This window comes from Tasmannia lanceolata, unplaced genomic scaffold (assembly GCF_043159265.1).
Source record: "Tasmannia lanceolata isolate RefF3 unplaced genomic scaffold, GAP_Taslan_0.1 ptg000020l, whole genome shotgun sequence".
Lineage (NCBI taxonomy): Eukaryota > Viridiplantae > Streptophyta > Magnoliopsida > Canellales > Winteraceae > Tasmannia > Tasmannia lanceolata.
Window position 1 is genome coordinate 16,807,036 of NW_027518697.1, and position 144,179 is coordinate 16,951,214.

Genomic DNA, 144,179 nt, shown 5'->3' on the forward strand with positions numbered 1-144,179 from the left:
CCATTAAAGCCACATAATTTCAATCTTACGCCCCTCCTTATGCTTTTTTAATAAATAGGGTGATCTTTACCATCCGATTAAAGAGGAATTATGGAAACCTCTATAGATTGGAGGGCTAAGATCAGCCAATGGAAATGATTTTTGGGGCACAACCTATTTATGTTGTGCTCCATCACATGGACGGTTTAGATCAACCTATGATGTGGTCTATACAATTCTTTGTCGGCCCATGCATCGCACGGGGTTTTTTGGGAAAAAGTGTATATATATATATATATATATATATATATATATATATATATATATATATATATACATGTCTTTGGTAATTGGTTAACAAGAGACTATAAGAGAATTTTTCGAGAACAAATTGGAGCCAAATAACTCCCATTAGATGCGAGTTATTAATTAATTAAATTATAAGTTAATTATTCATTTATTATACATTATTAAATATTATTAATATGATTAATAATTAGAATAATAATATGAAATCCATATGAGGACCTAAACCAGTTTTGCAAAATGAGCGAAATTGGAACGGAATAGGGAATTGGAATTGTCCTACTCATAGAAACATGTGGTGTGGCCCATCACACGCCCAAATTAGTTGGGGCACTTGGGAAAAAGTTTTCCAATTGTTCAAGGAGTTTGAGTTGCATAAGAAGTCCTCTTGGAGATTGAATTGCTCAAATGTAGCTTCTAGATTTCAAGCAATTCGTTTCCAACTCAAACTCTTATAGGATAAGACCAAAAAGGCTGGAGAGTGACTTCAAAATATACATCGCCCAATCTAATATGGGCGCCCCATTCAGCCTTGGTCGGTTGGGAAGTCCCAATTGGTCAAGGAGTTTCAATGCAACTTGGTTTCCAATTTGGATAGGAATTGGATGAGTGAAAGGAGGAGGAGATAAACCAAGCTCTTTGTTTTATAAAGGGAAAAGGGCAGGACGATTTCCCAAGAGTCTTAGCTTGGAAATTCATCCCCCCTTTTCCCCCCTTTTGGAAAAGTGTTTTCACTCTCTCTCTCTCTCTCTCTCTCTCTCTCTCTCTCTCTCTCTCTTCATTTCTTCTCCAATTGATTCAAATTCACACCAAAGTTCAAAAGAGAAAGGCTTCCAATATAGTTTTCTAATCTCTACGACGAAGGTATTGATTAGATCAGACCTTATTCAAGTGAATAAGAGTTATTCACATCCACAATCAATGGTGCAAAGAAAAGAATCCATTGGTTCAACTTGCGGGATTCGCAGGGTTCAGAATGATCACAACCGTTCGAGGAGTAGATCAAGCAGCGTGGTTTCTTGATCTCTTCTTCAATGAGGTATTTACTAATGTTTAATTAACAATAATAACTAATCTAGACTCTAGGATCTTGGGCATAAGCAAGATCGAAAAGATAAGTTATTGTTCTATGCGATTTTTGTTTCCACTACGCATTGCGATCTTGCCGGAAGAGGACAACCTTCCTTCACTCTGTTCAGATGAACTATCCATTTCCTAATTGAACCAACAATTCATATTCCATTTAATAGTTGAAAGAAGAAATATACATATAACATATGAATCAAAACACATCAATGTTGCGATATTAAGGATATTTTTAGGGACCATCACAGAAGGCATTTCACGGGCCGGTTGTTGCATGAGAATGCAGCCACGTCAAATGAATTAAATGAAAAGACAACAAATATAAATATATATATATATATATATATATATATATATATATATATATATATATATACTAGTAAAAAACCCCATGCGATGAACGGGCCGACAAAGAACTGTACGGACCACATCATAGGTTGATCCAAACCGTCCATGTGATGGAACACAACATAAATAAGTTGTGCCCCAAAAATCATTTACATAGGCTGATCCTAGCCCTCCAATCTATAGAGGTTTCCATAATATGTTGTTCCTCTTAAATCGGATGGTTAAGATCACCCTATAGATTTTTTATTAAAAAGGCATAAAAGAGGGTGTAAGATTGAAATTATGTGGCTTTATAGGTTGATCCAAACCGTCCATGTGATGGAACACAACATCAATTGGTTGTGCCCGTAAAATCATTTCCATAGGTTGATCGTAGCCCTCCAATCGATATGGGCTGATCCTAGCCCTCCAATCGATAGAGGTTTCCATAATTGTTGTTCCTCTTTAGGTGTCCGGAATCTGTCAATATTTTGCAAGTGTCCTCATGAGTAATAAAAGTAGTTCTTCCGTCATTGTCATATGTCTTTACCTCTTCTTGGTAGTTTTTCCCCGTAATTGTCATAGACAGGTACCTTGTGTTGGTACTTTTGTATGTAGATTACGATTTTACCCCCAAATAATTTCTCATAGAGTTAGATGTTAGATATCAGCAAAGGGGTTGATGGTAAAAGAGTAATGATGAATGCTATATTTCGGTGAATTAAATGTCTATTTTACCCTCATAGATCGTTTGTACAGATATGTGGGGTGGGCAAAAAAAGGTAAAAATCATACACACTGACATGTTAAATGGACAATAATTCTCCAATTTCTCTTCTACTATATATATATATATATATGAGGAAACTGTTGGTGCGCTTAAGCTCACCAAACTTATGGTGAGCTTAAGTGCCCAATCACATGGGGGCCCACTTTGTTAGGATGATCCAAAGCATTTATTTTAAAGTCCCTTACATAGATGGGGGGTGTACCAAAAATCAGCTCCATAGGATCATCCTAACCCCTCCATTTGTGAAGGACAAAAATGGACAGACACAAATCTGCCCATTTTTTGTCCTCCACAAATGGAGGGGTTAGGATGATCCTATGGAGCTGATTTTTGGTACACCCCCTATCTATCATAAGGCCTTGCAAATGAATGGTTTGGATCACCACATGTGATTGGGGAGCTTAAGTGCACCAAACCGGTGCGCTTAAGCTCACCAACAGTTTCCTCTATATATATACAAACTTTCACATAGGAGATAGATGGAATGCAGGGAAATATGAAAACTTCGACAGACAATGTATACTGATTTTTCGTGCACATGAAAAATTTGTAGCTCAGTGTGTTTTGCAAATTTGTAGTCTACTTTGGGTATTAATTTAGGAGCCATTCAACAAAAACAACATCATATGCACATGCAAAACAAAACCGTTTTGTAATGTTGTCCAAATTGGGAGAAAGAATGGAAAAGTTTTGGAACCAAATGAGTTTGATTTCACCCAACATATTATTGGAGATGATTTTTTGGGAGAACATGTAGGGTTAGATAATCCTTTCAATTAAGAGATAAAGGAGTAAAACTCGAAGAACCATTCTACATGGAAGGCCTCATTCTGGAACTCTGTTGGATTGGCTCACAAATATGTAGAACTAAGATTGGTGTGATATGATGGAAGAACGGAACATGAAATTCATCAAAGCCAAGCTTAAATGTGTTGCAACAAGTTGGTTCAACCAAGGGAGTGAATGAGGGCTGCCCCAAATTCGTTGATGGAAAGTGAAGACAGGCATAGGGGACGTTTCTTGATTCGATCCAGCCCGGAGCACCCTCTATTTTAGGATAATTTCTATTCTTAGAGTAGTTTCTATTTTGAACACTTTCTATTTTTAGTACCCTAGATATGCTGGTTGTACACATCAGCTAGGGCTCACATCTCACCATGCTTAATGTTTATTCATGATATCATACTACGAACCACTCTAGAACTTAAATCAATTGACTTAACCGCACTTTTATTCCATTGGTAGACACAAAAGGGTCTACAACACAATTAATCCTAACTTCTCAGATAAATAGGAGGGAGAAAGCCACCTCGACAAGTCTGTAAAAGGGTCTTATCCATGTCTGTAAAAGAAAATAAAGACACATCGACAGTAGGACTGTCGCAGGTTGCGACCAGAATCCTACTAAAACTACCAAAAAATGGCCCATTTTGTCCTTAAAACGTAGTCCCACATCAGAAAATGAGCTCAGATTTATCCAATTCTGCCTATAAAAGGGTTTCTCATCCAGAGATGTCCACCTTGATTACCTTATGAATGAGATGGAATTTTTAGATCATTTTCGACCCGTAGGTTAGCTAAGGAAGGGTGCTCAAGGTTGGGGTTACAAGTGTTTGATTTCTTTCCCCCTTGAGTTGTTTCTTGTGTTGTTGTCCTTTGATCATCTCGATCGGCGGGGTTTCCCCATTTTTTTTAGTTTGCATTAATAAAATTCTTTACCATTCAAAACAAAAACAAAACCGTACGAAGAATAAACCCCATTAATTGCAGAAGTAAAATAAAACCCATTAATACCATAAAAAACCTCATTGAGGAAACCTAGAAGCAAAAAAGAGATAGAGGGAAAATGAAAACCGTACCTCCCTAAAAATTTCGAAAATAAAAATTGGAAGAAGAAATCAATTCTCTCTTTCATTGCAACCTTTGAAAAAAAAAGGTATCTTCTCCATCCTTTGCTTGCTATCTTGTAGAGAAACATGAGCTGCCAGGAGAAAATTGTGCATAGAAACTGTTGAGAAAATTTGCCGAGCAAATCCAGTCATGCACAATTAATCAAAAAAGTAAAAAAAAAAAAGAAAACAAGCCACAAGATGAACATTGAAATTTATCAGGTTCAGCAAGATGCGTACATCCACGGGCAAGAACACAATTTTCCACTATGAGAAAATGACATACAAGGATTACAATGGATTAATCCCACAAACCAGCAAACCTGCAACCCTTTCCTTGCCCTCTCAATCAAGACCGTACACAAAGAGTAACCCGAGAAAAAACCCAAGAGATACCCATGAGGAACCAAGGAAAAAACCAAGAAGATGCCTTCCTCTTTCTCCACTCTGTCTTTTTTGTCCCTTATCTCTAGCGTTCTCACGCCAGCCCTCTCTAGCCGCTACACTTTGATCGTGGCTTCAGAGGAGATTTTTATACCTAGGTTTTCTAAAGCCTAAAAATAAATCATGTTTCTATTTCTGCCTTCACACCACACACGGTGGGAAATAAGGCAACTTTCCCAACAAAAAAATTACAGTTCATGAATTTTGTTCAAAATAGAGAGTAAATGGTTAGTAAATGACATAACCAAATGGGATTTCTGCTAGATACTTACCTATTTATGGGTAATAAACTAAGACGGCGAATGAAGGAGACACTTTTATGGCAATATTTTCTATGAAATAAATGGATGGCATTCAAATGGACCCTGAATAAAGCTTGCAGTTGGAAAATTTATAGCCGACAATGGCTATCATGTGAATAGTAAATGACAACCAAACAATGCTAGGAAATGGAAAATGTGTTCTTTTACTTTCCTTTTACCAGTTTTTGTTGCAACCAAACAGACCTAAACGAAGCTTGATAGACAGAGGCATTAGCACATATCGATTAGTGTGTTTTGGGAAGCAGCTTGGGGGCCGTTTAGATACCAGGATTTTATAATCATGGATTTTACAAGCTAAAACCTCGATTTTATAAGCTAAAATCTGGATTACATTTTCAGGATTGTAAAATCTAGGTTTTAGCTTATAAAATTCAGGATTTTACTGTATTATAAAATCCATGTAAAAGTGGAAGATTTTCTATTAAACTAGTACTAAATTTTGAAAGGCTACATATGAGAACGGATAGACTCCCTTTTTTTTTTATGTCAAATCTATTTTCTTATTAATTACTCGATCTGTTGGTGTGAAATCTAGGTTTTTACAGGCCCCACGTGTTTGACTCAAAAACTGTTCTACTTCTTTTGTTCTTACGACCCACAAGCGTCTTTTTCCAAAAATATCATTAGGGCAAACAGAAGTGCCATGATTTTTTTTTCCATGGAATTTTAGTTTATCAAGTGGTGGGAGATGGCTATAGAGAGTAGAGAGGACAGCATTATTTTCCTCGAAAATTTTGATATTTTACCTCTCGTTTTGATAACGACACTCCTTTTGCCATTTTTAACTTTACATCCTAAGATCGCCGTATTGAACATGAGGGGAGCTAGGGTTCCTTTATCGTTCTATTGTAAGGATATTTTAGTCATTTCAATTACTTAGCTTTTTGCTTTTTTTGGGAAAAAAACATAGGAACTTGGCATCAAAAGTAGGGGCGGGGTGCAACTTGGGTCGGGGCTAATCCCGAGAGTCAGCGTGTTCAAACCGATTTTGGCTTAGGATGGGTTGGGAAAAGCCAACCGGATTTAATTTTGGGTTGGGTTAGGGTTGAGGCCTTGGCAACCTTACTCGACCTCCAACCTCTAATTTAATTTTGATTTTTTTTGGGTGGTTGTATTTTCCTCTTTGGCCCTAGGTGAACCCGAACCCAACCTGACCCGACCCAACACAACCCAACTTCCATCTACGCAATTTCCGATTAGATGGGTTGCGTTAGGGTTGAAAGATTTAGAGGGGGGTTGGGTTAGGGTTGAGGGAATGCTTTCTAGGATGGGTTAGAGTTAGCCTCGACCCCTGAATTGATTGAAAGGACTCTTATGATCAAAGCAAAAGAAAACTTGAAAAAAAATTAATAATTAACCCCATCATTTTGATGACGACACTCCTTTTGCCATTTTCACTTCACATGCTAAAATTGCCATATTGAACGAACATGACGAGAGCTAAGATTCCTTAATCTTTCTACTAAGGTTAGTCTGGTCATTTCAATTAATTAATAGGTTTCTTTTTAAGATAAAAAACAAAGGAACTGTAACAGAAAAGACTCATGTGCAAAGCAAAACGAAAACTCCAAAAAATTTGAATATTAACCCCCTCATTTTGATAACGACACTCTATTTTACCATTATCAATTCACATCCTAAGATTCCTTAAATTTGCTTCATTACCTCATCAAGTTATCAAGAATGAGACAGAAGGTAGGACAGTTTCGTCATTTCATGCAAATGCTTCTTTGTTTTTTTTCCAGGAAAAAACACAGGAACTGCATCAAAACGAGTCTTATGAACGAAGCAAAAGGAAATATAAAAGGAAAGAAGGAAGAGAGAAGTAGAGAGAGATAATGGAGATCGGTTTCGTTCTCTCTGGGTCGCGCGATACGATCTTTTAGACCCGCCATTAAATTTTTGCCCCAAACCCATGAATTATTATTAAAAAGCCCCTCAGATTTCACCTTCCTTTCATATTTCCTCTTCCTCTTCCTCTTCTCTCAGATATTTTCTGCTCCAATCCTCTGACACCCTAATTTTCCCAATGTCTGCATGTTGAAACCCTATTTTTTCCCAATCTTGTCCCAAAAAAAAAAAAAACCCTAATTTTTCCAATCTCTGCATATCGAAACCCTAATTTTTCCAATCTCTACATATCCAAACCCTAATTTTTCCAATCTCTCCATATCCAAACCCTAATTTTTCCAATCTCTTCTAATCTCTGCATATCGAAACCCTAATTTTTCTAATCTCTACATATCCAAACCCTAATTTTTCCAATCTTATTTGAAGAAGAAACCCTAATTTTCCAATCTTCTGCACATTGAAACTTAATTTTTCTATGGCTACTGCTGCCGATTTAGCTTCCAACAATCTTTCCCCTCGTCCATCTGGATTTTCCGGCGAGGGCAAATTACGCCGGAGTCTTTCCTCGCCGTGGTCTCATGTAGTCCGCGGTGGCGGTGGCGAATCGGAGTCCGTAACTCCGGCCATCGCTCCGGTGTTATTTCCGTCTTCGTCAAACCCAAATCCAGATTCTCCGGATTCCGATCGCATATCCAATAACCCTTCGTTGCCGGAGAACGCAGTGTTGGAGGCTCCGGCGGAGAATTCCGATCAGAATGGTGCCGGTAATGCTGCTCCGGCGAAGAAGCCGGCTTGGAACAAGCCTTCTAATGGTGCTGTCGAGATTGGACCCGTCATGGGGGCAGATTTGGACTCTTGGCCCGCTTTATCTGAGTCCGCTAGGGCTTCTCCTAAATCGTCTTCTGATTCTTTGAAGAATCTCCCTGATGGATCGGCCCTCGCCTCTCAGGTATAATTCACTTCCTATTATGTTCTTTTTCTTCTTCTTTTTTACTCTGTTTTGTCTAATTTAGTTGTTTTTTTTTTGTATAGATTTACTTGTTTTCAGACTCCGTTTTTATCCATTTTCTAGGGTTGTTTTTGTAGATATTCATGCTTTTGTCAGATTTTCTAGGGTTATTTATGTAGATATTCATGCTTTTGTCAGATTTCCAGGGTTATGCATGTAGATACTCATGCTTTTGTCAAATTTCTAGGGTTAGTTATGTAGATACTCATGATTTTGTCAAATTTCTAGGGTTATTTATCTAGATATTCATGCTTTTGTTCAATTTTCTAGGGTTATTTATGTGGATATTCATGATTTTGTCAAATATCTAGGGATCTAGGATTAGTTATGTAGTACTCATGATTTTGTCAAATTTCTAGGGTTATTTATAAAGATATTTATGCTTTTGTTTCCATAGGGGAATGTGGTTCCATCTTCTCCACAGAAACCAGTCAATAAGAACATCATCAGCAACAACACTAATAATAATGCAAACCCTAATTCGAATCACACATACCCCGCCCGTCAGAAACCTACGAAGCGCGGTGGTGGGCCTGCCAATGGAAACTTAGGCCCCCCGCCTTCAGAAACGCTTCATAACACTTCTGATAAACCGGCGGCAGGAGCGGTTCCGGATTCTGTCCCGAAGGATCTTCCCCAGAGGAGCAATAATTGGGAGACTGGATCAAAGGGTGTGTTTGTGCCGCAAGGCCAGGAGGGGATTAATCATCCACGCCCATACAAGAGAGGCAATGGAGGGCCACATCCTCGTGGAGATGGCTCTTACCATAACAATTATGGTAACAGGCGAGATCATGAACAACGCACGAATTATGAGTGGACTCCTCCTCATCGGAATTTTAGTGGTAGAGATCTCCACATGCAGCCGCAGAGAGTTGTTTCGAGGCCTTTTATCAGACCACCGCCACCTACATCGGCTCCATTTATTAGGCCTCCACCTGTTGGGTCGTTTGGGAATCCAATGGGTTTCACTGGTAAGTTGCTTTTGCTTCATGAAATTTATGGGTTTCATTATTTTGGTTTCATGCTGAAAATTTCAATCTGTTTCAGAAATGTCTCCTTCGGTATATTATGTTCCGGCTTTACCTCCTGAGCCTGTTCGAGGGGTACCATTCGTTACTCATGCACCTCCCCAAGCAATGTTCTTCCCTGCACCAGATCCTCAGTTGCGTACTAAGTTGGTGATACAGATAGATTATTATTTCAGGTATGTCCACTTGTTTGGCTTGCGTGTACCTGTTCAGTGTTGTTCTACTTTGTTTTCTTTTTTGTGTTGGTAACTATGCATTTTGTCCTCCCCTCTTTTTATTGTTGCAGTCCTGGCAATTTATGTAAGGACATGTTCTTGCGGAAGAACATGGATGAACAGGGCTGGGTTCCCATTTCTGTAATTGCAGGGTTCAATAGAGTAAGTTGTTTGGCATTAGACTTTTAGTTCCCTTTTTTTGAATGAGTAGAATTGTAGTTTTCTTTTGATTGACGATCGTTTTCCATGGACATTATTCAAGCGAGATACATCCATGGGTTCGAATTTCTTGTAGTCTCTTTTTATTAATGCATTCTTTTGAACATCATTTGACTTCTATGATTTGTAGCTACTCTAGGACATTTATATAGATTGACATTGTCATTGACATAAAAGATACTATCTCCTTATATAGTGTTTGCATTATGCTCACTCATTTTTTATATAAATCTTGAATGGTTGGTGTTGTAAGAAACGCCCAGGTCTTATCCATATATTCTTGAGAAATCTGCAGGTAAGTCCTTTGTATCTCTAAGTAGTATATAGAACTTCAACTGGCGTGAGTATAATATTTAAATATTTTACATTCTTTTCTCCTTTTGTTCATAGCCTTTAGTTTTTTAGTAGGCACATCCTTTATTTCATATAAGAAAATTGCTCATGATCATTTATTCATTATGAGTTTATAGTGTTGCTCCAAGCTCAAATGCTAGTGATTACTCTATGTTTTCAGAACGTAATGAAATTTCAACATAAGCTTCATCCCCACCATTTTCATTTCTTGTATACATATCAATCATAGTTTTGCATTTGGGTTCTTTTTTTCTTTTCTTTTTTTGTGTGGAAAGATGACTTTTATTTTCAGAAACAAGATTACATAGACAGGGGACAAGATATCCCCAAACGCAATCAGGTGTATTACCCACCCATCTTTCATCATTTGGAACAGAATTGGTACACAAGTACTATACATCCCTAATCGAATCCTTCCATTCCTCTGAATCTGCCACAAAGATGCTCATCGCCACCATTGAGACTCCATCTTTGGCCAATTTATCTGCCATTTCATTAGCCGACCTTCTTCTATGTTCGATGGTAGGATTTATATCACGTACCAGTTCCCTTATCTCGGTGATGGACTGTTGGAGTCTCCAAGGGCCATTAGATGCATTGGTGGCCCACACAACAATGTTTTTGGAGTCCCCCTCAATAATAAGCTTACCCCGCTTATTATTCCTGAACCATCTAAGGCCAAAGAGGAACGCACGCACCTCCGCTTCATTTGCATCACATGTACCTATCGATCTCGAGTAGGACATGAGTATCTTTTGATCAGCATTTCGAATTACCCCTCCAATCCCAGCTTTCCCAGGGTTCCGACTGAGCTACTGTCGAAGTTCAACTTTAGCCACCCACTCGGCGGAGCCACCCACTTTGGTGTTAATCTTGTCCTTAATCTTCTTTTCCCATATCACCGAGTTCCAATTCCTTAGTATTTCGCCAATACTGTACGTGATTTCGAGCCTCTCTTTGTTGCATTTGGGTTCTTGAAAGAATACAATCTTAGTGATGATTTTTCTGGTTCACAGATAATGTAATTTCCCGAGGGATGCACAAATAATTAAAGGACTTGCTTATTTTGCATGTTTAGCAGAACAACTAAGATATTCTAAATTCTACACATGAATGGGAAAAACATGTGACCAATAACTCCTTGTTGACGAACTTATGAATGGAATATGACTTCATGACTTCATATCTTGGATGGATATGTAAACAGTTATCTACTATTGACCTGAATATTTTGTATCAAACATGATGGTTATAGAAGTTGGGCACATGGAAGTTCACTTTTCCTATGATCTAAGGTCTTAGAAGCACGAAGCAGGTGCGGGGGTGAGGAAATGTGGGGTGTAGAAGAGTCTGAGGTTAGGATGGGGGCGTCATGGGAGCGTTTATGTAATATTTTCTTGATATGTCTTTAAAAATTCAAGTACAAAAAATGGTAGTATCAAACATGATGGTTAAGTTGGGCACATGGAAGTTCACTTTTCCTATGATCTAAGATCCTAGAAGCATGAAGCAGGTGCGGGGGCGAGGAAATGTGGGGTGTAGAAGAGTCTGAGGTTAGGATGGGGGCGCCATGGGAGCGTTTATTTTCTGGATATGTCTTTCAAAATTCAAGTACAAAAAATGGTAATTTCTAACCATCATATATATCTTTCAAAATTTAATTATGTCAAAAAGTAGTAATTTCTAACCATTTTCATTTTCATGCCCTCTTTCCTTGTGCTTTCTGAAGATGCCTTTGTCCTTGCTCCAATGAAATACTTTGAAGAGTTGGAGGAGTTTTTTTCGAAAATACAAGCATAGATGGAGGCGTCAACAGGTTGGGAGCGTCACAGGGTCGCTCTCCTTGGAAGCTCCTTCTTAAGGAGCACTGAATCGCAATTCTGGGGTGGGAGCGATACCCATGAGGGAAAATTCCTGCTTGTAAGATCAAGGTTTTAAATGCCTATTCTGGTATGCATGTTGGTCTCCATGAAAATGGAAATATGGTTTTGGTTGGATTTTCGATGGAAATACAGTAAAATCACAGAAACATATGGAAACATATGCAAATGATGGAAATTCAAGATGAACTCCAGCCTATTGTAGAATAATCATAAATACACACTTTGAAACCATCACATGAGCAAGCAAATTCTTCATAATGGTCTAACATCATTGACTACCTAGTATCATACATGTTTGGAAGAGTAAGCTTCATTTCAAAGTACTCAAACAATAAGGTTCACCGTAATACTTACATGCATTCTATGTTGCTGAATTAGTAATAAAAAAACTATGAATACAAATTGCCAAGGTAGCTAAGGTGTGGTCACTCACTCCAAGCCCCCCCCCCCCCCCGCCTCTTGAGTTTGTACCTTTGGTTGGGCGGTAGTTCGTGAGAGGATTCAGACGGTGGATTTCCTTCGTAGAAGGGAAATTCTCGTTATCCATCACTGCGCACTATGTTTAGAGGCAGGAGAAAATGTAGTTCATCTCCTCATTCATTGCAAAGTCGGTAGGGAGATTTGGTGTTGTTTGTTGAGTAGATTCGGTATATGTTGGGTTTTTCCTAAAAAACTTACTGTTCTTCGACAAGGATGGTCGTTGGTACCGTGGAAGAGAAAAGGCAAAATCCTTTGGAATCTATCTTTCCTAGCTACATTATCGGTCCTATGGAAGGAAAGAAATGCAAGAGTTTTTAAAGGGTTTTCAGAAAGGCATGCCTCCTTGTTTGTGAAGGTAATTGCCTTAACGATCTCATGGGTGGAAGGCCCTTTCTCAATTCAAATTCGTCTCTGCCTATGACCTTTGGGAATGGTGGAGAGAAGTTTGCAGTAGTGTGGAATCTAAGCAAAAAGTGGTTTAAGAGTGGTCTCCCCCTTTTTATTTCAAAAAAAGAGTGGTCTCTCCCCCTGCGCTTGGATTTGTTAAACTCAACTTTGATGGCTCTAGCTTGGGGAATCCCAGTCCGGCCGGGGTGGGGGGAGTTTTGAGAAATGAATTAGGGGAGGTAATATGGGCTTTTGCAGGGCCCATAGGGGTGGCAGATGCTAATTTCTGCTCGACTTTCTCTCCCTATCTCTCTTGGTTGTGATCGGCACTGATATGAATCCAACTTTGATACCAATTTGGTGCAAACCTAGGGTTCTTAGTCAATTTCTAGGAACTTTAAGAATGTCGATGGGTTCTAGCTTCAATAAAACAACATGACACATTCTTATAGCAAATAAACATGTATTTTTTCTTTTTATTTAGGATTTATTTTATTAATTTATTGTATTTTGGTTAGCCTAGATGTGGGCGATGTCCTCATCAATTTCTGGCCTATTACCAAAGTCCAAGCCCCATCACTTAACCCTCTTAATTTTTTATATCATATTGTCACTACCCTGACCCACTACTTAAAACAAAGTCTTTTATTCTACTGGCTAGCCCCATGACCCACCACTTATCCCACTTACCCTTTATGAAACCCCCTCTCCTTATCCTATTTGGCTAGCCCCTTGGGCTACTTTTTACCTAACTCCCCTTCCTCTTATATAAGTCTTTCACCCCACAAGAAAGAGCTAAGTTTTGTGAAATATTGCGTCAAGGTACGGCCCCTTCTCTCTCCCATTTTCTTCCCTCGCTTTGTTCATGTCTCTCCCTTTCCTTCTCCATTATCACATCCTTTTCGTCTCTCACCCCCATAAGCTGTTCCCTTCCACCCATATCTTTCTTCATTATTAATGTTTTTTTTTTCTTAATTTCTTTGTTGATCTTGTTCATCGATTATTTTCATGTCCTTTATCTTGACTGTGAATAGCCCTTCTTCTTCTCTCTAGCTTGCTTTCTTGTCCCTCTCGGATATTATCTATAGCGGATGATCAAGGCACAAAGCATGGCACACCGTCCCAGGGTACTGATTCCATCCCACCTTTACTTTCTATAACCTATTTCCCCCACAATCTCGCCCTTTTTTTCTTTTGAATGGTCTCCCACAATCTCATCTTTTGAACCTTTGCCTTTCTTTTTTACGTAGCCAACCCTTTTATCATCAACTTTACACTTTGATTTAACCCAATCAGTCTTGTCCTAGTCACCCACACACCCCCTACATTCATCCTTGATCACCCCCTTATTCCTTACCCTTTTAGCATTGCTTGGGCCTTAGTTAAGGGATTTCTTTATAGATCTAATTTTCTAAGACAGATTTGACTGAGATGTGGCTTGGATCTGTTTTTTATTCATTCGATAGTTGTTTTCTCTTTTGGAAATTATTGTACGGGACATGATTTGGATGAATTTGGTTACTATGATGGTTGAATTCTTAGGCTTAGCATTTCTTTGAAAGTCATTGCTGTATGTGACTATTTATGATTTGTTTATGCTGATCCGGGAATGCATGCTGTTGTTTTGTTGAGTTAAAATCCATATATTGCTCCTAAATTACCAAAAACTCAGAAAGTCATCTGTAAACCTATAGTTTGCACAACTTACCATGTGTTATGTTTAAAGACCTTGTTTTTTTCACATCTTCCCCTTCCATTGAAGATCCAAATTTGTATGAAGGACCCAAATTATAAAGACATTTCTATTGCGTAAAGGGTGTGGATTTGGGTAAAAGTGTCCACCATTTAACCATCTATATTTAGAGCAGTGATTCTTTTATGTCAATTGCTTGATGTAGGACCAGAAGGGAAGAAAATTAAATATTGTAGCTCTGATACCAAATTGATGCAAGATGGATCTATGTTAGGGATGAAACAGGAGGTTGGAAAAGAGATGAATGGATTTCTTGGGATGATCTAAATGGAATCCAAGTAGAAGACTCACTATGAAAAACCAAATGGAATTTAGCAAGTTTTGGAATAGGAAAAGGATGCTAAAATCAGCAACTAACCCAAAGGATCTGTGTAGATCCGACTGTTATCTTAACTTTAAGGTTTGTACTAGAATAGGTTCAGAGGAAGGTGTTACCCAAATGAGATGCCCGATCTAGGTTAAAACAAGAAATCTATAGAAACCAATAAATTGTAGATCTGATCTTCACATGATTTCAAATCTGACTGTTGGATCAGTCTGAAATTTAGATATGTACTGGTGTAGATCAAAACTAAAAGAACCCTAAAGTTAGGCATGAAACAGGAGGTTGGAAAAGAGATGAATGGATTTCTTGGGATGATCTAAATGGGATCCAAGTAGAAGACTCACTATGAAAAACCAAATGAAATTTAGCAAATTTTGGAATAGGAAAAGGATGCTAAAATCAGCAATTAACCCAAAGGATCTGTATAGATCCGACTGTTGGATCATCTTAACTTTAAGGTATGTACTAGAATTGGTTCAGAGGAAGGTGTTACCCAAATGAGATGCCTGATTTAGGTTAAACAAGAAATCTACAGAATCCAATAAATTGTAGATCTGATATTCACATGATTTCAAATCTGACTGTTGGATCAGTCTGAAATTTAGATATGTACCGGTGTAGATCAAAACTAAAAGAACCCTAAAATTTCAGCAAGATCTTACCATCCGGACAAGATTCACATATATGTAAAAAAAAACAAAGATCAACTGTCCAGGTCTGATCAATGCTTCGGATCCTGCCGTCGAATCAGCCTGCAACTTAGATATGTGTGGACGATGTTGGACCAGATGAATACTAGAGTTTGAGCAAATCCTGCCTTTGGATCAACACCTAGGATTTTATGATTAGGACTGGTTGTAGAAATTAAAAACTAAGAAAACAGATGTAGAGAAAAGAGGAAGATCAAGGGAAGGAGTAACTAGTGTGGGATAGAAGTTTCTAGGGCATCACACAAAGGTATTCTAAGGCTTCACACCATGGGTGATTTGAGTCATCGCATCAAGGTCAACCAGAGAATCACCTATCTAAGGCTTTGCACAAAGCAAATAATTTTTATTCATATCATTCAAATTCTATGCAAAAAGGGGCCAAACCCTTTCACATCGGCGCTTAAACTAAGACTAAGACTCTTATTCACTTTGTTATAGTATAAAAGAATAAATAACACTTTTTTTTTTTAGTAGTAAGAATAAATAACACTTTCTCCAACAGCTTAATATTTTGGAGTAACTGGTCGTCTCACATGTTATCAGAGCAAATGCCCGGGTTCAAACCTCTTGATAGCAAAAATCCACATGCAATGGCCGAACCCAAAAGAGGGGATGTGTAGGGAAACCCTAGAAAAAGGGGCCACACGTGAGGGGTGTTAAAGTATAAAAGAATAAATAACGCCTTCTCCAACAGCTTAAGCTTTTGGAGTAACCGGTCGTTTCACACACTTCAAACATGGACTCTTCAATTGACTAAAACATAACAAGGACTGTTACGATCTTCAGTGGTGTGACCTCCACATCCCCTTTGCCTCGTTGAGCATTGGTCTTTGCGCGGAGAGGTGTTGATAGGGTTGAATGAAGTGAATTACGGAAAAAATAGCAAGAGAAAAGAGTTTACTTCATGGGAAGCTCAACCTTCATTAGATTATAGATTCTCCACATCACTACTTAGTACTTACAATTCAAACTTAAATACGGTCACAACTCAAAGACTTAATAAAATATACCACTTCCTACTCACTAAAGGACAAACGACTTTTCCTACTTTTTCTATCCTACTCCCATGTTGTCACATGGTGATTGGCTTGGACAATTTAACCTTGCATACATGCGTGAAACTGTGAAACCACATAAATGCATGAAACCGTCGAACTGCATACGTGTGTAATACCGTTTAGGAAATCGCAAAACCGTCCACAAAATCGTGAAACCTTGCACATGTGTGAAGCCGTCCATGTCTAGGGAAACCGTCCACGAAACCATGCACATGTCAGCTTCTCCCCCCTAAAATTGGCCCTTGACCTCAATGGTAAAGCCTGGGAATCAGATCTTCATCTCTTCTGTTGATTCTCGGTTGCTTCCTAAATCATTGATATAGGACCCGCCTGAGGGTCCGGCATTAACCCATTCGATTCCAGATGCAAGTCTGGTAGTGTATATTGGATCTGAACTTGGATTCTCACCTTTAGCTTCGTGACGTGAAAAACAGGATGGATAAGATGGTCACTAGGCCGTTCTAATTTTTAAGCGACTTCCCCTGTGCGTTCAATAATTTGATATGGCCCGTAGAATCGAGGGGATAATTTGAATTTTTTTCTTAGTGATAGTGTCACTTGATGATATGGTTGATGTCGAAGACAAACCCAATATCCCATCACGAATTCCCTCTCCCAAAGCTTCTTATCAGCACAAGTCTTCATACACACTTGGGACCAAGGTTGCCAGAGCAGGAATCGAAAGCGGGAATCAAAGGCTCCCAGGATGGTCGGAAGCGAGAATCGGGGAGTCGCCGGGGAATCACTAGGGAGTTGGGCATCACCAGGGAATTGCCTGGAAATCGTGTTTCACATAACATTAAACCACGGTTCCCAAAAGTAGAAATCGGGTTTCCGGGGAATCATAAACCGCTATTCCCAAAAGTGGGAATCGGGTTTCCGGCGAATCTGAACCGGGATTCCCAGCTTTTGGGGATTTGAGAAGATTCCCGTTTCGGATTCGAGAACCCGGGAATCGAGGTTCCCCACTCCCAGGGAAGAATCCTGCTTCCTTGCTTGGGACTCCAAAAGATTGGTGCGTATTTCTCTCAAACGTCTTATCTCTTTGACGGAGCTCCTTGTGTCGAGTGGGGAACATATGATAACAAGGTAGGTGAGGCCCTGTCCATGCATGATCTCGAAGGGAGTTTTCTTTGTGGATGAAAGAAAACTTGTATTCTAGCAGTATTCGGCCCATGGGACCCACTTCATCTACTCCTTTGGTTTTCCATAGGCCAAACACCACAAATACATCTCCACCGTGTGGTTGACCACTTGACCACTTATGTCTGCCCATCTGTTTGCAAGTGCTATGACGAGCTGAACTTAAATTCCGTGCCGTTCAAACGGAATATTTCCAACTAGAAGGTTCTTGCGAATGTTAGCTCTCTTTTGCATACAATAGATTTCAGCATCCCATGTAATTTGAATATCTAATAAAAACTACTTGAGCAACACTGTAAGCCGTATATGGGTGAGTGATGGGAATAAAGGGCGCATATTTGGATAGTCAATCAATTACTACAATATTGTTGATTTACCCATTGACATTGGCAACCCTTTGATGTAATGAATCCAAATGTCGGCCTACGTCAGGATTTGAAGGGGTTGTAGCAGCCCAACTGGTGACATGTTTTCTGCCTTTTTCCTTTGACATGTGAAACATAGAATGAAGCCTTTGATATCTCACCTCCTACCCTTCGAGTAGAATTTGGACCTGATTCTGTGGAGAATTTTCAGGTACCCTTCATTTCTGCTAGCATGGAATTGGCCAATGATGTCTTCTTTATATGGGAATCTTCACTGAGATAAATCCAGCCTTTAAAAAATAACTGCCCATTATTTAAATTCCATGGCCCAATCATCTCCCCATCATGGTATCTTTTTGCCAGTTCTTGTAATTTGGGATCGGCTGTGGTCTCTTCTTTGATTACCTCCATCTAATCTCTAATCAGGTACGGGTTGGGAGAGTGCTGCCAGCTCGCTATCGTTATCTCTTCTAGAGAGTGCATCTGCCACCAGGTTTTTCTTCCCATGCTTATATTCTATGATAAAATAGTAGCCCATTAGTTTGAAGAGCCATCGTTGTTCAGCCAGGGTAGTGATCTTTTGTCGACCAAGAAGGTATGAGCGTCATTTTTGAATAGACAAAATAAGGGCTAGGATTTACTTATCATAGGTAGAAAGCATCAAGTTCTTATGATGCAATGTTTGGCTAAACAAGGCGATTGGACGGCGATCTTTCATTTCCCCCGCCAATACCCGACCCCGATGCGTCACATTCCACAACGAACTACTCTACTTAGGGAAATCTGGTAATGCAAGGACGGGTGATTGAGTCATGGCTAGCTTTAATTTTTTGAAGGCATCCTGGGCAGCGGATGGTCATTGAAATGAACACTTGAGCATATTAGTGAGAGGCCTAGCTATCTTACCATAGCCCTGTTTGAAATTACAATAGTAACCAGTTAGGCCCCGAAAGCCTCTCAACCCTTGGGCGTATTGGGCATGGGCCATTCTAACATAGCCTTAATTTTATCCTGATCCACTGCTACTCTCTCTTTGCTGATGACATTGCTAAGATACTTGACCTTGGTTTGACCAAAACTGCACTTTTCCCTTTTGACATAAAGCTTGTGATGCCGCAAAGCAGATGGAGTTATCTCCAGGTTTCATAAATGCTCAACCTTGTTTTGCTGAAAACCAGATGTCAAAAAACTTTTTTTTTTTTTTTTTTGAATAAGACAAGATGTCAAAAAACTAATATAGATTTTCATAAATATTCTTGAAATACCTTGTGTATGAGACTCTAAAACCGGAGGGTGTGTTTGAAAGCTCATAGGGCATTACAAGAAATTCGTAATGTCCATGATGTGTGTGAAACCCAGTCTTTTCAATGTATTTTATTTGATGATAACCTGATTTTTTAGATGAAGTTTGGAGAAATATTGCGATCCAAGTAGTTCATCCAATAGTTCCTCAATCACGGGGATTGAAAACTTGTCCTTGATGGTGATCTGATTAAGAGCCCGGTAGTCTATACATAGCCTCCACAATTTGTCCTGCTTTTTAACCAATAGAACTGAAGAAGAGTATGGGCTATGGCTGGGATGAATCTTTCCTGATCCTCGCATATCTGCTATGATTCACTCAATTTCTGTCTTCTGATAATGGGGATATCTGTACGACTTAACAGAAACAGGCCTAGTTCCTTGAATTAATGGGATTTGGTGGTTGTGAGCACGTGGAGGTGGCAAGCTCTTATGTTCTTCAAAGAGATCCCTAAATTCGAGAAGGATTTGTTGGAATTGTGAGTCATCTGGCTTGCTACTACGTGGTCCTTGTGGGTTCCCCAATGAATTGAAAATAAGAAGACGCCTGGCCCATGCTTTTGGTAGTTTGGTTGAGTTGGATATCTTCCCCTTGCCTTATTGATAGGATTAGTTGACCCTTGTAGATTAACTTCCCTAGCATTAAGGTGGTATTGTATTTTTAACTAAAAAAATCCCAAATAATAGGCCCTAATGTTGGGACTTGGGAGCCATTGTGCTCCTAGCACCACATCACACCCCTCTAAGGGTAGCGGGTTTCCTGATGTGGACAGTTTCACACATGTTCACGGTTTCGTGGACAATTTTGGGATTTCATGGACGGTTTCAAGCATGTAGTTGGTTTGATGGTTTCACGCATGTATGCGGTTTCATGGTTTCGTGCATGTATGCAGTTTCACGGTTTTATGCATGCATGCATGCATGTGGTTCGACTGTTTCACTTTTAGCGTATCTCTACAGAAGTTGAAAGATCTAACATACGGTTGTAATCTGCTAGGCCTAATCTTTGGGCTGTTAGTTCTAGCATGTTGATTTAGCAAATATACATGGTTAATAATTAAATCTTCTTGTTGTTATCTATTTTCTCTGCTTGGAGTATGATAGTTTTGAAGTAAATCGAGAATAACCTTATTGAGAGATTTGTATTAGTTCTTTTTGGTTCACCAAAATCACAGCAGTTCACTTTTTGAGGAGCTGCTGTTGGATCAAATATCAAGGGTTGTACCTTTATCGTACCACCTTTACATGTTTATACGGCCTTTCATCATATAATTTCTCATATGTGTGTACGTATGTGTATATGTATATTAGTTCTTAATTTTTTAGGCTTTTGAGAATTATATTTATCATTAATTGGTATCGGGCCGGCATTATTTGGTATCAAAGCATCCAGAATAGATTTTATGTACACCTGTAAGCAAGCGCTGTTGCTACACGTGGCTAGTTTTTCATTGTTTTCTGTTTCATTGCATATTGATTAATCCACATTTTTATTTTTCTTTACTCCTAAGAATTATATGCGTGTACCATTTCATATACGCATATTGGCACTCGTATTGTCTGCGCTTCCCAAAAATGTATGGCCATTCATAGAAGGATCGCTTTATTGGTAAGTTGTGCAAGTTAAGCTGTTAAAATGACCTGGTTATGTTGGATTAGATTGATTGTCCATTTTTGCTGCATTTTTCTTCTTTTTTTCCATAGGAGAAATTGTTCATTGGTATTTTCCGCAGGTGAAGCTGTTGACAAACAACATTCAGTTTATATTGGATACAATGCGAACATCAACTCTAGTAGAAGTACAGGTATGCTTCCATCTTTCCTTTAGGCCCTGTTTGGATTGCAGGCATTTTCTGGAAAAGCTTGCAAAGGAAAACTATTTCTAAAATGTCATTTTTTACACACCAATAAAGATAACTCGAACCAATACAATTTAATTTTGGGAAATGATAAATGCGCCCCTTTTCAGTACTTGGGACACCCAGGTGCAGTGTAAGGTGCAGTGTACGATTCAATCAGGTCCCTTCAATCCTTCCCATGTGAGGTACAACTGCCTCTTTGCAGTCGTAGATAAAGTGCACTTGGGTGTCCCAGGTACTGAAAAGGGGCGCATTTATCATTTCCCTTTAGTTTTTACTTAATAGGGACTTTTAATTTATCATGATATCGATCTAAACTAACCATGATCATGTCCACTCAAAATTGTGGAAAGAAAAAGTTTTCCTGGGAAAAATACTCTTCAGAAATGTTTTTCTTTCCATCCAAACAGGGCCTCAGTGGAACTAGTCTAAGATGCAACTATTTTTAAGTTGTCCTTCTAAATGTTGTACACATTGCTTTGCAGGGTGACAAATTAAGGAAGCGCAATGATTGGAGGAATTGGCTGCCGCCACCACCTAATCTGTTAGCTGCTGTGTCGGGTCCACCATCTCCAGCAACATCAAGCTATGATATGCTGGCAACTCGTATCCAGAATGTCAGGTTAGACAATGGAACAGGTAACCAAAGAGGTCCTGTAGATTCTCATATTGAAGGGGTCTTAAGTAGATCATCGTCTGGGGAGTCACATGGTCAATTGGCCATGCCATCTGGATTTTCTAATGGAGAGGGAATGGGCCAAGTCTTTGTTTCAATCGATCGATCCATGTCTGCGAGAAGTTTAGGCAAGAATGATTCAGACTAAAGCCACATTTACCCTTCAAAAAAAAAAAAGACTAAAGAAATATCGCAATATTGCAGAGAGGGGAGGCTTTGGGAAAGGTTTTTGGGTGGGAGAGGGGAGGGGTACTAACAGGGAGAGAAGGGCATGAAAGACTTTTTTGGGTTTTGTAAAAAGTGGTCTTATGCCTAACATTGAGCATGATAGAGACAGTGGGTGAACTTCTGAGGCAAGAACAAAACAAACCAAAACTAAAGAAAAAAAAATATAAAAAACAAAAAACAAAAAAAATATAAAAAACAAAAAAAGACAAAAGAGACCAAAAGGAAAGCCTAGTTTTTATGAGCTACTTTGAGGTTGTTGGGTTTTGTATAGTTGGGTTTGGTGTGGATGGATGGTGCTTATTTATGATGATTTCCTCATGGCATGGTTGGGGTCTTTAGCGTGGGGGGGAGCAAAATTTTGAGATGATTTCTCTAGTCGTCCCCTCAGCTTTGTTGGGTCGCATTACCTCAATTTTTGTGAAGGATTTGAAGGGCTGGAATCTACTGGATGCTACTCTGAATTCCCTGAGCCTCTTGTTTTCCTTTCTCTTTTGTTACATATATAATATTACATTACATTTATATACCTTTTCTTCAAGACTCATTGAAGATTTTTACTTCATAAAATGCCCTGTTTGAAGGGATAAACTTCTTCCTTAAGTATTTGTTAGATCAATGCTTCTGGTTATGCTTTCCCCTTAGCTAAAACTTAATTAGTTTTTAGTAGATTTGTCATTATAAATTTTTTGGCAGAAGCATTTAAGCAAATGCTCGATGTAACGGGCTGTTTGAATGGAAAGGGTGTGTAAGCTGCCACCTGCCCCCCGCCCCCTCTCTCTCATGCCATCAACCATAGCTTCTTAATGTGGTTTATTTGTTTGCTTGGATCTGCTATATGCTCTACATTTAGATGCAGCTTTACATTGTTTTTTTTCCTTCATTGGGGGCTGAACTTGTAGTAGAAGCTGTTCCTTTCTGAGATCAGGGAGCCCAAAGGCTTGATGGACTGTGCTAAGGCTTCAAAGGATTGCCCACCTTAGTTTTGAATGGTGGAACTCTGTCATTGGTTCTCTGGCTTCTTGTTTGCCTAACCCTTTTACCATCTTTTTTATTAGCCAACCTTAGGTGTTAGCTGGTTGTCCACTTGTTCTGCACTGCTGTGTAGGGTGTCAATGGACCTGTCTCGGTCCGATGGATTCAAAGGATCCAAACATTAATGGACGGGATTTGGGCACCGTAACTGGATCTAAACTGTGTCCATTGGATCTGTAGCCTAAGGTCTGAAATTTGATGGTGCCCTAGAGATCCTACTTGAGAAAAAAATCCTGCATATTTTCGGTCATTCATGTTTACTTCTGATAAGGGGCTGTTTGGATACGTGGATTTTAGAATCCAGGTTTTTAGTTTGAAAGCAGTGTAAAATTCTGTATTTTACAATCCATTGTCATGGGTTTTAAGAACCCAGGTTTTAGAAATCTCTCCCCCATCCTGAGATTTCTAAAACCTGGAAACAAGTGGAAACATTGGTCGACGGAAAGAATGGCAAGAAATCAGAAACAACAGGAGGTCTCCTTCTCTCTGTCGCCCATCCAAGGTTTTGAGGAAATCCAAGATTCTAAAATCTGCATATCCAAACGGCCCTTGAAACTCTTTACTGGACTAACCCTAGGCCGTATCATCGGAACGTCCTATTCAGATTCAGCTCATTCTGGTGTTTGGTTTGTATTTGTTAATGGAATGTAGGGATTAGATAATTTCACGGTGGCCTTGTCACCCGGAATATTTGGTGCTTTTTGTTTCCCATGTGGTATTCAGGTATTCTGATTCTGCATAGAAGCCCCTAAACAGAAGGTTCGTTCTGTTGTAGCTTTTTTGTAGATAAGGTTATCTTTTAGATGGGATTTTAGATAGGGTTCTCTTTTAATCTGATTCCTTTGCACAAAAGGTTGTTTTTTCAGTGACTAAATTGATTGAGCCAATTCCATGTTTGTAAAGAGAAAATTGCTGGAACTTGAAAACGACCTTCTGTTTTGTGCATGATTCTCAGTGACTTTTGTTAGGGCTTGAAAATGACTATTGCTTTGCATCCCTCATGCATGATATCACCCACTTTTCCAGACTGGGAATTATTGCTTTTGAAAACTAGAATGTATTCATACATTCTAGTGATTTTATATTCGTGTTTTTTTTTTTTTTCCAATTTTAGACTGGGGGATGTACAGGGTATAATAGATGGTTGGGTCTCTTTACTTTTTTCATATTCGTTTTTTCAACGAGGCTTGACCGTTTTTAGGCAGATAGATGAGTCTGGAGGGTATTGAACCAGATGGCTTTGTTACGTGCCTAGATGGGACCCACTTGTGCAGGAATAAAATAGTTATCAGTTGGTAGGATTTACTTTGTAGTTGTTTAGGATGTGTAGGCGTCTTAAAGATAAGGATTATCTGGATTAGGGATTTACTTTGTAGTTGTTTAGGAGTCTTAAAGATGAGGATTATCTGGCTTAGGGATTTACTTTGTAGTTGTTTATGAGTCTTAAAGATAAGGATTATCTGGATTAGGGATTTACTTTGTTGTTGTTTAGGATGTGTAGGAGTCTTAAAGATAAGGATTATCTGGATTAGGGATTTTCTACAAATAACTTGTACAGTAGCCTTTCTTAGGGAATGAAGAAAATTGTTACAGAAATTGTGTCTTGAGGATTGATCCACCCTTCCCTCGAAGTGGATTAAGAGGTTAATCTTCCCTCTAAGGAGATCAAATCTATTGCGAACCGATTCGGGTTCGTAACAAGTGTATCAGAGCCGTCCAAAAGTCAACGGCCCATGTTGATCACTAATCTTTGATTTATTAGGCCTTATTTTTATTTATTTGAAATTTTATTTGGGGGGAATTTGACTAGGAGTAGTCTGTAGTCGTCCAAAAGTAGCTTGTATCTTGGAGGGTTCTAGATATTTTAGGAGAGTTAGAGAGATGTTAGGAATTGTAGAGAGTTCGTAGGAAATTTTTATTTTCTTTCCCAGTTTGAATTGGAGTAGGGAAAGTCTATAAATAATAGACTTCAATGTAATTAGTTTTTAACAGCATTACTGATGAATAAAATTTATTTTTAGTCCCTATATGTCCCAGTTAGGGAAAAACCCGCAAGATTAGCCATCAGAAGGTTAGTTTTCTTCTCTGTCTCTTCCTTTGTCAAAACCTACACCTATAATATGATTGTTCATCCCACCTTTTTTTATCTATTTCAGCCATCCAAATCCAGCCCCCGACCACCTCCTTATTGTTGCTGCAAAACCCAAAGGCCTTGACCTTAACCCCTAAACTTTAGGAATCCAAAATCCATTAAATAATTCTCAGCCTTCCCTGACCTTAAAACCAGTCCTTGGAAACTCCCAAATCCCTAGTTTTTAGGAGCCAAGATCTCCTAACATCTAGGTTATTTATTTTCTCATCCCTTCCTACCTTCCTGTAGTTTTTTTTTTCCTCTCACTAGAAAACCTACATCAGCTGATTCTTCTCATAACTTTACTCAACTAAGCCTTTTTCCCAAACTAGTTGGCGAAAATCCCAGCCTTAGGTGGCCAGGGTAAAGATCAGCGGTTGGGATTAGTGGGCCCCATGATATTAGGAATCACAAGAGATTTGATAACAACCTAACTACCAAAAGGGAGTGGAAACGTAAATGAAGGGAAGAGTGGGAGAATATGAAACGGGGATGGGTAGTTTATATTCTTTAAACTATATAAAGATAAGCATAATCGGGCAAGAACTGATAGATCCCGGACATCCCGTCAGCCTTTTGGATGTGAAGTGAGGAGAACACTGTGGGTTTAATATTTTTTCATGTGTTCTCAGATTCCAAACAATGGCAAGGAGAAAGGAGAGAAAAGCTTCCACTATTCAGTACTATCTCTGAACATCGCTTACGCGAGATCAATCATCGGCAATGGAATATGGTAAGTCGGTTTATAAAGTTTTGTTAAAAACGTATAACAGTAATGGATTCTTCAAAGCTTCACGCCCAAGACCGTGTCCGTGCTTATCCGGCATCAAGTACTCACAAATGAATCCTTTAAAAAATCTTCATGAAGCAGGCCCCACATCACTATCCGAATATCACCTTTGCAGCCACATTATCTTTTCCCTACCAACAGCCCATTTTCTCTTAAATGCCCAACCAATTTACCCATCTTCTATTGTTTAAAAAAACATCAATCCGCTGCGTCGACCTTCCAAAAAAAAATCATGGAATTTTTGTTTACACACTGTGTGTGTGTGTGTGTGTGAGAGAGAGAGAGAAGAGGGGGGGGGGGGGGGGGGGGGGGGGGGGCTCACTCACCACCTATGCATCTCTCTCTATGGCTCTCCTCACTCACCCCCTATGCATCTCTCTCTATGGCTCTACGCCTCTCTTACGCTAGTTAAACAAATATTCCATGAATTTTATTTTTTTTCATGGTTGCCAAACATGCCCTAAATATATTTGATAATTTTAGGAAGGCTGTCGGGGGCAACTGTGACAATGACGTGTCTTCATATATCATCTCACTTTTTTGAAAAATTAAAAAAGAATAACCGGCTGGTAAAATCAATATGAGTGAAGCTGGCAAAAAAATAAACTTGAGTGGGTGGAAATATCATTTCCCATGAGATATAGCGTTCTTTAATTTAATTATTTGTTATGAAAGGTAATAACCAAATATATAAAAAAAACAGTTTTTAAATATCACTATAATCAGTTTGGGGCTCAAAATCAATTCTCACAATCCAAAATGAACATGGCCCAAGTAGGAATACATAATTGTTTATTAGTTTCTCTTTGAAGGGAACTTTTGTCATTTTCCCTCAATTACTAAGGAATATTACTCACAGATAATGGGCGAGTACATGGAAAATCCTTTCGTCACAATAAATAAGCCTTGTTGGTTTCACATCACAATATCAAACATATTTGCAAAGAGAGAAAAGAGAACATAATCAAGTCATGTGTCACTTCCAAGCCTACTATAATCTCAGTTCATCACATTACAGCATATATCAGTGTATTTCGCTAGGTTTGGTGGAGGCATTGAAAGTTCTTGAATTTTATGGGACTCTGGCTTATTATAGAAATAATGAGTAAGTTTCAAGATAGCCCAACCAAATTCAAATACACAAAACTATATAACCATCCCAGATTGGGACTACTTACAAAAACGGCGAGCAAATTCCAAAAACCCGTCTTCAGTCTAGATTGTAGGCTGCGCCTCACCTTCATGAACCTAGAATTTCTAGTAATCTCCAGTCAGCCATATGGTGGTGAATTCGTTCCGAAGAGCTATTCATCCCGAAGAGGTCTTTCACGGCCGCCTGCTCCTGAAGGGAATTCAGAAATTTTTTATGTTTCCACAGCCTTACACTGTTCTAAATGATGCATGTAACCTAAGTCACAAATATAGTTCTCGGGAATTTTTTGGCAATGAAAAAAATCTCGGGACATTTTTATTTTTTTATTTTTTTTGGTTTATATTGGGGAAAATGATAAAAATAAAATTATTTAAAAATATATTAATTAAGAAAAAAAATAATTGTGATACTATCGCGATATTATCACAGTAAATGAAAATATCGCTAATTTTTTAAATTCTCGGGATTATTTCAGGATTTTGTCGTTTTATCAAAATGTCGCGACAAAATCGCTATATTTTGAAAATCTCGAAAATATTTGTGACATAGCATGTAACAAAAGTTGTACATTTAAACAAATCACACATTTTGCTTGACAGTTAGTCTCAGGAAAAAAAAGAAATAAGAGGACCGCATGAGATACAAGTGTTACCTCTTTGTAGAAAATATACAATCAACCATACAAGTCATTGGTGCACCAAGCGTGTTATGATCCAATGAATCTGAAGAATAAGAAAACAAAAATCAAAAGATGATATAAATGCTTGAGAACTTCTATTATGTAGAATAGGTACAAAGAATGGTTCGAGGAAAAAGTAATTGAGGACTAAGGGACCGTTTGGATACGCGGATTTTAGAATCTTGAATTTCTTTAAAATCCTGGATGGGAGACAAGAGAAGGAGGAGACCGTCCGTTTCGCTTCTCTTTAGAATCTTGGATTTTAAGTAAGAAATCTAGGTTTTAGAAATCTCTCCTCCATCCTGAGATTTCTAAAACCTGAAAACATGGAATGATCTCCTAAAACCTGGAAACATGGAATGATCTCCTACTCTCTTACTGACAGAACGAAGGGAGAGAAATCTGAAAACGACATTTGTATAGCATATGCTTTGATTGATTAAAAAAAAATCCATTCAAAAAAAAAAAAAAATCAGAAAACGACGGCTGGTCTCCTTCTTCCCTCGTCTCCCATCTACAATTTTGAGGAAATCCAAGATTCTAAAATCCATGTATCCAAACAGCCCCTAAATTTAATTTAAGGAGGTATTCAACAAAAGGGAGTCTTCCTAATCACAATTATTAGAATAAAATTACCATAATGAATCTCCCTGTAAATAAGTAAAGAGGAAGGGTTTATAAAAGCAAAAATTACCTTTAGCATGGAAATTTTAAATCTTAACTGAGAACCAATGTTAACTATGAATCATATCTTTTCCTCCAGAAGCTTCAAATTTCCTAAAGAAGAAACAAGCTGACACTAGCTGTTCAAGATATTCTGTGAATCATGGTGTGGTCTATCCTAGAGGGCGAGCCTTGGAGCAACAGTAGGGTTGCTCCATTGTGACCTGGTGGTCACAGGTTCGAGTCACGGCAACAGCCTCTCTGCAAAGCAGGGGTAAGGCTGCGTACATCTAGCCCTCCCTGACCCCTCAATGGCGGGAGCCTCGTGCACTGGGCCGCCCTTTCAGTGGTGTAGTCTATCCTGCGCTAGCTGGACAAGATCAAAAGGGGTTGCCAAACCCAAGTTGGAGTCTATCCTGCGCTAGCAGGACAAGATCAATTTCTATGCTAAGCTTCAGGGGGGTGTTGATATATTTCACCTTAAATGGGGACCATCACAAGTGATGTGTTACTATTCATGTGAATAGTGGTGTGAATAATGAAATCCTATCTGTAATGTTTATCATTCTATCCATCCATCCATCCATCTATCTATCTATATTATAATGATAATAATAATAATAATATAAACACAAGGGCGCATAGGGTTTTTACTTTTGAAACCTACAAGCTCCCTTCCTCTCTTCCGTTCTCCTGTGCTACTTCTTTCTTCATCCCTCCTTTCTTGTAGGGTTTTACTTTTGAAACCCACAAACTCTCTCTCTCTCTCTCTCTCTCTCTTCTTCTTCTTCGTTTTTCTTTTCCCTTCTTCCCTCCTTTTCTTGATTAGTTTACAGGGACAACTGAGTAATTTATTGAATACTTGATATTGGAAAGCATGTATTGTATATTGATGAAAAAGGCCAACTTCTTTAAACCAACGAGGTTCACTATGGAATTTTAGATTTCTAATGAATAAACATACATATGGTTTTTATTCAAATACAAACACTCATATTAAAATGATTGTAACAAAAACTAATAATATTGATAAAAATGCCTGACTACCATAAGAAACATGCCCAAGTTGTAGTTTCAACATAACCCATACCACAATTTTGTAATTGTAGAATCCAGATTTGTAGCAATTTGATCAACTAAAGGTATAATGGCGTCAGACACTTGTTAAAATCAGAGGATGATAATCTCAAGAAAGGTATTCATGGGTATATAAAAGGCTTACAATGTTATTTTCAGGATACTTCCAGTAGAATCCTTGTATAGCAACAACACCGATGTTAGAAGCTACGAGAACAAATATGCTTAGAGAATGTCTTCCCATCCACTCCAACGGAGTGGTCAAGCACCGGTACTCACATACATCTACCTGAACAGAAAAGATAACAAGAAGAAAGATGCAAATGACACAAGTATCAACATCCATATTGAAAATAAAAAGTAGGATGCCCAATTTGACAATGTGGAACTAATAAATAAATTGCTGAATGTCAAGTCTGGCTTTTAAATTGATATCCTACTGAAAATTTGAAATCACAACTAAAATAAATTATGTAATGCTTGTCGGATGCCATGTACTTCCATGGAGAAAGGGAATGCAACCCTAGCATATTCTCTAAGTTTTGGGAACACTGGTTTTACATTTCAATCACTAGCCATTATAATATGAGAAAGCACAAGACAGAGCATGGTGAGATGCATTTTACATTGTCCTATCCAAGTAACTACAACCAACTTAGGTTTCTATTAGATTCGTTTTTTCTTCTATGGAGTTAAAAAAAAAATTGTATTATAAGGGGGCCAGAGATTGCCCCAGACAAAGATCAGATCTATTAACACATCTCTAGCTAATCAGTAAACAACCTCATTAGTTTCCTTAACAATAAGTAAATAGGACCACATAACTCATGAATCTTGTCAATAATATGAGATAAATTTCATGGTTCTAGACTTCATAGAAATGGCGAGGTACCTGCATCAGAAGAGTCCCCTTCCACTCATATACTATTTCCCATTCCCATATATCTATGAAAGAGAAGACTAGCTTCTGTCTAACTCGATTCTTTGATACTAAAGAGCAGAGAATGCTTTCCAGACCCCCCATTTGTCATCCCTAAAGTTATTCCCCACCCCCACCATCTGTTGTATACAAAAAAGGTTATACCAAAGAAGCTTAATCATATTAGGAGGATAAGCCATCTCAAGCTTCTTTTCTTCTTTGGAGGATGTTCAACCATGGTACTATAATTTGAAAAGTCAATTTGATAACAACACTGAGTGACTCAATCAAAGAGTGATATCTGAGAAAAAATAGAAAATATGAAAGTACTAGAGCAGACCACAATGTAAATCAAATCCATGACCTAATCCAGAGTCAACATGCTCATCCACTGCCCTTGCAGTCCACTCGTGTCATACAGTGGGATATATCTGAAGTTATAAAGTATTTAAGTCAGGTCGCCACTGAGTCGAACAAGTTAACTTGGGTCACTTGACTCAGTTTTGAGTTGAGTTGAGTATTCGAGTTTTCAAACTACTCACCTAATATTCTTCCAACTTCTATAAGAGTACTGGACTGATAATCACAAAAAGTCCTTTCTAACACCCAATTGATGATTAAGCTTTTCACGGACCTTATACGCCTAAGAACGGACAGCTCTTGTTCTCAAAGATCCTTTTATTTTCACTCATTCCATATTTCCTATAACATCATGAAAGGAGGTGATGCAGGTAAGATGGCGTAAGCTTTGATCAAGTGTCACCGGAGAGTGATTTGACACCAAATTGATGCAAATGTGTGAACATCTTTGATTCCCAATGTGAGAAAGTGTACTCGGTTGGAGTACTGTTAATGACAATTCTGTCCAAGATTGATCCTTTCTTGAGAAATGGACTTTTAAGGAAAGTGAATTTTCCTTTAATTCTGAGAAATCTTGTTAAGAACTCTAAAGGATTTAAGCCTTTTTACACTCAGGAATCAACGTAAATTAAGGACAATCTGTGGTGCTTGAAGTTTCCTTTTGTTGTTCCTTTTCTTTCCACATGCCAGGTGCTGATCTGTTTTGGAGAAAGGTCTGAGCCTGTCTTTATGCAGAAGTTAAGTTCCAATAAAGACATCAAAGTAGCCTGGACCCATCAAGAACAAGTAGAGCTTTGGATCTTTCTTTTTCACAAATTTTGAGAGAAGTCAGTGGGACAAGTGACTCTTTAGCTGGAGAAGGTTTACCAAGGCCGGGTTTGGCCATAGGGCAAGCTCAACCCTTGTTCGAATATTCTATCTATTCTTTTTTCTTAATAACGTTTTATTTTGTTTTAATTTTATAGTAACATCAAAAAGTGTTCAATAAAAAAATGACAAGCAAATGGATACTTGGCTGATTTTTTATTCTCTAGAACAAATATGAAATGTTATGATTTAACCATCAAAACTCAATACATAAGTTGTTATAGAAATAATGATATTTTCATAAGAGTGAATGTGTAGAACTCACCAATAAGTATAGAACACAAAATATGATCCCTGCTGAAGCAGATGTAAGCAACATGTAACTGATTGTGTACAGAGATTTGTTTAGGGGAATCCCTGAGAGGAAACAAGACCATAATATGACATCAGTTCAACCAAAAACAAAATTATTCTGCAATTCTGAGACATTTTAAGGCATAAATCTGGCTGTTTAGAGCCATAGTAGCAGTCTGGTTGCTAATGTGCGTACCTGTAAAGGTAAGGAATACTCCAAGGGCAAAGAGGGAAACTGAAAATCCTAACCAATGAAAAAGGCGATATTTATGATCCTGAAACAAACCTTCAGTGGCATTAAATTCACACACCAATCAATGATCAAAACAATATGGACTATTTGAATTTGATAAACGAACCACATGGATCACAATGATCAGAAATATATTATTCATCAAAATCAGAATATATTCGTGGGACTAGAAAACATGGACAACTTGCATAGATATAATTCCTTCCAAATTTAAAGATCATATATCATAGTTCTGTTATTATTGGCATTCTTGTAATATGGGATTCCCATCCTGGGCAGCCGATGGTCATTGAAATGAACACTTGAGCATATTAGTGAGAGGCCTAGTTCCATTCAAAAAAACAAAAATAGTGAGAGGCCTAGCTATCTTACCATAGCCCTGTTTGAAATTACAATAGTAACCAGTTAGGCCCGGAAAGCCTCTCAACCCTTGGGCGTATTGGGCATGGGCCATTCTAACATAGCCTTAATTTTATCCTGATCCACTGCTACTCTCTCTTTGCTGATGACATTGCTAAGATACTTGACCTTGGTTTGACCAAAACTGCACTTTTCCCTTTTGACATAAAGCTTGTGATGCCGCAAAGCAGATGGAGTTATCTCCAGGTTTCATAAATGCTCTAACCTTGTTTTGCTGAAAACAAGATGTCAAAAAACTTTTTTTTTTTTTTTTTGAATAAGACAAGATGTCAAAAAACTAATATAGATTTTCATAAATATTCTTGAAATACCTTGTGTATGAGACTCTAAAACCGGAGGGTGCGTTTGAAAGCTCATAGGGCAGATGTGTGTGAAACCCAGTCTTTTCAATGAATTTTATTTGATGATAACCCGATTTTTTAGATGAAGTTTGGAGAAATATTGCGATCCAAGTAGTTCATCCAATAGTTCCTCAATCACGGGGATTGAAAACTTGTCCTTGATGGTGATCTGATTAAGAGCCCGGTAGTCTATACATAGCCTCCACAATTTGTCCTGCTTTTTAACCAATAGAACTGAAGAAGAGTATGGGCTATGGCTGGGATGAATCTTTCCTGATCCTCGCATATCTGCTATGATTCACTCAATTTCTGTCTTCTGATAATGGGGATATCTGTACGACTTAACAGAAACAGGCCTACTTCCTTGAATTAATGGGATTTGGTGGTTGTGAGCACGTGGAGGTGGCAAGCTCTTATGTTCTTCAAAGAGATCCCTAAATTCGAGAAGGATTTGTTGGAATTGTGAGTCATCTGGCTTGCTACTACGTGGTCCTCGTGGGTTCCCCAATGAATTGAAAATAAGAAGACGCCTGGCCCATGCTTTTGGTAGTTTGGTTGAGTTGGATATCTTCCCCTTGCCTTATTGATAGGATTAGTTGACCCTTGTAGATTAACTTCCCTAGCATTAAGGTGGTATTGTATTTTTAACTAAAAAAATCCCAAATAATAGGCCCTAATGTTGGGACTTGGGAGCCATTGTGCTCCTAGCACCACATCACACCCCTCTAAGGGTAGCGGGTTTCCTGATGTGGACAGTTTCACACATGTTCACGGTTTCGTGGACAATTTTGTGATTTCATGGACGGTTTCAAGCATGGAGTTGGTTTGATGGTTTCACGCATGTATGCGGTTTCATGGTTTCGTGCATGTGTGCAGTTTCACGGTTTTATGCATGCATGCATGCATGTGGTTCGACGGTTTCACTTTTAGCGTATCTCTACAGAAGTTGAAAGATCTAACATACGGTTGTAATCTGCTAGGCCTAATCTTTGGGCTGTTAGTTCTAGCATGTTGATTTAGCAAATATACATGGTTAATAATTAAATCTTGTTGTTGTTATCTATTTTCTCTGCTTGGAGTATGATAGTTTTGAAGTAAATCGAGAATAACCTTATTGAGAGATTTGTATTAGTTCTTTTTGGTTCACCAAAATCACAGCAGTTCACTTTTTGAGGAGCTGCTGTTGGATCAAATATCAAGGGTTGTACCTTTATCGTACCACCTTTACATGTTTATACGGCCTTTCATCATATAATTTCTCGTATGTGTATATGTATATTAGTTCTTAATTTTTTAGGCTTTTGAGAATTATATTTATCATTAATTGGTATCGGGCCGGCATTATTTGGTATCAAAGCATCCAGAATAAATTTTATGTACACCTGTAAGCAAGCGCTGTTGCTACACGTGGCTAGTTTTTCATTGTTTTCTGTTTCATTCAATATTGATTAATCCACATTTTTATTTTTCTTTACTCCTAAGAATTATATGCGTGTACCATTTCATATACGCATATTGGCACTTGTATTGTCTGCACTTCCCAAAAATGTATGGCCATTCATAGAAGGATCGCTTTATTGGTAAGTTGTGCAAGTTAAGCTGTTAAAATGACCTGGTTATGTTGGATTAGATTGATTGTCCATTTTTGCTGCATTTTTCTTCTTTTTTTCCATAGGAGAAATTGTTCATTAGTATTTTCCGCAGGTGAAGCTGTTGACAAACAACATTCAGTTTATATTGGATACAATGCGAACATCAACTCTAGTAGAAGTACAGGTATGCTTCCATCTTTCCTTTAGGCCCTGTTTGGATTGCAGGAATTTTCTGGAAAAGCTTGCAAAGGAAAACTATTTCTAAAATGTCCTTTTTTACACACCAATAAAGATAACTCGAACCAATACAATTTAATTTTGGGAAATGATAAATGCGCCCCTTTTCAGTACTTGGGACACCCAGGTGCAGTGTACGATGCAATCAGGTCCCTTCAATCCTTCCCATGTGAGGTACAACTGCCTCTTTGCAGTCGTAGATAAAGTGCACTTGGGTGTCCCAGGTACTGAAAAGGAGCGCATTTATCATTTACCTTTAGTTTTTACTTAATAGGGACTTTTAATTTATCATGATATCGCTCTAAACTAACCATGATCATGTCCACTCAAAATTGTGGAAAGAAAAAGTTTTCCTGGGAAAAATATTCTCTTCAGAAATGTTTTTCTTTCCATCCAAACAGGGCCTCAGTGGAACTAGTCTAAGATGCAACTATTTTTAAGTTGTCCTTCTAAATGTTGTACACATTGCTTTGCAGGGTGACAAATTAAGGAAGCGCAATGATTGGAGGAATTGGCTGCCGCCACCACCTAATCTGTTAGCTGCTGTGTCGGGTCCACCATCTCCAGCAACATCAAGCTATGATATGCTGGCAACTCGTATCCAGAATGTCAGGTTAGACAATGGAACAGGTAACCAAAGAGGTCCTGTAGATTCTCATATTGAAGGGGTCTTAAGTAGATCATCGTCTGGGGAGTCACATGGTCAATTGGCCATGCCATCTGGATTTTCTAATGGAGAGGGAATGGGCCAAGTCTTTGTTTCAATCGATCGATCCATGTCTGCGAGAAGTTTAGGCAAGAATGATTCAGACTAAAGCCACATTTACCCTTCAAAAAAAAAAAGACTAAGGAAATATCGCAATATTGCAGAGAGGGGAGGCTTTGGGAAAGGTTTTTGGGTGGGAGAGGGGAGGGGTACTAATAGGGAGAGAAGGGCATGAAAGACTTTTTTGGGTTTTGTAAAAAGTGGTCTTATGCCTAACATTGAGCATGATAGAGACAGTGGGTGAACTTCTGAGGCAAGAACAAAACAAACCAAAACTAAAGAAAAAAAATATAAAAAACAAAAAACAAAAAAAATATAAAAAACAAAAAAAGACAAAAGAGACCAAAAGGAAAGCCTAGTTTTTATGAGCTACTTTGAGGTTGTTGGGTTTTGTATAGTTGGGTTTGGTGTGGATGGATGGTGCTTATTTATGATGATTTCCTCATGGCATGGTTGGGGTCTTTAGCGTGGGGGGGAGCAAAATTTTGAGATGATTTCTCTAGTCGTCCCCTCAGCTTTGTTGGGTCGCATTACCTCAATTTTTGTGAAGGATTTGAAGGGCTGGAATCTACTGGATGCTACTCTGAATTCCCTGAGCCTCTTGTTTTCCTTTCTCTTTTGTTACATATATAATATTACATTACATTTATATACCTTTTCTTCAAGACTCATTGAAGATTTTTACTTCATAAAATGCCCTGTTTGAAGGGATAAACTTCTTCCATAAGTATTTGTTAGATCAATGCTTCTGGTTATGCTTTCCCCTTAGCTAAAACTTAATTAGTTTTTAGTAGATTTGTCATTATAAATTTTTTGGCAGAAGCATTTAAGCAAATGCTCGATGTAACGGGCTGTTTGAATGGAAAGGGTGTGTAAGCTGCCACCTGCCCCCCGCCCCCTCTCTCTCATGCCATCAACCATAGCTTCTTAATGTGGTTTATTTGTTTGCTTGGATCTGCTATATGCTCTACATTTAGATGCAGCTTTACATTGTTTTTTTTTCCTTCATTGGGGGCTGAACTTGTAGTAGAAGCTGTTCCTTTCTGAGAACAGGGAGCCCAAAGGCTTGATGGACTGTGCTAAGGCTTCAAAGGATTGCCCACCTTAGTTTTGAATGGTGGAACTCTGTTATTGGTTCTCTGGCTTCTTGTTTGCCTAACCCTTTTACTATCTTTTTTATTAGCCAACCTTAGGTGTTAGCTGGTTGTCCACTTGTTCTGCACTGCTGTGTAGGGTGTCAATGGACCTGTCTCGGTCCGATGGATTCAAAGGATCCAAACATTAATGGACGGGATTTGGGCACCGTAACTGGATCTAAACTGTGCCCATTGGATCTGTAGCCTAAGGTCTGAAATTTGATGGTGCCCTAAAGATCCTACTTGAGAAAAAAATCCTGCGTATTTTCGGTCATTCATGTTTATTTATGATAAGGGGCTGTTTGGATACCTGGATTTTAGAATCCAGGTTTCAGTTTGAAAGCAGTGTAAAATTCTGTATTTTACAATCCATTGTCATGGGTTTTAAGAACCCAGGTTTTAGAAATCTCTCCCCCATCCTGAGATTTCTAAAACCTGGAAACAAGTGGAAACATTGGTCGACGGAAAGAATGGCAAGAAATCAGAAACAACAGGAGGTCTCCTTCTCTCTGTCGCCCATCCAAGGTTTTGAGGAAATCCAAGATTCTAAAATCTGCATATCCAAACGGCCCTTGAAACTCTTTACTGGACTAACCCTAGGCCGTATCATCGGAACGTCCTATTCAGATTCAGCTCATTCTGGTGTTTGGTTTGTATTTGTTAATGGAATGTAGGGCTTAGATAATTTCAGGGTGGCCTTGTCACCCGGAATATTTGGTGCTTTTTGTTTCCCATGTGGTATTCAGGTATTCTGATTCTGCATAGAAGCCCCTAAACAGAAGGTTCGTTCTGTTGTAGCTTTTTTGTAGATAAGGTTATCTTTTAGATGGGATTTTAGATAGGGTTCTCTTTTAATCTGATTCCTTTGCACAAAAGGTTGTTTTTTCAGTGACTAAATTGATTGAGCCAATTCCATGTTTGCAAAGAGAAAATTGCTGGAACTTGAAAACGACCTTCTGTTTTGTGCATGATTCTCAGTGACTTTTGTTAGGGCTTGAAAATGACTATTGCTTTGCATCCCTCATGCATGATATCACCCACTTTTCCAGACTGGGAATTATTGCTTTTGAAAACTAGAATGTATTCATACATTCTAGTGATTTCATATTGGTGTTTTTTTTTTTTTCCAATTTTAGACTGGGGGATGTACAGGGTATAATAGATGGTTGGGTCTCTTTACTTTTTTCATATTCGTTTTTTCAACGAGGCTTGACCGTTTTTAGGCAGATAGATGAGTCTGGAGGGTATTGAACCAGATGGCTTTGTTACGTGCCTAGATGGGACCCACTTGTGCTGGAATAAAATAGTAATCAGTTGGTAGGATTTACTTTGTAGTTGTTTAGGATGTGTAGGCGTCTTAAAGATAAGGATTATCTGGATTAGGGATTTACTTTGTAGTTGTTTAGGAGTCTTAAAGATAAGGATTATATGGATTAGGGATTTACTTTGTTGTTGTTTAGGATGTGTAGGAGTCTTAAAGATGAGGATTATCTGGATTAGGGATTTTCTACAAATAACTTGTACAGTAGCCTTTCTTGGGGAATGAAGAAAATTGTTACAGAAATTGTGTCTTGTGCACAAAGGATGATTGATCCTTCCCTCGAAGTGGATCAAGAGGTTGATCTTCCCTCTAAGGAGATCAAATCTATTGCGAACCGATCCGGGTTCGTAACAAGTGTATCAGAGCTGCCCAAAAGCCAACGGCCCATGTTGATCACTAATCTTTGATTTATTAGGCCTTATTTGAAATTTTATTTGGGGGGAATTTTACTAGGAGTAGTCTGTAGTCGTCCAAAAGTAGCTTGTATCTTGGAGGGTTCTAGATATTTTAGGAGAGTTAGAGAGATGTTAGGAATTGTAGAGAGTTTGTAGGAAATTTTTATTTTCTTTCCCAGTTTGAATTGGAGTGGGGAAAGTCTATAAATAGACTTCAATGTAATTAGCTTTTAACAGCATTACTGATGAATAAAATTTATTTTTAGTCCCTATATGTCCCAGTTAGGAAAAACCCGCAAGATAGCCATCAGAATGTTAGTTTTCTTCTCTGTCTCTTCCTTTCTCAAAACCTACACCTATAATATGATTGTTCATCCCACCTTTTTTATCTATTTCAGCCATCCAAATCCAGCCCCCGATCACCTCCTTATTGTTGCTGCAAAACCCAAACGGCCTTGACCTTAACCCTTAAACTTTAGGAATCCAAAATCCATTAAATAATTCTCAGCCTTCCCTGACCTTAAAACCAGTCCTTGGAACCTCCCAAATCCCTAGTTTTTAGGAGCCAAGATCTCCTAACATCTAGGTTATTTATTTTCTCATCCCTTCCTACCTTCCTGTAGTTTTTTTTTTCCTCTCACTAAAAAACCTACATCAGCTGATTCTTCTCATAACTTTACTCAACTAAGCCTTTGTCCCAAACTAGTTGGCGAAAATCTCAGCCTTAGGTGGCCAGGGTAAAGATCAGCGGTTGGGATTAGTGGGCCCCATGATATTAGGAATCACAAGAGATTTGATAACAACCTAACTACCAAAAGGGAGTGGAAACGTAAATGAAGGGAAGAGTGGGAGAATATGAAACGGCGATGGGTAGTTTATATTCTTTAAACTATATAAAGATAAGCATAATCGGGCAAGAACTGATAGATCCCGGACATCCCGTCAGCCTTTTGGATGTGAAGTGAGGAGAACACTGTGGGTTTAATATTTTTTCATGTGTTCTCAGATTCCAAACAATGGCAAGGAGAAAGGAGAGAAAAGCTTCCACTATTCAGTACTATCTCTGAACATCGCTTACGCGAGATCAATCATCGGCAATGGAATATGGTAAGTCGGTTTATAAAGTTTTGTTAAAAACGTATAACAGTAATGGATTCTTCAAAGCTTCACGCCCAAGACCGTGTCCGTGCTTATCCGGCATCAAGTACTCACAAATGAATCCTTTAAAAAATCTTCATGAAGCAGGCCCCACATCACTATCCGAATATCACCTTTGCAGCCACATTATCTTTTCCCTACCAACAGCCAATTTTCTCTTAAATGCCCAACCAATTTACCCATCTTCTATTGTTTAAAAAAACATCTATCCGCTGTGTCGACCTTCCAAAAAAAAAATCATGGAAAGTTTGTTTACACTGTGTGTGTGTGTGTGTGAGAGAGAGAGAGAGAAGAGGGGGGGGGGGGGGGGGGGGCTCACTCACCACCTATGCATCTCTCTCTATGGCTCTCCTCACTCACCCCCTATGCATCTCTCTCTATGGCTCTACGCTTCTCTTACGCTAGTTAAACAAATATTCCATGAATTATTATTTTTTCATGGTTGCCAAACATGACCTAAATATATTTGATAATTTTAGGAAGGCTGTCGGGGGCAACTGTGACAATGACGTGTCTTCATATATCATCTCACTTTTTTGAAAAATTAAAAAAGAATAACCGGCTGGTAAAATCAATATGAGTGAAGCTGGCAAAAAAATAAACTTGAGTGGGTGGAAATATCATTTCCCATGAGATATAGCGTTCTTTAATTTAATTATTTGTTATGAAAGGTAATAACCAAATATAAAAAAAAAACAGTTTTTAAATATCACTATAATCAGTTTGGGGCTCAAAATCAATTCTCACAATCCAAAATGAACATGGCCCAAGTAGGAATACATAATTGTTTATTAGTTTCTCTTTGAAGGGAACTTTTGTCATTTTCCCTCAATTACTAAGGAATATTACTCACAGATAATGGGCGAGTACATGGAAAATCCTTTCGTCACAATAAATAAGCCTTGTTGGTTTCACATCACAATATCAAACATATTTGCAAAGAGAGAAAAGAGAACATAATCAAGTCATGTGTCACTTCCAAGCCTACTATAATCTCAGTTCATCACATTACAGCATATATCAGTGTATTTCATAACCATCCCAGATTGGGACTACTTACAAAAACGGCGAGCTAATTCCAAAAACCTGTCTTCAGTCTAGATTGTAGGTTGCACCTCACCTTCATGAACCCAGAATTTCTAGTAATCTCCAGTCAGCCATATGGCGGTGAATTCGTTCCGAAGAGGTATTCATCCCGAAGAGGTCTTTCACGGCCGCCTACCCCTGAAGGGGATTCAGAAATTTTTTATGTTTCCACAGCCTTATGCTGTTCTAAATGATGCATGTAACCTAAGTCACAAATATAGTTCTCGGGAATTTTTTGGCAAATGAAAAAAATCTCGGGACATATTATTTTTTTAATTTTTTTGGTTTATATTGGGGAAATGATAAAAAAAAATTATTTAAAAATATATTAATTAAGAAAAAAAAATATTGTGATATTATCGCAGTAAATGAAAATATCGCTAATTTTTTAAATTCTCGGGATTATTTCAGGATTTTGTCGTTTTATCAAAATGTCGCTACAAAATCGCTATATTTTGAAAATCTCGAAAATATTTGTGACATAGCATCTAACAAAAGTTGTCCATTTAAACAAGTCACACATTTTGCTTGACAGTTAGTCTCAGGAAAAAAAAAAGAAATAAGAGGATCGCATGAGATACAAGTGTTACCTCTTCGCAGAAAATATACAATCAACCATACAAGTCATTGGTGTACCAAGCGTGTTATGATCCAATGAATCTGAAGAATAAGAAAACAAGAATCAAAAGATGATATAAATGCTTGAGAACTTCTATTATGTAGAATAGGTACAAAGAATGGTTTGAGGAAAAAGTAATTGAGGACTAAGGGACCGTTTGGATACGCGGATTTTAGAATCTTGGATTTCTTTAAAATCCTGGATGGGAGACAAGAGAGGAGGAGACCGTCCGTTTCGCTTCTCTTTAGAATCTTGGATTAAGAAATCCAGGTTTAAGAAATCTCTCCCCCTTCCTGAGATTTCTAAAACCTGGAAACATGGAATGATCTCCTACTCTCTTACCGACGGAAAGAAGGGAGAGAAATCAGAAAACGACATTTGTATAGCATATGCTTTGATTGATTAAAAAAAATCCATTCAAAAAAAAAAGAAATCAGAAAACGACGGCCGGTCTCCTTCTTCCCTCGTCTCCCATCTACAATTTTGAGGAAATCCAAGATTCTAAAATCTGTGTATCCAAACAGCCCCTAAATTTAATTTAAGGAGGTATTCAACAAAAGGGAGTCTTCCTAATCACAATTATTAGAATAAAATTACCATAATGAATCTCCCTGTAAATAAGTAAAGAGGGAAGGGTTTATAAAAGCAAAAATTACCTATAGAATGAAAATTTTAAATCTTAACTGAGAACCAATGTTAACTATGAATCATATCTTTTTCTCCAGAAGCTTCAAATTTCCTAAAGAAGAAACAAGCTGACACTAGCTGTTCAAGATATTCTGTGAATCGTGGTGTAGTCTATCCTAGAGGGCGAGCCTTGGCGCAACAGTAGGGTTGCTCCATTGTGACCTCGTGGTCACGGGTTCGAGTCACGGAAACAGCCTCTCTGCAAAGCAGGTGTAAGGCTGCGTACATCTAGCCCTCCCTAGACCCCGCAATGGCGGGAGCCTCGTGCACTGGGCTGCCCTTTCAGTGGTGTAGTCTATCCTGCGCTAGCTGGACAAGATCAAAAGGGGTTGCCAAACCCAAGTTGGAGTCTATCCTGCGCTAGCAGGACAAGATCAATTTCTATGCTAAGCTTCAGGGGGGTGTTGATATATTTCACCTTAAATGGGGACCATCACAAGTAATGTGTTACTATTCATGTGAATAGTGGTGTGAATAGTGAAATCCTATCTGTAATGTTTATCATTCTATCCATCCATCCATCCATCCATCCATCTATCTATCTATATTATAATAATAATAATAATATAAACACAAGGGCGCATAGGGTTTTTACTTTTGAAACCTACAAGCTCCCTTCCTCTCTTCCGTTCTCCTGTGCTACTTCTTTCTTCATCCCTCCTTTCTTGTAGGGTTTTACTTTTGAAACCCACAAACTCTCTCTCTCTCTCTCTCTCTCTACTCCGTTTTTCTTTTCCCTTCTTCACTCCTTTTCTTGATTAGTTTACAGGGACAGCTGAGTAATTTATTGAATACTTGATATTGGAAAGCATGTATTGTATATTGATGAAAAAGGCCAACTTCTTTAAACCAACGAGGTTCACTATGGAATTTTAGATTTCTAATGAATAAAAATACATATGGTTTTTATTCAAATACAAACACTCATATTAAAATGATTTTAACAAAAACTAATAATATTGATAAAAATGCCTGACTACCATAAGAAACATGCCCAAGTTGCAGTTTCAACATAACCCATACCACAATTTTTGTAATTGTAGAATCCAGATTTGTAGCAATTTGATCAACTAAAGGTATAATGGCGTCAGACACTTGTTAAAATCAGAGGATGATAATCTCAAGAAAGGTATTCATGGGTATATAAAAGGCTTACAATGTTATTTTCAGGATACTTCCAGTAGAATCCTTGTATAGCAATAACACCGATGTTAGAAGCTACAAGAACAAATATGCTTAGAGAATGTCTTCCCATCCACTCCAACGGAGTGGTCAAGCACCGGTACTCAAATACATCTACCTGAACAGAAAAGATAACAAGAAGAAAGATGCAAAGGACACAAGTATCAACATCCATATTGAAAATAAAAAGTAGGATGCCCAATTTGACAATGTGGAACTAATAAATAAATTGCTGAATGTCAAGTCTGGCTTTTAAATTGATATCTTACTGAAAATTTGGAATCACAACTAAAATAAATTATGTAATGCTTGTCGGATGCCATGTACTTCCATGGAGAAAGGGAATGCAACCCTAGCATATTCTCTAAGTTTTGGGAAAACTGGTTTTACATTTCAATCACTAGCCATTATAATTTGAGAAAGCACAAGACAGAGCATGGTGAGATGCATTTTACATTGTCCTATCCAAGTAACTACAACCAACTTAGGTTTCTATTAGATGCGTTTTTTCTTCTATGGAGTTGAAAAAAAATTTGTATTATAAGAGGGCCAGAGATTGCCCCAGACAAAGGTCAGATCTATTAACAACATCTCTAGCTAATCAGCAAACAACCTCATTAGTTTCCTTAACAATAAGTAAAAAGGACCACATAACTCATGAATCTTGTCAATAATATGAGATAAATTTCATGGTTCTAGACTTCATAGAAATGGCCAAGTACCTGCATCAGAAGAGTCCCCTTCCACTCATATACTATTTCCCATTCCCATATATCTATGAAAGAGAAGACTAGCTTCTGTCTAACTCGATTCTTTGATACTAAAGAGCAGAGAATGCTTTCCAGAACCCCCATTTGTCATCCCTAAAGTTCTTCCCCACTCCCACCTTCTGTTGTATACAAAAAAGGTTATACCAAAGAAGCTTAATCATATTAGGAGGATAAGCCATCTCAAGCTTCTTTTCTTCTTTGGAGGATGTTCAACCATAGTACTATAATTTGAAAAGTCAATTTGATGACAACACTGAGTGACTCAATCAAAGAGTGATATCTGAGAAAAATAGAAAATATGAAAGAAGTAGAGCAGACCACAAGGTAAATCAAATCCATGACCTAATCCAGAGTCAACATGCTCATCCACTGCCCTTGCAGTCCACTCGTGTCATACAGTGGGATATATCTGAAGTTATAAAGTATTTTAGTCAGGTCGCCACTGAGTCGAACAAGTTAACTTGGGTCACTTGACTCAGTTTTGAGTTGAGTTGAGTATTCGAGTTTTCAAACTACTCACCTAATATTCTTCCAACTTCTATAAGAGTACAGGACTGATAATCACAGAAAGTCCTTTCTAACACCCAATTGATGATTAAGCTTTTCACAGACCTTATACGCCGAAGAATGGACAGCTCTTGTTCTCAAAGATCCTTTTATTTTCACTCATTCCATATTTCCTATAACATCATGAAAGGAGGTGATGCAGGTGAGATGGCGTAAGGTTTGATCCAGTGTCACCGGAGAGTGATTTGACACCAAATTGACGTGAACACCTTTGATTCCCAATGTGAGAAAGTGTACTTGGTTGGAGTACTGTTAATGACAATTCTGTCCAAGATTGATCCTTTCTTGAGAAATGGATTTTTAAGGAAAGTGAATTTTCCTTTAATTCTGAGAAATCTTGTTAAGAACTCTAAAGGATTTAAGCCTTTTTACACTCGGGAATCAATGTAAATTAAGGACAATCTCTGGTGCTTGAAGTTTCCTTTTGTTGTTCCTTTTCTTTCCACATGCCAGGTGCTGATCTGTTTTGGAGAAAGGTCTGAGCCTGTCTTTATGCAGAAGTTAAGTTTCAATAAAGACATCAAAGTAGCCTGGACCCATCAAGAACAAGTAGAGCTTTGGATCTTTCTTTTTCACAAATTTTGAGAGAAGTCAATGGGACAAGTGACTCTTTAGCTGGAGAAGGTTTACCAAGGCCGGGTTTGGCCATAGGGCAAGCTCAACCCTTGTTGGAATATTCTTTCTATTCTTTTTTCTTAATAACGTTTTATTTTGTTTTAATTTTATAGTAACATCAAAAAAGTGTTCAATAAAAAAATGACAAGCAAATGGATACTTGGCTGATTTTTTATTCTCTAGAACAAATATGAAATGTTATGATTTAACCATCAAAACTCAATACATAAGTTGTTATAGAAATAACGATATTTTCATAAGAGTGAATGTGTAGAACTCACCAATAAGTATAGAACACAAAATATGATCCCTGCTGAAGCGGATGTAAGCAACATGTAACTGATTGTGTACAGAGATTTGTTTAGGGGAATCCCTGAGAGGAAACAAGACCATAATATGACATCAGTTCAACAAAAAACAAAATTATTCTGCAATTCTGAGACATTTTAAGGCATAAATCTGGCTGTTTAGAGCCATAGTAGCAGTCTGGTTGCTAATGTGCATACCTGTAAAGGTAAGGAATACTCCAAGGGCAAAGAGGGAAACTGAAAATCCTAACCAATGAAAAAGGCGATATTTATGATCCTGAAACAAACTTTCAGTGGCATTAAATTCACACACCAATCAATGATCAAAATAATATGGGCTATTTGAATTTGAAAAACAAACCACATGGATCACAATGATCAGAGATATATTATTCATCAAAATGAGAATATATTCGTGGGACTAGAAAACATGGACAACTTGCATATATATAATTCCATCCAAATTTAAAGATCATGTATCATAGTTCTATTATTATTGGCATTCTTGTAATATGGGATTCCCCCTTTTTCACATGTAATACATTATGAGAAGTCGAGGGGTAAGACTTGCATCGTAGAGAATAGGTTGTTGGGTACAAACTTGCAGATACTCCAATGATCCAATTATCAAGCTGTTGCAGGATCAAGGAGAGGTTTTTGAGGATCCTAGCAGACAGAAATGTCTTTTGGGAAGCTTATTTTCTTAACTACTAGGAATTCTGATTTTTCTTTGCAGTGAGTGTATTGATCCAGTTGATTCGCTTGCCTGGAGTTCCCTCATTGACGTGTAATTCGAGGCAGCTTATGAGTTATGATACCTGTAAGGCATTCTAGGTAGAATAATTATTTTCAATCCCAACAATCGCTCGAGTATTGAGAGTTATTCTGATTTTGAATAGGATACGATAGAATTCTTGGGGGAGAAACAATCCTTTCATTAAGTCATAAAATAGATTTACAATGACTTAAATGCAACCATACATCAAGAGACTAAGCAAACTTTAATGAAGGGAGGCACCACAAAACATAACATATACATATTTCTAACAACTACATCCATGCTAAAATCCGAAGAGGGTTCATGAACTTTGCTTGCATCATGAAGTTTTCCACAATAAATAAATATAAGTATACGTCCCAAACAAAGAATCCATACCTCTAAATGTATAAGAACATGACCAAAATGAAGTCCAATAATGCATGTCACTGCAGCTGTAAAGGAACTGAAAATAAGTGCCATCAGTAAAATAATATCTGAATCCCTTTTTAAAGAGGAAAGCACTGAACATCTAGATGATCTAGTGTCTACAGTTATGACCATCGCCAACGTAGTATAAGAATCAAAAGTGCAGTTTCTATAACATAAACTAAGGATCAAAAGATCGATTTACATTTGGCTTACAAAACAAATCTACACATGGATACAGCAGCAAAAGTGTTTGAAGAGAAGAGTGTCTATCTCTGCTGAAAATAATCTATATCAGCATAGTTGTGAAGAACGCAAGTTATAAAAAAATAAAAATAAACACCTCAGTTACATACTTTTTTATTATAGCAGCTCCAGTACATCTCTTTCCCAGTTTCTATGAAACTTCCTTTATCCAAAGATTATTGTTAGATGAAGCGGTGTAATTTACATACCCGGTTAGGGGTATTCTTGACATTTCCCATGTAACCCTAGCAACACACACACACATATATTAGGGGATTTGCTAGCGTTCATCGCAAAAGGCATTTCGCAGATGGACTGTCGCATGTCAGACCAGCCACACAGGATCACTTTTCAGCAAATTTTGTCTTCATTCACTGTGTGGATGGTCTGACATGCGACAGACCATCTGTGAAATGTCTTTTGCATAATATATATGGACGCTAGCAAATCCCCAAAACAGACAAAAAAAAACAAACCCTTGGCCGCCCCTCTCCACCATTGCTGCCCCCTCCCAAAACCCATTGCCGCACCCCCCTCTCCAAGCCCTAGCCACCGTACCCCTCTCCAAACCCTAGCCGTAACCCACGCTTTTACTAGCCGCCGCACCCCCACCCTCTCCAAACCCTATCCGTACACCACCCACCTTTATACCCTTCCCGTACACCACCACCCAAACCCTAGGCGCACACCACATCCCTCCCCAACCCTAGCTGCCCCCTCCTACCTCCCCAAACCATTTCGCATCACCCATTTGGGGCTTTCCTGCATCGGATTCTTTTTTTATTTTGATTCCGGCTTCTTTCGTTTCACTCCTCTGATGGTTTGAAAACTTCCATGTACCTACCATTGTTGTTGAGTGCTTCGGGAAGGTCTTGTTCCTAGTTATGTCGTCTTTGCTTTGGTTGCTTGTGTTTTCAGGTTTCATCCGTTCCGGAGCTGGATGATGTTGTGTTGGGTTGCTTGTTTATCGCCCTACTGATCTCTTTTCTTCTTCGTCGTTGTTGGTGGATCTCCTTTGAGGTTTTTATTTTTCATGGCTACTTCGTCTGGATCTACTTCAATGGAGCTTCCTATGGTTCAGATGACGTCCATAAAATTGAACGGGTCTAATTATCCGCCATGGCGTAGGGCAGTTGAGACGTTCCTTGTGGCTTGGGGCAAGGTTGAGTATCTTGAAAAGGATGCTCCTCCCATTTTTTTTGTTCTTCTCCTCAATAGGAAACACCATGCTTCTCACCTTTTATTCCCTTCTCTTATAGTGGATGCAGGTAATTAAAGATACAGGTCCCCTCTTCCCTATTCATAGACAAACTTAAAGAGGTTAGGGCTAGGAGGCAAGGTCAACTTGGACCTCTCCCCTATTTCAAGACAAACTTAGAGAGGTTAGGGCTAGGAGGCAAAGTCAACTTGGATTCAGCAAGTCATCGGATTTTTCCAAATCTCAGAAGTGTCCTAAGGTGCAAGGTAGTGTCCTATAAGGCTACAACACTATGCACCCTAGGAGTATGTTCACATCAAGGCTACTCATTAATCAAATTAATGAGATATCTAATATTGAGGTCTTTCTCCCTAAATTCTTCTAATGGGGATCCAATTCACTACTGGCGCCATAGGTGAAATATGAAATGGTAAGATTCATAGTTGAAGGCTAGTCAGAGATCAAATCAAGGCTAGTCATATAATGCAGCATTCATCCTAATTTTTAAATTCAAATTTAATTTTGATAATTGCTAAATGACCCATATGTAGTATATGAAATGGCAAAACTAGCCCTAAGTTTCCTACACATATTAACAAACTAAAAAGTCCATATCCAGAGGGCAAATGCCTATCCTATCCATAAGAAAACTACAGATGACAAAACTAACCACCCAAAAGAAATTTCCTAAACTTCTATTGAAAATAGTATCAAATAGAAGAAATATTTTTTATATTAAAAAAATATAGAAGTAAAAGCTGGGCAAAAATTCATAATCTATTACAAGCTGGGCGAAAATTCATAAATCAAGATAGTTGCTAACAATTAGAATTCCATAAAGCTTAATTATTATTTTTCTTTTGGTAAGTAAATGCATATTAATTTACAACTACTAAAGATTAGTACATCAATTCACCTTAGAATGCCTTCAGGATCGAATGGAGCAAGGCACCAAGATGGTGAATTTTCTGAAACTTGGCCATTTCTGGTAGTATTGCATTCCTACTGATTGAAAATGATAGTTTGGTATCAGAAAACACATAATGATAGCAGAAAACCATAACTAACATCTCCAGATTACACACCTCTAAATTTCTGTAACCTGGCTTCATATATAAATGCTCAACACCAAGAACATAACGATCAATCATTCCAGCAGAATTACATGCTGGTCCAAGATCACCCCTCACTTCACACTTCACCTGCAACAAGGTAGACTTAAATGAATCATTATATAAAATATTAGGAATTCTAGACATTCAAGAGAATAAATTGCCAGTATGAAATATCTACACGTCAATAGTAATAATTAGCAGCGAGTAGATTATCAAGACAGATAAAGGACTGTTTTTATTAATACAAGCAATTTATGCCAGCTTAAAATAGGAGGTAAAAAAGCATCACAAATGCTACTTTCTTTGTCCTTAGTCTGCTAGAAAGGCATTTATGAAGGAACACCACATCAGTCTAAACAGAAGAAGATGGAAAGTTTACCATTTAAATAAAGGAATATGAAAGGTTCACCAAGGTTAGGCATAGAAGAAAGCACAGCCAATAATAATCCAGATAGAAGAAACATGACTTTCTAGTATGTGCCAAGGCACACTGGAAAGCGATTTGCCTCAAGAATATTTCTATTATAATTCCCATGAACAAGGAGTGTGTTTCTTGAGCTATTCATGTGCTCCGAATATCAGCCACTAGACCTGATGCAATCTAGATTCTAGGCTATTCATGATGAGGCCTTGTAAACACAACAATTGGGCCGATTGCCATTGCATCCTTTATATAAAAAAAATGAACACTTAACCTTTTTTGGAGGAAATAAACTTAAAATGTCTAAGAAAAAAATTAAAATAACAATGTGATGATGATTCTCAAGCATCTAAAGGTAAGTAGGTAACATCGTTATGCCTAGTCATGAAGCTCGTAATTTCAACTTTCAATTAGCAACGTTCAATATTAAGTACATACTACAATATATAGCATGTATAATATACATACAAGCTGGCTAGGAAATGTTCATTATTAATATATAACAGAAACAAAAAAAAACTATCCATGGAAAATGTCAACAAAGGAAGTTACGCGTGACAAAGAAAATCAATGAAAGACACATGCATAAAATTTGGTATCGCAACCATAAATCCTGAGCAAACCCAATGAACAAACAACACATTACATAAAGTAAAAATAAAACTCACCTTGTAAACAGCATAGCTACTATTTGATGAAATAGAAGAAGAAGTAGATTGTGGCACTTTAAATTGCCAATCCGGAACATACAAACCATATAATAGCCCCAAATATATGGTGGACAGTGAAAATGTGAAAAACCTACAATCAAAACATCATAAAATAGAAATATGAGTAATGGGCTAACTTGATTGATCATAGCAAGAAAGCCCTTTCAAAACTGCAAATGTCTTTAAAAGTGACTAACAATGAGATTTCAAGTTGAGGAGCAATGCAGCAAGTGACTTGTGGGGCCAAAAGTTAACCTCAACCAAGAAATGTCTTTATAAGAATTATGATTTGGATGTGGGGGTACCTCAATTTAAATTGTCAATTGTTCTTCCACTATTTCATACTGCGAGCTTTCATTTGGGGGTACCCCAACCAAGAAAAATCCACGAAACAAAATTTGATCTGGAGGGGCAAAGATTTAGCCACCCCCAAAATCCTCCCTTGCTACAAATACTCTTGGAAATTTCCAAGGGCCCAAAATCCTCGCTTCCTACGTGTTAGAAGTGTATTGTGTGTGTGAGTATATTGCCTAAGGGCATAATGGTCATTTGTTTGTTGTCTCTCTCTTTTATATATATAAATACGTAAGTGAGGGAAGAACATCCAACTCACTCTTTTCCTCTTCACTCTCTTCTCCTTCAACATGGTATCAGAGCCCTAGGGTTTGAATCCCTAGGGACCACTATTGTCTCTTCTTCTTCCTCTTCCCCTTCTCCTTTTTTTCTTTCCTTCTTTCCCCTAACCCTAACCTTTTCTTCTCCCTCTCCCCAGGACATCTCCCACCCCAACCATCTTCTCCCTCTCCAGCCCACCTCCCGCCCCAATCCTCCCCCCTCCTCCACCATAAATATTCACAGAAATACTTCTGGGAGAGGGATAAAATTTAGCCCCACTTAAAATTTCACCTATCATTCAATATTTATGGAACTGTTTCACGTGTCGACTAAGGAGGTATAAACAGATTTTAGTTTTGACAACTGATTCAAGTGAAGGAACATGTTTGGACGGAGCAAGAAGATCAGAAAGAGGCAATCCTATGATTGTGGGGTAAGATGATGAAAAGATTGATGAGAGGAAGAGGAAGGGCATCACACCCTAGCCATTTCAAAAAAAAGAAGGATGAAGGGCATCACCCCCACTGGAGATGAATCAAAGAAAGAGGACCAGGAGGTAAGGGTGTCAGGATTGGAGAAGAATAAGAAATGCAATGAAGGGAATGCTGATGAAGATGAGAATGAGGAAAAAGATGGAAATGGTTCAGGCAATGAAGTTATCTGTTCTGAATTGTAGAGCTTCATATATCAATGGCAATGCGTAGAGCTAGTACTATTTGCAGACAAAGTTATGTGGCAACAAGTATATGCCCATGGACTAAGATTAAGGTGCTTCCTGTTGCAGAAAACTAGTCTTAGGTTGTCATGGTTTGTGAATAACATTATAAGATAGTATTATGAATTAGGGCTTCATATACGAGTTGCAATGAATAGAGCACTACTATTTGCAGATAAATATTGCGGGAACATGTATCTATTGAGTATAAAGTCCATAGTTTGTTAGTAATGACATTCATGTAATTACCTGTATTACGTGCTTAAATAAAAATACTATGAGATAGAGAGAAACCCTAATCTCTCTACTTTCTTCCTTCTCCTAATTTTTCTCTTCTCTTCTTATCATCATCTCTTATCTTCTCTAAATCTCCCAATCAGAAAATCACCTGTATATGCCCATTAGCTATGAGTATGATGCTTACTGTTGCAAACAACAGCTCTTAGGTTGTCTTCATTTGTGAATAACATTATGATATAGTATTAAGATTTTGTTTTTTTATATATGTGCAGTTATACAATAGAGAGCGAGCCTTGGAGCAACGGTAAGGTTGCTCCACTGTGACCTGGTAGTCACAGGTTCGAGTCACGGAAACACCCTCTCTGCAAAGCAGGGGTAAGGATGCGTACATCTATCCCTCCCCAGACCCTGCAATGGCGGGAGCCTCGTGCACTGGGCCGCCCTTTTTTTGTAGTTATATAATGTTATATTTTATTGGTTCTGATGTGTAATTTGTGAATTATGATTAATGGCTTATAAGTTGTGAATCTTGTAATATCTAAAATTTATGGCATGTTTCAATAAATTCTATTAAGCTAAAATTAATGAGTTAATGATATATGTGAACATAGATCTTGAATTAGATTCTTCCACATTCATGCCATTTTGTTCATGATCCTTCCAGTTAAATTACATAAAACACAACATTAGAAAGTTGCACAAGACAGAACTCCGTACCAATGAAAATAGTAACTCTTGAAAACTCCTACCCTCACGTCCCTTGACTTTCTCGGAGAAAACCAAATTTCACACAAAGCTGCAATAATATATGCAATACTGATCCTCTGCATGCAGTCACAGAATAAAGTAGGATATAAGTTTACCATTCTCTTTGTATATAAGAAATAGATAAATTGGGGAAAGAGAGATAATAATAGAAAACTCACACAAAACAAAGAAAACAGTAAAAAACTACAGAGAAGCAATTTATCATGAAAATTCTAGAGGGAGTAATATATTGAACACTCACTCAAACAAAGAAAACAAAAACAAAAATAAAATAAAAACTACAGAGAAACAATTTTTCATGAAAATTCTAGAGGGATTAATATATTGAGTTCTCTTTACAAAATAATCAACTCAACTCAACAAAACCTTTGTCCCAAACTAGTTGGGGTCGGCTAAATGAGTCCTTTAGAAAAATTTCAAAATAACCTAATATAAATTAATTACCCACAAATCAAAAAATTAAAATAGGAATGCCTTCACGCTATTAATGTGCTACATGAAACATATCAATTCCACACCCATGACATAAGGTGAGTGGAAAGAAACATGCAGAGGGCCATCTATTGAATCATAAATGATTTCATGTTGCCTTGGAAAGAAATCCTAGTTGTTTGAAAAGTCAAGGAGAGATGGCAAGATGGAAACCACCTCCATCCAAAGTAATAAAGCGTAAGATTGCTTGATTTTAATGGTTGCTTCTTGAGAAATTGGGTTCCAAGGGGATTGATGGAGCCTTTAGATATGATCGAAGTGAAGTTATTGTCTTATTCGGGTCTGATTGGCAAAGCTAGTACTAATGAATCCAAGATAAAAGGCTTGCTAATGGGCAACTCTTTGTTGAAGAAGGTTGGTGGTGGGCATTGGCAGAGGGTGACTCATTGGAAAAGCATTTGGTTGGGCAACAGAGAGTGTGGTAGGCTTTAGAGTTTTGGTCATATTATCAATGAGATAATAGACTGTTAGTGGTTTGCTTGTTTCCTTCACCCATATTACAAGGGCTGGTAATGAATTAGTTGAGAACCATGCAAAAACAGTTGTCGGCAGTGATCTGTCTGTGGGGCAAGCTCCTCCCTAATGTATAAATTTCAATAAAGTCAGTTAAAGTTTCAAAAAATATCTATGATTTAGCTTACAATTGTAGTGGAATAAGAAGTCAAAAGGGAGGAGACAAGCATTTGATCAGTTTAGAATTACCTCTCAGAGAATAGTGGAATAGAAGTAAGTAGTGTTTGGTCACGCGGCATAGACTTGGAGAGTAGTGGAAAAAGTAGGGGTATCATTACCAACATAGAGAGCGAAGACAGATAGTGAAGAGAAAGGAAGAAAAATCACCTTAGATCGTCCTGCAACATTTACAATCTAACAAGGTACATGATTTTCCCAATACTAATATATCGTTTGAGATTACAGAAATTAAGAGAATATAAAAATAATAACTAAAGAAAAAAAGAATAAACAATGGATAGAATAAGTATTACAATAAGATATAGAATTTTCCATCCTGCATTTTTGGGTGAATAGAATATAAAAAAAATGATTAGATTACTCTAAAGAAAAAAAGAATAAACAATGAATAGAATAAGTATTACAATAAGATAAAGAATTTTCCATCCTGCATTTTGGGTGAATAGAATAGAAAAAAATGATATAGATTACTTGATCTATAAAATCGACTGCATATGAAGAGAAAAGTGTCCTCATTGAGAAAGCATTTCTATATGAATATGGATTTACTCGTGCACAAGATCAGAATCCATGAAATTCACCTTCTAAGTGAAAATTGTCAAGAGATATAAAAAAAAATAGATGCACCACTTCCCTTAAGATTAGATGATAAACTCAAAATTGAATAGATATAGAAAATTCACACAACAAAAAGACATAATAGAAGCAATCTTACCTAAAAGGTTACAGTATAAGTAAAAATGCTTTCATGATAATACCTGTAGAATACCAACCCAACGTATCTTTTCAACATCAACACCATATGTCAAGGAATTCACGCCATGAAAATAACCACCTGAAATGGATAAAATTACACCATGAAAATAGCTGCCTGAAATGGAGAAAATCATGTGCAGACATTTCTTTTAATTTGCCATTACATCTAGTCAATAACTAGAACAAGAGTAATTACAAAATCACAAATAATATAAAAAATTATCAACCATAAGAAAATAAAGCAATATATTCATAAATTTTGCAAGATTAGCAAAGGAAATTTAATAAGATTCCAAGTTCCAAGCATAGGATGCTTCTAGAAAAAAACATATGACTATGATCTTGATGTATATAATGTGTGTAATAACACTGGGTACAATAACAAAAATAATCAGTCTCATATGTATATGTGCGTATAACTAGAAGAGCAAGTGACAATCAAAATTTCAAGTTCAAACTTTAAATTATGACTTTGATGACCTTATAAGAAGATAAAAAAACATGATAATTTTCATTCAAATTAGAGAGTATTTGCAAGAGTTTCAGTTGCGAGACTAAATTCCAGCAGTTCCTCAATCAAATTGCAAAGCTTGAATGATGAGGATGTGTTCATAAAAACACTTAATAGTTGTACTGAAAAATCTAAGTTATATATGAATCATAAAGCATCTATAGGGATTTGGAGTAGTAAGCTTTATTGCTTAGAGATACCCCACCCCTATGGACCCCTTGAAATCGAGTAGCTACACTACAGGTCCCATGACAATCCCACGTGTAACGCAGGCATAGTGTTACCAAGGATCTAGATTACAAATGAACAATACGCAACAACACCAACTTGAGTGACTTGTGTTCTTATGTAGTAAGTTTGGTAAAATCATGGTTCAACTAATTAGTCAACATGATGCAAGGTCAGTAAACAGGTTAGATAAGCAGGTCAGTTCAAGAAGTTGATCAGCATCATATGAAGCCATAAACCAACTAATATAAATTTGTGTAAAAAATACTTTAAGAGTTTCTTGAAAAGGAAATATGTTCAAAAGGATATATTTTTTTTCTATGATTTGGCCAACACTTTGAATATGTTGCTGACACACGTGTCCTTCCGTTTCCGACACGACACACGTGTCCACCAGTGTCGACACTCCTTTGGACACTTTTAAATAATATGCTATAAGTGACTTAATGTGGGTGTGTGGACACGTTTTTGTGTTGGTCAAGTGTGACATTCTGTTTTATTACTGCATATTGCATTTAACTCTTTTATTATAAACTCTTTTTTAGCTCTTTTTTAATTAAGATTTATTGTTGTATCACATATACTTTCTATTTTAGCCGTGGCCCCGTTTCTAAATTTTGGAGGTTTGCTGTGTCCATGTCAACACGCGACACTCGTGTCTGTGTCCACAAATCATAGTTTTTTTTGAAACATATGTCCAAAAGGATAGTATATAATAGTTCATCAAGTTTGGTTTGCAGCATTCATCAAAAATATTATAAAATAAATATCTTACAAATTACAAAGTAATGACATTTGTTTGAAGCAGTTTCTTTATATGGGATGGTTTTTTGTCATGCTGGCATGGAAATTTGTCTTTTTCCAAACAATCTGCTATATTATTATGGAAGTTGCTAAGACCCTAAGGGCACCTTTGGCTAACATGAATTTGTTTTCATGATAAATTGGTTTCTCCAACTGGAGATGAGGGTGAAGTCGTTAAAAATCAGGAAACCAAATCCCTTCCCCATTTTTAGCCACATCTAATCGCCGGAGACTCTAGTTTCCTTTTAAAGAGTTTTATGGGATGTTTTTTTGTCATGCTGGCTTGGAAATTTGTCTTTTTCCAAACAATCTGCTATATTATTATGGAAGTTGCTAAGACCCTAAGGTCACGTTTGGCTAACATGAATTTGTTTTCATGATAAATTGGTTTCTCCAAGTGGAGATGAGGGTGAAGTCGTTAAAAATCATGAAACCAAATCCCTACCCGATTTTAGCCACATCTAATCGTCGGAGACTCTAGTTTCCTTTTAAAGAGTTTTATGGGATGTTTTTTTGTCATGCTGGCTTGGAAATTTGTCTTTTCCAAACAATCTGCTATATTATTATGGAAGTTGCTAAGACCCTAAGGGCACGTTTGGCTAACATGAATTTGTTTTCATGATAAATTGGTTTCTCCAAGTGGAGATGAGGGTGAAGTCGTTAAAAATTAGGAAACCAAATCCCTTCCCAATTTTTAGCCACATCTGATCGCCGGAGACTCTAGTTTCCTGGATTTGGTTTCCTAATTTTTAGCAACTTCACCCTTATCCTTTGGATGCATATCATGAGTACTACGGCCATGAACACCGAACGACCATCTGCCAAGCCAGAGAAATTGCAAGACGTCAAGCCCAGTCGTTTTTTATACGTATGGTGCAGGAGATCGTGTCGAAGGTGGGCCTCCATTTCATCGATGGGAAGAGATTCGTTATGAGTTTATGGGTTTTCATGCGATATTGGCACATCGGTATGAACTAAGATTGAAGCATGAACGAATAATCACAACTCGCTGTGGACGTGAAGCCGCAACCCGTCGTGCACGAGACGCCGAAATTGAAGCAGAAAACAGATACTTGGAGCACCGCATGCATGAGAAGGAAGTTGCGAACACTATCGAAGGGCAAGATGCCAGTGTTGATGAGATCATTATCGAAGTTGAGCCCATACTTATGTCAGATACAGTGTCCATGAAGGCAGATACAGAATCAGAGATGGAAGATATAAAGCCATAGAGTCTAGTGGTTGATGAGGCATTGCGAGAGCATGGAGAGCACGAGCGGTCTACTGAGGTTGTTGATTCCATATCATTACATAAGCACGGTGACAATATTGATTCTACAATAGATGCTCCGATCGAGATGATTGTGGCGGTTGAGACAAAGGATTTCAGTGCACATATTGATCATCAGAAGATTTGTCAGTTTGACATCGCTGAGCCGCATCAAATATCCACGGATGAGCTTATTGGTGATGACCTTTTAGATGATGGCCATAGCTTGGTACTACCTACAGTCATCACGCCAGTCCAGGAGGATTACATTGGCATTTTCCCAGCTTCATTGATTCTCAAGAGAGATTCGCGTCGTTATGATTCTACATGGGTAATTCTTACCTATTGCTCCGCCGGCGTATCAGGCTACTCTCACGATTGTCGCGAGCATTAGACATCATGAGTTCTTCTGACGGATTACGACTCATACTGCTTCAGTGGATCGTGTACATATTTGATCCAGCAGGACTCGAACTCGAGGTCGAATTCTTTTCAAGCGGGGGAGAATGATGCGGATTGTAGGCCAAATAAGTGGCATATTTGCCTATTAGTATTTATTTACATGTTTTTAGTTTTCCATGTTATTTAGTTTCTAGGATTTTATTTTCCATGGAATTTAATTGCCTATAAATAGGCCTCATGTATTAGAGATTTTTAACTTTTAGGTGATTAATTGAATTGAGAGCTTCCACCCCAGAATTCTTTCTTCCTCTATTCATCTACTTCTCTTCTTCTATTCTTCCCTCTCTTCTCCTCTTCTCCTATTCTTCTTCTACTTCCTAAATTCTTCTCTTCTACTTCTAATCTTCTCTTCTTATTTTTCCTCTTTCTTCTATTTCCCTTCCCGGTCCTACATCACATCTCCACTTGGAGAATCCAAATTATCATGAAAACAAATTCATGGTAGCCAAACGTGCCCTAAGTAACACAAAATTTACTACCTACGGGTAACTTGTTAATATCCATCGAGCTTATGTGATTCCCGGCTTTATACATAGGTAGTAATGAAGCTGCTGGTAGGAATAAATCATTGTTAAGGAGGTGAGTGGCTATTCTATAACACTGATTTATTGTGTAAGTGAGCCATAAACAGAGGTGTTTCATGTTTTATGGATACATTGAGTACTGGTATACAAAAGGTTTGTCTTCTCTGCTATATGGAATTTTGGGGTTCTGAATAGAATTTAATATTCTGAATTTCTGATCAAACTTTATTAGAAATATGGTGGAGTTTTTCTGAGGTTGATCTTATTCCTACTAAGCAACCAGTTTTGTAACCAAGAGAAGGTTGTTATTCACATCAATTGCATCTAGGAGCCCACGAAGCCCTTTGCTTAGGTAATAAACCAAGTAAAGATGTGTAGCGGAATACCTTCCTAAATCACTACAAAGTACCAAAAGGAATGGTCCATTATTTTACCACATGGAAAAAGTCCGTTTTCAAAAAACTTTATCCAAAATACTACCTTGAAGAAGAACACCAAGAAGGAATAGTTTGACTGCTCGTAGTGTTGCCTTCCATGTTGCTAAGACTCTGTTTGAAATGTTCTGCACGTATAGGATGGAAATAAAGGTCCCTCTTATGATAATATAAACATATTCTTTACAATACAGAAAAGATGATCCAGCAAGCGATATTAATGAAGTAAATGATATTGTTCCAAGGCTAAGACAAGTTTATTACTGCATGAAAATAGAAACTAAAAATGAAGAATAAATAGGGAAAAAAACTTTGGTATCCAAAATAAGAGGAGGATCCCGGTGGGTTGAATCAAACAAATATTACAAAAATTGAGGGAATAATGATGCAAGCCTCAAAATGTTGATGTATAAAACAAGCAAAAGATAACATGTTGACGTATGACTGGATCTAATGTAGAAAAAACTCAAAAGAAACCAGGAAATCATTCTTCTTGATATATTTCAGACTGTATGGGGATCATCAATTGTGGCATGTCATTATTCACGCAATTAGTGACTGAATAGTAAAACCTTATTTATAATGTTTGTCTATATATATATATAATAAACACAAGGGGTCGTTGGGTTTTTATTTTGAAATCCACGACCTCCCATCCTCTCCTCTCTTCTCCTTTTCTTCTTATCTCGTCTTCACTACTTTCTTGATTTATTTACGGGACTAAATCACAACTCGGTATCAGAACTTTAGGATATAGAGGTGTGTCGCTCCCTTTTATTTGAGTTTCGAACCTCTAGGTAACATCCTGGGGTTGTACGGCTGACGTCAACAATCATACGACCACAAATTGTGCTGAAGAAGTCCTAGCTTCTAAATCACACATATATTATGTGATTTGTGAGTATTTTTTTAGTTATTGTTTGGAGCTGTTTTGCCTAGAAAAAAAATTCTTGGGTCTACTTGCAAGTTTCTCAAAGGAGATTTTTAGGGAAGCAATCTACAATTTTTTGGCATAGGGTTTTTCTCCATAAATGATTTTTTTATCTCGTGTGATTCCAATATCTATTGAGGGAGTTTTTGAGAATTTCTAATCCCTAAAATTTTAGTTCTTTTTTCCCGTGGAAAATTATCTCTTTTCGTTTTTGCCCTGGGTCGTAGTGATTGGCCAGGGAAATATTTCAAATTGCCATAGGTGTTGTTTGAAGGTGTTTTGAGGTCTCATGGATAGATGATGTTGACTGTTGGTGATACTGAAGGCACTGCCAAGGTGTCCAGGACTCCAGATGATGCTTCTCTGACTAGAAACTATGGTGATTTGGGTTACTACAGTGAAGCTTGATGGTTCAAATTTCCTTCAATGTTCTCAATCTTCAAAGATGTATATTGGTGTAAGGGGAAAGCTCAGGTGGTTGATTAGACGGGTGAAGCAACCGAAGAACGATCACCCACTTTATTAAAGGTGGAAAGTGAGAACTTGATGGTGATGTCTTGTCATAGCAGTTCTAATGCAGCCATATATTAGTAAAAGATATATGGTCTTAAAGACAGCAAAGCAGAGTTGAGACAAGGAAGGGCAGACTTGTTCTCTGAGGAAGAATACTATAAGTGTGAATCAGTTGAGACAAAAGATTGCAATTCCGCGACAAGGTGAGAAAATTTTATCCACATATCACTCCCTGTTTCAGTCTTTGGAAGAAGTTAAATTTCTATTAGATGTTGGAATGGAATAACAGAAATGATGGAGAGAGATAAAAAAACAGGGGGATGAAAACTGTGTATTTGATTTTTGGCAGGGCCAAATGCAGACTATGAGATTAATTGGATGCATATTTTGGGGAAAGATACTCTTTCTTCTCTTGATGTCGGGGATCTTAGAGATTTTAAAAATAAAAAGTGATTTTGAAAAGGTTCTAAAAATAAGTCTTTTATTTTGGAAAATGGGTGTTTTTTAAAGAGGTGAAAAGTGCTTGTAGGAAGACTAAAATTTTAGTCCCACATTGGAAAGTGGGAAAAGTGGAGAGGGGGTAATAAGTATCTCTCCACTTTTCCCTCTTTTTTTGATACATTTATCAAGAAAATAGAGCTTCTACTCCATCTTGCATTTTCTTTACACATGTGACCCAAAATATGTACCCCATATCATTTCTTACTTCCCACCTTCAAAAATCGACAATGTAGTCATAATATAAAATCATATTCAGAATACATATGTCAGCATAACCAAGTAGGATGCTATGAAAGAACATTTCCACTGCCAAGAAGGAAGTCCCATGATTTTTCCCATTAAACTTAGTGATGAGAATGTTTCAGGCTAGATCCAACATGATTAGCTACAAAGAATTAGAGAAATGGAAAAGACAAAAGACCTTAACAAAAGATATTTCTTTAGAACACCATGTTTACTCCAAGGGTGGCCCAGTGCATGAGGCTCCCGCCATTGCGGATGGACACAAATTTAAGAAAATGACATTAACATGTACGCACATATGCATCTACCGAAAATTTGATATGCAAGAAATTATGAAGGGAACTAATGTGGATAATGACGTAAAACAATTATCAAATTCAAAAAGAGATAGCAAGAAGCTATGCGCTAGAGTGAAGCAATGAAAGGTGAAGTGAGTCACGTGATATAAAAAAAAATTAAAAATGGTAAACACATGAGGTCCATTTCAAAACAAAAAGAAGGTCACATGAGGTGGGATATGAAGATAGCAGAAACAAATGGAAATAACGAAAAATAGGTTATAGGCTCCCAACAGTGGGGGCTGAAATTAAAAAAAAATGGAGCACCTGGAGGTATGTAAATGGGTTTTTAAGTTGGAGCAATGATGATTTTTCTGTGAAAAATGCTTTAAAGTAAGATACAGAGTGACGAGTGGATTAAGAAATCCACAAGAACAGTAATGATGGGATCCAATATAGGTTCCAAATGAAATCTGATGGTAAAGATTTCATGAAATCTCTCGATGGTGTTGACAAGAAAACATACAAAATCACTTCCCAAGACTGTTATGTTAGCATAAGAACTTAGATGTTTCAATGATATGACATAATGGATTCTCTCATACATTACCAAAGAATAAGGAGAAAATATACAAATTATCTTAACACATAAACCACCAGAAATAAAGGGAATACTTGAAATTATGTCCTTAATGGAAAATTATATGCACACATACATCTAATGTGTTTCTTTTCTAACACATCAAAAATTGTCAAGGGCAAGCACAGCAATCAGTAAAAGCATTTATAAATACAAGCTACAAGTCATAATCCAAGTCAACCTAAATTTATTAGAGGGTCTCATCCATTTAACATCTCCCTCGAACAAACAACAAAATGACTAATCAGTTCTAGAAGTATAATCCTGAGATGTCCATACATGTAAAGTATCACAGTTCTAGGAATAAGAATTTAGGTACCTTGTAGACAAGTGCCAGAGAAACACCAACGATGAAAAGAAAGAAAGGCATCACAAAATCCGCTAAGTGTATCCCATTCCATGGTGAATGAGAAATAGATGGAAGAATTGAACCAGCATAATCAACAAATATCATGAGCTGAAAAAGGAAATTTTGGTATTATCATTAGTCACAAGTATCGATAATAAAAAAAAGCTCATTTGCGACAAAATAATGCTTGTTAGAATTTGAAAGATATTTGTCCAAAACATGGAACCATGGCATTAGTTATTCCAAGCATCTCATAATTTATTATGTATGATTTCTTTGTTTCCACAGCCTTCCAACCGTAAATTGTATATTTACTAAACACAATTCTTTTAGCATTGTTTCATTATTCTTAAGAAAAGGAGCAAATGCAGGTGACAATAAAAATAAAGATTTGCTGTCATAAGCAACATCATAATTGGAATAACAAAGCTATAAGAAGGCTAAATTTTTGAGAAATTTAAATTTCTTATATTTACGTTAACTCAAAAATATTCCAGAGACTTCTAAATATAATTAACGATCAACTATTGAGAATTTTAAAATGCACATTCGAAACCACAGTATAATATGAAAGCATAAGAATCCATCAATATTATGCCTTCAACAAATGAGGTTCTTTATTTTCTCTGTGTACGTATTTTTTCTAGAGTATATTTAGGTTTCTTCGTCAAAGTCATGTATATTTTGTACTTACTATTTAGAAGCTTATAAGAATTTAGTTGTTTCTTGGGTGCTAACGTTCTCGCATGGTATCTGTAGAAGAATATAGAAAATATAGTTGAGATGGTGCCCCAAAAAAAAATCTTAGCCGTGTTCCGAATTTTATTTTATTTTTTGTCCTTTATCTCTTGCTATCTATAATATATTTGAGTGGACTCTTCGGGTACTTCATATGTGTTAGAATAAGCCTATATGCCTATTGGGCATTTTAGTCATTGTACATCTCTTTATTATATTATAAATAAATGAGTGAGGGGGAGAAGCCCTAACTCACTTTCTTTTTCTCTTTTCTCACCTTTCTCTCTCAACAATATGGAAGAAGGATTGGAAAAGGTGTCCTCCATGGGATGCAATCATAATGACCACCCAAGATTGATGGTTTTAATGTGAGAAACTATTTGGAATCACACATATGCCACAAGGTAACTTATTTATAGATAATTTCTTCAAGCTTCTCAGGCAAAATGGGAGGAGCTCGACCGTTATCAGCCCATTTCCGCAACTCTCAGAGACAAAGAAACTAATTGAGTAGCGTAAAAAATTTCCAATTTCGGGAGGCCTGAGCCTAGATCTAAAGCTCCAATAGGTACAAGTGATAGGGAAAGACAGTTACCTCCTCTTGAATCCCTATATAATTATATCAGAGGAGAAGCCGGTCAAAAATCAACCCTCAACAATTGTAGTGCATTTGTCTCTACAAAGATATTCTAGATGCAGTAAAGGATGTGAAAACAGTTAAGGGAGAAACCAATCATGTCCAGGGACATCAATGGTTGATAGAGAAAAAATGAAGTGCTCTCATTGTGGGAAAAGAAGACACACATAGGGTTGGGCCTATAGCTCAATGGTTGAGGCTTTGTTTCTCAACATTGAGGTCGTAGGTTCGATCCCAGCTTACCTACCAAAAAAAACAAGAAGAAGACACACACATACACACGAGACATGTGTTGGTATCTCCATCCTCATCTTCTCTGGAAGATGAGAATGACAAGTGCCAATACAAGCACAGTTGAGGGAGATCAACTAGCATTGGTATCAACATACAGCAGGAAGATCAATGATAGACACAAGGGATCTGACTATCAAGGATCTAAGTGAACAACTTGCTGCCCTCAAAGCATCTTTTAGTGCCTTTCCTGTCAAGCATATTTGTCATGCATCTGCAAATCATGCTTCCACCCAGTCAGAATCCCCTACTTCTTGGATCAATGATTCAGAAGCCGCATACCATACGACGAGTAAGCCTGATAGTTGCCTTTCTTTTCCTCCTATGTTCAATGTGATTAAACTCGCAGATGGATCTTTTCATAAGTCAGCTATAAACGGAATCTATAAACTATTTCTTCACTTTCATTGGGTTATGTTATTCATGTCCCAACTTTCCCTTCTAACGTAACATATGTAATTCGCCTTACCATACAATTGCATCGTAGTGTAATAGTTTCCCCTCTCATTGCATTTTCCAGGACCTGGAAAGAAAGAAGACGATTGGAGGTGGATGTGAGGATTACAGATTGTAGCTGGTGGATACAAAGACTATCAACCCCACTATATGTCATTTAGAGTTAGTCGGTCTACTTATGGCATTGTCATCTATGACATATTTCCAGTGTTTCAAAATGCGGATGCGGGTCAAAACGCAACCAAAGCAAATCCTAGTCGACGTGGTTGAGTAATCTATTGACGCGGCTGGGTACTCGGTGGTATGGTTATAACTCAGGACTCAGGAGAGTCGAAGGAGTTTTGATTGACTTTGTGGGGGAAAATGCAGACTCAGACAAGAACAGGGCCAAGGTAAATGGGAGTCAACTCGGGGTAGTTCACGATGACGCGGGGGAGTTTTGAACCCTTTGAAAATGTTATTTCCAAATAAATTCAATTCATGTAACGAGTCAGAGTTAAGTTGCGAGACTTGTCATTATTTAAGCTTGTAGAACAACTTATGCTTCTCTTCCTAATAAAAGTTCTCCTTTTCTCTAAGTCATTTTGATAGTGTAGGGTTCTGCTCCATTTGTATCTACTCCTGGATTTTGTAATTTTATTTCGTTCATTGATGATTATTCATGGATTACTTGAATATACTTGATGAAACATTGTGATGAAGTCACGTGTATAGTTACGTCTTTTAAAAAAAAAAATTATGCAGACTCAGTGTGGTGCCAAAGTCTAGGTTTTTTGCTCCAACAAAGGGCGTGCGTATCTATACCATGGTCGAAAAAATTATTTCCTTTAAAATGGTACAAAAGCTCCATTTTGTTGCACCTACACACACCACAACAAAATGTTGTGGATGAGAGAAAAACCGACACCTATTGGAAATAACTCAATCACTTCTCATCGGGATGAAGGTTCCAAAGATCCATCGGGATGCATCAATTTAAGTGCACCATATATGATTATTTGGATGCCTCCTAGCCTAGAGGGAAATTAGCCGCTCAAACCAAATGATCCATTTTTTCTCTCCCTTCAAAGAGCACTGGGTATGTGTGCTTTGTTCATGTTCTGGATTCAACAAGAAATAAGTTAGATCCCCAATCCAAGAAAAGTGTGTTTTTTAGGATACTCGAATACTTATAAAGGATGCAAATGTTTTTGTCCAGTCATTCAGAAACAATTTGCATCCAAAGATGTCACTTTCTTTGAACATGTTACATAATTTTCACCCTCACATGATATTGTTGATCCTACTTCATCCATGCTCTCATACCTTCTCCAGTTGCAATTGATGACTTAGCAGAACGTATTCCTAATATAAAACAATAGGTTTACTCAAAGAAAAAGCCTCAAATCTGAGAAACAGATCAATCCAAGGATCACTTGCAATCATTTCAAAGTTCAAACACCATGCATTCCCTCTTCCCATGGTTTTAAATTTCCACCAAAACCTCCATGACACGACCGAAATGTTTTTGTTTCCATCTCCATTGAAACATACCAAAACCTAAACCCATACTGAAATTAAAATTATAAGTGTATTAGTGGTGTACTATATCAGTTTGAGTTACATAATTATATTTATATGAATTGCATGTGAAATGTTGTGTATGGATTATGTACAACTACTTATATGAATTACATGGGAACTGTAGTATGTAATGAATTGTCAGACGTGTTGTCGTGCATGTCATTGGGTGTTCGGTGTTGTTAACCTGTTATGGATTTTTGTCTTGGTTATGTGATTGCTTTGAAGTGTATTTGTGCTTATTCAGGCATTTCCTAAAGTTTCAACTTAAAGTTCTATCATTTGCATATGTTTTCATACGTTTTCATGATTTTACAAAATTTCCACCGATATTTGAAACGTTTCTGTTTCCATGCCGAACAAAACTGAAATTTAAAACCTTGCTCTTCCCCACAAGGTATTTACTGTGTTACTTTATATGAATTGCATGTGAAATGTTGTGTGTGGATCATGTACAAATACTTATATGAATTACATGGGAAATGTAGTATGTAATGAATTGTCAGACGTGTTGTCGTGCATGTCATTGGGTGTTCGGTGTTGTTAACCTGTTATGGATTTTTGTCTTGGTTATGTGATTGCTTTGAAGTGTATTTGTGCTTATTCAGGCATTTCCTAAAGTTTCAACTTAAAGTTCTATCATTTGCATATGTTTTCATACATTTTCATGATTTTACAAAATTTCCACCGATATTTGAAACGTTTCTGTTTCCATGCCGGAAATTTGAAACCTTGCTCTTCCCCACAAGGTATTTACTCCTCTTTGAATTGCCTGCTGCTCTCCATAAATAAAAAAGAGTTTGTGCTCGTTGTCCTACAAGTAATTTTGTTGCTTGCTTGTCTGCTTTCCGAACATATATTGTGTCTATTCCCTCTTTCTCTATTCCTACTAAACTTGCAAATGCTCTGGCGCATCCAAAGTGGAAAGAGGCTATGGCCGAGGAGGCGAGGAGATGGTAGCACTTGAGAAACAATGAACTTAAAATTTAATTGATGTCCTACAGGAAATCATGTTGTGAGATGCAACTGTGTTTATACTCTGAAGTATAAACCAGATGGAAAAGTTGATAGACATTGTTAACTTACCAACTTCTCCAAAAGCTTAAGCGGTTGGAGAAAGGCGTTATTTATCTTTTATACTTTAACACTCCCCCGCACGTGTGGCCCACTTAGCAAACACGTGGCACATGTGGTCCCACTTGGGCCGACCATCGCATGTGGATTTTTGCTATCTGGGAGGTTTGAACTCGAGACCTTTGGCTCTAATACCATGTTAACTTACCAAATTCTCCAAAAGCTTAAGCTGTTGGAGAAATGCATTATTTATCTTTTATACTTTAACAGATGTAAAGGCTGTCTTGTGCCAAAAGGCTTCACACAGATGACTAGCATTGATTATCAGGAGACTTTCTCCCATGTAGCTAAGTTAAACCTTGTGTGCGTTCTCCTATATGTTGTTGTCATGGGCTATTGGATGTTATATCAGCTAGATGTGAAGAATGCATTTCTTAACAAAGATCTCCAAGAGGAAGTTTACATGGCGCTAACTCCAAGGTTTCATCCTCATGAGGAGAAAAGGAAAGGCGTCTCGGCTTAGAAAGGTCATTTACAGTTTGGAGCAATCTCCAAGAGCATGGTTCGAGCGGCTTAGTAGGAATTTAGAGAAAGTGCCTATGATCACTCAATCTTTAGTAGGAAGACATCGGGTACTCCTATCGTTATGATAATGTATGTGGATGACATTGTTCTTACTATGGATAGTTCAAGAGAGATTGTAAATGTTAAACAATAATTGCAAAGTGTTTTTGACGTCAAAGATAGGGGCATCTAAAGTATTTTTTGGGATCAGAGTCACTCATTCTAAGTAAAACCCTTTTTTTCTCAATCCAAGTATGTTGTAGACCTTAGTGACATCAGTTTACTAGGAGCAAAACTAGTTAGCAATGCTCTTGATGTTAATCATAAGTTCTTCACCAAGACTACAAATCCACTGCATGATCCTTCCAAATATCAGTAGATGGCTGGAAAGCTTACATATTTGACCATCAAACGCCCAGACATTACAGATAATGCTAGTGTTGCTAATCAATTCATGCACTCACCAAGCCTTCATCATTGAGAAGTTGCACTTCGCATACTTTGTTGTCTCAAAGAAACCCAAGAAAAGGTTTGTTGTATCGAAATCATTGGCACATGGAAGTAGAGGAAATATTGTGATGCAGACTCAGAGGGATGTCCATGACAAAAAATCAATCAGTGGCTACTATATGTTTCTTGGTGGTAATACGGCAACAAGGAGGAGCAAGAAACAGTCAGTGATCGCTTGATCATCAGTTGAGCATGAGTATAGATTCATGGCTGAAGTTACTAGTGAGTTAATACAGCTTTATTCACTCCACACAGAGATGGGAGTTGAGGTTTCTATTCCCATGAAAGTTCATTGCAACAATCAAAAGCCAAATTGAATTTCTCTTTAATGGGAGGACAAAACAAATAGAAGTCAACTATCATTGTTTCCAAGATCAAGTGGTTTCCAAGACCATTGCCAAACCGTATGTTTGTTCTACTTCTCAGTTAGAAGATATCTTCCCCAAAGAAATAGTTTGAGATGGTTTCAATGATGTTTTGGGATTTACCATTAAACTTGCTTGAATTACAGAGAGCCTAATGAGTGTTTATATAGAGCACTCCAAAAGATAAACATCAAAATATAATGAGAAAATATAGAAAGAGGTAAAGATAGAATCATCCTAATCTAGCCCAGAGTTGCCAAGTGGGCAGCGAGTGCGAGAAGCGATGCAGGAAGCGGGGGATTTAGAAGAGAGAAATAGCGGGAAGGGTAAAGATCTAAAGAAAGTAGGGAGAAAATTTATACGAAAAGTAATTAAAAGTCAACATGAAGTATGTAAGAAGCTTCATTGGAAGTGAACAAGAAGCACATAGAAAGAGTAGGAAGGTAATAGGTTAGGGAGGAAGGGTTAATATAGTTAAGGATTACAAGTAGAAAAGAAGACTTCAAAACTAATTAGAATTACAAATTTTAAGAATTTACAGTTTCACTTGTTTCATTCATGCATATTTAAGTTTTTGGGAAAAAAAAAAGATTCACATAATTTTCATTTGAAACTTAAAATGAGTTTTCAAGCTTTAAATGCACTCTTTTTTTAAATATGCTACTTCAACATTATCAAAAGCAGAAATAGTCACCTAAATAGGAAGCGTACTCTTAATTAAGAGGAAACAAGTGGGAGATGTCTAGGAAGCATACTTCCCCTAAATTTGGGAAGCGAGAAGAGCTTAGCTTCCCATCCAACTAGAAAGTTTCAGGTAACTGTGATCTAGCCTACTTTCCTAATTACTCTAGGTTAAATCTTTAACCAAATTTATTTATCTACCACCTTTACGTAGTTGCCTAATCAACCACGACTCAATCTTTCAAATCTCACACATTAACAATCAAACGGTGAGATTTCTCACACTCTTAACAGAAATCTTCGAGGAATCTTAAAAATAACAGAAGCTAGGTGTTAGAATATGTGAGATCCAACGGTTGTAATGGGTTGAGATTCACCATTGGATCATCTTGGTGGTAGATTAGGCATGTTGGTTAAATGTGGTAATCTAGTTTGATGAGGCAATTAGATCAAATTAGTAAGTAGGTTAGATGGGGCAAGCTAAATATATTAGGATATTATGTTTGATTTGGTTTAGTGGCAAAATGATGCATGTAGGTTTGTTAGGAAAGTAGATTATATTGAGATTATATCTTTCTATGTTTGTCCTTTTGAATGTTCTATTTAAACACTCATTACTTCATTGTAAAGCATCCAAGAATTAGTGAAATGTTCTCATAATTTCTACATGGTATCAGAGCCAAAGGTCTCGAGTTCAAACTTCCTAGATAACAAAAATCCACATGCGATGGTCGGACCAAAGTGGGACCACATGTGCCACGTGTTTGCCAAGTGGGCCACACATGCAGGGGAGTGTTAAAGTATAAAGGATAAATAACGCCTTTCTCCAACAGTATCAAAGCGGTTGATCCGCGCTACCTGCTGATCACAACATCCATGAGTGCGTCCTCCGGCGAACGGCCGATCTAGCCGTCCGCCGGGCATTGCACCCATCATCAACACTTCTACCAGTTGCGCCAATCCTACGCTTTCTTCCTTAGGTTTTCTTTCCCTACTCTTAGGTTGCAGTCTCTGCCCTAGGTTTTCGTTCCTTTTGTTTTCCTTGATCTGTCATTCTCCATCTCCATAATTGCACACCTTCTTTTGGAATTTCAAAATCCAATCTTTTGATTCATGCATCCCTTGATTTCATTTTCTATATTTCCCCTAGTATTTTTAATGCAGTCATTTTCTTTCAAGACCCCATATTTGATATATGCACTGTTTTTCTCGCATTGTCCCGATATTTGTCATCTGAGCCGCTTGTTGTCGTTTTTTTCTTCTCAATCCCTTTTTCTTTGTCCTATTTCAGTTGAGGGGCCTCCATTCTTTGAGGTTCGTGCCTGAGAGAGTCAAATTCCATGAGGATAGGTACTTACTGACCCATTTCAACTCACCCATCGAGGCTTGAGTATCATCTAGCTCCTTTGAGGCTATGATCTATTGGTTTCTAAGCCCTCTTCGTGACACATGAACAAGCGGCGTCTTCTTTGGCATTCAGTATCGGTTATCATCAGCAACAACATTAGGGGATATTCATGATTCATCATCAATCTTCAGCAGTGCTCTTCAAATCAAAAGATTCTATTTTCTTATGGTTGAATTTCATTGTAATCACTAGGTTCAGAAAACAAGAACTCAAAACCAGAGATTGTGGAAGAGAAACATAAGAGCAGAGTAAAAGGACGATTGATCTAACACACTAACAATCAAACGGTGAGATTTCTCACACTCTAACACTGTTAGAGGAATCTTACAGATAAACAGAAACTAGGTTAAGCAAACAAGAAATCAAAATCAGAGACAAAGGAAAAGAAACACATAAAAGGACGATTTATTACAGCGATTGAAAGGCCTCGAAAGACGTCGAGAGAAGTGAGGCGAGTTTTTCTGACGGTCTGTATTTCTTCTCCTCCGCTCAACGGCACGTAATCCGCCATTTTTGTAGCTTCTGGTCTGAGTTTTTAGATCTCCTTTGAAGTAGGACGACCTTCCTAATAAAGGAGAAGAGAGAAAAGAGGACACAATCGTCATTTTCTTATTCCTTGGCGGTTTCTGACTTTTTTGGACAGTATCGGACGAAAGTGCGGTTTGTTTTGGTCGATCACGTCCCTGTTGTACTTAAAAAAGCGTTGAAGTCTGCCACAATTCACGTTAACCGCGGTGCGAATCATCCTACAGGGGTGCGAATTTATCATTTGTTTTTCCCGTCCTATATTTCTGCTATACTTGTGTTCGAATTTTCGGAGAAAGGGACAAGGGCGTAGTTGCAGGAACTGCAGGACCACTAAAATTGGGCAAAAACTGAAGTTTGGAACCCATCATTTAGGAATCAATGCTGACCGTCCGATTAAAGGACTTTTTTTATCACATTATATGCAGCTGTCCATCCACATGTCAACCGATCGAGCGAGGTATCGTTGGACCGGCAAGATGTTTAGATGGTGACCCACCAAAGGTGGGCCCCACTAGATGGCTGATTCCTATCAACATTGAGACACGGGTATGGTCAAAATTAGAATGATACATCACTTCTCTTTTGTTAAACCACTAAGCATCAGCGGAGCGGGTCCAACCTTTGGTTGATCTGAACCGTTCATTTGATAGGCCTTGCTTTTGATCTGCTATGGTGAAATTACATCAATCTTGCAATTCAAAAATCCCATGGGGCTGCCCAGTGCACGAGGCTAGGGCTAGATGTAAGCAGCCTTGCCCTTGCTTTGAAGAGAGGCTACTTCTGTGACTCGAACCCTTGACCATAGGTCACAATGGAGCAACCTTATCAAGGCTCACCCTTAATTAAAAAATCCAATAATATGTAAAACAAATTCATTGAATGTGAACTGTTGATCCATGATCAGGGTTTAAATTTCGACCGAAATCCGAAATTTCGAGTTTCGGTCAATCCCGAAACCGAAATTGGGTAAACTCGAAATGTTACAAAATTTTTGAAATTTCGTTTTCCCTGAAATTTCGATCCGAAATTGAAGGAAAATCTCCATACAAGTCTGGATTTTATTCTTTACTTTTTCGTGAAATTCTGGTAATTTCGTTTAAAATATTGTACAAGATTTAATATTATTTTATTTTATTTCGTTAGATTTCATCAGGAATTTCAAAATTTCGGCTGAAATTTCAATTTCGGTGAGGAACGAAACGCATTCCGAAACCGAAATTTGAAACCTTGTCCATTATCAAGAACAAAAAAAATACATTATTAAATTTTAAGATTAGATAAAGGGCAAGATTTTGGGGTCATAGGAGCCCAAAAGCAAGACCTATCCAATGGACGGTTCAGATAAATCAGAGTGGGACCCAGAAGGATGTAGGGGCTATGAAAGAAATTGTCTCTCACCGTTCACAATTTGAGCTCGTCAATTTGTGGAAAAGGGATCTGGACCGAATGATTTCCATGGTTTTCTTGCCCATTGCACTGTGATCATTATCGCGCCACAAGTTACTGATCCAGTGGCTTAAATTGTTAGGTTGTTGTGTTTTAAAAACTGTGGTTCATTCAATATGGCCCCACAAAATGAGAATTCTAATCAGCCAAGTACCAAACTTTGGTAGTCCGAGGACTACTAAACAGGGTGTATGCCGAAAGAATATGCTAATGTCTAGTCGATTGTCTCCGGACAATAATTTGTCGGAACACAATGTCCATAACTATAATTTTCAAATGGGAAATGATATATTGGCCACCTTTTTGCCATTTAAAAAAAAAAAGAAGGGAAAATTACATTTACACCCCCTAGTTTCTGACACATCCACTTCCACCCTTATAGTTTAAAACGTGACAACTATACTCCATGTGGTTTCAATTTGTGTAAGGTAGACCCCCTCAGTTGACGGTTTGTCCGCAGATTGAAGGGTTAGGATGATCCTATGTAGCTGATTTTTTAGGCACACCCTATCTATGTCATGGCCCATCAAATGAACGCTTTGGATCATCCAAACAATCTGGGCCTATTGTGTTTTTGGTAGTGTTTGGATTAACGCTTTGGATCATCCAAACAATGTGGGCCTATTGTGTTTTTGGGTAGTGTTTGGATTCGGGTATGGGCCCACATTGTTTGGATGATCCAAAGCGTTCATTTGATGGGCCCTGACATAGATAGCTGTGCCCAAAAAAATCAGCTCCATCGGATCATCCTAACCCTTCAATCAGCGGACGAACCGTCAACTGAGGGGGCCTACCTTATACAAATTGAAACTATAGGGGGTGTAGTTGTAACGTTTTAAACTATTGGGGTAGAAGTAGATGTGTCAGAAACTAAAGGGGGAGTAAATGTAATTTTCCCAAAAAAAATATTCGCTACCTTTTTTTAACTTGGGACGGACCTATCTAGTGTAAAAGAGTAGTCATAAGACTCATGGGTCATAATAAACTAACGGGGCTGTCCCAGGTAAATAAAGAGGGATTAAATTATGATGGGCCGATAATCTCATTTCGGGGGACTTAAACTGGAAAGGTGATCCCCAATAATCTCACTCAAAAACAGTGAAGGGAGGTGATATTTTCACCCCCTCTGCAGTACTTACACACACCCTTATAACGTGATTTTGATTTGACATAAAGTTCTTTTCATGTCAAATCAGGTTGGGGGGGGGGGGGGGGGGGGGGGCCAAGTACTGCAGAGGTGAAAATATCATCACCGAAATGCTGATTTCAAGCTCCTTGAGCAACCATTTAAATTCTCACATTTACATTCTCACAATTTAGGAGAAACGAAACTGGTGGAATGCAAAGGGAACATGTGGAAAAGTGAAAATGAGAATTGCCCTTGGGCCGTCTTTTGGATTGCAAGAAAAACATTTCTGCCTCAAAATGTCTTCTTCGTAAAATGTTTTCTTTGCATGATTTGGAGGGAAGTGATATGATTATGGCAAATTTAGAGGGATATGCATTAATTGAAATCTTATAAGTAAAAATTAAATATGATTGGTACAAAATTGTATTTTCTCTGCATAAAAAAGAAAGTACAGAATTTTAGAAATACTTTTCCTTTCCAAACTTTCCTAGAAAATTCCTGCAATCCAAGACTCTATATGACTTAAGGCCACGTTTGGATACCCATAAGATTTAGATTTGGATTTGTCACATTTACACTTGAGATTTGGAACTAGATCGGATCCTTCGATTTCCAAATCAGCTACAACAATGAAAAAAGTCTGATTTTCAAATCTTTTATGTGAGACATTATTTGGAAATCCATATTTGTGGCAATTACATTCACCCTCACTGCTCCTAGACCTTGCTGCTGCTGCTGCCAAAACGTCCCTCCCTCCCTCCCTCCCTCCCGCTCGTACAACATGAGCATGAGGATGATTGATATATTTTGTAGCCAAAACTCAAATCCAAATACAAATACAAAATATGAGGTATCCAAACGTGGCCTAAGAGAAATTATATGATGAATAGTTGTATAAACACGTACTCATCATCTCATCTATTTGATCCAACAACAGCTCACTTTTAGAGGAGCTACCGGTGGATCAAATATCAAGGGTGGTACTTCTTTCCTACCACCATTATATAATAATGCAAATGAGTTTTTTTTTCTCCTTTTTTTCTTTTCTTTATTTTTTTCTCTGTCATGCCGATGTCTTATATTATGGAAGTGATTCATCACCTTGGCACATTAATGTGCTCTACGCACACGATACTCGAGCTAAGCCATTAGCTCGTTAGGGGAAGGCGGCAACATGCTCTTATTAGGGTTTAGGGTTTAAGAATAAATCCTCTAGGCCCCTGCCTGGGACCTATCATACAACCATGCTACCTAGTAGGGGTGCAACTTGGGTCGGGTTTTACCCACCCCGAATCGACCCGACCCAAAAAATAACATGGGTCAGATTTAGAAATCATGGGTCTCGGGTAGGGTCGGGTTTTATATTGGAAAACCGACTCAATCTTGGGTAGGGCTGGGTTTAAGGAAAAAAATGAAACCCGACCCGACTCATATATGTGTGCGTACTGTGACTTTCTTAAATATCTCTTGGATAACGTAGAAAAATATTTTTCAATATATTGATACAATTGTTTTCATTGAGGTTATCATGTCTGTTATATGAAAATATAGTGTCCATCTTATATTTATACACTCAATGACATTAATTTAGAGATTTTTGGTGTGAAGATTTGTTTTGTATTCTACAATCTTTAAAATTAGTCACTATCCCACGCTAAAAAAATGAAAACCCGACCCGACCTGAGAAACTATCTTAGGTAGGGTCGGGTTTACGAATCTCGGATATTCCGGTGGTAAAAAATTAGACCCGACCCGAGTTGCACCCCTACTACCAAGTACCAAAGCCTGAGTAGAATCCAAGACAAATGCTTTATTGCTTATTATAAAGGAAAATAACCACAAGATGCTACTTCCATATGAACTTCTCATTCTCATGAAGACCCCTCTTTGATTGTGAAAGATACATTGCTCCCATTAACACTTAATCATTACCACATTGCTTTTAAGTGTAAAATGGCTTCTACAAAATTTCCACCTGATCAAATTCTTCCATCAAAGTAATTTCAACACAAGAATCAACACTTAAAATTCATATACACATTTCCCACATTTCCATCGACAAATATTCCTCAAACCATCTCAAAACCCAGCTACATGAAATGAAGAGAACCATATCACCATCTCCTCTGTAAGCTCCTCCCTCTTGTATGCTAACTCACTGGAGACCTGGCCGCAGACAACTGACATCCGGCAAAGGGGACATGTTCTCCCGTACAAATTCAGCCACCTATCGACACACACCTCATGAAACAAATGGCGGCACGGGAGCTTCCGCGTCCCGTCTCCTTCCTCTAACATCGATAAACAAACACAACATTCTCCATCAACATCTGTACTTCGTTTCTCTTTTGCTGAATCAATGGGGAAACATTCCTCGGCCGTGCTCTCTAGAGAACACAGTTTGATCAATACATTGGCTTTCTTGGGGCCTTGTTTCAGACCAAGTGCTTGAAAGATGAAGGACACCAAGTTTTTCATGAGTCCGCCTTTATAGAAATGATAGATAATTTTATGTTTTTAGTCTTTAATAGAGTAATGAGAGCCTCTTAATGAGATTTTTTTACTACGTTGTTTTGCTTGGTTTTAAAGGTTAGGTTGGTTGGGAGAGATGATATTGAGGGCTCAACAATTGCAGCTGCACCTACACTTCCTGACATTTCACTTACTACCTTAAAAATTGACATTTTAGCACCCCCTCTTTTGATACAGACACTGACCTCTTGTGTCAGCAGCTGATCACAGAAGTTTAAAAGGGTGTCCGCAAGAAGTATCCAGAGAAAATTACTGAAGCCAAATGTATAGTAGGGTCATCAGTTTGGTCATGGAAGCCATTCATCTGCTTGGCCCCACAAATATTGGACCATATAGGGAAAGTCTCCTTCATAAGCAATCCAACCCTCCAATTTTTACAGATTTTTGCAAAGGGAGATGATATTTTCACTCCCCCTGCATTACACGCATCTTGAGCATGCGTGTAATGCAGGGGGAGTGAAAATATCATATGCGTGTAATGCAGGGGGAGTGAAAATATCATCTCCCTTTTGCAAAATCTGTAAAAAAATAAAAAATAAAAAAAATTAGGCCTACAATTTGGGTCGGGCCGGGTTGAGCCTTTGTTAAAAAAAAATGTATTGGAATTAAGTGGAATCCGAGCTGAATTTATGGTAAAAGCTCAACCCGAATTCCCAGAAATCGACCAGAGTTGCACCCCTAAAAATTAATTCTGTATTTCCAATTAAAATTAAAGAGTGTCCCAATATCAAAACAAAGGGGTATAAATATCAGTCCCTTTCCATGCCCTACAGTTGTTTGGCAGAATGGATCTACATAGATAAATCAAGACAGCTTTTCCTAGTTTGGTTCACCCTCACCCTAGGGGACCCAGAGACACTTCTACCATATTTAGATTGAAGGAATTTTCTGGAAAAAGTTTGGATAGGAAAAATATTGTAAAAGCTTTTTTTAACTCATGAAAAAAGATAAGTTGAACCAACACTATTCAATTTTTACTTGGAGGGACCTCCAGTTTATGATAATATCGTTCTAAATTAACTATAATCATATCATTTTCCTCTAAATCGTGGAAAGGAAAAAAAATTCCGATAAATTTTTTTTGTCGGATATGTTTTTTGATACGACGATATCTTTATCCCTTTATTTTCATCTTAGAATTTTTTAGTAGTTTTCTTATTATATTTACAGCAAGAATGTTTTTAGTTTCCTTCTTCTATATTCAGTAGATTTTATTGTAGTTGTCTTATTCTATTTTCACTAGGAGATTTATATTATGTAGGAAAGTCTTTATGATAAAAACAAGCTATAATCTTCAATTTGGGCAATCAATGAAAAATAGTCTTCTTATTCCCCTGTTCTTTTGTTGTTCTTTAGGATATCTCTCTGGATGTGAGATTAATTAAGTCTCTCTTCCAAGAGTCGTATTAAGTGGTATCAGAGCCGACGATATTCGGCTTGCATATCGATAATCATGGCAGCTGGAACCGGACCTAAACAAATTGAGGCGGAATTGAAACTCCATTCTATTGCAATTTTTAAATTGCAAGAATCCGCCTCTCGTCATTCGGAAGAGCTTACGAAGTTGCAGGATGTTGTTGCTCGAATAGAGGCTTCGACTACAAGTTACTTTACATAAATTTTACGACGCTTGGGAGCGACAACCATTGGTAATGTGCCCGCTTATTCGGAAATTGAAGGTAATACTGTCAATCGGAGTGAGATCGTTGTTCCACTAATCTCAGCCTCTCCTTCGGGTACATTCCAACCAAGTTATGCAAAGATCGATTTTCCTAAATTTGCAGGCGATGATCCAAAGGGTTGGGTTTATCGTTCTGACAATTTTTTTGGGGTTAATGGAATTGATACGGAGCAAAGAGTGGCTCTAGCCTCGATTCACTTAGAAGGAAAAGCTGTTCAATGGCTTCAATGGTTTGAGCACACTCATGGAATTGTTTCTTGGCCGGTCTTCAAAAAGGCTATTTGTCAGCGTTTTGGGCCAAGAGCGAAAGAAGATCTCATTGCGGATATTATAAGGCTTCGACAGTCTGGGACGGTTGCAGCATATCGAGAGCATTTTAAAAAAATTTCCAGTAAAACTGAAGATCTTCCTGATCAATTTTTTATAACTGCATTCCTTGCGGGACTTAAGATGAGATTCGACCAGGTGTACAAAAGCTCAAGCCTACAACTCTTGATCAAGCTATTGAGTTGTCCGGGTTAGAGGAGGAATCGATTGATGCTATTAACCGTCGTCTGCGCTCCCCTCCTAAACCTGCTCTATTGCCTTCACCACCAGGTTTGAAACCTCAATTTGATGGTAACAATGGCCTTTCTCCCATCAAGCACCTCGCCCAAAAACAAATGATAGAACGCCGAGAAAAAGGCCTCTGCTACAAGATGAGAAGTTTGTATCGAGACACCGTTGTAATCGACCCCGACTGTTTCTATTAGAAGGTTGTGATAATGTAGACACCCCATTTTGACCGGACCCAAGTTCGCTGTGTTTGTGAGAAACCCCATCCAATCACCAAGCTAGGATCCCGAATTGCATCACAGGTTAGGTTAGTGTCTCACCAGGGTCCCTGCAAAATTGTGTCTAAATCCGTGGTCGTTTGCCTAACAAGCGAGTGTCGTAGTGTATATATTGGGTGTGGAGCAAGGGGAGTGAATCATCTATAAGGGGGTTGTCCAGGGGTAGAATAGAGGGGTCAAATTTATCATTTTGTTTTTGATAAAAAAAAAAAAAACCGAAGGTAGAGGAGAATCGGATTCTCGTTGAAACAGAAGCAGAGAGAAGGAAGAAGAAGGAAAATCTCAGATCCAGATCTGAGATTTGGAGAGAAAATCTCAGATCTGGATCTGAGATTTTCAGAAATTAAATAGGGTTTTCCTTGATTTTTCGAAAAAAAAAAGGCAGATGGTGGAGGAAGAGAAAAACCATTTTTGCAGAGGAAGAGAAAAACCATTTTTGCAGAAGGAGAAGGCAAAATTGCAGAGAGGAAGGAAGAGAGGAGCCACGGCTACCTTCTTCTCGGGCACCATCTCTCACCGGCCACCACAAGCCACCGGAATCCACCGATCACCATCTAACCTCTCCTTCCTCTCCCCCAACCACCTCGTCCACCACCATCTCCTCCGGTGAGAAAATCCCTTTCCAACCTTCTTTCACCTTCTCTGTAACTCCGGCCGGCCATCATTAGATCCACCACCATTCTCATCTTTCCCTCTTCTTCCAGACCACCATTTTTACCCCATTTTCCCCTTTTCCAAACCCACTTCGACCTCCGACCGGATTTAGCCCATCCCTACCACCCCTATCTACCATTTCCAAAGCCATCATCGCCAAGCTCCGTTCGGCAGGCCACCTTCTTCTCCAGCCGACACCCACATCTCCACCCTAACTTCGCCACCTCCATCTCCATCAAATCCATGGCCAAAACTCATTTTCTCCGATAAGCCTCCATGTATTCCGGCAAGACCTTGCTAACCTCCGATCCACCCATCAGCCACCACTACCCTCCACCTACCACCTCCATCTTCTCCTTCATTTTTCCCTTATCCTCTGCCAAAAATCAAAAAAATCCCAAAACCCAATCACCTTCACCAACCCCCATTTTCGTTGGAAGCAGATGAGGGGAGCTCCTCATTTAGGCGAAAATTAAGAGGCAGAGGGAGAGAGAAGGATAAAGAGAGGGGGTTGTGACCGGAGCTATCATCTTCTCCGGCCACACTCCGGTTATTTTATTTCATTAAAATCCCTATGGGAGTCCCTCTTTATTTCATTAAAATCATCCATCATCTCCACCTCCTTTCTACACTCCTTCACAGCCACATCCTCATTCTCTAATTTGCCCCATAATCCCCATCTCAGCCACCAATTTCACCGTAAAACCCACTTTTATTCATCCCTCCACCCAAGTCCCTGCCAGCCATTCACCTCTCCAACCCCAATTTCTTCCACCGTTTTCTCCAATCTCTGAAACCCAACTCACACAACTTTCATTTTCGCAAATCCTAGCGTCCTCCATTTTTCTTCGTTTGATTCGGTTGGAGGATTTCCCATGCGATTCCGAACGGGTTTCAAACCAATTTCAGGCAACTAGAAATGAGGGCTTGAAGGATTCTGGTGAGTTCTTAAGCCGCTGTCAGCATTTTTGGATTTGGGTTTATATTAACATTTGTAGATCAATATTGAGTAACATGTCGTCTAATTTTCTTTCTGAAAGATCTGGATCTGCTATTGCATATTGTTTGATAATCTTTTAGATCGAGTCGCACCAGCCGGACAGTTCTGTGTTCTTGGTCCGATGGCCTCTTTGATCTTCTCTGTTTTTCTCTTCATGACTTTCTTCATGTGTTTATGCAATGGATTTTATCTCCCTGGGAGTTATATGCAAACATATCTGGTGGACAAAGAAATTTTTGTTAAAGTTAATTCACTGACCTCAATTGAGACAGAGCTTCCATTGTATCTTGTGCTCAATGATACTTCAGTGGTATTAAACTGGTTTACCTTTTCTTTGCTGAATATATCTCACTCTGTGGCATAACCTCTAGAAATTAAATAAGTATTTAGTTGATGGGTATGAGGGATATCATTTTATGTTCTTTTTGGTTTCCATCAGCTGAAAGGAGTGAGGTTGGCTGGGTGTGGTCGTTGAAATAAGGTAGTGTTTATGAATGTGCTCTTGGATGTTGACTTTGACATTACCTTATTTTGATCTTTACAATAATCTGGTTTATCAAAAGGTATTATATTTAGCATCGTAAAGGGCGATGAAGGCGATAGCCCAAGCCCATCTTTAGGGGACTCGTTCATTCTAAGTAGCGCTCCCCTCTTTTGTTTAGTAGGCCTACCCAACCTTTCAGATATGCCCCCTGTTATGCATCAAAATTTATAAAAATCAGAAATATCATTTGATGCATTTGTATAATCTGTTAAAATTTCTAATACTCTTCTTATACTAAGCTTTGAGTTAGGTTTTGAAGATGGTGATGAATGGATTATTCAGGTGAGACTATCTTGAAACCTTATCATACTTTCTTTTATTTCATTAGGCTACCCAGCGGCTGGTCTGGGCTAATTAATTTTATAAATTGTTTAATTAAAGAAGGAAATCAGATGATTTGCACTATTCGATGTCCTTGACACGAATATCGTCTGATTTCAAGGCGGTTTGTAGAAATATTATATGTGTAGGAAATCAGATGATTACTTTGGCATCATCTGATTTCATTGGAGTCCCCGTATTGGGGTTTGTGGTTGGCTTTGAAGTGTTTGATATTATTTTTACTTTATTAGGCTATCCAGCGGCTGGTCTGGACTAATTAATGTTGTTTATCATTTTATGATTGCTGCATGTTGTGCACTCTTTAGTTGTAGATCTTACTTTGCGGATATTTGATTTGTTTTTATAATAATTGAATGAAATTTGACTTTACTTAGTAACCTTTTTCTTCTCTCTTTGGATAGACTAGCGTAGTCTTCTAGACTTCTTTAGATAATAGAATCTGTACTAGGAGACATACTCTGTCTCGTTAGGTAATCCTCCTTTGGAGGCAAGCCTCATTTGTAGAATCCTCTCTGAGGTTGCACCTCAATTTGTTCTTTTGTTAATTAGAGACCAATTTGGTCAATTAGTTGTCTTAGCCTTGCTTACCCCTTGCAAGGGCAATGATAAGGTTACTTGGAGCCCATCTTTGTGTGTGTTTGGGAGACCCGCCCGGTCTCATTCTCTCGTTAATCCTCTTTGTGTGCTTTTGATTTTGGGAGAACACCCTACTCGGCTTGGCTTCATACCTTTACCCTTATGGGTATTGGGTTGCACATTTGTTGCACCCTAGGGCTAAGTAGCTGTCCGGCCCGGTTGGGTATTTTACCTTTGCCAAATATGCACAAGGTCTCTTATTCCTTTTGCTTGTAAGCTTCTCCTTATTCGATAGTTCATTCGCATAGGAGTCAGCTTTGATTAGAGAGTCTTTGACTCATTCATCCTTTAGATGGTGTTATTAGAGAGTCTTTGACTCATTTGCCTTTTAGGTGGTGTTATAGGAGAGTCTTTGACTCATTTGTCTTTAATGTAGTGTTATTAGAGAGTCTTTGACTCATTTATCCTTTAATTAGCATTAGTGGAGTCTTTGACTCGTGTTTCTTTCTCTTTTAGAGAGTCTTTGTTTCGTTTATCCTTTAGTTGGTGTTGGTGGAGTCTTTGACTCGTGTTCCTTTTCTTTTAGAGAGTCTTTGACTCATTTATCCTATGTCGATGTCAGTGGAGTCTTTGACTCGTGTTTTCATCTCTTAGAGAGTCTTTGACTCGTGTATCCTTTAGTTGTTGTCAGTGGAGTCTTTGACTCGTGTGTTCTTCTCTCTTAGAGAGTCTTTGAATCGTGTTTCCTTTTCTTTCAGAGAATCTTTGGTTCATTTATTCCTTTGGTGATGTTATTAGAGAGTCTTTGACTCATTTATCTCTTTCGCAGTTTTCTTAGAGAGTCTTTGACTCATTTGTACTTCTAGTTGGATTTATTAGAGTCTTTGACTCGCCTTTCATTTTGCAGTCATTAGAGAGTCTTTGACTCCGTTATCTTATTTTCAGTGTTATCAGTTACTGTAGACACCCCATTTTGCTCTGCTTTGATTAAAAAAGAAATTAGGGTTTCGCTGTCAATTTTTCAATGTTTTCTATTCCGGTATTCGTCCCTTACGCTTTCTCAAATCTTTCTGGTCATTTCTGCATTGTTCTGATTTTTTCCGCTAAAGTGCGGAGAAGGGTTATTCGTGAGAATCCGAGCAAGGGAGAATTTGTACCCGTTTGGTGGGCCCGCATTGAACATTTGTTTAAAATTGAATCAACCGGGGGCCCACATTGTGGGGCCCACGTTGTGGGGCCCGCATTGTGGGGCCCACGTTGTGGGGCCCGCATTGTGGGGCCCGCATTGTGGGGCCCGCGTTGTGGGGCCCACGTTGTGGGGCCCGCGTTGTGGGGCCTCAATGGGGCCTCTTGTGAGGCCTCTTATGAAGAGCAATGATGGTAGCTCTCCACTAAGACAACATGATGGGCCCTCCACTAAGAACAATAATGATGGATTCTCCACTAAGAAACATGATGGGCCCTCCACTAAGAACAATAATGATGGATTCTCCACTAAGAAACATGATGGGCCCTCCACTAAGAACAATAATGATGGATTCTCCACTAAGAGGGACAACATGATGAGCTCTCCACCAACATATCTCTCTCTCTTTCTTTCTCTCCCTATATATATCTTCCTTCCCATCCATAAAAAAAAAAAGAGAAATTTATCTTCCATTATCTCTTTCTCTTCCATTATCTCTTCTAATCACTCCCTCCAATCCCTTTCCTCAATATATTCTTCCATCCCTCTCCCTAATATTCTTCTTCCATTATCTCTTCACTCCCTCAATCACTCCCTCTAAACACTCCAGAGAAAGCGAAAGACGGCGGAGCGGATCGGCGGCGGCAGGATTTTTTATATTTTTTTGGATTGGGCGGAGATCTTCACCACAGGTAGGTGCATTGTTCTCAAAATATTTCTGTATTTTTCCGAATTTTTCTGATTTTTTCCGCAAATTGTGTTTTAAAAATGGAAAACTCTTCAAAAAACATCTTTTGACGAAGAAAAATTAAATTATATACCAAACAGATTCTAAAATTAATGAAATTTCGTGGGAAAATAATATGTTACTGATTCATTTTACCATGAATTTATAAAGATTTTTGGAGTTTATTTGGTATATTATTTAATATTTTCTTTGAAACTTATCAGATTTTAGGAGAATTTTTACTAACATCAGATCATCATTAAAATTCATAATATTTTTACAGTAGTCTTATCTTCCATATTACTTGTTACTGTAAAATTTTCGTGTTATTTGGATCTGTTTTAATATGGGATGTAGTGTTAATTTATAATCTGGTCTGGAAATTGTAAAATCCGATATTGGTAGTAAATAATTTCTAAAATTCATGAAAATCTCACTGAATGCTATTTTGATTCATATAGTATTTCTGTAGAAATTTCATAGAATTTAGAGTTGTATTTCTACTAGTTTATGTGTTAATTGTGCAATCTGGACATTTAATGGATTAATCAAAATTAAATGTGAATTTAATGTAAAAATATGCAAAACTCATCCTGTAAGCTACATACATTTTCATCTTGCTGCTGTAGAAATTTCAAATCATTTCGAATTTATTTGCAACAATTTCACTTGTAAAACCGCTCATATGCTTAAAATTGATAAAATCCATGGAAAATTCGAAATTAATTGAAAATCATATAAAAATTTCTAAAGAACTTTAAAATTCTGTCACATGTTCACTCCTTAATCCATTAAAACAGAAATTTTAGGATCTTTAGATTTTCCGGGAAAAATGGCCAGTGCATCCATAATCGTATCCCAATTGCAACTTGATCTTTGACAATTTGAATATTTAAGTTATAGCATGTTGTTGGCTCCGAGGTTATTGTCCACGGAAATCCTGAGATTCTGCCAGGCAATAAGATGCTCTAACCTAAGTATTAAATTGCACAAGGAAAGAGCGCACGATTCCCTCCTTTGGATGCCATTCAAGGCCGAAATTGGTGAACCCTAGAACCATTGGTAATCCTTAAATGTCTAGAAACTGAAAATCTTCGAAATCTGAAACTCATTAACCTCGAGAACTTAAATCGATTTATCTTGTGTCTTTCGGAACCATTGGATTATGGTTTCCAATCTAAGAACCATTAGAGCCCAATTTAGGAACACTGGTGTCGTGCCGTGTCCTAGGTTTTAGGGAGTCCTAGAGTTAGGAGTCCAGCCTCATCACGGACGCTTGCTATGAATAGCAACCGTACCATAGGTCTAGTTACACTAGTCACCCAATCTTTCCTTAAGACAAGCCTAGTAAACTAGGATGTAGGCAAACCTGCATTAGTCTAAGGAACAACTTGCATTTAGATAAGAATCATACAGCATCTTAGATGAAATCCTAAGATAATAAAATCCTCAACTTGAATTAAATAACTACTTTTAAAACTGTTGAAACAGTCAAATCCGTTTAAGTCGGTGTCCTAGTTGAGTTAGGCATAAGTAGCTTAGCTTAGGTGCACCGAACTACGTCGACTCTGATCCCAGTGAGGCTTGGGTACGTAGGCAGCTTGGATGTCTGACGGCATACCACCCGCGAGTCGGCACCACAACAAATTGTGGTGTTTTGTATATTAATTTTCTTGTAAATACTTAATCAAATCAGTTAGGGTTTTCCATGAAATTAGAATTCTATGAGAACTTTCACTTAGAATGAATCCAGACAAATTAATAAATCAAGATACACATCTAGGATTCACATTGAAATTAGATACTAGGATGCATGTCACTTAGTTCACACATTAACATAGAGTTGAATGAGCCATTTAAAATAAATTTAAAAGAGTTAACTTTTGGAATCGAAGACCGATTATCGGGCAGGAATGGTGCATGTGGCGGATAACTCCCCATACCTTCCATTCTCGTAACCAGGTAGCGAGTCTAGATTTCTGGTTAATTACGGGTCCTAGATCCCACATCTAGGTGGCGACTCTGTCAGTCTCTTTCGTGTGGAATTCGGATTGCCTTAGTGATCCCAAGTCCACAGGAAAGACGAATTCAAATCAATATTAAAATGCACACGCCAATCGCGTGGGTACGAGAGACCAAGAGAGAGCGCGCGGCGGCTCGCGCCCCACGCCCCTCTCGCGGGATCATGTCCCACAGTCTGGCGACTCTGCTGGGGACCACCTAACTTCATTACAATTCCAAAGGATAACTCATTTGAATCTATTTTAACTGGCTCATGAAAACTCTATCTCTTTTATGCTTGTTAGATTAGTTTGTATGCTTTATTTTCTCATCACATATACTCAAACTTAATCTAACAAAACCTGAAGGCATCATAGATTGCGCGAACTTATTGCACACACTTACATCACTTTCATCTAAACCCCTGCATCTCACATGCACACACGTCCTATTTTAGGAACCCGGAGTGTTATCTAGCATGGTTGACTGGGATTTCATCACCTGGTGCCTCTGTGCTAGAGAAGCATTCCACCCTTAGCCTAGTACCTTTATGGTACGTAAACGGATCTCTTGTTCACGTACTGATACGCCGGACACTGGTACAGTATATCGAACAGGGATTCGCGCTAAGGGAACTCTTGGCCTTACCCCTAGATTAACCCACACATGCATGTAGTATACGAACACATGTGCATCACGTGTGTGAGCCTAGTTTAGGATATCCTACCTATTTGTGTCTAGATTAGGCCGTAGACCATCTTCTAATGGCTACGATCGGTCCTAGGTACACAAACAAAGTCATGAGTCGAGATCCTCTCTCCACTCCGCTAGATTAGGATTAGGGTTGATGCCTTCAGGTAACACTGATAAAATGTGCAAAGATTAAAAAACTTTCCCTTTGGGGTTAGGATTTAAATCCCATTCATTTCCAAAGATCTCATAGGATTAGTCATTCATGATCATCCGTTGAAAGCAATCTTATGCTATCTCATCTCATCTCGATCGTACGATTTTTAATCTTATATTATCTGATTCGATCGAGTATCCATACTTCCTTTATATTGGTAGGAACTCATCCTAATCTCATGTTCATGTAATCCTGATTATCCCTGTATCCTTTCTCCTGGCTTACAGACACCATGTCTACTCGTACAATTCTTGATTGGATCCGTGGTACATTAAGAGAATCCCATATCTATGCCATAAGTGAGCAAGAGAAAAATCTCTTCGGTTACGTGGCCACCATCAAGCTCGATTGGGGATTACTCTATGCTGCATCAGAGTGTTGGGATCCCGATCATCATGTCTTCCGTTTTGGCAACCAAGAAATGTGTCCCACCTTTGAAGAATGGTGTGCCTTATTGGAATATCCTGTAGATGGCCCTCTGGTGAAGCCATCTTACGTGTCGGATTATCGTCCTTTGTTCCTTCGCTTGATGAATAATCCAGATGAATCCATGAACTCTTTCATCAAAGACCAGGAAGTGTCCATGCAACAACTGATTGACATTTACCCTCCTGTTGGGCATATTGGTGCTGTTGATATTCAAAAAGCCCGAGGTCGCGCTCTGAGATTCTGCTCCTTTGCTAGGTTCCTCACTGTCCAGCCTTCTCGCTGTGCGTCAGCTGTTCTCTTAGACCTCGTTGATCAGATGGATCGTGGCGCCAATCCAATTCCTACTATGCTTGCAGAAACCTTCAATGGATTGGATGAGATGGCTCGTCTTCGTGCCAGCTCAGGTCCAGGCTCTTATGTTCGATCTTTTGTTGGGTCCTTCTCAGGATGTCCTGCATTACTTCACGTGTGGTTATGCCACAAGCTAAAAATTGTAGCTCCTGTGCATTTTGATCATACGTTATACACCTTCAGTGAATGGCGTCATGATGTTTCTTTCAATCATAAAGGCGATTGGGCTGAGTGGTTGAGTTCTCGCCATGAAGATCAGATTTATTGGCAAATCCCTGGAATCCAAGAAGCTGTCTTCAATACTGGAGAAGCTAACTACGTTCGCCTTCTTGGCCTCAAAAAGACTTCCTTTTATATTCCTGCCAGGATTCAGCGTCAGTATGGAAGGGAGCAATCCATTGTGCCTCCCCTTCGTCATTTCTATCCGCCTGAGGATCTCAAGCCCAAGATTGTCAAAGCCGTTTCATCTGCTTGGGATGTTCGAGTCATCAAATCTTTCAAGGAGTCAGTTGAGGAAGATAGTCGTCCAAAGAAGAAGTCTAGAAAGAGTGCTTAATGTCATGTTTTCTCTTATCAGTCTATCTTTGAAAGATCGAACCATGTACTCAAGCTTTAATGATCTATCAATAAAAGTTCACCTTTTTCTTTCAGTATCTTCGTCTATGCATACATCAGTGTCTACTTCTTTCTGATTTTAAATATGTCTTTCAAATATTACAGGGCCGTAGACACCATAGCTAACCCTAATACTCCTTGGGTTCGGGTCTCTTCTCGATTACAGAGGAAATCTGTATCCCCGCCACCTTCTCTGAGAACCCCAGCATCTCATTCTTTCCCGTCCTCATCCTCACCAATGGCAGAAAACCAGGACAGTCCTCCACTCGCTGCTATCACCGATACTCTTACCTTGATTCTCCGGCAGCTTCAAGAACTCAAGGAAGAGAACCAAGTTATCAAGGCTCAACTTTCTGAGAAGTTCGGACAATCGTTGTCCAAGGATAAAGGGCCTGTGCACCAAGCAGCTACTTCAGCAACACCTGTCCAGCCAGTGTTCATCAATATCCATGATAAAACCGAAGAAGATTTGGAAAAAGAGCAGTATAGCGAGAATCGCAGTAGACCTTCTCAGTCCATGGTTGATAAGTCTGTTATGGAGAAATTAGAGACTCTTACCAGAAAAGTTCAAGACATTCAGTTTCAAGACCAGGGTAGTTTCAATCCCAGTGATCTTACTCTATTTCCCGAAATCCGCCTTCCTGCTAATTTTCAAATGCCCGATTTCGACAAATATGATGGTGTGGGTTGTCCAATCACACATTTACAAATGTTCACCATCATGTGTCAGCCTCAAGGCTTATCTCCTGAGCAAATGGCTCAATTATTCCCAGTTTCCCTAACCAAGGTTGCTAGGAGATGGTTCATGGTCTTGGACAAGACTCGTTACAGGACATGGAAGGATATCGGCGAGCAATTCATCAGGCAGTTCAAATATGATGATGGGACAGAAATCACCAGAAAGGATTTAGAGAGAACAAAACAAGACTCGAGAGAATCCTTTCTGATTTTTGTGAAAAGATGGAGGAGAATAGCAGCTCAGATGATGGAGCGCCCGTCTGAGGAGGAGCAAGTCCAGATAATCATGAAAAATATTTCCCCCCAGCTCCAGTATCACATGTCATTGCAATACTATCCAGACTTCAAACACTTCATTGTGGCTGGCACCCAGATAGAGGAGGCTATGGCTCAAGGTGTATTCAACCGTAGCAACCCAAATCCTAGAGATTTCAAAAAATCCCCACCAGCCCAAGTCAGTAGTATCTCCCATTCCAATGCTCAATCCTCTAAATCCCAGGAACCTCTAGTAATGGACTATGCTCAACCTGCGACCGCACCTCGGCAACAAGCCCGGGTAGAATTTACTCCTCTTCCCATTCCATCTTCGGAGGTGCTTAAGCAGTGTCTGGCTTCAGGTCGCATAACCCTACCTGCCACCCGGCCTCCCCCCAATCCTTTACCTGCCAATTGGCGAGCCGACCTACACTGTGAGTATCACAGGGGTCCTGGTCATCTTACAGACAATTGCATCGCCTTGAAATTCAGAATCCAGAAACTTATTGATGAGAAAGTCATTGCATTCCAACCAAGACCCAATGTTACCCAAAACCCGCTACCTGGTCATGCTAATCCTCCCGCTGCCGTTAATGCCATAACCATAGGAGATCCTGAGTTTGACCCTCTCACCCTCATATGTGCTTTAGAACCCATTTCTGAACCCGAAATCATCTTCTGTGATGAATCATACCTGAGGGAGTCTGTACCTCCCTTGGTAATCACCTATGAGCCACAAGTCCCTCAAATTATCACCTATGGTGAGCCAGAATTGGATGAAGTCAGACATGTGACAAGGGGTGGAAGAATTTTCAAACCTGCTGAATTAAGAGTCGAAAATCCAGGGGCATTGGCTCGAGGAGAGGAGCCGCAATACGTGAAGGACCCAGATGATGAAGTTGTTCAGCAGTTGAAGAAAACTCAGGCTGTCATATCTGTTTGGGGGTTGTTGATAGCATCGAAGAAACACAGAGAGGCTGTGTTGAAAGAACTGAATACCACACAGGTGTCCTCAGAAATATCTCCAGAGCAACTAGCTGAAGTTGTCGCTCTGACACACGCCACCAGGGCCATTAGTTTCTCAGACCAGGAGCTGTCTCCTCAAGGTCGGAATCATGCTAGAGCTCTTCATGTCACTGTTGTTTGCGAAGGCAAGAAAGTACCGTCTGTGCTGGTAGATAATGGATCCGCGTTGAATGTATGTCCATTAAGAACTGCCATTACCTTGGGTTTCGGTCCCACTGATTTTGCCGAATCAACCCTTGGTATCCTCGCATATGACAATACCCGCAGAAATGTGGTCGGAGTCCTTACCACCAGGATCGTTATAGGCGGTCAAGAATTTGAGGTGGAATTTCAAGTTATTGATATCAAGGCCTCGTTCAATATACTTCTGGGACGACCCTGGTTGCATAAGGAAGGTGTTGTTGCCTCAACCCTTCATCAAAAACTGAAGTTCATTAAAGAAGGAAAATTGATCACTGTCAGAGGCGACGAAGAGCCAGAAATAGGGCAGATAACAGGAGAAACTCGGATTCTTCCAGTTACAAAAGCAGATGATTACAACTTGAATGGTTTCGCATTCGATGTTACTGCTATTTCCTATGAAGATGCCTCTCGGGAGGAGTTGTATTTGCCTTTTGCCATCAGTCCTGTGGTTGCCAAGATGATGAGAAAAATGAACTACTTTCCGGGTATGAATTTAGGCCGTGATCCAAGCAAAGCGTCTCACTGGCGCCCAATCAAAGCAAACTCTGGAGCTTTCGGTCTTGGGTATATACCTACTGAGGAGGAGGAGGAATCCATGAAAGAATTGTTGAAATTGAAGGAAGAAATCCGCCGCACTGGAAGGATACTCCCGATGACTCCATATTCCTTATCAATGAATGGTCACTTTATCAAAGAAGGTGAGACTTCTCCATACTATGGGTTTTCTGAACCATGGTATGACTCAGTAACAGGGATCATGATACCGGGTATTGAAATATTCAGTGGCCTTGCTCTCCCAGAAACAGAACCGCCGGTATATTGTGTTGAAAAAACTGTTGAGGATTGGATAGTCTGCCTTGAGCCAGATATGTTGGGGTCTTTGTTCGAAGAAGATGTGCCTGATGTTGTTTGTCAGGAGTTGCCCGTTTTAGATCATTCTAAAAAGCAAGAAGAGACTGACTGTGAAGATGTGCTAGTGGCGGTTATTCAGGGCGATGCTACCTTTACTGAACCTCAGAGTCAAATTGCACCTGCAACAGAAAATCTTTCCAACTGGAGTTCTGATATTTTTCCATCTTATTTTACGGCTAAGTCAAGTCTAGTCAAGCCAACTGAATCAGTGTCAGTGCCTAGTCCAGGCGAGTCGTTTTCTGAGTTTATTTACTATATGAATCCTGAGCCTGTTCAGGATGAGTCCAAGAATAATGATGTAATTTCTTTCAATTCAATGAAATCCGATTCTCAGTATGTCTCTGTGTTTGCTTCTGACTTTAATAATGATAACACTCCCTCCTCAGACGAGGAAGAAGGGATCGACGAAACTCCCCTTGAATTGCAGCATATGCTCAAACAAGAGGAGGAGCGCCGAGCCCAGCCTCTTAAAGATGAAATCAAAATTATAAACATCGGAACAGAAGATTTAATACAGGAAATACGAATTGGAAATACTCTATCCTCTGAAGAGCGCGATGAATTAATAAACCTACTTAAGGAATATAAGGAAGTTTTTGCCTGGTCCTACAAAGATATGCCCGGGTTGAGCGAAGACATTGTTCAGCACAAGCTACCTTTGTTGCCAGGAATTAAACCTAAAAAGCAGAAGCTAAGGAGAATGAAGCCCGAGTGGGTCTTGAAAGTAGAAGAAGAGGTTACTAAGCAGTTGAATGCTGGGTTCCTGCAAGTGGTGGAATATCCGGAATGGCTTGCAAATATAGTACCTGTACCGAAGAAAGATGGAAAGGTGAGAATGTGTGTAGATTTCAGAGATCTGAACAAGGCAAGTCCGAAAGACGATTTCCCTCTACCACATATCGATATCCTGGTAGACAATACGGCCGGGCATGAATTACTATCCTTCATGGATGGTTTCTCGGGCTACAATCAAATTAAGATGGCACCCGAAGACATGGCTAAAACCTCGTTCATTACACAATGGGGGACATATTGCTATCGGGTAATGCCATTTGGTCTTAAGAATGCTGGTGCAACATATCAAAGAGCAGCTACAGCTTTACTCCATGACATGATACATCGAGAAGTCGAAGTTTATGTCGATGATATGATTGTAAAAGCCAAGGAAAGGAGAGATCACATCCCGAACCTCAAGAAGTTCTTTGAAAGAATACTCAAATACCAGCTTCGCTTGAATCCTAGCAAGTGTGTATTCGGGGTTACCTCTGGTAAGTTGCTTGGATTCATGGTGAGTCAAAGGGGCATAGAGGTGGATCCTCAGAAAATTAAGGCTATCCAGGAGATGCCGCCGCCTAGAACCGAGAAGGAAATACGGGGGTTCCTAGGAAGGATACAGTTCCTAAGACGATTCATCGCTCATCTGACTTCAACTTGTGAACCTATCTTCAAGCTATTAAAGAAAAACTCTTCCAAAGAGTGGACGGCGGAATGTCAACAGGCCTTCGAGAAAATAAAGCAAAGTTTGTCTGAACCACCGATAGTAGCACCAGTAATACCGGGGCATCCATTGCTGCTTTACTTGTCAGTAACAGAAACCACAATGGGCTGTATGTTAGCACAGCAAGATCCAGAAACCAAGCATGAAAAGGCTGTATACTATCTTAGTAAGAAGATGTTGGAGTACGAACAGAAGTATACTGTCCTAGAAAAAACCTGCTTAGCTTTGGTTTGGGCTACTCAGCGACTCAGGCATTACCTTTTATCACATAAGGTCTTGCTCCTATCAAGGATGGATCCTCTGAAATATCTCTTTGAAAAACCAGCCCTGACAGGTAGGACTGCCAGATGGTTGTTATTGTTGTCTGAATTTGACATCACCCATGTAACCCAAAAATCAGTAAAGGGCCGAGCCATTGCTGAACAATTGGCAGAAGCACCCCAAGAAGAAAATCAGCCTTTTAAGACGATGTTCCCAGATGAAGAGATCATGATGGTAGAAGATGAATATCCAGAAACTGGTTGGACCCTCTATTTCGATGGAGCAGCAAACCAAACAGGGCAAGGAGTAGGGGCATTGCTTGTGTCACCCCGAAATGAGCATGTCCCCCTTGCCGTTAAGTTACAATTCAATTGCACCAACAATATGGCAGAGTATGAAGCATGCATTGTTGGGCTTGAGGCTGCATTGGCCTTAGGCATAGAGAATCTTGACGTATATGGAGATTCAATGTTAATCATTTGCCAAACCCAAGGAGAATGGAGAACCAAAGAAGAAAAGTTGCTGCCATATCATGAATACTTGGATGTTCTCGCTAAGCAATTCCAGCACATCACTTTCAGTTATTTGCCAAGGTTGAAGAATAGATTCGCCGATGCCTTAGCGACGTTAGCTTCTATGATTGACATACCTCACAATATGAAGATGAGGCCCATCACGGTTCAAGAGCAATGGGCTCCTGCATATGTTGATGCTATAGAGATAGCTGCAAGATGTCCCGATGGTAAACCATGGTATACGGACATAAAGAACTACATCTCGGGCCAGGGGCATCCCAATGAGGCGTCGAATAAGGAGATAAGGACTTTGCAGAGATTGGCAGTTAACTTTGTCATTTGTGGAGGAGAGCTGTATCGACGGTCCTTCGACGGAATCCAACTCTTATGTGTCACTGAAGATCAGGCAGAAGAAATTCTCGCAGATGTTCATGAAGGGGTGTGTGGACCTCATATGAATGGGAGGATGTTGTCAAAGAAGATCCTACGTCTGGGGTACTATTGGCCAACATTGGAAGCAGATTGTCACACATTTGTGAAGAAATGCTATAAATGTCAGATACATGCGAATCTCATTCATGTACCACCTACCGAATTGCATTCTCTTACTTCTCCTTGGCCGTTTTCGGTATGGGGAATTGACATAATTGGCAAGATTTCCCCTAAGTCATCTAGTGGTCACGAGTACATACTCGTTGCAATTGACTACTTCACTAAGTGGGTTGAGGCCGCTTCTTATGCAAAGCTTACATCCGCATCAGTTGCTAAATTCATACGAACCAACATCATATGCAGATATGGAATTCCCCATGAACTTATCTCAGATAACGGATCTCATTTCAAGAAAGAAGTTATCACTCTTTGCGAAGAATTCAAGATTAAGCATCATAAATCTTCACCTTATCGGCCGCAGACAAATGGAGCGGTGGAAGCTGCAAACAAAAATGTCAAGACTATCATTAGCAAGATGTCAGAAACTTATAAGGATTGGTCGAATAAGTTGACGTACGCATTGTGGGCTTACAGAACATCAATTAGAGCTTCAACTGGGGCAACCCCTTACTCTCTTGTTTATGGTATGGAAGCAGTGCTACCTGTGGAGATCCGTGTACCTTCGCTCCGAGTATTGACTGAAGTCAAGTTGCCAGAAAATGAATGGGCAGACGCCAGATATAAAGAGCTGAACATGCTAGATGAAAAGAGGTTAAAAGCACTTTACCATGTGCAGGGTTATCAGCGCAGAATAGCCCGGGCTTTTAATAAAAAGGTTAAAATCAGAGATCTCGAAGAAGGCAATCTTGTTCTAAAAGAAAATCGAGCACCAGTGCTTGACCCAAGAGGCAAATTCAAGCCTAATTGGTCAGGGCCATACATCGTGGACCAAATCTTACCCGGAAAAGCCGTCAAGCTCCGTAATTTAAATGGAGAAATATTGCCGGAACCAACAAATCTTGATCAACTCAAGAGGTTCTATGCTTGAACACCAGAAGGCCGTCTTTTGGCCGAATAAAACCCAAATTCATAACCCAAAATCAAAAAATATATAACCTTTTGCAAACCCTTTCGAGCCTACATAAAATTTTCCTTCAAAACCCAATGTACTAGGGGCATTCCCCTGAACTACGCATGACCTGATTCCTACACTGGGATACGTAGGCAACCTGTTCACAGGTTCGGTCGAAACTCTTGCAAAACCTTAAGCCATTCTTTGAAAAGCTCTACCTCACCTGTAAAGTCCTTTTGGTGTTCAAAAAAAAAAAAAAAAAAAAAAAAATGGAGCTTGAAAATCCGCTAGATTGAAAACCTGAAAAGGCGATCTAGGCAAAATTCAGGATCATTCCTCTGCTAAGTTGAAAACCTAAAAAGGCAGCTTATGCAAAAGTTAAGGGGGTAGCCTGCTGAGTTGAAAACCTAAAAGGCGATTCAGGCAAAAGTTAAGGTTGAACGGTCCGCCAAGTTGAAAATCTAAAAAGGAATACTTGGTCGTGGTAAGATGGGGTTCACGCCAGAAGAATTACATCGACCTCTGAACTCTCAGTAGGTCAGGCAAAAATAACAATGATTCCCGAAACTAAGGGCATTAATTTCAAAACAATCCGAAAGTTGATAGAAGGATATATGAAGTATCACTGTCTTAAAAAATAAGTGAAGATGTTTATCAGTGGAGAAACATTCTTTAAAAGAGGCTAACCTAACCCAAAAGAAAATACTGATAAGTCAGAAGCATCACGAGATCACTTGAGTAATCTTTCTTATTTTGTCTTTTTATTACCAATGTCTGTGGTTCTATTTTTAGAAAAATTTACAAATGCTATTTTAAAGAATTGTTGTAGGGTGCAATCACTCTGAAGGCAGGTTCATTAACGGATTCCGAGAAACTTGGAAAAGGTGCGACTGTCACGAATGGTGAAAAATCGTTGCAAGAATGATCTCTGGTCAATGAATAGAAGAAGGTTAGAAGGCCTTAAACTGGGGCAGGTTGCTAATAAAGTGGCATCTCATATTCAAGCCTTGAAAGACCTTTGCTGCATGGTGGTATTGAATCATTTGCTTCCAAAATTGTTAATTGGAGATTCCAGTTCCCCCTTTCCTGATAATCTCTGTTATCATATACTCTCTGAGTCCATTTGAAAGTGGTCTTCTTTCTTTGAACATCATACAAATATGATATCTCATTTCCTTGGAACTCCGTAAAAATACGGTATTCCATTTTCTTCTGAGTCCATTCAAAAATGTTCTCTTATTCTCTTTGAGCATCATACAAATATGATACCTCATTTCCTTGGAATTCCGTAATTCATCAAATCCAATTCTACGTTAAATTCAAATTCCCAAAATTCATCAAGTCCAATTCTACGTCAAAATTCAAAATCCCAAAATTCATCAACTCCAATCCTACGTCAAATTCAAATTCCCCAAATTCATCAAATCCAATTCTACGTCAAATTCAAATTCATAAAAAAACCTCCAAATTCATTAATCTCAACCGAAGATTGAAGCCGTAAAAATACGGTATTTCATTCTGAGTCCATTAAAAAATGTTCTCTTATTCCCTTTGAGCATCATACAAATATGATACCTCATTTCCTTGGAACTCCGTAAAAATACGGTATTCCATTATCTTCTGAGTCCATTCAAAAATGTTCTCTTATTCTCTTTGAGCATCATACAAATATGATACCTCATTTCCTTGGAACTCCGTAAAAAATACGGTATTCCATTCTCTTCTGAGTCCATTCAAAAATGTTCTCTTATTCTCTTTGAGCATCATACAAATATGATACCTCATTTCCTTGGAACTCCGTAAAAAATACGGTATTCCATTCTCTTCTGAGTCCATTCAAAAATGTTCTCTTATTCTCTTTGAGCATCATACAAATATGATACCTCATTTCTTTGGAACTCCGTAAAAATACGGTATTCCATTCTCTTCTGAGTCCATTCAAAAATGTTCTCTTATTCTCTTTGAGCATCATACAAATATGATACCTCATTTCCTTGGAACTCCGTAAAAAATACGGTGTTCCATTCTCTTCGAGTCCATACAACTACGTTCTCTTATTCTCTTTGAGCATCATACAAATATGATACCTCATTTCTTTGGAACTCCGTAAAAATACGGTATTCCATTCTCTTCAGGTCCATACAACTATGGTCTCTTACTCTCTTTGAGCATCATACAAATGTGATGTCTCATTTCCTTGGAAGCCGTAAAAATATGGTATTTCATTCTGAGTCCATTCAAAAATGGTCTTTTCTCTTTGAACATCATATAAATGTGATGTCGAGCGGCACCGCAGCGGGATTTTTTTACTACATTCCAATTCTAGGACTTCGTTTTGGGTTTTACATTAGGTAGTAAATGCTTGCGTCTAGGTTCCGTAGAGTCTTTTGTCGATTAAAGCTACGCAAAATGGTTCTGTCATTTTGACTTTGGTATTCGATGACTACGTCATCTCTACCAAAGAGGGGCATCTGTAGACACCCCATTTTGCTCTGCTTTGATTAAAAAAGAAATTAGGGTTTCGCTGTCAATTTTTCAATGTTTTCTATTCCGGTATTCGTCCCTTACGCTTTCTCAAATCTTTCTGGTCATTTCTGCATTGTTCTGATTTTTTCCGCTAAAGTGCGGAGAAGGGTTATTCGTGAGAATCCGAGCAAGGGAGAATTTGTACCCGTTTGGTGGGCCCGCATTGAACATTTGTTTAAAATTGAATCAACCGGGGGCCCACATTGTGGGGCCCACGTTGTGGGGCCCGCGTTGTGGGGCCCACGTTGTGGGGCCCGCGTTGTGGGGCCCGCGTTGTGGGGCCTCAATGGGGCCTCTTGTGAGGCCTCTTATGAAGAGCAATGATGGTAGCTCTCCACTAAGACAACATGATGGGCCCTCCACTAAGAACAATAATGATGGATTCTCCACTAAGAAACATGATGGGCCCTCCACTAAGAACAATAATGATGGATTCTCCACTAAGAAACATGATGGGCCCTCCACTAAGAACAATAATGATGGATTCTCCACTAAGAAACATGATGGGCCCTCCACTAAGAACAATAATGATGGATTCTCCACTAAGAGGGACAACATGATGAGCTCTCCACCAACATATCTCTCTCTCTCTCTTTCTCTCCCTATATATATCTTCCTTCCCATCCATAAAAAAAAAAAAGAGAAATTTATCTTCCATTATCTCTTTCTCTTCCATTATCTCTTCTAATCACTCCCTCCAATCCCTTTCCTCAATATATTCTTCCATCCCTCTCCCTAATATTCTTCTTCCATTATCTCTTCACTCCCTCAATCACTCCCTCTAAACACTCCAGAGAAAGCGAAAGACGGCGGAGCGGATCGGCGGCGGCAGGATTTTTTATATTTTTTTGGATTGGGCGGAGATCTTCACCACAGGTAGGTGCATTGTTCTCAAAATATTTCTGTATTTTTCCGAATTTTTCTGATTTTTTCCGCAAATTGTGTTTTAAAAATGGAAAACTCTTCAAAAAACATCTTTTGACGAAGAAAAATTAAATTATATACCAAACAGATTCTAAAATTAATGAAATTTCGTGGGAAAATAATATGTTACTGATTCATTTTACCATGAATTTATAAAGATTTTTGGAGTTTATTTGGTATATTATTTAATATTTTCTTTGAAACTTATCAGATTTTAGGAGAATTTTTACTAACATCAGATCATCATTAAAATTCATAATATTTTTACAGTAGTCTTATCTTCCATATTACTTGTTACTGTAAAATTTTCGTGTTATTTGGATCTGTTTTAATATGGGATGTAGTGTTAATTTATAATCTGGTCTGGAAATTGTAAAATCCGATATTGGTAGTAAATAATTTCTAAAATTCATGAAAATCTCACTGAATGCTATTTTGATTCATATAGTATTTCTGTAGAAATTTCATAGAATTTAGAGTTGTATTTCTACTAGTTTATGTGTTAATTGTGCAATCTGGACATTTAATGGATTAATCAAAATTAAATGTGAATTTAATGTAAAAATATGCAAAACTCATCCTGTAAGCTACATACATTTTCATCTTGCTGCTGTAGAAATTTCAAATCATTTCGAATTTATTTGCAACAATTTCACTTGTAAAACCGCTCATATGCTTAAAATTGATAAAATCCATGGAAAATTCGAAATTAATTGAAAATCATATAAAAATTTCTAAAGAACTTTAAAATTCTGTCACATGTTCACTCCTTAATCCATTAAAACAGAAATTTTAGGATCTTTAGATTTTCCGGGAAAAATGGCCAGTGCATCCATAATCGTATCCCAATTGCAACTTGATCTTTGACAATTTGAATATTTAAGTTATAGCATGTTGTTGGCTCCGAGGTTATTGTCCACGGAAATCCTGAGATTCTGCCAGGCAATAAGATGCTCTAACCTAAGTATTAAATTGCACAAGGAAAGAGCGCACGATTCCCTCCTTTGGATGCCATTCAAGGCCGAAATTGGTGAACCCTAGAACCATTGGTAATCCTTAAATGTCTAGAAACTGAAAATCTTCGAAATCTGAAACTCATTAACCTCGAGAACTTAAATCGATTTATCTTGTGTCTTTCGGAACCATTGGATTATGGTTTCCAATCTAAGAACCATTAGAGCCCAATTTAGGAACACTGGTGTCGTGCCGTGTCCTAGGTTTTAGGGAGTCCTAGAGTTAGGAGTCCAGCCTCATCACGGACGCTTGCTATGAATAGCAACCGTACCATAGGTCTAGTTACACTAGTCACCCAATCTTTCCTTAAGACAAGCCTAGTAAACTAGGATGTAGGCAAACCTGCATTAGTCTAAGGAACAACTTGCATTTAGATAAGAATCATACAGCATCTTAGATGAAATCCTAAGATAATAAAATCCTCAACTTGAATTAAATAACTACTTTTAAAACTGTTGAAACAGTCAAATCCGTTTAAGTCGGTGTCCTAGTTGAGTTAGGCATAAGTAGCTTAGCTTAGGTGCACCGAACTACGTCGACTCTGATCCCAGTGAGGCTTGGGTACGTAGGCAGCTTGGATGTCTGACGGCATACCACCCGCGAGTCGGCACCACAACAAATTGTGGTGTTTTGTATATTAATTTTCTTGTAAATACTTAATCAAATCAGTTAGGGTTTTCCATGAAATTAGAATTCTATGAGAACTTTCACTTAGAATGAATCCAGACAAATTAATAAATCAAGATACACATCTAGGATTCACATTGAAATTAGATACTAGGATGCATGTCACTTAGTTCACACATTAACATAGAGTTGAATGAGCCATTTAAAATAAATTTAAAAGAGTTAACTTTTGGAATCGAAGACCGATTATCGGGCAGGAATGGTGCATGTGGCGGATAACTCCCCATACCTTCCATTCTCGTAACCAGGTAGCGAGTCTAGATTTCTGGTTAATTACGGGTCCTAGATCCCACATCTAGGTGGCGACTCTGTCAGTCTCTTTCGTGTGGAATTCGGATTGCCTTAGTGATCCCAAGTCCACAGGAAAGACGAATTCAAATCAATATTAAAATGCACACGCCAATCGCGTGGGTACGAGAGACCAAGAGAGAGCGCGCGGCGGCTCGCGCCCCACGCCCCTCTCGCGGGATCATGTCCCACAGTTACTCTTATTAGAGAGTCTTTGACTCATTTGCTCTTATAACGGTGTTATTAGAGCATAGTTTCCCTTATTTGCCCTAAGGTTTAGCCCTAGGGTTTTGCTTTGTGTATTTCCCTTAAGTCTTTGACTAAAAGGGTGAAAACAATTAAAATCCAAAAACATATTAAAGCATTTAAAAATCCCAAAACATTAAATATTTTAAAACTCAAAAACATTCGAAAAATCTTAAAAAAGCCTAAAGTGTTGAGTGTTTTAGAAGTATTAGTTAGGAGAGTTTGTTTCGAACTACGTTGGCTTGATCCTCTTCCGAGGTACGTAGCGCAGCTTGGGATCCACATCCCAAGTCCAGCCAAACTTTTGTAGATAGCATTTTAAATCTTTTCGAATAAGTAACCTTTAAAACCTTCATTTTCAAAAGATCTTCCTCTAAAGTTAGGAGTTTCTCCTAGATAGAGAGTTTTAGAGTTAGGTTGTGTCTTTTGATATGTTGTTTGTTTGTTTGTGCTTGTTTTAGAGTTAGGGGTCTGTCCTAGAGTTATAGGAGCGCCTCCGTCCGGTCAGTCGGCGATCCACATCGCCGAGTGATGACTAGAGTAGGATACGGTAGTCCACCTTTGGTTTTCCTTAGGAAATACAGCCTAGTTACACATAGGTTGTAGGAACCACCTGCATTAGCCTAGGGCTAATCTGCATTTAGTTAGGGCATATAGGGTGTCCTAAAATCCACAATTCACTGGAATTTAAATAATCGTACAATAAACTTTAATAATTGGTCCGGTCTTTTAGATCGAGTTTAGGATAGAGGGCTAGGTGTCTTAGGCATCATAGCTTAGAATAGGCGCGAAGAACTACGTTGCCTTGATTCTCGTGGAGGCGGGGATACGTAGGCTTCTTTGGATGAATACCAGACCATCCGAGGACTCGGGCTAATAATTTAGAGTCTTAGGATTTATTATGTTGTTATTATATGTTTTGATGTGTTTTCTTACTTTCTCGTACCGATCCTATACCTTTTGCTGTAGCTTGCATGTGTTTGCACATCAGAACTTAGACACCCATTAGGCTTGTCACTCATAACTTAGCTATGCTTAGGTGGCACATCTTTCATTTTATTTTATAGGTGTTTATTATTTTTATTCTCAGGAAATGCATGCTTAGGTAGACGAGTCCTGAGGATTGTTCCCATTTCACATGATTTTTACCCAAACTTCTTTGAAGTTAATAAAAATGGCATAAGAGACCAAGTGCTTGCACTCGGACGAATTGGGGGTGCTCTCAGACCTTCCCCATTCGTAACCAGGCACGAACCCATATATATTTCTGGTTATCCATTGCACAGAGGATTTGATTTTAGGGTTCCATGGCATATCCATGGATGGCGACTCTGAGTTTATTTCAGGTATGTCTCGGTTTCGAACCTCGGTTCCGGATCGAGACATATCTCTTTCTTTTTATATCGCCACTCGTGCTATGCTATGAGGGTGGCATCCGTTTTGAGAGTTCCTTGGTAGAGCTCTCCATTCACGTGGATGATCCAGAGGATGGTGTAGGGACTAGTTTCCCTCACCTCACTACTTCCTCGGATCGGGGTCCACAGATAACGACGAGGCTGAGGCAGAAATGGAAGATAATTATCTTTCTCCTGAAGAAGTTCCACCTGCGGATTTACAGATATCTGTGTTCGCACTCACAGGCTCACCGTCATTCCCAACTATGCGTATTTAGAGGTTTGTAAAAAAAATGCTGATTATGATCCTTGTGGATTCCGGGAGCACACATAACTTCCTGGACCCACGAATGGAGAAACGATCTGGTTGTGTCACGCAGAAAACAAATCCCTTGCCGATGACTGTTGTGGATGGTCCTTGACTTTTTAGTATGGGGATTTGTCGTGAATTTCAGTGGACAATGCGTGGAAATAATTTTTGTGTTGAGGCACGTTTATTGCCATTAGGGGGCTACAACATGGTTCTAGGGGTACAATGATTGACAAGGTTAGAGGCAATAATGTGGGATTTTGCAAATTTACGTATGGAGTTTTCTCATGATGGCAAAATATTTGTTTTACGGGGTTCCACTTCGGGTGATGTTCAAACAATGGACTCTCAACAGATGAGCCAAGGAATGCTAGCACAATCATGCTCCCTACACGCAGCAAATATCACTACGAATCTTATCCAGATGATGCCACATTGTGGACCCCGATCTGAGATAGGCGGCGGTGAGGGAACTGATCCCTACACTACCTCTCTGGATCATCCACGTGTGAAGGAGAGCTCTACCAGGGAACTCTCGAGACAGATGCCACCCTCATAGCATAGCACGAGTGGCGATGTAAAAAGAAAGAGATATGTCTTGATCCGGAACCGAGGTTCGAAACCGAGACATACCTAAAATAAACTCAGAGTCGCCATCCATGGATATACCATGGAACCCTAAAATCAAATCCTCTGTGCAATGGATAATCAGAAATATATATGGGTTAGTGCCTGGTTACGAATGGAGAAGGTCTGAGAGCTCCCCCAATTCGTCCGAGTGCAAGCACTTGGTCTCTTATGCCATTTATTATTAACTCCAAAGAAGTTTGGGTAAAAATCATGTGAAATGGGAACAATCCTCGGGAGTCGTCTACCTAAGCATGCATTTCCTGAGGATAAAGATAATAAGCACACATAAAATAAAATGAAAGATGTGTCACCTAAGCAAAGCTAGGTTATGAGTGACATGCCTAATGGATGTCTAAGTTCTGATGTGCAAACACATGCAAGCTATTACTAAAGGTATAGGATCAGTACGATAAAGTAAGAAAACACATCAAAACATATAATCACAACACAATAAATCCTAAGACTCTAAAACATTAGCCCGAGTCCTCGGATGGTCTGGTATTCATCCAAGGAAGCCTACGTATCCCCGTCTCCACGAGAATCAAGGCAACGTAGTTCTTCGCGCCTATTCTAAGCTATGATGCCTAAGACACCTAGCCCTCTATCCTAGACTCGATTTAAAAGACCGGACTAGTTCTTAAAGTTTCTTGTACGATTATTTAAATTCCAGTGAATTGTGGATTTTTAGGACACCCTATATGCCCTAACTAAATGCATGTTAGCCCTAGGCTAATGCAAGTGATTCCTACAACCTATGTGTAACTAGGCTGTATTTCCTAAGGAAAACCAAAGGTGGACTAACGTATCCTACTCTAGTCATCACTTGGCGATGTGGATCGCCGACTGACTGAACGGAGGCGCTCCTATAACTCTAGGACAGACCCCTAACTCTAAAACAAGCACACAGCAAACAAACAATCAAACAACCTATCAAAAGAAAAACCCTAACTCTAAAACTCTCTATCTAGGAGAAACTCCTAATTCTAGAGGAAGATCTTTTGAAAATAAGATTTTAAAGGTTTTTTAAGAAGGTTTAAAACATTTATTTACAAAAAAGTTTGGCTGGACTTGGGATGTAAATCCCAAGCTGCACTACGTACCTCGGAAGAGGATCAAGCCAACGTAGTTCGAAACGAACTCTCTACCTATCAAACACTTACAGCAAATCAACTATATTTTATGTTTTAAGTTTCTAATGTTTTTGAGATTTTTAATGATTTCAATGTTTATGGATTTTAAAATTTCTGATGTTTTCACCCTTTTGGTCAAAGACCGGAGGGAATATACAAAACAACATCCTAGGGACGAACCCTAGAATTAAAAGGAGAAACTAGGCTCTAATAATACCATTATAAGAGCAAATGAGTCCAAGACTCTCTAATAGCAGTAACTGACAAATAAATGAGTCAAAGACTGTCTAATAAAAGCAACTGAAGGACAAAAGAATTAAAGACTCTCCAAAAAGAGCAACTGAGGGATACAAGAGTCAAAGACTCTTCAAAAGAGCAACTGAGAGATACAAGAGTCAAAGACTCTTCAAAGAGAGCAACTGAGGGATACAAGAGTCAAGGACTCTTCAAAAGAGCAACTGAGAGATACAAGAGTCAAAGACTCTTCAAAAAGAGCAACTGAGGGATACAAGAGTCAAAGACTCTTCAAAGAGAGCAAATGAAGGATATAAGAGTCAAAGACTCTTCAAAGAGAGCAAACACGAGTCAAAGACTCTACTGACAACAGCACAAGTCAAAGACTCCAATGATAACAACATCACACAAACAAATGAGTCAAAGACTCTCTTAAAGAAATGGAAACACGAGTCAAAGACTCCAATAACACCAACTAAAGGATAAATGAGTCAAAGACTCTCTAAGAGAAATGGAAACACGAGTCAAAGACTCCACTAACACCAACTAAAGAATAGACGAGTCAAAGACTCTCTAAAAGAGAAAGAAACATGAGTCAAAGACTCCACTAACACCAACTAAAAGATAAATGAGTCAAAGACTCTCTAAAAAAAAAAAGAACATGAGTCAAAGACTCCACTAATACCAACTAAAGGATAGATGAGTCAAAGACTCTCTAAGAGAAATGGAAACACGAGTCAAAGACTCCACTAACACCAACTAAAAAATAGACGAGTCAAAGACTATCTAAAAGAGAATGAAACATGAGTCAAAGACTCCACTAACACCAACTAAAAGATAAATGAGTCAAAGACTCTAAAAAAAAGAACATGAGTCAAAGACTCCACTAATACCAACTAAAGGATAGATGAGTCAAAGACTCCATTAACACCAACTAAAGGATAGATGAGTCAAAGACTCTCTAGAAAAACCAATAAGAGAAAGATTGAGTCAGAACTCTTTAATAACAACACCTGAAAGACAAATGAGTCAAAGACTCTCCCACAACACCACCGAAAAGGCAAATGAGTCAAAGACTCTCCTATAACATCACCTAAAAGGCGAATGAGTCAAAGACTCTCTAATAACACTATCTAAAGAATGAATAAGTCAAAGACTCTCTAATCAATGGCTGACTCCTATGCGAATGGACTATCGAATAAGGAGAAGCTCACAAGCAAAAGAAAAAAAAAAGACCTTGTGCATATTTGGCAAAGGTAAAACACCCAGCCGGGCCGGACACCTACCTAGCCCTAGGGTGCAACAAATGTGCAACCCAATACCCATAAGGGTAGGGGTATGAAGCCAAGCCGAGTAGGGTGTTCTTCCAAAACCAAACGAAGCACAAAGAGGAGAACTAGCGAGAGAATGAGACCGGGCGGGTCTCCTAAACACACACAAAGATGGGCTCTAAGCAACCTTATCATTGCCCTTGCAAGGGGGAAGCAAGGCTAGGACAACTAATTGACCAAATTGGTCTCTAATTAATAGAGGAACAAACTGAGGTGCAACCTCAGAGAGGATTCTACAAATGAGGCAAAGCAGACCTTCTAAAGGCTAATTACTTACAAAGCCAAGACAAATGACTCCCTAATAACAACAAAAAAGATCAAATGAGTCAAAGACTCCCCCGATAACATCACCACACAAACGAATGATTCAAAGGCTCTCTAAATGAGGCAAGGCATGCCTCCTATGGGTACACCATTTATCAAAATCAAAGCAACCTCCTTGAGGTTAAGCTAAAAATGAGGCTTGCCCCCAAAGGAGGATTGCCTAACGAGACAGAGTATGTCTCCTAGTACGGGTTATAGTGTCTAAAGAAATCTAATCAGAAACCCAAAAGACTGTGTTAGTCTAACCAAAGAGAGAGAAAAAAGGATACCAGATAATCTCAAATTTTCAATCAATTATTATAAAAACAAATCAAATATCAGCAAAATATGATCTACAACTAAAGAGTGCACAACCTGTAGCAATCATAAAATGATAAACACTCATTAATTAGTCCAGACCAGCCGCTGGATAGCCTAATAAAGCAAAAACAATATCAAACACTTCTATGCCCAAACACAAACACCACCCCAATATGGGGATGAAATCAGATGATGCTAAAGTAATCATCTGATATCATAATACACATGATAATATTTCTAATCCCGCCTTGAAATCAGACAGTACTCATGTCGATAATATCGAATAGAGTAGTCATCTGATCTCCTTCTTTCTTAAAACAATTTATTTAAAATAAAATTAATTATGATAAGCTTTCAAGATAGTCTCACCTGGACAGTCCATTCATCTTCAGAATCTAACTCAAAACTTAACATAAAAGAAGAATCTTAAATTTTCAACAAATTATACAAATGCATGCAATGAACAGAAATTGACATAACTAAAGCTGCTTCGGGATTAAAAGGAAAAGCATATGAAGAATACCTGAGATATGAGATTTCTTCCCTTTGATTTTTCTTTTACATCTACAGATCTCCTCTTTTGGACAAATTGCAGTCGGACCTAGGCGAAAACCACGGTGAAGGCGCATGATATGACCGGAGATAATGGTATCTTGTCCAAGATAGCGATGATCAGCAAGGGAGATGAAAGTAAAGACAATCAGAGATATGATCCAAGGCAATCTGAGCTTAGATTAGGCTATTAGCAAAGGTAATCGGATTCCAGTGAAAATTTCTGGAATCAATGCATATCAAATCCCAATCTTGCCCTAACAATCTGAGTATGTATCTCTTTGCCACTTCTAATGGCTGCTAGTAGTGCACACGCAGGAAGAACCGTAGTGAGAGTAACCCAACTGAAACTTAAACCCTCACTCTGCATCTTCCTAAACACATCCAGACACTCCCCAACTCGATCCCAACGGACAAACCCAACAAGTAGAGTATTCCAAGAGATAATATTTCTATGAGGCATATCATCAAACAGTTGGCGGGCATCATCCAAACACTCCCCACATTCAGCATACAATCTAAAAAAAACATTGCTCACTACCTTATCAAGAACAGTAACATCTCTAGACTTTAAAACCTCCGCATGGACCGCCCGGCCGAGGCCAAATTCCGAAAAATCGGAGCATGCTTTGAGCACAGACAAAAAGTCAAAATTACCAGGCGGCAGGAGCTTCGCCGGAGCTCTGACGAAAATAACCGGAATTAGAGACGGCGATAAGAGGTAGATGATGATGATCTCGGTGTTGGATCGGAATTTTGAGCTGGACGGAGATGGAGCTACCCTTTTCTTCCTCCCTCTGTTTTTCTCTTGCGGCTGCCTCCTGCAAATCCTTTCTCTTTAAAAAAACAGATCTAAGTGCCTCCTTCTTGATGGTGGTTTATGATGATGGCAGCAGAGATTTGCGTGAAAATGAGGGTAGAGATGAAATTAGGGGTGAAAATCGGTGGAGCTCGACGGTGAGAAATGGTGGTCGGTTGATGGTGGCTGAATGGGTAATAACGGGTTCTGTAGGAGGGAGCGGTCGGATTCCGGCAAGGTCCCGAAATTAATGGAGGTGATGAGGACGATGGTGGTGGTAATGGTTGGTGGGTTTGGGTTTTGAGAGTTAGTAGCAGATTTGGGTAGGGTAGATGGTGGTCGGAGGTGGTGGTAGGTTCGGGGAAGAAGAAGAAGAAGAAGATGTGGTTGCTGGCCGTCGGAGGAGGTGGCCGGCCGATCGGAGCTCCGGCACCATTGCCGGAGGAGAAGCACTCCCCCTTTCTCTGCAATCCCTCTCCTTTTGTCTCCCCTGCTTTCTTTTCTTTTTTTGAAAATTCAAGAAAAACCATCTCTAATCTCTGAAAATCTCAGATCCAGATCTGAGATTTTCTCTCTGATTTTTGAAACGAAAATGAATTTTTTTTTCTTCAAAACTTCGTCCGATGGCTTTATCAAAGGGAAATGATAAATTTTTGACTCATCTATTCTACTCCAGGACAGCCCCCTTGTAGATGATTCACTCCCCTTTTTGTCAACATTGCGCCCGCTGTCTTGGCTCGTTCGCCAGGCAAACGCACTCGGATCGCGACGAAATTTTACGGAGACTTAAGGGAGACCTTAAGCTACCCTAGGGTTCAATTTGGGACTCCAGCTCACTGATTTGACAAGCTTTCGATCAAACAAATTCAATAAGGGAGCGGTCAAAATGGGGTGTCTACACACATGATGACACTAGCGTGACTTTCAGTAAAAATTGCAAAATTTTAGACCATGAGGACAATGTCATTTTGAAGGAAAAGGGAAATTGATACGAACATATCTTTAGCCTTCTATTTTCATCTTAGTATTTTTAGTAGTTGTGAACCCCGATCCGGGAGAGAGGTGGGGGACGAGCCCCCAACGGCCTCTTGGATCATCCACACGTGAAGGAGAGCTCTACCATGGAACTCTCAAAACAAAAACAAAACTCAGAGTCGCCATCCATGGTATACGACCATGGATCCCTAAAAAAAAATATGCTCTGTATACCATGGATAACCAGAAATGAATGTGGGTTCGTGCCTGATTACGAATGGAGAAGGTCTGAGAGCACCCCCAATTCGTCCAAGTGCAAGCACGTGGTCTCTTATGCCATTTATTATTAACTTCGAAGAATTTCGGGCTAGAATCATATGAAATAGGAACAATTTTCAGGAATCGTCTACCTAAGCAATGCATTTTCTGAGGATAAAGAAATCAGCATACATAAAATGAAATGAAAAAAATGTGTCACCTAAGCAAAGCTAGGTTATGAGTGACATACCTAATGGGTGTCTAAGTTCTGGTGGACATACACATGCAAGCTACAGCTATAGGTATAGTATCAGTACACGAAAGTAAGAAGACACATCAAAACATAAAACACAAATCAATCCTATATATGACAGGACAAGACAAATCCTAACTCTAATGCAACTTGACTCGGACCAAGATGGCCGTCCATCCCAGCTGCTCTACGTATCCCGACCTCGGGAAGAATCGGAGTCAACGTAGTTCGATGTCCTATTGTAACTACGATGCCTAACCATCTAAAACCGTTATCCTAGACTCGATCCACTAGACTCGACTGATTTTTAAAGCTTTTTGAACGATTGCTTAAATTCAAGTGAATTGTAATTTTTATGACTCTCTATATGCCCTAACTAATGCAAGTTGGTTAGCCTTAAACTAATGCAGGTGGGCCCTACATCCTATGTGTAACTAGGCTGTGCATCTTAAAGAAAACCACAGGCTGACTATATGCTTCCTAGTCTAGCCATCGGTTCGACTAAATGTCTAACCGATCGACTCGAGGCCTCCTAACTCTAGGGACACTCACACGACAGGACACACCATATCAATACAAATCAAGACAGCCCCCTAACTCTAAAACACCCCAAATATCTAAGACATACTCCTAACTCTAGGGGAAGATCTCTTTGAAAAAGGTTTTGAAGAAGTTTTTGTATTTTTTGAAGGTTTGGAAAGTTTATTTTTAAAGGTTTGGCTGGACCTGGGATGTGGATCCCAAGCTGCACTACGTACCTCATGGAAGAGGATCAAGCCAACGTAGTTCAAAAAATATTCCGAGATAAAGACACTAAACAAGTACACAAGGGTGATTCACAAACAAGTAAACTAACGTGCTCACAAACAGGTACACCAGCGCGGTCACATACAAGTAAACTAGCATGATCACAAACAAGTGAAACGCCAATCAGATAAAACATGTCTAAAGGAGGTATCTGAAAGACTTAGAAAGTCTTCTAAAATGAAGAGAAAGAAATACTACACAGGATTTAAACAAGATCTCCTAAAAGATGGGCTAGGGATGACTCTTTCATCGCCCTGGCAATGAGAAAGATTCTAAAAAAAATTTAAAAAAATCTAAAAGGCTGGGTAAGCCTACTAAACAACAGAGGGCAGTACTGCTAGGACTAAGCAAGTCCTTTAAAGATGGGCTTGGGCCTTCATCGCCCTTGCAATGAGAAAGATTCTAAAAAAAATTAAAAAAAATCTAAAAGGCTGGGTAAGCCTACTAAACAACAGAGGGGAGTACTACTAGGACTAAGCAAGTCCTTTAAAGATGGGCTTGAGCTATCACCTTCATCGCCCTTGCAATGAGAAAGATTCAAAAAAAAAATTTAAAAAATCTAAAAGGCTGGGTAAGCCTACTAAACAACAGAGGGGAGTACTACTAGGACTAAGCAAGTCCTTTAAAGATGGGCTTGGGCTATCACCTTCATCGCCCTTGCAATAAGAGGATAAATTCCTGAATAAAGGAATAATTTCTTAAAAGAAAAGATCTTAGAAACATTAAACAATTGTAAACAACAGACATTCTATAAGAATCCGAAATACTAGAGTGAAGCCCTGTAGATAATGGGAGAATGAAAAGTATCAACGGTCTATTCATATGAAGATAAGTAATATGCTAACAAAAACCTGATATGTTTATCATGTCAACCTTCAAATGATGTCAATTCAAACATTGAGAAACAACTTAAATATAAAAATCATTTATACAAGCCACTAGTTCAAAATTTTATCTTATACCTTCAGGCCTTTAAATACGGAATTCTTAGAAGCACTATTTTCATTTCAGGTACATGCACTAGGTACTACAAAACTTAAATGAAACTCCTTTTTCCTTAATCACTCAAATGCACATTGGTAAGCTAAAAGAGATTCAAATGAAATTAAAGCAAAAACCAAATCCTATTTTGACTTTCTTTTAATACAAACATCAACTTTTAAAGAGCAGTATCATCTTTTCATACAGGGTAAGCAAGGGGAAAAGAGATGATAAACCATCAATTAACAATTTCAATTTCAATCAAAACTTAGTCCAGGTTGATTTAAATAACCCTCTTCTATGAGATGGACAAATGTAACTATCAAACCCTGCTAGTATCCATGTTGACAAAGGGAATGGCTGTTATGGGCATTGCTATGGAGAAGTAGGCAAAAATACATGACAATTACACATCTTGACATTTATGAACCTATCAAAGGGGAAGGATAAAGGACCAGACTATGTAAAATGTATACAACCAAGGATAATAATTAATCAATCATTGAGAATGAATAGGAGTTAGACAAACTATATCAATATTAACAGATTGGAACTTTATCCCTTACAAGAAAACCTATCAACTAAATATCTCTCTCATGTGGAGCATGTTCTTCATTTCAAACAAAACTATTATACCAAAGCAATACATGAAGTAGCCATCTACTCTCATAGGAAACATATAGAGAGTAGATACTATATTTGCTTTAACAGAATTCAACTATGCCTCAGTTTGGACAAAACAGAAATTTTCTATTTTAACACCATCATTATCAACAGGTCTCATATATAACAAAAATTACACAAGGTTGTTGACTCAAATAAAATACTCATTTTTATTTTCTAACACCTCATCATTTATCTATATTAGAACCAACTGATGTTGATCCCAACCGAGTAGACCATGCTAATTCTATAACAGGAAATGCTTACAAATAGCACCAATAAAAAAAATTTTAATTCAAAACTAAACTATAAATCATTTTGACCTTTTTCAAAATAAAAACATAACAATCTAGCTGATTTGAACCACATTTCTGTCTCTAAAATAATCCAAAGCTCAAACTTGAGCTGCTCAACCACATTATCATATTTGACCTATATTTTTTTTAACAATTAAAACATAGCTGGTTCATATCAATATTAAACATTATGAAAAACCAATGGTCAGCCCACATGGCCTTTGATCTGTTTATTGAAGATCTCGAGTAGGTATATATACAAAAGAATAAACTCTGAGCCAATATACTTCGTATATAAATGAAAGTGAGTGAGGCTGGTCAAATATAATATTGGTTGTGAGGGCTGCTAACAGCAAGAGTGTGAGGGTTGTCATTACCAACATGGTAAGAGGGCTGCTACAACCAAAGCAAAAAGAGGTTGCCATTACCAAAATGGTAAGAGGGCTGCTACAACCAAAATGAAAAGGGGCTGCTATTATCAAAATGGTGAGAGAGCTTACACATGTCAAAACAAGGTGGGGGTTATACATGTCATCATGAGAAGGCTACACATATCAAAAAGGGTTAGGGGCTGCCATTATCAAAGTAGAAATGGGATTTGCTACACAGTTTTATGAAAAGCCATTTTGTGGCTCACTTTTGCAAGCAATTCAACCACTTCATAGCAGATTTTGTAGATAGGCCAAAGGAAAAGACAAACTAAACTAATGTAGCTAATTCAACCCCATGTGAAAACCGAACAAATGTTTGAAGAATTCAACAGGTATAATTTTGAGCTAAATTTAAATGAGGAATGGGGAATGGGGAATGGGGAAACTTATATATCCATAATAGCACAGTATACACCCATATTTCTAAGAGTTAGCATCACAAAATCAAGATGAACAGTGTGGAGAAAATTGAATTTAAGAGAGGAGAAAAAAAATCTAGAGCATATCCTTCTAGTCTCCAATGTATACTCTACAGTCATTGGAAGAATATTTACAAGATAGATCAAAGCACAGACAATGTTAACTAGAAAATATACATTTATCCCTCTATCTACACCATCCAATTACCAACTCCTTTCCATTCTTTTGATATTTTTTCAAACCAAAATACTCTTTGAAAAAGAAAAAAAATGACCTAATGACATGTGACAATATAAACACTTACATAAAAAAAAAATTAGATGAATAACAAAAAATTAGATGAACTAAATACAAAGTTATCCAAATAGAAACAACAACTCAGATATATATATATAAATTAATTGCAATCTCATTCTACCAGATTCTTGTTGACCATAAATTTACACTATCATATGACAACACTAGCACAATTACAAAACTTATTCTGTATTCTAAAGTAGACTAAAATCAAGCTTCAAGGACTTAAATTCCAAATTCTTCCTTATTAGTATATAATTACATGCCTTTTTACAAACCAGAACATGAAAATCAAGATTCACACAATATACTAAATTTTTTTAAATCATTTATAATCAAATTTCTGCAATAAAATTCAAGAAATTCAACCTGTGTCTTGAAACTCAAAACAAATCAGATCATAATTCTTTGATATGTCGATTATTTCCATCCATGAACGTAAAAAAATAATAATTAGTGAAATTTCGAGTAAAAACAAAAACAGAGACTCTTACCTGAACAAGACAAATTTATAACTTGCTGAAGTGAAATTCACCTCAAGCTCTTCAAATCACAGTGCAATCCTCAAATGAAAATCTACAAGCTTGCGACTACTACTCATCTACTGCGCCTTTGCTAATTTTGACAAAGAATGAAAACAGAGGAGGAAATTCACCAAATCAAGTATAAATTCTCTGAAGCCATGGTATAATCTTTGTGATCTAACATGTATAAGCATAACTCCATGACTTGATAGTTCGGATCTGAAATCGTGAGGTTATATATCTGAGAATGATGTTTTAACAAAAGCTAGGGTTTAAAAACCAAGAAAACAGGTTCTAGATAAGAACAAAAGGTAGATAAGCATTGAGTATATAACAAGGAAGAAGAAGACTTGGCTGGAGAAGAAACAAGGAAAAGTTAGGGTTTCAATGGATGAAGAGAAAGGATTTTATCAAGAAAAATGAAGAAACAAGGCAAAAAAATACGGATCTGTGCAAAAGATGAATATAGAATGCCGGTTGGAATCTTGCCGGAGCTTAGACAAGCTCGCCGGAAAAACTACCGAGGAAGGAGAAGATCGAACGGAGCTAGGGTTTGTTTTTTCTAAACTCTCTCTCTAATCCTCTGCTAGGTTTCTAATTTGGGGAAAACTTAATTCGAGTGAAAATGAGAAAGCCTTTTCTATTTATAAATGATGAGGATAATTTTTGGGCACTACAAGTTGACAAAACACCTCCTATTAGTATATTTCTACTTGTTTTTATAAGAAAATGGGTGGTTCAAGGAAATTGTTTTAATGAAAATAAATTCGAGTCCCTTTAATTACAGGGACACCCCCTCTGCTGCAACATACACTGCAATATACATTGACTGGACTACCCCTAAACTGGATAAACCACCCCTCTTCTGCTACACTATATTTACACTATCTCATAAACCATGATCGTCTGCTAGACAAACCGCAACGGATTTCCACGAAAATTTATAGGGAGCTAATCGGGACCCTAACCTACCCTAGGATGAAATTTGGGACGCTAGACCATTAATTTGGAAGGGTTTCATTCAAATACACCAATTGGGGTTCGGTCAAAATGGGGTGTCTACAGTAGTTTTCTTATTATATTTACAGCAAGAATGTCTTTAGTTTCCTTCTTCTATATTCGGTAGATTTTATTGTAGTTGTCTTATTCTATTTTCACTAGGAGATCTATATTACGTAGGAAAGTCTTTATGATAAAAACAAACTGTAATCTTCAATTTGGGCAATCAATGAAAAATAGTCTTCTTCTTCCCCTGTTCTTCTGTTGTCCTTGAGGATATCTCCCCGGGCGTGAGATTAATTAAGTCTCTCTTCCAAGCGCCGTATTATTTTTCTTGCGATCTATGTCCTGTTCATTTTGGATTTTGAGAACTGATTTTGAGTCCGAAATTGATTATTGATTTAAAAAATAATATTGAGTCGAAAAATCTGTTTTGGACACACAATTGGTTCTCAAAATCGAAAACAAACAGGGCCTTAGAAGGATATAGGGGTGTCTCTGGGTTCGATGGATCTAGGCACATTAAATAGATTCGAACATGTCCATTGGATTCATAACCTAACGTCTAAAATCATTTTAGGTTGTCCGTGCCAAAATAATTATTTCATATCGTTGGTGCCAAAATAATTATTTTGGATTGTTGGTGCCAAAATCTTCTTCGGTCGGAAGTATTTGATCTGTGCACACCATGTCTTCAGAGAACACACATTAGAGGTTCCGGAGTTTGTACTACGCGAAGACCCAAGTTGGAACTCAGCACAAACATGGGAATCCAAATAATAGAGGAAAGAGTAACAATATGCCACACAGGGCCTTATAGAGCAAGAGTAGTAAGCAGCTTCGAATGCTTGTCTTTCTTGGAGACTTTCTAATTGGTTGACTTCCTGAGTCGGTTTACATATTTATCTGGGGATCCTCATGTTTCCTTATGAAGCTCGGTTCTATTTATATGACTGAGCTTTTAGGAAGGTTGCTGTGTGAGGTTCGGACTTCCTTCTAGAGCACTTTCCTATTTGCTCGGAGTTGCTAACATTAGATGGAGCAGAAAGACTCCTTTGCCTGCCTTAACAACGGGCAAGTTTGGCTCCCACATATCCATGCCACGTGTCGTGTGCTTATTGGAGGACGGATTTTACCCCTGACATGGACCATGACCCGACCTCAAGAGCCTCTTTTATTTTCCTATTTTTAACCTCATGACAACCCTCGAGGGATATTTAATTTACGATGACAAGTTACAAGTATATCATTTCCCTATAAATTGTGAAAATTAGGCTTCCTTTCTCTCAACGTAAACATGGATGTAGAAACAAATTTTACGTCTAGGCTCCATTTCTTTCAACGTAAAAATGGACGTAAAATTTGTTTTATGTTCATTTTTTCAACATGAAACAAATTTTACATCCATTTTTACGTCTAAAGAAACAGAACGGTGCGGAAAAAAAATTTAACAAGTAATATTTTTCCTGCAATCCAAACACCGCATTTGATTAAAGAAAATAAAAGTCCACATTTAACATGGAAGACTAACTATTACTCATTTAGGTAAACGGTCTCGCACCTACTTCATCTTCATGTCTGGCCCATTACTTACCACCCATGTATGCATTGTATGGGCCAAGAATGCTATGATGATGTATTTAATCAAGAGAGGAGAGAAAGAGTGTTACCAAAAAGAAGAGAATTCCGGTGAATGGTGGTAGGGAATGGATTCAATTAAGAGTGAGAGATTGTAGGGATACAAAACTTTGGCTTTCGGGCGTATCTACTCCCCCCCGGCGATTTTTGCCTTTTTTAGAGGAAATAGAGGATAGCTCTAAGGGCTCATCCATCGCGTTTGGCCATGTCAGGGAAATGAAAACTTGTCCTCATAAATTTAAAGTGAAAAGTGTGCTTTATAGGAAACAATGGATGTAGAAACAAATTTTACGCCCATTTTTACATCAAAAGAAAAGGAGAATATTTTTCCTACAATCCAAAAGGGCTGGAAAGATTTGATTAAAGGAAATAAAGATCCAAAGTTTAACAAGCAAAGACTGACTATTACACATTTAGGCCTTTGACTATGAAGATTTTATATGGTGTAAGCCCTCATAGTCCCGTATTTTTCAAAAAGTACTCTACGGACCACATCATAGGATGATCCAAACCGTCCATGTGATGGAACAAAATGTAAATAAGCTGTTCCCCAAAAATCATTTATGTAGAGGTTTCCATAATATGCAGTTCCTAAATAAATCGGAAGGTTAGGATCATCCTATATAAATCATATTTTGGGCAAAACCTATTTATGTTGTGTTCCATCACATGGACGGTTTGGATCATCCTATGATGTGGTCTGTACAAGACTTTTTAAAAACTACAAGACTATAAGGGCTTACACCATATAAAATCTCCATAGTCCAAGGGCTAGGATCATCCTACAGAAATGATTTTTGGGGAACAACCTATTTACATTTTGTTTCATCAAATGGACGGTTTGGATCATCCTATGATGTGGTCCGTACAATACTTTTGGAAAAATACTAGACTATGACTTGTATAGTCGGCAACATAAAAAGAGCAATCTAGTCAATACATACACTAATTTTTTGGTGTATCTAATACATCCCAACCCAACACCTTCATCAGCTTATACAGTGAGTCTTCTGTATATATCTCTAAAACCCTACAACTCGAAAGAAGTAAAACAGGAAGAAATTAGATCTTTCTCTCTATAAACCGCCTTTGTTTTTGTGCTTTCCGACGATGAGAAGAGCTCAGGGTCTGACCACTTTTCTCCTACGTGGAGCTCTCCTTCCTTCTGAAAGCACTCTAAATGTAACTTCTTATTCCCGGGTCGGACCCTACCGGAGTATTTCTTCCTGGGCCGGATTCTTATCTCCCATAACTGACCCGAATTCTAAATCACCCTCTAAAGCTGTCTCTCTAGGCATAGCTGGAGCCTTCTCATTCTCATTCGCGGCCTCCTCTTTGGCCCATGCCAAAGAACCCCTGTCCCCTAATTTCCTTCCCAAGGATGTTGTTCTTTACCAGTATGAAGCTTGTCCCTTCTGCAACAAGGTCAAAGGTATCTACCTCTCTCTCTCTCTCTCTGGGTTGTTTTGATACATGGTTTTTAGTTAGAGATGTGATGAATATTTTGGTCGTATCGATAAATAGAATGAGAAAAAGCAGTGTTTAGAAATGCTGATGCGGCGTGGCCTAAGAAAATCCTAGTTGACTTGGCACGATGGGGTTGAGTACTTGGTTGACGCTGTCATAATTCAGGAGAGTCAAAGGAGTTTTTATTGACTCTGTAGGGCAAAACACGGAACACGGCCAAGGTAGAAGGGAGTCGACTCGGGGGAGTCTACGATGACGTTGGGGAGTTTTAAAACTCTGCATGGAGCAATTTTATGGGTAGGGAAAGATGTCACTTAGGAGAATTAAGTTAGTAGATTGATGTTATTAATTAGGAGAATGAAGGGCGGGTTCGGCATGGTTTCTCATTCTCGCTGAAAATATCAGATAGAAACGGACTGATGAGAATCTGCAGAAGCGATCCGAGTTGCTCTGTGAAATTTCATCATCAATGTAGAAAAAAGCTGAAAAAAAAAGAAACATACTCTATGGACCTTAGATACCAAACAAGATTTTTGAGATTTCCCTATTTTTTTCTCATTATTGCACCTACAAAATTGGTGGAAACTGTTTTAATAATGGTTGCCGAACACGCCCAAAGTTAGTAGGTTGCTACTAGGTTTGATTGTTGTTATTAATTAGGAGTGCTCTTATTTAGGAGGTCAAGGACGTGAAAAGTCTTTCCTATTTGGTAGGATTGTTTCCTGTTTTATTGGTAGCTAGAGAGTCCTCCAGATATTGTTTGATTATAATTGAATGAAGATTATTGAACGAAGAATTTTATTCCAAAATTGTGTCTTTGAACACGAAGGAGGGCCGACCCTTCCCTCGAAGCCGGTCAGGAGGCTGATCTTCCCTCCAAGAAGATTAATTCCGTTACGAACCAAATCGGGTTCGTAACGAAAAGCATTTATATGCGAATTTTCTTTTGCTAAGAGTGTTAGGGGTTGTAATCTACTCGTTTGTGTAAATATTTTGTAACCCGCAACATTCAATGCTAATGAAAATGGATGAATTCCGTATGAATCTTAGCAGACATGCCCGTCGTGTGGCTAGATCTCGTGAGAGTTTTGGATATAAAGGAGATAAAGTCCGGCGATCATCGCGTGTGTACATGGAAAATAACATGTATCGCGATGTTATGGGAGTTGTCACACTCCAAAAATAACACTTATTGTGATAAAAAATATCCTTCTCATAGATGTATTGTGTGCGCCAACCATGCGGTGCAATCTACTCTCATTGGCTCACATTGATGAGCATGGATTTGAAGTATGGTTTTTTGTTTTGGCAAGTTTCTATTGGAAAATGTTATCATATTTTGCTTTGGGACATAACGTTGATGGATTGTATTGCCTAGATGTTGACTCCTTCTTAGTTAATAAATGTAGTTGATTGGCTTCTCATTTATGGGTACATAGTTAGACTAGAGACAAACTTGATGACAAAATTTTCAAAGGTACATTTATAGGATATCCTGAAAACTTTAAGGATTATAAGTTTGTGATCCACTATACAAGTAGAACAGTAGGAGTCATCGAATGTGGAAATGCCTACTTCCTTGAAGAATCCTTAAATACAAGGAACCCTAACAAATTAGATAAACTATATGAAATACGAAAAAAAGAATTAGTTGGTAAAGATAATGAAACACATTGATCTATAAATCCATCACACATTAAGTAAAATTCAAGGAAATATACAACATTCATCGATGCTGAAGGATCAATTTGTATTCTTAGAAGAAAGTGATTCTTCTAAACCATTGGCTTCCAACGAAGGAATGGAATATGCAGGTTCGAATAAGTGGGAAGCAGCACCTAAACTTGGAACTTATTGAAATGGAGGTTAGAACTGCTTTCCTCAATGGAGAGCTAAGTGAAGAAATATACATGAAATAACCCAAGGGATATGAAATTAAGGGACAGGAAGATAAGGTCCATAAGCTAAACAAGTCATTATATGGACTAAAACAGTCCTTTAGGCAAATGATATTATGCCTTAACCATGTAGTAAAATTTGGTTTTACATCAAAGAACTTTGATCATTGTGTATCTGTCTTTAAAGGTGGGAGTTCGTTTGTGATATTATCATCATATCTTGATGGTATTTTGTTAGTTGAAAATGTCATGCCCATGATCGATAAAGTTAAATCATGGTTAAAAATATCAGTTGGAAATGAAAGACATAGGTGCAACCTTTTTTGCTTAGGAATTAAAATCAGTAGGGATAGGAAATCCATACTTAGCTTGTCACAAGAAAGCTATTTAGATAAAGTACGGAAGAAGTTTAAAATGAAATTGCCAAAAGGAATGGATACTTCCATTTGCGGATTAAAGATGTGAAAGATTTGTGAAAAACACGATGAATGGGCAAATAACCTTCGGCATAGGATGATTGTTTTTTGGAGCTGACATCATTGGATATACTCAGAAACGAAGGTTTTTAATAGATCCGACATTACAAGATTGTGTTTTCTGTAAATTTTTTTGAAGCCATATGATCAGTTTTATTTGGTTCTCTCCTAAAAAACAAAGGAAAAAAGTTCAATACCTAGTTTGTTTGTTTTGTTTTTACCATTCAAAAAAAAAAACTAGTTTGGTTTTGAATGGCAAGATCAATACCTAGTAGAATCATAAATTTCAAGATTTATTCAGAATATGCTTGGATTTTCTGATTTGGCATTTCTTTTCGTTTAGGATCAAGAATGATTGAATTTGGAATTGCTAAAAAGTGTGCTCCATGGGCATTTGAGGAGTAAAACTCGAGATATTTGTAGCATTATTAAAAAAACCCAACTCCATCCGCGAAATGCCTTCTGCGATGGACGCTAGCAAATCCCTTTATTTATTTATTTATTTTTTGTATTTTGGTTGTCGGTTCTACTCATGTTTTTTTTTGGTACCACTTATGTTTCTTTATGTATGGATTTTGAGGTTGCCTAGTTATACCTTCATGAATATTTTGATGTGACACTCATGCTACATGCTGAAGTAACACCAATTGATGCTTGTAATTATGCACTCCCTTCCTTTTGGGTTATTGTTCATCTTACAAGTTTATGCTAATCTGAAGTTTTAGTTGATCAAGGGCCTAATGGGGGGAGATGGTTATAGGGTTGGCCTAAATGGGTTTCTTCTTCTTGAATGGTTGCCTAAATGGGCTTTTTATTCGAAGATTTTTTCCCTCTGCTGAATTATTTATTTTAAGCTTATTCTTCTTTAACTGTAGTTGAGAGGGAACTATGCTTAGCATATTCGTCAAATAACAAATTACCCATCCACCTTACTAGCGCCGATAGATGGGTAGATGCACAAAAAGATGGGATGGTGGGTTGGTGGTTATGGGCGGGGTATAAATTAAAACAATATTTTTCTTAATATGTTATCTTGAAAATTTGGTGTTACATGATAGCTTGACTTACCATCATTTGATATTTTTCTCTGTTTTCAGCATTCCTAGACTATCATGATATACCATACCAAGTTGTGGAGGTCAATCCCTTGAGTAAGAAGGAAATCAAGTGGTCTGAGTATAAGAAGGTCCCAATACTGACAGTGGATGGTGAACAGCTGGTTGATTCATCAGGTGTTTGTCGTCATATCTTTCTCAGACTGAAAAATGGATGCATCACCATTATCTTTTAATATTTATTGAATTGTTGATAAACACACATTCCAAGATTTCCATCGATTCAATCAGTTTTTAGTAAAGATTACATTCCATTTTTCTACTTTTATATCAGTTATTCTCTAAAGAGTGTACACACATGGTTATGATGCAGATATAATTGAAAAGTTAAGCCATAAGATTCATCCCGTGGAACCGGTTCTTGACGATGAAGAAAAGAAGTGGCGTGGGTATGGCATCTATTTTTACTCTCTGTTCTTTTACAGAGTAAAATGTCTAACATGAATTTTCTCTATTAAGCACGGGGAGTTGGGCTTGACATTTTAAACTAGGCCAGCTAATATGTTAAGCAGTCTATTCTTACTGATATTTGGGAATTAGTTGGCTTCGTAGCTTGAGCCTCCTGAATGTAACCCTTATCGAACTATCCTCTTTTTTTTTTAATGATCACGGCATCTATTTTTACTCTTTGTTCTTTTTCAGGGTAAAATTTCTGAAATGAATTTTCTCTATTAAGCACGGGGAGTTGGGCTTGACATTTTAAATTAGCCCAGCTAATATATTAAGCACTCTATTCTTACTGATCTTTGGGAATTAGTTGGCGTCGTAGCTTGAGCCTCCTGAATATAAAACCTTCATCGAACAATCCCTTTTTATGGTTATGTGGCTATTATCTATGGTACTATTTTCAAATTGAACAGACCTTGATCGTGTCTCATCTTTATTATTTTTGTGCTTAAATTTACATATGCACGTGCCAGTAGTATTGTTGGGCTTCTACTTTGGTGAGAAATACATTTTTTTCCGTTATGATTGCACATGTTGCTGCTTTATGTTCAATCAGTCTTGATATTATTGTGTTCAAGTGCCACATTATTGTTTTTTTACTTTCGGCGAGAAATTCTCTGTTTGTATAATTGGAGACTGATGGTACATCTTGTCACTGTCTAGGTGGGTTGATGATCACTTGGTGCATGTCTTATCACCAAACATATACCGGAATACTTCTGAGGCCCTCGAGGCTTTTGACTATATCACAAATCATGGTAAGAATTGTTGTGTTTGTATTTCAGTCATACTAGTTCTTACTTCCAGTGTTGAAGTTCCATATCTTCTATGTTCTATGTTTATGGCTATATTCTTTAATTCTTTCCTCTTATGATGTGTATATTTCTTTTTAAGAGACATGGTTAGTGATTGCAAAGGTACATAAGTTTCTTATCAAATTTGATCCATGATTATACTAGTTGAAAATTCATGAGCTGTAACACATTTGCTAGGTGTATGCTTACCAAAAATGATGTCACATACTTGATGGAGTATAATTTCCCACACTGTAGACCGTAGAGACCCAAATTCCCAAGGTATCACATAATTACTTAGCTTAGGTACCTTATGAGTAGGCTCGGCATAATTACATAGCTTAGGTACCTTATGAGATATGTTTCCTCCAAAGTGTATTGGATACAAATCATACAACTGCTAACTTGTAGATGAAAAACAAAAAGGCATGAGATATAATGTTCAAGACAACACTTAATGTAAGCTGATCCTAAATTCAGACAATGGATTCGGTTATCCCTAAGGGAAAATCAACCATATCCAATACCTATAAAATCAGGTATTAAATCAACTAGGAAGAATGCTTAAGCTGGAAAGAGGATATGGCAACATTTTTTTTCGAATAGCCATTCAATAAAAGTGAACTAAAAGCATATACAACGGCAATCCCTTAATAATCCAGTAAAAGTAGAAACAAAGACCCTAATAATACCATCCCATTGAAGAAAACCAAGCAATAGAATCCTCACATGTCCAACATGGTAATACTAAAATAAGAGTCCAACAAATACCTTCCCAAACACAACTAGGACCATGACTTTTGATTACCTTTGATTTAAACTAATCTTAACCCTTGATATCATTAAACAAACCCATGATGTTTTGCACTCAGTAGAAACCAGAATCTGCACTCGCCCATCATCATAAGCTAAATGACTAACTCCGTTCCCTCAGTGGCAGGTGGTTTTTCAGTAAATAATCTGCAATGTAAAAGAGAAAAGAAAAACAGTCAGTAATCCAAGAAAGTGCATCAAAATCATACGCAACTAATTTTTCATGGGACTTTTAAATATACAAAAAAAGTATCAGCAACAACACATTGGAAGCATTGATATAATCAAGTGCTTTTTATATATACATTTATTCTATGTTCTCCCTCCTTTTATTACTGGTACTCTTGCTGTTAATTTTAGACGCTAATTTCTAACTACTTGCTAGGCCTTTCAATTTATGACAAAACCATAAACATCCAACAAGAAAATTGTTTGATAAAATGAGGAGTGGGTATAATTTTCCTCAAATCTTTCTTTATATTTTCTGTTACTACTACAAGTACTACTCATGAAAAAAAAAAAACCTTGAGAGTCCATAGAAACAGAGTAATATGGTTTTTTCATAAAGTAAGCAGATGATTTATTTGAAAAGAATGCTTCAAGATAAAAATCTTGTCATTTGGGGAAGACGATGTCATCAGGTGGCTGACATCCGTCACAATCTTTTTCATCTTCTTCATCATCTTTTTTAAAGAAGTCGCTTATTTTGTTAAACCATTTGGAACCCTTCTCCTTAGACTTACTACTTCCTTCTCCGGTGGCACTGGTGTGACTTCCACCCTTCTGCTTTGGGTTATGATCACAACTTTTCACGTGTTGCTTCCGATCCTTATCGTCTGGGAACCCATTCCCACAATAGGGACATGTGTACGTCATTTTTGAGTGCTTAGAGTTGCAGTATTTTTCCAACCCCTTTGGGCTCTCAAATGAACGTGTGCAAATAAGGCAATTATATTGTAGCTTCCCGTCACCGGATCTTGTTCTTCATAGGGAAAGTAGGGTTTACCCTTTCCTTCTCCTCTTGGGCTCATATTCGGTTTGTGACGGTAATGGTTCCGGAGGATCCGGCAACTCTAAGTATATAGAACTCATGCCCATGTATAATAGGAAAGTTGTGATTTTGAAGTTGCAGGAGTACAACAGGAAACTTGAGAACAAAATGCAATAGAACCCACGCCCCATCATGGTTTTAAATTTCGGCCGAAACGTTTCGTTTCGGCTGAAATATTTCGTTTCGGCCGAAATATTTCGGTTTCGGCAGAAACGTTTTGTTTCGGTGAAATTTCGAAAATTTCAGTGAAACATTTCGGTGAAACGTTTCAGAAATTTCACTTACAAGATTTCGTCCGAAATTTCGTACCGAAACGTTTCGCTTTCGCTGATGATCGAAACCAAAACCGAGATTTAAAACCTTGGCCCCCATTGCATTGGAAACTGATTTTTCTCCCCTTCAAAATAAACGAAAGCTACGATTTTAAGAGGTTGCAGGAGCAAAAATAAAAAGGTGAGAACGAATGCAATGGAACCCATGCCATGCCCTTCAGATAGCATGGGGAAAAAAATAAAGAAAGAAATAGAGGTGCATTAGAAACTGATTTTTTCACATCAAAACATGTATGGAAGAAAGCAACTGGACGGAGCCTTATTTTAAAGTCACGAGATAGGAAATTGAAAGTTTTCTCCAAAGATTATGCTTTTCCAGCAAGTTTTCTCTGGAAAATCGTAGCTTTCGTTTATTTTGAAGGGGAGAAAAATCAGTTCCCAATGCAATGGAGGCATGGGCTCTAATAGGGGTGGCCAGAACCGAACCAGACCCGAAGAACTGAACCGGAACCGAACTGTTTAAAAATACTTTGGGTCCGGTTTGGTTCCATCGATGGAGAACCGAACTTATTCGGTTCGGTTCCGGGTCTAATATTTTTGGTTCGGTTCTGGAACCGAAGAACCGAACTTTTGAATATATATATATATATATAATATTTTTTATATTTCTATTATACATATACTTATTAATATAAATTACTTATAATATATATATATATAATATTTTTAATATTTCTATTATACATATACTTATTAATATAAATTACTTATAATATTAATAAGTAATAGTTAATAGATACTATTCTTATAATAAGAAAGTAACTTATATTATAACTTTAATTAAAATTTTTTTATAAATTATTATTAGTAATTAGTAATTAGTAATTAGCCATTAGAACCGAACCGGACCGAACCGATTTTGTTCGGTCCGGTTCGGTTCGGTCCTACTATGTACTACGGTTCGGTTCGGTTCTTACGGTTCATGGAACCGAGAACCGAGAACCGAAAAAAAAATAACCGAGAACCGAACTGGTTGGCCACCCCTAGGCTCTAATGCATTTCGTTCTCAAGTTTCCTGTTGTACTCCTCCAACTTCAAATTCACAACTTTCTTATTATATATGGGCATGAGTTCTATATACTTAGAGTTCCTGGATCCTCCGGCACTTTTACCGTCACAAACTGAAGATGAGCCCAAGATAAGGAAAGGGTAAATCCTACTTTCTCTATGAAGGAGAAGATCCGGTGACGGGAAGCTACAAATATAAGTGCCTTATTTGCACACGTTTATTTGAGAGCCCAAAGGAGTTGGAAAAACGCTACAACTTTAAGCACTAAAAAATGACGTACACATATTCTTATTGTGGGAATGGGTTCCCAGACGATAATAATCTGAAGCAACACGTGAAAAGGTGTGATCATAACTCAAAGTAGAAGGGTGGAAGTCACATCAGTGCCACCAGAGAAGGAAGTAGTAAGTCTAAGGAGAAGGGTTCCAAATGGTTTAACAAAATAGGCGACTTCTTTAATAAAGATGAAGAAGATTATGACGGATGTCAGCCACCTGATGATATCGTCTTCCACAAATGACAAGGTTTTTATCTTGAAGCAATCTTTGCAAATAAATTCTATGCTTACTTTATGAAAAAACGATATTACTCTGTTTCTATGGATTCTCAAGGTTTTTTTTCATGAGCAGTACTTGTAGTAGTAATAGGAAATATAAAAAAAGATTTGAGGGAAATTATACCCACTCCTCATTTTATCAAACAATTTTCTTGTTGGATGTTTATGGTTTTGTCATAATTTGAAAGATCTAGCGGGTAGTTAGAAAATTAGCGTATAAAATTAACAGCTAGAGTGCACTAATAAAAGGAGGGAGCACATAGAATAAATGTATATATAAAAAGCACTTGCTTATATTAATGCTTTCAATGTGTTATTGCTGATACTTTTTTTGTATATTCAAAAGTCTCATGACAAATTAGTTGCGTATGATTTTTGATGCACTTTCTTGGATTACTGACTGTTTACCTTCAATTTTCTTCTCTTTTACATTGCATATTATTCACTGAAAAACCACCTGTCACTGAGGGAATTGAGTTAGAGTCAATTAGCTTGTGGTGATGGGCGGGTGCAGATTCTTGTTTCTACAACACATCATGGGTTTGTTTAATGATATTAAGGGGCGGTTAGTCGTGGGGGATTTTAATGTGCGGACATTAATGTGCGCACTTCTCCGTATTGTCCATTACTCTTTGGGGACTTGGACTTTAATGTGAGGACACTTGGGACTCTGAGGACTCTAGCAGGGACTTTTTAGAGTCATGCGGACATTGAAATCACCCGTTAGTATCAACAAATACATGAACTTGAAGTCCGAGAGTTTAAAATATCAATTTTTACTATGATCCCATGGATTTGTGTGCCCTACTAAAATATCTAAGTAATATTGTGCATTTGTGCGCTCTGCTAAAGTAGTCATTTCACGTTGGATAGGGTCATAGGCTCATCTGGCTAAGCCAAATAAGTTACTTGTTAGATTGATCTGAGCCGTCGTCCACTTGATAGGGCTTGGTGTAGATCTCTTGTAGCCCCAAATTAGGCCAACTATGCCGGCGATGTAAACCGCTCACTTGATGGGGCTTGCTTTTGGATCTCCTGTGGAGGCCACAAGAGATCCAAAGCAAGACTTATCAATGGATCCCGAATCATTCCATGGTGGGGCATTCTAAACCTTTGCGGATGTGTCCTGTCACATTTGTTCGGAAGGAGGAATGCTTTAGAAGGCGCAATCTTGTTGCGCTATTACATTTTGTGCCCGACCATCAAGGTTTTAAATTTCGACTGAAATCCAAAATTTCGGGTTGTGGTGGATACCGAAATCAAAATTGGGGAAAGTCGAAACGTTACTTTATTTCAACCGAAACTTCGAAACTTAGGTCGAAATTTCATTTTGCCAAAAATTTCAGTCCGAAATTTTAGGAAAATCAGTTAGAAAATATAAATATTGCCTTTTTAGATTTTGTCGGATTTCGAAATTTCAGAAAAAAAATTGGTTTCGGTGAGGGCCGAAACGCATTCCTAAACCGAAATTTAAAAACCTTGCCCACCATTGATTGATCCATACCGTCGATTTGATAGGCCATATGTTGGATTGATCCACACCATATTATTATTTGAGTTCTATTGTGAAAGCAAATTCTTTATTTCTAACTAGGATCAAAGTTATTATTATTATTTTTATATTGAACTAGCTTCATCACACAAAGCTACCATTGTCAGTAGATAGATATACCCAGAACTTGGTTGCTTGCATCAATTCATTTGTTTGCATTAACAACGGAATGAGCGTAAAAAAACCTGATTATATACTCGTTTTCATTGCATATCCACTAATTTTTTTTAACTGTACAGCACCTTTAATCTTTGCAAGAAACATATACCAAAATATACCCACAGAGCTCTTTACTAAGTAGAAATTCTACCCAGATCTTCAAGTGGTATTGAGTCCTAGATTAAAAAATGGGAACTCCCACATAGACCAGACAATCCACCATCTACATCCAAACCTCATCAAGCGTCAAGATAGTCTTCCAAGAAATGAGAGAACTTTCTGTTAGCCCAACAAACCACATCAAGGATAAATCATGCAAGCTGCAACTACGAAATCAAAGCATACAAGTTTGCAGAAAATACAGAGGAATTAAAGAGAATAAAAAAGCATAGAAAAAGTACAGAGGGATTAAACCCAAAATAACCTAGGGTTTAAACCTAGAACCAAAGCATGTCAAATTAAACCCAAGGCATGAAAATAGGGGTGCAAATCAAAGCGTATCAAATCCACAAAATCCCAAACGAAAATAGGGATTGTTAAGTGGAAGCAGATGATGATGGAAGAAAAGGAAAAAACCCTAAGCAAAAAGGAGAGAGAGAGGGGGAGAGAGGAGGGGAGGAGCATACCTCTAGTTTGACCTCCGTATGGTATCTTCTTTACCTCCTGCAATGACGTTCTTCTTTACCTCTGCAAGCGTTCTACTTTACCAAAGAGATAAGGGCAGAGACGGCATTCTTTTTCGTTCTTTTTCACGGACTTCAAGTTTCACCTCCATATGGTGAACATTGGAAGCGAGATTTTTACGTGTAAATCCGGACTTCAAGTTCGCGCCTTTCAATAATTCCGACTAAGGGTGTATTTAAGAGGTCCTGAAAAAAGTACCGTCCCACTAACGGGTGATTCTTTAAATCCACCAAAGGTTACCAAAATGCGCTGCGACTACGCCACCCCCCCAAGGGTTAAGATTAGTTTAAATCAAAGGTAATCAAAAGTCATGGCCCTAGCTGTGTTTGTGAAGGTATTTGTTGGACTCTTATTTTAGTATTACCATGTTGGACATGTGAGGATTCTGTCGCTTGGTTTTCTTCAATGGGATGGTATTATTAGGGTCTTTGTTTCTACTTTTACTGGATTATTAAGGGATTGCTGTTGTATCTGCTTTTAGTTCACTTTTATTCATAGTTGTAAATTTCATTTCGGTGGCCATTTCGTTTTGGCCACCGAAACGAAATTTTGGTGGGATTTCGGTCATTTCGGTCGAAACTTTTCGGTCACACAAAAAATATTAAAAAATATGAGAAAAATCCCAAAAAATAAAAAAATAGTAGAAAAGGATATAAAACTAATAAATAGTCCAAAAGGCATATTCATTACTTAAACACTTAAATTCTTGCACAAGTCCAACTGATAGTCTGATATTCTGATACATGGAAGAACATAAAAAAAAATAAAGATACATGAAAGTGAAACATAGACAATAGCTAGTAGCAATCATGGCTTAAAGTTTCGGTTTCGGTACCGGTTTCGCCCCCCTCCGAAATCGAAATTTCGGTCGAAATCCCTTACATGCCTTAAATTTTCGGTTTTTTGTGATATTAAATTTCGACCGAAATTTCGGTGATTTCGGTTGAAATTTAATATTGAATTTTTTATTTTAAAAATTTAATCTTTCGGTTGAAATCTACTCTCTTTGCATCAACGCATTTCCTCTCTCTCAAATGACCTCTCGTCCCGTTGCACGTATGATTCCTATCAAGGTGTACGTGTCCCTCGCCCTTTACCCTCTCTCACACGTGTAATCTCTCTGCTGTCCCAAAATTCCATCTCTAACCTGTCTCGCTCTCTCTCTCTCTCTCTCTCCCTTATAGTCACAGTTCCAGAGAAAGCCACCTTTCTGTTAGGATTTTTGAAAACCACCCTCATCTAAGTTGCAGAGAAACCCACTTTCATCCTCCCTGTTAGGGTTTTTGAAACCCACCTTCATCTTCCCTGTTAAGGCTTTTGAAACCCACTTTCATCTTCTCTTTTAGGGTTTTTGAAACCCACCTTCATCTTCTCTTTTTAGGTTTCCCCCCTGTAGATTAGCTTTCAAACGAAATTTCGGACGAAATCTTAAAAAAATGAAATTTCAGTCCGAAATTTCCAAATTTCGGTCAAAATCCGGTACTGTTTCGAGTATTGTTGATTTCGGTTTCAGTGTTGACCGAAATCCGAAATTTCAGATTTTAGTCGAAATTTAAAACCATGGTAGTCGAAATTTAAAACCATGGTAGAAACAACTCTCAGTCATCATAACCTGGATGATCATACTCATTGTCGTCTTCGTCGTCGCCGCCACCGCCATCACTACCTGGACCACCAGTAGGGACATCTTCTTCAAGAGGCATGACAAAGTCGTCGTCGACCCCGGCCCCAACCACAGCAGTAGGTGCTTCAAGATTTTCCCACCCAATGTCTTCCGGCGTGAAAATGACATCTTCTTCCGCAACCCAATCCATCATCACATCCAGATGGTCTATGCTCAAAGGGTCACTAGTGGTAGATGATTTCCTCAACAAGTCCCTGAAAAAGAAAACATAAAGTTTAATGTCAAAAGTTAAACTTAAAAGCTTATAGTGATGAGGTGAAAGTTGAAAACATCATATTACGTTATATACCTTTGTCGAAACTTTAGGTTGTAATGGACAAACACCAAGTCATCCAATCTCTGGTGCTCCAACTTATTTTTCTTTGCGGAGTGAATGTGTTCGAAGGTGCTCCAGTTCCTTTCACACCTAGTCTTCCACATCACCTCCGAATTGATTCCACCATGCAACTGTAAAGTAACAAATAGCAAAGCATTATTTGCTGAGAAACAAAGTTAAAATGAATTATACTTAATTAAACAAACAACTCAAATATACATGGTCCCAACTTCGTTCGGCTGCGGATTGCAAGCTTCATTCCAAACATACCCTTAGCCTCTCGATAATTCTCAATTTGATTGGTGATGAGGTCTTGTGTAGCTTCATCAGGTACCAGTTGAGTGATGTATGCAAGCAAGCCTTTGGTTACTTCACTGTGCCTAGAGAAGGTAGGAGTGAAAAAGAGAGCAGGGTTAAGAAAATATCCTGCTGCATGGAGGGGACTGTGGAGTTGCCTATCCCATCTTTGGTCGATGATCCTCCAGATGGGCATGTAATCTTATTTTTTCAACCTCTCCTTGATGTTCTCTGTGGCCTTATCCATGGCTTCATATCGGTAACCCATCGCCGGTTTGCCCTGCCGATCTACCAAACGTAGCACTAAAGGCTCGCTGATGTTTAGAATGTACTTGCATTGGTCCCAAAAAGATTTGTCCAACACAGTACTAACTACCTCTTCACTCAGTGGGTGTTGGACAAACCTACTAGTACTATACTCGTCAGACACGAACATCTGCTGAAGTGCTTTCCGATTCAACACCAGACTTTATATGCTAATGAAATTTGTAGCATATCTGGTCGAAGCCGGACGGCACAACTCCTTCCTACCTGTGAACTTCTTCCTCATCAAATTCAAGAGGCCTCCGTGGTTGTAGATGAACTTTGTAATCGTCCGAGCCCTCTCAATTGTGCTTGCTATGTGATGAAATACACTCGGTTTGCACAGATGCTTCAAGATGAGATCTAAGCAATGGGCTGCGCACGGAGTCCAGAAGAATGTACCATACGCGACTTCTAACCTTTTCTTAGGAGCTTTATAACTTGGCTCACTGTCAGTTACAAACTGCACCACATATTCCGGATTCACCTTTGCGACAATCTTTTCAAAGATATTGAATAATTCATCGGCATTCTTCACTATGCCAGATGCATCGACAAACTTGAGGAATATGACTCCTTTAGGGCAGTACACCAAAAAGTTGATTAGGGAACGTTGTTTGGTGTCTGTCCATCCATTGGCCATAATGCTACAACCAGTGTATCTCCATGACATCTTAATCTCCTCCAAGTAGTTGTTTACCTCATCCACTGTATTCTTCAAAATGGAACCCCTTAAAGCATGATAAGTAGGTGCCTCATAACCCGAACCCACGGCATTCACAGCATCAAACATAGGTTGCCAGAAAGGTGAATTGGCAATGTTGAAAGGGAGATTGGCATTGTAGCAAAGCATGTCAACCACCATGTCTGCTCTAGTCGCTGTTTCTTTGGTAGCCAAAGCACTTTTAATGATTGGCTGGGCTCCCGGGGTTGTTCGTGGTGCAAAGAAATTCCTGATCCCTCCTGTGATTCCCTTCTTCTTCCTTTTTGTACCACTTGGTTCTACAAGAACTTCCTTACCCTTTTGCTCAGGCAATGGTGTAATGCCAATGTCTTCTTCATCATCCCGCTCTTCTTCCTTCTGGTGTGCCATAAAAACCTCCAGCCTCTGCTCTGGATACGCTCATCCTAGCCCTTTCTTTTCTCTTTGCATCTAAAAGTTGCTTCATTCGGTATTTTACATCTTCGGTCACTTTTTTGCATGATGCTACCTCACCAGGAACAGCCGCTAAATGTTCTTTCAAGCGAGTTATACCTCCACCCGATATGACTTTGCCATAGAATATGCAAGTTACTTCATTGTTTGACCCGAAACAAATGTACCGTAAGCCCATGCCGGGTCATCCGATCTAGCGGGTGCCGAACCAATAGAGGATGCTCCTGCAGAAGGTCCCGACCCCGACCCACTCTTTCTGAAATGAAGTACAAGAAGGGGGAAAATGAATTAGAAGAAAGGAAATGGAAACAAATTACAAAAGAAATGAAGTCAAATGTACCGTAAGCCCATGCCGGGTCATCCGATCTAGCGGGTGCCGAACCAATAGAGGATGCTCCTGCAGAAGGTCCCGACCCCGACCCACTCTTTCTGAAATGAAGTACAAGAAGGGGGAAAATGAATTAGAAGAAAGGAAATGGAAACAAATTACAAAAGAAATGAAGTAAAAGGGGACAAATGAAGTAAGAAACAAAATTGAATTGAAAGAAAGGAAATGGAAAGAAATAAAGAGAACCTTGAGGTTGAACTTGAGTTGAAGAGAATAAGATAATATTATCTTTTACTCACTTGAAATTTGTAGTGTAACTTGTAAGCCTTCACTTCAAATTTGTAGTGGAACTTGTAATTTGTAAGCCTTGGGAAATAGTCTGGACTTCTTGTAGTTGTAAGTTGAAGGTAGGCCTTCCCTTTGCTCCAAAATGGACTTTGATTGAGTTGAAGAAGAGGGTAGACTTGTAGGAAATTTAGTAGAATAGATAGTGTAAGTGAAAGTAGAGAAGAGAAGGAGAATCACTTATGTGAAGGTGCAGGAGAAGAAGGTAGGGAAAAGACTATTTATAGAGTTTTTTATTGATTGTGCAGGTAAAAATGACTAAAATACCCTCCCCAACAGCTATAAACGGTCACATTTTGGGGCTAAAATGGTAAAAAAGCAAAAAGAGCCATTGTAGGTGCATTGACGTAATTTATGCAAAAACCAGTCAAACTAGCCGTTATTGGCAATTCCGGACGAAATCTGGAATTTCGTCCATTTCGTTTGGAATGACCGGAATGGAACGAAATTCCCACCGAAACGAAATTTTCAAAATTTTGTTCCGTTTTCGGGACGAAACGAAATGAAATTTACAACTATGCTTTTATTGAATGGCTATTAGAAAAAAAATGTTGCCATATCCTCTTTCCAGCTTAAGCATTCTTCCTGGTTGATTTAATACTCGATTTTATAGGTATTGGATATGGTTGATTTTCTCTTAGGGATAACCGAATCCATTGTCTGAATTTAGGATCAACTTAGATTAAGTGTTGTCTTGAACATTATATCTCATGCCTTTTTGTTTTTCATTTACAAGTTAGCAGTTGTATCCAATACACTTTGGAGGAAACATATTTGTGACGTGGTTGACCGAAATCCGAAAATTCTGTCCGAAATATCAGGTTTTGGTGGATACCGAAATCAATAAAACTTGAAATGGTATTTTATTTTGATCGAAATGTCGAAATTTCATTTTTCTGACATTTCGCCTGACAATCAAGGAGAAAATTAATGAATTTAATAATTAAATAATATTTTCCCCAATTTTTGGTCGAAATTATCGAAATTTCGGTAATTTTGACTGAAATTCAGCACAGAATAAAATATTCTTTATTTTATCGTTACGGGATTTCGGCCCGATTGAAATGGGTTCCAAAACGAAATTTAAAACCATGGTTGTGACTATAAGCTTTTTTTCTTTTCTTTTCTTGTATTTTTGAGCAAAGGCCCTATCTAGATTACAAGATTTTTAAGGAATAGTTTGAAAATGAAAGGAAAGAAGAGACCAACATTCTTGGGGATTCCCAAGCCTCGACAAGTTCTGTTGTGACCAGTTCCTCTTCCAGTTAGGTTTTATTGTGGTGTTTATTACAATGCTTTCCATTTTTTAGGCCTCTAACTATGTCCGACTATGAAATATGGTTTCATGTGACTTTTCTGTTTAGCTTTCCTAGTACAGTCAAGTGAACAGACACAGGAAACCTTTTCTCTAGATTTCTCAGATTTTCCTGCCCAAGTGAACAGCCGCATGATTCCTTTTCCAGCACAGTTTCTTTTCCTTTCTGCCACGTCAGATTCCTTTCCTTTCTTTTCTTTTCTTTTCTTTTCTTTTCCTTTCCCGAGAAAACAAATGAACGGACCCTTAATGCCAAGTACCTTATAGAGGCAAATCTGATCCTGATCCTGGGTGGAGGATATCCAATTGAAGTTGAGATGCATGCCCAACACAGCATGGGTAATTGGGATCTTGTTCCTCTTCCTTATGGGAAATTAGTTGTTGGGTATCGGTGGGTGTATATTGCCACATTCAATCTGAATGGTTCTGTTGAGAGGTTGAAGGCACACTTGGTTGCGAAAGGGTACACACAGACTTATTGTATTATTTGTGTTGAGCCTTTCTCTCCAGTGGCTAAGATTGCTTTCATATGGGTTGCTTTTGCTCTTTCACCCAACTTTAGTTGGCCCCTTTGAAGAATGCCTTCTTGGATGGTAATTTGAAAGAAAATTTGTATACGGAGCAACCTCCTATGTTTGTTGCTCTTATAGCCTTGTACACGAAACTACTTCAGGGAGCACCCTTGAGAAACCTCATGGCCCGCACTACAACTTCCCAATGAGGAGCTCTATGTGACTCCATAAACTGACTAACAATAATCTTGTCTCAATTGGTGCAATAATCTTGTCTGCTCCAGTAAATCCAGCGGACAATTTATCTGCGATAAATTAATCCCAAAGTTAGACCTTGATACTCCGATGCCAAGAAAAGATTGAAGCTTCCCAAGCCTTTGGTGTTGAACTTGTGTTGAAGAAATATCTTCAACTTCTCAATTCCTGTAACATCACTTCTCGTAATCACAATGTCATCAACATACACAACTAGAATAATCTTTCTGGAACTTGAGTCACAACAAAAGACAAAATGATCACATATTTGAACATAGCATCAATACGTTTACTGTTGGAAGTGAAAAATCATTCAAAAAATATCAATAAATTTACTAAACTAGTATGGCCATCTTCAACTGACATACAGTTCTTTTAAATCTGTGTGTGCTAACAAAGATTATTTAAGACTTATATATTGACATTTAACTGATGGGATCTCTAAGGGGCCATTTGGATATGCAGATTTTAGAATCTTGGATTTCCTCAAAACCCTGTATGGGAGACCAGAAGAAGGGGACCGTCTGTTTTGCTTCTCTTTAGAATCCTGGATTTTAAGTAAGAAATCCAGGTTTTTGAAACAGGATTTTAAGTAAGAAATTCAGGTTTTTGAAATCTCTTCCTCATCCTTAGATTTCTAAAACCTGGAAACATGGGATGGTCTCCTACTCTGTTGCTGATTGAAAGAAGAGCGAGAAATCAAAAAACGACGGCTGGTCTCCCTCTTCTCTCGTTTCCCATCTACAATTCTGAGGAAATCCAAGATTCTAAAATCCGCGCATCCAAACGGCCCCTAAAAGTGTTAAGCCCTGTACATGTTGATCTGAACACTGTCACTGATTTCTTAATTCTCACTCCTGTAATCCTTTTCAAACTGTAGGCAATTTCAGCCGCACAGAGAGGTTTACAGCCAAATATGTCGGAGCGGCAGCTATGTATTTTGTGTCCAAGAGGCTGAAGAAAAAGCATAACATCACCGACGAGCGTGCGGCTTTGTATGAAGCTGCAGAAACATGGGTTGGAGCTCTCAACGGCAGGGATTTTCTTGGTATGTTTCTCTCGTCTTTTAGCCAATGAGTACAAGATCCTCCTATGCTCTATCCTTCATGACAATATCATAAATCTTTCTGTGTTGCTTGTCTACAGGGGGCTCTAAACCTAACTTAGCGGACCTTGCTGTCTTTGGTGTCTTAAGACCAATTAGATATCTCACGTCTGGTAGAGACATGGTTGAGAACACAGGCATTGGCGACTGGTATACAAGAATGGAAACGGCCATTGGAGAGTCATCAAGGATCAAGGCTTAAAAGGCATGCAGTTATGAGACTTTTTTGCTTTTAGGAATTGATTTCGCTATGCAGTGGACATGTAAATTTTTTATGCATGGTGGTTCTATTAAACTCATTGTTTTGGAAGATTTTTTTTGGAATTTGGACCATTAGTTTGAAGGTTTCATAGATTATGGAAATAATGATGTTTTCAAATATTATAATCTTATACAGAAGTCCCATCTATAGTTTGAACAGGAAACTCTTTATGTTGAATAAAGCAATGACTTGGGGTTGAGTCTCTTCACCATTGATAACCATAGCTGGTCAAAACAACCTTAACATTGTAATGCTGTTACTTTATGTTATGTTGCATTTAATCCATGACCTTCATGCTGCATTATTACATTGCGCTGTTTGGGGGTCGTCTAGCTCTTAAAAGATCAGGCTGTTTTATGTCATAATTAATTTGCATTGATAAGGGTATCCACTGTTTTTTTAAATGGGTGTGATCATATCAGAACAAATGCACCGGATCCTATCAGGACTCCGAAGTTAAGTGTGCTTGGGGAGAGTCGTACTAGGATGGGGGTGACCTCTTGGGAAGTCCTCGTGTTAGTGGCAGCTTGCTTGGGGAATGTGTTTCCCATGATGAGGCCACTAGTAAACTTTTGATTCCTGGATTTAATATTTTTTCATCGTTTAGTTCAAAATGTAGTCGGCATCCACTGTCACCCAGCTAGTGATTGCAATCTGTAAGCTCTTTCGCTGTTAATTGGATACATTTGTTCATACCATTCTCCTTAAAAAGGACCAACTTTCAGTATTAGTTCTAAACAAATGTTCATTGCTCATTGCTTCCTTGGGTTGCTGGAATGTCAAGGGATAATGATCTCTTTAGTGAGCTTGGAGTTGGCCTGTGCTTGTTGATGCTAACCTAGCAAACAAAAAACAAAAAAAGAGAGAGACAGAAAACATCATTTTATATGGACCCTTGTCATATTTGTCTTACTGTTTCTAAAATAGCATGGGTTTGAATGTTGTATTTCCTATATTGGTTTGGCCTGAAGTATGAAAGATCACTGATGGATGCATTAATGGATGCAAGATGGGCTGCCATTGTTTGATTAAGATGGGTAAAAAGTCGGCATTTAATGGGCAAAAGTTTAATGACTGAACAATTTGAATTGTATAGTAGGTGTAACTATAGGTTCATGGGCACCCAGAGTGCCAGATATAAGGGAACCTTTTGGTAATGCATTTTGTTGAGGGAGCTTCTATTTGTATCCCCTGGTTTTCTCTGTTTACTCCTTGTCAGTCTTTTATCTTGAAATAACAACCATAAAAATTGGGGTATCAAACATTCTCAAAAAAATAAAATAAAAATTGGGTATCAAAAGCAGCTCCCTCTGTTGATTTAGAGGCCTATTTTAGTAGTATTTGAGTTGAATTGATAGACGATGAATGTGCATTTTTTTCCCCATTTTTTTTCCTTCCAAATGAAGGCTACCTTGTACTGGATTTTGCCTGCCCATATTTTTCCTTTAGGCTCTGTTCACTTGCCTTCTTGAGAAAGGAAAGGAGAAGAAAGTAAGCCAAAATTTCCCGTGATCGGACATGATTTGACATTTTCCGCCATTCACTCGTTTTCTCGGGAAAGCGGAATTACACAGGTGGAAAATATAAATAATGACGTGGAAAACCGACTTTCTTACACTTTCCCTCTAAATTTTCTCACCAAAAGGATGAGAAAATCACTTTGCCTGCATACTTTCTTTTCCTTTCTCGGCCAAGGGAACAACGAGAAAAAGGAATTTTCTTACAGTTTCTTTTCATTTCTTTTCTTTTCCTGCAGCTAGAAAACAAGTGAACAGAGCCTTAGACATCGTCTATTGATTCAACTAAGGCTAGGGCCACAAACTAAGGCCCTGTTTTGATTTCTGGAAAAAACAGATCGTGTTGAAAAAAAATTTCGCAGCAAAATTTTTATCTCTACTATTAGAGGAGTATCATATTTGCTTATCTTGAGGGGTATCTGTATAAATTAAGCCTGCGTACATCTAGCCCTCCCCAGACTCCACAATGGCGAGACCCTCATGCAGGGCCGCCCTTTTTTTCCTGTATAAATTAAGGATCCCTCTAAATAAAACTTGAGCTGTTCTGGTGTAGGGGTGTCAATGGACCTAGACTGTTCAATGGACCAAGACGATCTGATGGACCATCTAGTCCGAGCTTAAATGGACAGGATTTAAATGCATTACCAGGATTCATGGACACATTTCGGATCCACTTCATAGATCTAAAGTTATTTCCTATCGGATCCAGCCAACTAACAAAAACCTGTGGGACAGTCTTAAATCCAATTTTATTATATTATTTTACAAAAATGCCCTCTATTAATATCTAGGGGTGCAACTCGGGTTGATCTTTGGGAATTCGGGTTGAGCTTTTACCATAAAATCGGGTCAGGTTTGGGTTTATTCTGTTCGCTAAAAATAGGGTCAGGTTTGGGTTTATTCTGTTCATTTTTAGCGAATGCTCAACCTGACCCAAGTTGCACCCCTGTTCTAACTTTAAGTATTATCTCTGGGTATTTTAAGCCAAAATAAGGTACATGCCTATTTTCAAGATTTTGGCATTGATCTCTCTCTTGAGTCATTCTCTTCCGTGCCTTCCCTAACCATTGACCCTAAGTCACTAACCCACTGAGTTGCTGCCGTTTTCAGCTCATCCTCGCTGTTGTCACTTGCCCTTTTTTGAGAATTTCAATTGTACAGTTTTAGAAGGACCTACTAGGACACTTCAGTGGGCAGTCTGATCTAAAATGGATTGTGATCAAGACAGAGGAGGTAGGCTCCGAAGAACAATCCAAATCCAATCAGATCGATGAGGGCCCGTTTGGATGCCGAGAAGATTTTGATTTGGAATTCTCACATTTGCAGCCCTTTTTGCATTGACGTTTGGATCCCGATCAAATCCTTGAATTTCCAATTCAGCGACTGACAGTGAATAAAATCAGATTTCCAAATAAGCTGTGGAAATAAGAAATTGGAAATCCACAGATCTGGCATTTTCCTTCAACCTCTTCGCTCCTCAACTTCTCCCATGCAGCAGGAATTACCCCCTTCCCTCTCTGTCTCCCTCAACATGAGCTGCCAGATCTATTCATTTTGTACTGAAAACTCAATTTCAAATCAAAATACAAAATCTGAGGTATCAAAACAGGCCCTAAGGGATTTGAATGTATCGTGACTAAGATAGGTAGATCCAATCCGAAGTGGATCTGTTGACACCCATTCATTTGTAATCAAACAATGGAAAAGTAAGAAATTTCTGAAAAAAGTTTTTCTTTTCCAAACTTTTCTAGAAAATTCCTGCAATCCAAACTGGGCCTAAGAGTGGAAATGTCCCATGGCCCCAATTCAACTTGCAAGAGTCCATTATTGGATGGTCAGTGATATAACCGCTTCAGGTCAGCCTTTGTGTGCCTTGCCTTTGTTGTTATTGGACTCAAATCACATTGATTTTGAGTCAAATAATCGGTTTGAGGGCTCACCATCGGTTGTCATAATCTCAAACAAACAGGGTCATAGTATGTCTCACCTCAATAAATACTTAGGGTGCAACTCGGGTCGATTTTTGTGAATCCCGGTCAATTTTTTGTGAGCTTTTACTTTAAAATGGGCATGGGTTGGGTTTGATTCCAATGACCCATATTGCACCCCTCCTACTTTTGGGTGTGGGAAACAGATTTCAACTTATTTCCTTGATTCCGCCATGGTGTTAATTACACATTTACACCCACTTGATTGAATTGATTCCCTTTATTTTTTGAACCAGATGTTGGAATCGCTCAGAGTCAGAGTACGATGCCAATTCCTATGCTATGCTGATAATCAATTAATCACACCCCCTTGATTCCATGTTTTTTCCAACCAAACGCCAGAATCGGAATTGAACGCCAATTCCACATCCTGAATCGTGCCATTAAAATAAAACGTACCCTCGGGGGTCTAATGGGCATGATTCCAGCCTAGGCCCAACCCAATTCCAGCCCAGGCCCAACCCACTCCTTGAGGTTGCCTTTGCTTCTACGATATAGCAAAAACACCAGTTGAAATTCTCCATTCTAGCGTCTTCTAAAGAAGAAGAAGAATACGAAGCAAAAGCAAAAACAAAAACAGGTTCTTTCTCTCTCTCAAACCCTAGCTTTCTCATCTCTTTCTTTCCCCAAAACATAAAAAAAAAAACCAGAAAAGATGCAACAAGGAGGTGATTTCAGTACTTCATATTATCATCCCCCTCTTCCCCACCATCAAAACCCTAACCCTAACCCTAGTGATTTTGTTTCGAATCCCCTTCCCCCAACCTTTGCATCTGCTCCTCCTTTCTCCAATTACTCCTCTTCAGATTACCCTCCCCTCTACAATCCCTACCCTCCCCATCCACAAAACCCTAATCCAATTCCCCCAACTTCCCCTTCCTATACCCAAACCCTAGCTCCATATCAACCCTTCAATCCCTCTCATCCCTCTACAACTTCAGACCCTCAAACCACCTCATATTACTCCTACGATTCTCATTCCTCCGCTGCGAATTACGCCGTTCCCCCTACCTCTCTTTCCCCACCAAACCCTAACCCTAATCCCAATTCTAACCCTAATCCCTCCCCCTTCCCTTCTCATCCTTCCGCTGCGTCGGACCCTCAAACAACCTCATATTACTCCTACAATTCTCAATCTCCTCCCACAAATTACGCCATGCCCCCTCCAGCTCTCTCCCCACCAAACCCTAATCTCAATTCCAACCCTAATCCAAATTCTAACCCTTATCCCAATTCTAATCCTAATCCTAATACCTCCCCTGCGTTGGACCCTCAAGCCACCTCATATTACTCATACGATTCTCATTCGTCCTCCACGAATTACGCCGTGCCCCCGCCATCTCTCTCCCCGCCAAACCCTAATCCCAATTCCAACCCTAATCCCAATTCTAACCCTTATCCTAATTCTAATCCTAATCCCTCCCCGGCGTTGGACTCTCAAGCCACCTCATATTACCCATTCGAATCTCAATCGTCCTCCTCGAATTACGCCCTGCCCCCGCCATCTCTCTCCCCACCAAACCCTAACCCTAATTCCATCACCAATTCCTCGTTCTCTGCTCCTTACCCTTCTTCCTCCTATGATCAATTTGTCTCCTCCGGACCAATCTATGAAAACCCTTATGAGAATAGCTCGAAATTCGAACATGGCAGAGACTATCTGGATCAGAATTCTGGGCTGTATGGTGGGCAGAGCATGTACGGCCGGAGCAAATCCAATTTTGAGCAGGAGAATGGGGTGCACCAATACAATCGTATTGGTATGAACAGAAATGGCAGCCTTGAAGATGGTGCTTATGCTTATGATGGTGGGAGGGATGAGCCTTATGGTGCTCGAGGCACAGGTGGTGGCAGTTCCAAGTCTTCGTCTCGAGTGGCTTTCGATGATTATGGGCGGTCGACGAGCTTGAACTTATCGTCTGGGAAGGACCAGGTTGGCTCAGGTAAGATTGTGAGGGCGGTGCCAAAGGTTGAAGCTCAGCAGGATGTGAAGAATGGGGTGCAGAAGTTTCGGGTCAAGCTTTTGCCGGAAGGTTTGGGTCAGAGCACCATGGATGTACTTTGCCAGGTTTGAGAGGAAAAACCCGTGTTAAGTTGTCGTTAATATTGTGTTGATTTTGCATTTATCTATGCCCAAGTAAAACTTTGAACCCAAGCAAATAGTTCTGTTCACTGCATTTACCACTGTAGTTATCAATTTCAGATTAGTCGATTTTGCATTAGATTGCTTGAATTCATTGTGTCAGCTCATTTATGCTAATAGTTATTCCTTATATGTCCTTCCCTATTTGCTACTTGGTTCAATAAATTTAGTTGCCATATTCTAACCCCAATGGGGTTTTCTATGCTTTGCACGAGTGTTGAAGGAGCCTATATGGGAAGTCAAAGTCATCAAGTTACTGAGGTGACTCAAATAGATAATTCTATTTAGGTGCCAAGAACAGTGCCTATGGACAAGACTACAAGAAAATATTTTCTGTCTGTATTCATGCTTATAGACATCTAGCCCTCCCCAGACCCCACAATGGCAGGTGCCTCGCGTACTGCGCCACCCTTTTTTTTATTCATGTTCCCCTTTTTTCATGTTTAGGATTGCTATGAGCACATAAATGGATATGTTTACTATCAAGAGAATATGTGTGTATATTCGATTTGGTTAATTCATTTCATTTTTCATGGTTCAATGCATTTATAACATAAAGCAAAAACTTAAATCAGTGCAAAGATCCACTTGAGTTGAGTTTTTCTCTAGTGGTGGTTAGTACATTATGGTGAGGGGTTCAAACTTCATTCTTATGCGTACTGAATCAAAGCATGGAGATCTAGAGGGAAACGCTCTATCATATATGTAGTACCACAAAGTACAGTAGGGATATGCATGGTTAGCAATTAGCTTGTTGATTACGGTACTAGGCTAACCAGCACTATAGAATCAGAATATTTCCATCCTTAAAAGTTAACAACTAGTCCTAGGCTCTCAGGCCTTAGCTCTCATCCTTCGTTGCTCAATGAGGACTCATGGATCAATCTAAAATGTGTCCTGAACTTTAAATCAGAAAATTGTGTAACAAATTAATACTCCAAGCAAAATCAAGGTAAGTTTCTTTTCTCAATCTCTCGCTGCATCATTGTTGTTGTAGTCTTCTCTTTCACATGCACCCCGTTAGCATTTATAGTGGTCATAGTTAATGTTTCCATGTGATAAAGTACAAGATCGATGTAAGTAATACATATGATTCCCATTGTAGGAATAATCTGATGTAGCTGAACCTCCCGTCTATTGTTAGTGGTGTCAAAGGTTAGTCTGTACTCCCAATGTCGGCTGAAATTTCAGTTTCGGTGAGGACCGAAATTTAAAACCTTGATTGATAGGAATTTGAGGCGGAGATAGGACAAAGGAGCAAGGAAGTGGTGGAGACAATTAAACAATTAAAAGGGCAAGAAAAGGTTGGGAAAGATAATATTAAGTCAGATTCTAAGTTATGAGGGAGGCGAAGAGGCTTAGTTCTTCATGTGGAAAAAGGGAGGTAAAAAAGCAGAGAGAGAGAGAGAGAGAGAGAGAGAGAGAGAGAGAGAGAGAGAGAGAGAGAGAGAGAGAGAGAGAGCTTTTTAATCATCCTACCACTGAGTTGCATTAGCAAGGAGCTTTCTAATCATCCTACCACATATTGGTCTCCTCCCACTGCTAGGCTGGTTAAGCTAAACTTTGGTGGATCAAGCTTTAGAAAACCTGGACCAGCTGGTGTGGGGGGCATTCTTAGAGATGAGAATGACTTTACTAAGTGGGCTTTCTCTGACTTTGTTGTGGTTAAGGATTCAAATGAAGTAGAAGTGCAGGCTATCCTCCGCGAGGTTTGTTCGGTTCATCCCAATGATATCGATAACCTTATTGTGGAAAGTGACTCTTTAAATGTGATTAGATGGCATAACCAAAGATGCCTTTTCCCTTGGAGACTCACCAATGCGCTAGAAGAGATAAGCTGATCGGCTTGCCCTATCTGGGGTAGGTTGGCCTTGTTGAGATTTTTTTTATTTTCTCCACCCTTGAGTCGATTATGTTTATTGCTTTGTGCCTTTGTCTTTATTTGACCATCTCGGTGTTCGGAATTTGTTCCCCCCTTCCTTTTAATAAAATTTTGGACGTCATTCAAAGAAAACATGAGTTGTGAAAGAATCATGGCACGACTGAACAATTTTTTATATTTCTTGAGAGAGTACCGAAAAAATTACCATTAAAAAAAAAATGAACTGGGAACGTTTTTAATCAACCATGAGAGAGAGAGAGAGAAGGGAACTGGACAA

The 144,179-nt window shown here is 38.5% G+C and overlaps 6 protein-coding genes and 1 long non-coding RNA gene across 12 annotated transcripts in view; 4 read left to right on the forward strand and 3 right to left on the reverse strand.

Moving 5' to 3' along the window:
- Positions 1-6,887: 6,887 nt before the first annotated feature.
- Positions 6,888-22,534, forward strand: LOC143854309 (la-related protein 1B-like). The gene is made up of 6 exons (XM_077364194.1): positions 6,888-7,944; positions 8,402-8,978; positions 9,055-9,211; positions 9,322-9,412; positions 20,963-21,034; positions 21,574-22,534. Exons 1-6 carry the CDS (start codon positions 7,471-7,473, stop codon positions 21,910-21,912), a joined length of 1,710 nt encoding a protein of 569 aa, XP_077220309.1. The 5' UTR covers positions 6,888-7,470; the 3' UTR covers positions 21,913-22,534.
- A 4,286-nt stretch (positions 22,535-26,820) lies between these two features.
- Positions 26,821-32,228, reverse strand: LOC143855053 (uncharacterized). Its single transcript, XR_013237658.1, has 5 exons — positions 32,154-32,228; positions 31,929-32,020; positions 29,663-29,806; positions 27,751-27,820; positions 26,821-27,287 (listed from the first exon to the last, which is right to left on the reverse strand). It is a non-coding gene; the product is annotated as an uncharacterized LOC143855053 (long non-coding RNA).
- Positions 32,229-34,616: 2,388 nt separating this feature from the next.
- On the forward strand, positions 34,617-36,260 carry LOC143854348 (uncharacterized). The gene is made up of 2 exons (XM_077364243.1): positions 34,617-34,747; positions 35,277-36,260. The coding sequence occupies exons 1-2, from the start codon at positions 34,718-34,720 to the stop codon at positions 35,613-35,615; spliced, it is 369 nt and encodes a 122-aa protein (XP_077220358.1). The 5' UTR covers positions 34,617-34,717; the 3' UTR covers positions 35,616-36,260.
- Positions 36,261-40,447: 4,187 nt separating this feature from the next.
- On the reverse strand, positions 40,448-71,154 carry LOC143854355 (uncharacterized). 4 transcript variants are annotated; one of them, XR_013237487.1, is made up of 14 exons: positions 70,950-71,150; positions 62,224-62,361; positions 58,845-58,926; positions 54,568-54,644; positions 52,574-52,680; positions 50,245-50,377; positions 49,126-49,242; positions 48,957-49,042; positions 46,567-46,633; positions 45,609-45,687; positions 45,384-45,475; positions 43,125-43,186; positions 41,253-41,322; positions 40,448-40,800 (listed from the first exon to the last, which is right to left on the reverse strand). XR_013237487.1 is itself a non-coding variant. In XM_077364252.1 (14 exons), exons 1-13 carry the CDS (start codon positions 71,046-71,048, stop codon positions 41,287-41,289), a joined length of 1,257 nt encoding a protein of 418 aa, XP_077220367.1. In that variant the 5' UTR covers positions 71,049-71,149; the 3' UTR covers positions 40,448-40,800; positions 41,253-41,286. The 4 variants fall into 4 exon arrangements, 3 of the variants coding, with proteins under 3 accessions (XP_077220367.1, XP_077220368.1, XP_077220369.1); XM_077364252.1 differs by having other exon boundaries at positions 43,125-43,268; positions 70,950-71,149; XM_077364253.1 differs by lacking the exon at positions 58,845-58,926 and having other exon boundaries at positions 43,125-43,268; positions 70,950-71,105.
- A 4,565-nt stretch (positions 71,155-75,719) lies between these two features.
- Positions 75,720-76,118, reverse strand: LOC143853826 (E3 ubiquitin-protein ligase RHA2B-like). The gene has a single exon (XM_077363541.1). It carries the CDS (start codon positions 76,116-76,118, stop codon positions 75,720-75,722), a length of 399 nt encoding a protein of 132 aa, XP_077219656.1.
- Positions 76,119-117,146: 41,028 nt separating this feature from the next.
- On the forward strand, positions 117,147-136,571 carry LOC143854429 (uncharacterized). The gene is made up of 6 exons (XM_077364407.1): positions 117,147-117,573; positions 121,080-121,214; positions 121,411-121,486; positions 122,208-122,302; positions 135,886-136,053; positions 136,152-136,571. The coding sequence occupies exons 1-6, from the start codon at positions 117,252-117,254 to the stop codon at positions 136,310-136,312; spliced, it is 957 nt and encodes a 318-aa protein (XP_077220522.1). The 5' UTR covers positions 117,147-117,251; the 3' UTR covers positions 136,313-136,571.
- Positions 136,572-140,366: 3,795 nt separating this feature from the next.
- The window catches only part of LOC143854913 (protein FREE1-like), a 59,445-nt gene continuing 55,632 nt past the window's right edge, over positions 140,367-144,179 (forward strand). For all 3 annotated transcript variants that reach the window (XM_077365050.1, XM_077365049.1, XM_077365048.1), the window contains exon 1: positions 140,367-141,945. In XM_077365050.1, the coding sequence (XP_077221165.1) occupies positions 140,533-141,945 (1,413 nt within the window). In that variant the 5' untranslated portion in view covers positions 140,367-140,532. The remainder of the gene's footprint in view (positions 141,946-144,179) is intronic.

Bases quoted from the DNA above. Each gene is read 5' to 3' on its own strand.
- LOC143854309 (XM_077364194.1), top strand. From the start codon at position 7,471: ATGGCTACTGCTGCCGATTTAGCTTCCAACAATCTTTCCCCTCGTCCA. The intron at 9,212-9,321 runs GTATGTCCACTT...TTATTGTTGCAG, and splicing joins CAGATAGATTATTATTTCAG to TCCTGGCAATTTATGTAAGG. The intron at 21,035-21,573 runs GTATGCTTCCAT...ATTGCTTTGCAG, and splicing joins CAACTCTAGTAGAAGTACAG to GGTGACAAATTAAGGAAGCG.
- LOC143854348 (XM_077364243.1), top strand. From the start codon at position 34,718: ATGCGAACATCAACTCTAGTAGAAGTACAG. The intron at 34,748-35,276 runs GTATGCTTCCAT...ATTGCTTTGCAG, and splicing joins CAACTCTAGTAGAAGTACAG to GGTGACAAATTAAGGAAGCG.
- LOC143854355 (XM_077364252.1), bottom strand. From the start codon at position 71,048: ATGGCGGATTACGTGCCGTTGAGCGGAGGAGAAGAAATACAGACCGTC. The intron at 46,634-48,956 runs GTGAATTGATGT...ACTTATTTTCAG, and splicing joins GATCCTGAAGGCATTCTAAG to TTCCTTTACAGCTGCAGTGA. The intron at 45,688-46,566 runs GTATGGATTCTT...AGTTTGTTTCAG, and splicing joins ATGTTCTTATACATTTAGAG to GATCATAAATATCGCCTTTT.
- LOC143853826 (XM_077363541.1), bottom strand. From the start codon at position 76,118: ATGAAAAACTTGGTGTCCTTCATCTTTCAAGCACTTGGTCTGAAACAA.
- LOC143854429 (XM_077364407.1), top strand. From the start codon at position 117,252: ATGAGAAGAGCTCAGGGTCTGACCACTTTTCTCCTACGTGGAGCTCTC. The intron at 121,487-122,207 runs GTATGGCATCTA...GTCACTGTCTAG, and splicing joins GAAGAAAAGAAGTGGCGTGG to GTGGGTTGATGATCACTTGG. The intron at 122,303-135,885 runs GTAAGAATTGTT...TTCAAACTGTAG, and splicing joins TGACTATATCACAAATCATG to GCAATTTCAGCCGCACAGAG.